The sequence below is a fragment of the Anopheles nili genome, chromosome 3 (assembly GCF_943737925.1).
Source record: "Anopheles nili chromosome 3, idAnoNiliSN_F5_01, whole genome shotgun sequence".
Classification (NCBI taxonomy): Eukaryota; Metazoa; Arthropoda; class Insecta; order Diptera; family Culicidae; genus Anopheles; species Anopheles nili.
In genome coordinates this window covers 56,338,185-56,460,449 of record NC_071292.1, presented here as the reverse complement: position 1 = coordinate 56,460,449, position 122,265 = coordinate 56,338,185, and the positions used below count along the sequence as shown (strand labels likewise).

Below are 122,265 nucleotides of genomic sequence, written 5' to 3'. Positions count from 1 at the left end.
TTGCTATTTACGATCAGATTTAGTAGCCCGAAAATGGCCGTTGCTTAGTGACGGTTCATTGGTTTTATGACACCAAATCAAACCATCTCTGTTGGCCTTGCCCAGGCTTAGTGATTCCTCCCATTTTCATAGCGACATCGATCGATTCGACAGCACACTCTGACCAGACTACCCGGCTGATGTTGCGTGTTAAGGTCGTCGAATATTATAATACCGATCATTATGGTAGCTGATTTACCCGGTTTCATTCGGGGGTGACATTCAGTGATCATTGGTTTCTTTTTCTTAGACCGCACTTTGCATCCCTTGTTTGGGCCAATCGATGGAGGGAAACCTCGTCACTTTATGTATACAATAAACGTGCCAGATTTCTGCTAAATCGGTTGTCATTCATTTCTAGTATTCTGTATTCTTATCCATATTATTTTATGCCCCATCAGTAGAATCTTAATCTTTTTCACTATTTGTATTGCGTGGGAAAAAAATGGTATGTAGAATTTCAGCATAAAGAGGAGGAAGTGTGAAAGAAATAGATGAAAGAAAAGAAAATATTGCATGGTTGTAATAACACATGCTTGAACGAGGCTATTTGAGTGAGCAAGACAACATCCGCACGCAAGATAAGACGGAACGCACGCAGCCTCTTCGCTGCATGATCTCCTGGTAGTATCATTGCCTGTTACCGTCTCAATATCGCATCGCCGAAAACCTTCCACGGCACGCAAAATTGATATTTTAAATATTGCGGCTACCACGTGGTCGTGAGAGACAATGCGGTAGAACAGAGGAGCAAAGAGTGCCTTCTCTCTTTATGGACAAGCGACGTGATTGGACTAATCGATCATGTGCTGCACTATGAGCCAAGCTCGCGATAAACCCTAACAATGGACACTGTTTGTATTCATCGTTTTCAATACGTTTATTTTCTGCCATAATGCTACAATGCTGCAATGGAGAATATTGATTTATATCACAGAAAGGTTGGCGTTCAAAATACAAGAGGTTTCGCGTTCTAAATACACCATATATTTTCAGCGATATGATTTAAACCCGATAAGAATCTCATCAATTTTGACCACCGAGATCTCTTAGTGCAGTCAAAACATCGATGCCGGTTAAACACGCCCCCGTAAGAATGACGGGGTGGATTGTTACAGCTAGAGCGAGCTAGCAATCAAATTCGGCAAAGGCGTGAATGCGAGGGAATTCCTACCAGTGAATCCGGCTAGAGGTAGCCTCTGCGAAGCATGTTCTCCTGTTACTATAGCTGGTATTTGGTACGAAACATTTGATCTCGAAATTCTTCCTCCGAGAGGAAATTTTTCGCTCGCTGCGCGAGGTCTGTCTGATTCTGACCGAAGATCGGTTTTTGTGGGCCGCGAGTGAAAAGTACCGCACGGATGTTAACGCATGCGATTGAAACTAGTTTTTTAGAAGTCTTAAGAGCTGCTGCTAGGTTTTTGTGGGTCATTGTAAAAATTTGGCCCTTAAAAGAGGCAATTAATTAAAGGATTTATCGTGAGTTTTGGAGATATGAGCTATGTAATTTGGCTCATATTTTAGGCCAAGTAAACATGCGCTCGTGAGTATTTCAGTTACAATAGCAGCTCACTTTTTTGGAAGAATGAATGATAAAATAAAATTGAAACTCCAATCCAATATATATACAAACATTCATTTATTATTTAATTCGTTTGCCTCGTTGGCCCATTGGCATAAGGGGGAAAACTCGTTTTTTCGGAAGCCCACTCTGTCAGCGATCGCGTGCCTTCGATGGGCAACCTGCGGGCGCAGCCTTGACGAATGACAAAACCCTAACATGCCAAGGCGATAGCGGAGAGGAAAAAATGAGCAAAAAAACCCATTTCCATCCGAAAAAAGGCCTTTTGATGGCCGATTGAGTGGTCCCGACTGTGGCCCCCTGACAGCTCACGATTTGTAAAACGATATAGCTCGATTAATCGAGGGAGCGTGGTGTGGTGGAAAGCTGCACGCACGAGAGAGGTGTCCTGCAGCATCGGTTACAATGCAACCTACGGTCACCGATGGGTTGGGGTGCGCTAATGCACCGTAACATTATGACGGTTCGGGAAAAGGTGTTGATTGAACATCATAATTAACACTGAACCCGTGCCCTTGATCTTTGGAAAAGGCACGAAAAATTATCGCATCCCTGTGTGTGGTGTTTGCTGAAGAAAGTACGAAAGACTTCAATGCTGGTGTAAGCGACGAACCTCGTTTGCAAGCAGGAGACGTATGGAGTTTTCTTTCTAGTTTTAGTTTACAGTGCTTGATTTGATTTTAAATTAGGCGAAACATGCTTTTCGATAATAAAAATGTCATATTTTATACTAACCCATAGGCCGCAAAAAGTGGAACACTGAGGCTATAGAACGGAGCAGTGATACGAGAGGTGATGAAAGATATGATTGCGATAGAAACAACATATTTGTGCGTATAATCCACCTGAGCAGCTGATTTGAATAGCCTTTAACATATTATGCCGATATAATACCCATGCGAGGCCACAGGCATAATGCCATGATTCGTTAATAGGCGAAAAAACCACACGAGCAGCGACAGGTTCATTGCCATTTATATTTTATTTGTTTTTTTTTTTCGAAGTTGTTGCTGCTTTTAGTTTTGTTATTGGATGAGAAATTTTATTTCAGTTCGACTTTATCCTCACGTTGGAGCTTGCAAAAACCGGGGGAAAGAGGGAAGAGGATGTACGCAACAATCGATCGAGGCCTTATAAATTGCCACAAACGGAAGCTTTCTGTCTGGCAAAAGAAAATCCTCTTCACTGATGGCACTACAAGGTACTGTACGATTTACCCTGTCCTTAAATGCCCTTACCTGAGCTAAACCATGTACAATGATCCTAAACCAGGCATTATATTCTTATAACCTAAAAACCGTTCGTGAACGGGGACAATCGTCGTCATCGATTGATCGTGTCCATCCGTGTCCGTGCACTTGCATCCTTGCTTCATCACGCATCATCCACCTGAGCCATTTTCTTCAGATCGGGCGAAACGGAAAAGTCACACCCCGTACTCGTGATGATCTCCTCTACCGTGCAGTCTTCGGCCAGCTCCATCAGCGTCAATCCCTGGTCTTTGTCCACGTTGAAAACGGCCTTCTCGGTGATGATCATGTCCACGCAGTTCCGCCCCGTCACCGGCAGGTTGCAATTCGTGAGGATCTTGTGCGAACCGTCTTTTGCGTTGTGTTCCATCGTTACGATCACCTTCGTGCCCGGGGCGGCCACCAGGTCCATCGCACCTCCCATGCCCTTAACCAGTTTGCCCTTGATGTGCAAAAAGCATACATAAGTAATCATGGTGTCCGTCGAACCTGATCGATTCTAGCCCGAAATACTCACAGGAATCATCCAGTTAGCCAGATCGCCGTACTGCGACACCTCCATCGCTCCCAGTACCGTAATGTCGATGTGTCCACCGCGAATCATCGCGAAGCTGTCATCAGAAGAGAAGTAGGACGCACCCGGCAGCACCGTCACCGTTTCCTTGCCCGCATTGATCAGATCCGGATCAACATGGTCCTTCTCGGGGAAAGGACCCAACCCGAGGATTCCGTTCTCCGACTGCAGCAGCACATTCATGCCTTCCGGGATGAAATTGGACGAAAGCACCGGAATACCGATACCAAGGTTGATGTGCATCCCATCTCGGTACTCCATTGCGACACGCTTCACAATCCTCTCACGCATCTTGGCCGCTGGCGTGGACGACACAACCGAACCGGCCTTCTTCGTGTCCCGGACGCGCAATCGCTCGATCCGCTTTTCGTACGATGGTCCCTTCACGATGCGGTGGACGAACACGCTCGGCATATGGACCTGATCCGGGTTAAGCGAACCCACCGGTACGATCTCCTCCACCTCGACGATCGTCACCTTGGCCGCCTTGCACATCGGTGGGTTGAAGTTGCGCGCGGACTTGTTGAAGATCAGATTACCCGCTTCGTCGGCGACGTGTGCTTTCACAAGCGCGAAGTCTCCGGTGATCGCCTCCTCCATGATGTACGGTTTACCGTTGAACATTTGCATCAGACGAGGTTCGCTAGCGATCGCGATCGTACCACCGGGACCATACTTGATCGGGGAACCGCCCTCATGGACGAGCGTTCCGTATGCGGTTGGTGTGAAAAACGCAGGAATACCGGCACCCCCAGCTCGGACACGTTCGGCAAGTGTTCCTTGCGGTGTCAGCTCCAGTTCCAGCTCTCCCGACAGGTACTGACGTTCGAATTCCGCATTCTCACCGACGTACGATGCGATCATGCGCTTGATCAGCTTCTCTTTCAGCAACAGCCCGAGCCCAAAGTTGTCCACACCTGCAGAGTAGAAAAAAAAGATGATATGGAAATCAGCTGTGAGCATAACATCGAGCCCGAAAAGAACATCAGTGCAATGGAACAAGGAGAAAAATAGCAGAATTCCTTTTTTATCATAGTTTTGCGCTATCAATCGTCTGAGTCTCGCCTAAAATCACCTGATATGTAGGAAGCTATCGTCCACTTGTTTGCCGGTGTGTTACGTATGCATGATAACGATAAGCTTTTGGCTGTTTTGTGCTGAATCACCGAAGAAGGAACCAGTTTCTTCGCGGATCTATTTCGTTGGGGGTTCACGTATCGTAACCGGCCGCCCGTGATGGGATGGTCTTCATTCGTCGTAACGATGCTGTTCTGTGACTTTCTGATAATCCTTAGAACGGGAAGGTGCGTCTTCTAGCCACGATCCATTTCGTTTTTGCACAAAGCACCTTTCAAACAAAAGCTAACGTGCATTTCCAAAAAGAGCGACTCCAATTATGGATCGCTTTTTAATCATTTATCCGCCCACAGTTACGTCAGACGATCCTGATGCTGCGGGTGTTAGCATCGGCGATACGCTCCCTCCCGACAGTTGATTCCGGGCGGCGAATTTCTCGGTCCCAGGAGGGAGGAATGTGACATTTGCATTTACATTTTTGGGACTCATTTGGGGGGAGCGCGCTTTCGATCGGTCAAACAGCCAATCGAATGGAGGTGATACTTTCGCGGACGGCCCGAAATGCCGCTAAGGTCGGTTACACTTTAAACTGATCCTTCCACTTCGCGTGCAACACAGGCGGGGCACATTGGGAATGGGCGCAACAACAAAAAAATCATCATCGATCAGGACCCGTAACCGATGACGAACAGCCGAGTGTGACCCTTTTTTTTTTAGTTTTCGTAGAAACTTGATGCATCGTAGGCGAAATATAAATATTAAAATGCGAAACAAAAAAAATCGATCGCAGGAGAAGCGCAGAGAAGACCGCACGCATTGATTTCGGTCGCGAAAGGGTAGAAAAAATGAATTTGAATCTTATTCACTAGGAAGTACAACCACGAGGCGGCTCAATGAAACAAACATCTTTCTGTTTCACACCAGGAAAGTGGACGACTCAACAAAATAGATTAGTTCGACATATATCAGGAATTTAAAAAAACAAGTTCCCTAACATGATTTACCTTTATAATCAGTGACTGATTACATTTAAACAAACAAAACTTATCCGTACAGTGTACTAGCAGATAAACCGCAACGCGACCTTGTAAAGAGGATATTGGAACTCTCTTCCTGTATGCGACAAAACCACCTTCTTCCCCGTGAGATTGTGGGTGTAATTGAAGCTGCGCTTATTTGCTATTCCCATCGTATCTTATCTCGAAGGATGGTACATATTTGATATCATTCCTTCACTGCGCATCCGTACGAGTATGATCTACTAAAGAAGGAACCACGACACTGGATCGAAACGAAGGTGCATCAAGAATTTTCATAAATTGTATCATTAAAGAAAAAATAAAAAGCATCTTTTCACGACCATTGCACAGAAAATGAGGTGTTCCTTTCGTCGAGCGGTCTATTTTTGTCACGCTGCTCTGCACCGTGACAATCAAAGCAGGCATGCAGCGGCATAGCAAGCATGTGCGGTGTTGCCAAGGAGCGGCGTTGAATCGACGCCGTCAAAACACTCAAAACATCCAGAATTAGCAACAACACGCGGCATCGGAGGAACCAATACTTTTGCGCCCATGGTACCATGGGCGCGATTATATGCGCGAGGAGCATGTTGGAGGGTGTGTTCTCTAATCAAACAAACGTATGTTCTCTAATCTGCGCGCGAACTCAAACTCGCGCAGCACATGAACGCACATTCGCGGTTCGCGATAACCTTGGAAATGAAATCGAAAGGCAGACGCCATCCGGTGAGCGTTACGATGCGTTACGTGCTCACGGTTACTAAGATGTTCGCTACATTTGTTAGGGGTGGTCTAGGCTAGTGTGCTTACCGGCATTGTTTGACACGACCGTGAGGTCCTTCTTTCGCTGTTGGACGAGTGCCGCGATCAGGTTCTCTGGAATGCCGCACAACCCGAATCCACCGACGAGCAGTTTTGCACCATCGGGTATGTCTGCGATCGCTTCGTCGGCGCTGGCGTAGATCTTGGAACGCTGCTTTTGCGTCGAGTATCGGCTGGCAAGCACCTTTTGCGTGGAAGGAAGCCGGGAAGAGAACCAAAACAACGAAATTGTATTAACATATGCAAATAGAGCATGATGTCCACCGGCAAAGGTACACCCGGTTGTATGAACCGGTTCAGGGGCTCGATCGAGCTGGTGCTCCGTTTCAGGTTACTTCCATTAGATGCTACCTCTCTCAACACCCATTCCACTGGCCCTTACCCTTTGCGGTTGCTATTTTGTTTCTAATTCTATGAGCAGCAGAACAGTGTGAGAAACTGCTATTTATTCACTGTGACGTAATGCTCCACGATGCGTTCTATTGCGTACTACTAAATTATCCATTCCATTCCCACATGCTGGTTCCGCGTTCCATTTTGAATGAATGTTCAAGGTCGAATCTATTTAAATCCATACGAAGCACTGCGGTGAGGGTAGCAACAAATTGTTTCTTACCTTTGAAATTTCGAACCGCAGTACCCTAGTGTTGAGCCGACCCGTGGCCCCGAGTACTTGTTTTCTGCACAGGGAAAGCGCCATTTTTGTACGGATATTCGAGCGCGTGCTTAACTTTTCGACCGAACTCCGCTGATTAAGGTAAGCAGTCACGCAAAACGGAACACGGTGGCGGCGAAACCTTCTGGTAACGCGACTCGAGGCGCGATTAGAAACAGCACGAAATACACAGGAAGAATTACGAAGGACCACGGGGAAGTAGAACGTTTTTGTTTTGGTTTTGTGGCGGCTGTCAAAACATCGAACGTACACATTGCACTATGGTTCCTGTTTAAACCAACGCGTTGAGTGGCTCATATCGCTACCATTCGAATAACTTCCATTCAAATATTCCACCGCGGTGGAGATTGCAGATGTACAAGGAAACCTACAATATAAGGAGAAAAAAGATATTATATAAAAACAACCTTCTCCACGTATATACACTTTCAAGAGCATGGAGAAGGCATATGAAAACGCTATCATCTAGTTCGAAGATGCTTGCATACTTTATTAGACATTATTATATTTCGTTTGTAGTTCCCCGAAAGTGACGAAAAGAAGAAAAAAAAAACAGTTTTACTGCCCTGCTCCGCTCTGCTTAAAACAAAGTGATCGTGTAAAGAAGTTTCCCGCTAACACTAGATTTTTCTATTTCACAAGGAGGTGGGAGTACTGAAAAAAGTATCTCATGCAGTAGCTCGTCCCTACAGTACGCTTGATCGCGTTGCTCTTGCTTCTCTCTTGAATCGATATAATATTAGTTTAGGTATTCATGTTTCTTTACAATCCTCATTTCACACTCGGCCATTGGTGGGTAGTTGATGATGGCGATGATCGGGAGATACAAACTACACCCTCAATCAGCTTACGCTCGACACAAAAGACGCTTCCTTAGCTGCACTTTAACGGTTTTAATCATAGCTCGAAAATTCGTCCTTGTATTAATATATATTTTTTTATAAAACATACAACACAAAATGGTAACAACGACAACACCGAATGTTTGTGAATGTTTAGAAAAAAGAAGAAAAAGCGATCCATCTAAGCAGCCGGCCGGCCTTCCCGCTAGCCAGAGCCTTAATTTAACTTCTGTAATGCACAATCTTTACAACCATCTCCTTCCTAATAATACGCATTCCTTCCCGTGCCCTCTCCTTGTTTCTTTCCCATACTAAACGGTGTAGGATTTGTCTTACTTCAATAAATACAACTAGTTCACAATTAAATATATTTTGTTTCATCCCTCGCTTTCTGTCCCCCCATCACGACGTCAAACTTTGCCGTCATCATCTCTTCAGCCGTTGTCGTTCCCCTGCGTCCGGTTGTTTTAATATGTATATGTATTTATAATATGGCTCACTTGTACACAACATGCCCGTGGAACGAAAGAAAAAACTACTAAAGGATAGTTAAAAGAAAGGATGGTGTTACGTGTAGAAGAACAAAAACAAAAGGATAAAATTGGCTTAATCACACTTGTCGATCAACGATCGCCATCATTCACTCGTTTGTCGACATGCACGGTCTCATCGTCGGTTTTGGTTTTTTGGCTTTTCGCAAAATGTCTCTACAGTCAAACCCCTGCCTGAGCTGGTCTTAAGAAACGTTCACACCACCGTCCACACGGAAACAGGAGCTCGCTCAAGGGTCAAACCAGCTGGCCAAACTAAACGATCGTTGTACCACGAAAAAGAATTACTACAATAATAATATAGAAAACAACTATCGGACATGGCTCCTTGATACGCGTTCGTTAGCCATCCCGTATCGGGAGGATGTGTCCCAGCTCACAGCGCCAGCAACCCTTCGCTTTCGTCGGACTTTTTCTTTTTGTCCTTGCCCGGTGCCGAACCACTGGTGGTGTTTATCGTCGGTAGGGTCTCTGCCACGGCCGCCCGTTCGGCGAGGAACTTCTCGAACTCTTTGCTCGTCAAGCTTTCCTCCGCCCCGCCGGTACCACCGACTGCCCCATGCCCATCGCCACCACCCATCGCACCCACGGATGCCATCTGTGCCTCGAGGTTGTCGATGTCGTCCTGTCAGGATGAAGCCAAAACGAACAAACCAACGCAAAGAAACCACATTAGAGTTACCGAATAGCAGAAGCCGCTTTAGCAGCCGTTTTTTTCATCGAAAGTGCAGAAATTAAAGTGAGTAAAGAAAGGTACCCAAGAATCGCTAGCGCAACACTACCACAAGCAACAAACCACAATCGCATTACATTTACGCATGCCAGCTAGCACTCGCAGGACCACGCAGGAGGTTCCTCGCGCAAGGCTAGGTAGCAAACGCGAACAGGCAACGACAGGAGATCCCCCATTTTTTCGGTACTCACCGGATTTCCCAGCCACTGTTCGATCTCGTCGAATTCCGATTCCCTCGTACCCTGTGTGCGGTCGAGGACACGTTGGGCATGTTGAACGGGTGTAAAGGATACGTGCGTGTGTTTCGTTTTGTGTACATGTGTGTGCGCGTGTTCGTTCGATCGTGTATGTGGGTGGGAATATTCGACGGTTTAGGCCAAGTCCACGCGATTGATGACAGTACAAAAAAAGAAACGAGCAGGCGCCGATCAGCATTACCCGTAGTAGGCATTTCGAGGATCATTCGCGATCACGGCGGATGCATACATTTTACATACACATACACCCACACACACCCACACACACACCCACAGTTACGCCCATTCGGTCAAAGGTTGGGAGGTTACAAATTTACATTACGCAGGAAGGTGGCAGATAAATGGAAACAAATGAGGAAAAAGAAAAAAGAGAGAGAAAAAACACACATACATATGAAGCAAAATGAAATACAACGAGTACTGTAAAAAATTAAAAATTTAGAATAAAAATTTAGAAATTTAAAAATATTGTTACGAATTACTGTTCTACATACATCGTCGCCATATCAAACGGCACCACCTCGTAATCTGCGAGGATGTCGTATGATATGTGACCGTAAACATCATCCAATTTGTCAATCTAATTTTGACGGTGATTGTAAAACCCAGGCTTGCTAACACTAATTGTAAATAAAATCACACAATCGATACGCATCAAAACGCGCGAAAACTTGGGCAACAAACAATAATCGAGTAAGGCTAGTTGAGATGAAATTATTTTACATTAAATGAAAAAAGTGAAAAGGTTGTTCGGGTACTATAACGGACTTGGTGGCAAAAAAGAAACATTGATAGAAAATACAACCAAAGGACTGATGGAAGTAGAACTATTAAAAACAATACAGCAAACGGTGGTGGATGTAGGGAGTTGTCCCGTTTTTTTTCAAGGTGCCTCGAATGGGCGGTCTCTTACCAGTGCCGTACTGCCTACTGTCGCTCCCAGGACGTCTAACCTGGCCGTTTCTTTTTCACTACAATTGAAATAAAACCAAGTAGAGGAAAAACACATGAAAAAGACAATCCAGAAACCCTGCAGAATATGGATTACTCGTGATCCTTACCCAGTGGTATTTCGCGATTGGGCGAACATATCGAACTCGTCCGATACAACGTCCGGTGGAATGTTACTGCTCTTGCCCGTGGTGGAGGAGGTATTCCGCATCGGTGACTTTGATGCCATAGCCGAACCGGACTGAGCCGAAACGCTCGTCAGTTGTGCCAACTGTGACGAAGCGGTCGCATTCGAACCGGCCGCAGCCAAGCTTAGCGCAGCCAGCTGCGAGCTTACCGTGGCGTGGCTCTTCGCACCTCCACTTGCACCCGTCTCCTCGCTCAGGTCAATGAGCGACGAGTCGCGTTTTTCCCCGGTCGCCGACGGAACTGCTCCAAGGGCCGCCCCGAGAATGGCCGATGGAGTCGCACTGGAGGCATTCTTCGGGTCGCGGTTCTTTTCGTACCGGGCATGCCGCAGGAACAGATTGTTCAGCTCGTCGTTCAACCGCAGCAGCTCGGCCGTTAGCTCATCATGCTGCACTTTTCCGATCAACTCGACGATGCGGCTTTGCATTTCCCTAGGAGCGGCCAAAGGAATAGAAAGATTAATACCTTGCTGAGCTGCCATCTTATTGCACAACACATACCGACACGTGGATGTCAGATCCGACAGCAGTTTGTAGTCAGCAGCATCCTCCTTGCCCGGTTTAAGCTCCGTCAGCATCTCGCCAAGGATGGACATGTTCATCGCCACGATGTCCAGCTCGGACTGCAGTTTTGCGATTTGATCCTGCGACATCGATGACGGTGGTGGCATCTAGCGGGAAGTGAAACGAAGCTCTGTTACTTCACCGACTTTCCGTTAGACTAACTCCCATACTTACAGCTGGCGATCCTGGCGTTTGCGATGCGTGATGGTGTGGTGAAACCGGTAGTGTGCTAACGTTTTCCACAGCCGGTGCTCCATCAGGGACACTCTAGAGGATAATATATAACCCATCAACGAATTGAACCCTAAATCAAAACCGACTCCGCTTACCCGCTGTGGAGTGTAGATCGGAGCGATGGCATCGAGATCGGTCGCCGGAAACTCAATGCCCTTGTTCTTGAGCTCCTGATAAACCTGCACCACACCGTTCAGATCCGGTTGAGTGCGAAACGCGTCCGCCCAGATCTGTATCAGGCTCAGCACCTTCTCTTGTACGATCGGCGGTGGTTCATTCTTGGGACCGATCAGCTTCACCAGCTCCTGGATGAACTCTTTGTTCGCGACCAGCACGTGGAACGCCTTGCCACAATTCTTGACGCATGTCTCCAACACCGTCAGCGTGTACATGATCACGGTGTAGTTCTTGGCGTTTTGCGTCATTCGCTTACGGATCGCCTTCATTGCATCTCGGGCCCCGTCAGACGATTCGTTGATCATATCACAGATTTCCATGTTTAGTGCCCAGTTCTCTGACGCCAGATTGGCATCTGTCGCTTGTTCTAGAGTAGATGAAAAAAAAAAAACATAATGCAAAACGTGTTTTGTAACATGATGCATCAAAAGTATATTTTTTCATCGTCATCGTTAAGAGCGTCTGAAAGTTTGTGGATCGATATTTTTAGACCAATTATCATTTCAAATGTGCCTCGGTTTCGGTCAACATTTTGCCAAATTATCTAATTTTGTCTTAGAAAAGGGGGTGTGTAGTCATATGCAAATCTACTGTTTTTTATTCCACTCCCAGCCGCGCATATGTTGTGTAAGTGTCCTTCCCAAAAGACAAAATGTCATGATAGGACATGGTTTGCTTTTTGCTACTGAGTGTGCCACCAACGCGTTCAATCACATAAACCATCAAATACCACCCTATCAAGGTCCATCGAAGTCGTGCTTATCAGGGATGGTTACTACTTGGCCATTACCACGCGGACATGTTGATTGTGTGCCTGACCCGAGTCGCTATTCCGCCAAAACAAAAAAAAATACCTAAACACAGGCCGATGTATGAGGAGTGCGTTACGTAGTGAATCATCATTGTTTACGATGAAAGTCGCCCGATGGGGTTGAAGTCAAACCGTTTGTCGAGTTACGGCGCCAAACTTGCTTTCGAGGCAAAAGTTATCTCGCCTATTTAGAGCCATTTTTTAACGCGATTTAGTTTATATCATCGACCACAGCTCATTAAGCCGCTGGTGAGTTGTTTGTTTTTAGTTCACGGTATCAGCGCATTAAGAGGTTGTCATTCAATGAGTGCAATCTGAACGATTTTTTTTTCGTTACATAAACAACGCATTATCAGCACCATTGCCACAATATTTGCGACTAGCTTCAAGCACAATCCAACTCATTGGGTAATAGGGCACAGGATCTCCGCTTTCAAGGTGCACCAAGTGCGGGAGCGATCTTTTCCCAAATCGAAAATTGCCTTTTTTCGATGCGGTGGCCTGAGAGCATGTTGAATTACAGCGCAAAATAGAAAAAAAGCGCCTCCCCGCATAACGCCGCTTACGAAATGCAATTCGATTCGCGATGCGCTTGAAAGGCCGCGCGGAACTTGACGGGTGTAAAAAAAACCGTGTGGAACCATTTCCTTCCGCTCGCACTCGTGGGCGGCCCTACCATTTCGTGGCGAAGGAAATTAGCGACCGTAGCTGCGGACCAACGCAATGAGTGAACGCCAACGAACCGCAAGCGGTGGTTGATGGCGTGCGTACACGAGCATAACATCTTAACGTTGCTGCTGCTAACCACTGTTTTGATGTTTTCTTTTGCTCAAAAGTCCTACGTAACGCTGCGCAGGGGGCATGTGCGTGAAGTTTTTCATCTCAGATAATGCAGTTTATCTTACGATGTATTTCAATACCCTTTTCCGTGTGTCGGTTACTTCACACCACGTGCTCTGATGTCCTCATGAGCGTCATAGAAAAATGCTACATTTATAAATGTTTTGTGCGCTCAATTAGCAAATGGTTAGTGAAAAGAAAAGGCAAAAGGACCCTCTAGCCGACGGTCGGTCAGTACAAAGCATTTCTCCGTAATCTTATCGCCGTTACGGCCGACCGCTGGCTTTGTTTACTAGCCAAAACGGTTGCGCTTTTCGCAACGCCTGCTACGATCAATTTTCTACCACAAATCGTTCATAGGGTGCTTTGTTTGCTTTGCGGGCTGTTCGTTGAGAAACGCCCAAACCATGGGACACGCTGTGAAACCATAAAACCATAAACATTAGCACCGACATCATTATCCTGGTGTGTCGCGCACACCATATTCCTGGGTCCAGGGTGTACCTGTTCTATGCGGCTCAACAAATACAAACAGAAACCATTACATACAACATAAAAAAATCGCTTTTCCAGTGACCCAACGCACCCTCGTTCTCCAACAGAGCTTTGACTAGCTTGACGGGATGGCAGTAATTGAAGCAGTCACGTCGCCGATGTCGTTGTCGTCGGTGAATAATTATGTAAATCATTTCCCTTCTCCCACCTGGGGGTGGGGGTCGAAGGTGACCAAGCTCGCATAGGTGCTGCTGGCTCAGTTCAACTGGTGTCCTGCTCCGCCCCCAGACGAAGCCGTGATCCCGACACACTGGTGGATGTTGATGTATGGCAATTGTCATGCATTCCATGATTATCCAGGTTGAAATTGTAGAAATGAATATTTATTTCCGTTGAGGAATATTGAACGATTTTTTTCTCTACTAGTTGTCAATTTTATTTCATTTGCTTCGGTGTCATAATTGTCGCGTACAATGGGGAAACCGGAAAACAGTGCTATTCCTTCACCGAAAATATGGGGCTTGCGCCATCGTTTTCTGATCCAGGAAAGCGTCCTTAACACGTGCCATACGCGTGAGAATGGATCGTTGCCACATTTTACGTGCCAGTTAAATTTCCAAATTTATTCTACACGCACTGCCAGCACTGTAAAAGTCGGTGCCGCGACATCGGCCTCAAATGCGTTTAACGCATCATTGAAGGCCCTTCTTCCAATGGGTGAAGTGGTGGAATTATGGAGCGAAAATAGGGGGAAATAGGTGAGGGAGCGATTTTCCGGGTGCCAGCCGGCCGGTGCGGTGAGTGTTTTTCATTTGTTATGGCTTCCCTCGTGCGGTGAATAAACATTACAACGTTCCCGAACTCGCTACCTCCACGTTCCATGTCGTTAGTGGAACTAAAACCACTCTCCCCCCCCCCCCCTCCTTCCTGGGATCGGTAGCGGGACGCGTGAGGTATGGGTTTCCGGCCATTCGGGAATGCGCCAGCACCGCACCTCTCCCATCATTCTTATGCGAGCTTCACGACAATTGATATTGAATGCAGCAGGTCGGGCAGACACCGTATCGCCCACTCTTCTGCCAACGTATGCAGGGGTGGGTACATTATTTTCCCTTTTTTTTCTCTAACATGAGCTGCTCCCACTTGGTTCCGTCGTTTGGCTTTCCGCCCACTGCCCGCTCGTTTCTGACAGGGAAAAAGACCTTCCGAGCCGGATCGGTTGATTCATGCGCTATTGAGTCATCAGATGGGTAGAACTTCGGACCGAACCTTCCTGTTTTGTGTTCTTTATTTTACATCGTTAACTTTTTGAAGCAAACAAGAGAAACGTGGGGTGGAAATAGAATACCTATGCTAGTGAACCAAACACATGGAGGAGTTCGTTCCTGTAAAAAGTAATTTGCAATTGATAAAGAGATCCCCTTCTTTAAAGACTACCCCAGCTTCATTAATCCTCATGCTTGTAATATTGACCATTAACTCCATTAACTCCCCATAATCGATCAAATAACCACCATCCACCGGCGTTTCGTTGAGATACTATCTGATCCAAAACAACCCTTCTTGCTTGATTTGCGATCCAAGACCAAGACCAAGACCAGGCATTATTTTTAAAGTAATCTACCAATCTTACGTAGCGTTTCTGGGGCAATCCACATCATTACGTCAACCTCCCCGTTGGAGTTACGGGATTGATGGTGAATCTCCGTTAACACACCACAAAACCGCGGTTTTCCGACAACGTTCGCAATCAAAGCATGCTCTGTTTCGGTGACAACGGCTGTGTAGCTTCTCTCCGTTGCCCACAAACGGTATAGAGTGTGTGCTACACATTGCGGGTTCAAATTGCAACGGCAAAATATTCCAGGAAACCCCCCACGGCAAGAAAGTCGCGGTTCCTCGACAAACTTGTGTGGCTTCCAAAGAATCTCACCGTGGCCACGTAAAAAAAAGTACCCCGTAAGCGTGAGGGTGCCGGAAAATCGGTAAGATAATTTACTTCTCGCCCTTTTTGCGAGTTTCGAACCAACGGACCAACCAGTCTGTTTGATGTTTTCGTAGCTCCTTATCAAATGTCAACGTACGTGTTCTTATTACTTTGCTTGATACGAGCCCATGGGCCTATCACCACACATGATACGTGTGTTTTGCACAGCTGAAGATAGCACATCGCTTATCCGCCTGCCTCTAGACAACGTTAGCGGACCACAATTCCACCTTGCATTGAAGTAAAGTTGAGGAAAAATACATTTAAGTGCTCGTCATGTGATTCAGCGAATTTTCAAAAAAAATTCTGCCACTCGAGTTCTTTCTCGTGCTTTCAGTGCGCTTTGAGATAGCTCACACACAAGAAACTAGACATGAATCGATCCAGAAAAGGGGTCTAACATAAGAAGGGGTTAATGCTTTTGACAGCCGGGTATTAGCTCCAAAGGGATAATTTTTTTCTCTTACGCAAAGGGTGATATTAGTGATGAAGAGAACATGCATGCACGGATGTTACCTACCGATTTTCTGACCAACGGGCGACGAAAACGGATTGCCGCCGAGGGCACTGACGTTGAAAAATGATGTCATTTTCGTTCGGCTCTACTGCTGCTGTTCTGCGGCCTGCTGGGGATTGACCGGTCTTTCGCACACGCGAATAATCAATTTCAACCGCTGAGCCTACCACAAAATTAGGCCTTTTTGTATGAACTGCACTAGTAAGGACACCTGCACGCACAAACACACCGAGTGCACGACTGGGGGCGCCCTAGCTGCACGTTTTTGTCGGGTTTCTTCCGGTTCAGTCCGGACAAATCGATAACTGCGAACTTTTCCAAGCGTTCGTGGCCGCTGGCGGGCAAGCTGTTTCTCTCGTTCCGGTCACCTGCAACGGAACCGACTACGATCAATACGATGCACTAACACACACGGTTTCACACTGGGTGCATTAAAAACGGCTCGGCTTCAGCGCATTCGGACAGTAGAGAGCGACGACCGGTGTCCTTTTAGCAAAAGTATGTTGAATTAATGATAACACTCTTAGCAAAATATTGAACTGTGACTTTTTTAATAACGGATTTAAAGAAACCTCATATATCAGAACCCATACCGGGAGTAATTTCAGGTCAGATATCCTAACGCGTTTTATCTATCTCTACGCATCCTGACGCAAGAAACCGGAATCACACAAAATCCAACACCCACAATCCCATTCACTCAAACAAATAACAGCATTCTGATGTCCAGCATTTCACGGATGATAATGAAAAAGACATCACATACGGTGCAATTACCAAATTGCAACAGGAAGAAAAAAAGGCACCGTTGCTAACCAGAAAGCTGATGCGTCGAGATTGACTAGAATGCAGATATTTCACAGCATTTGTCTCAATATTTGCCTTCTACTTTCCCTGATCCTGCCGAAGGTGTGGATGTGAGGGTTAGCGGAAAAAAATCATCCCTTTTTTTGTCACGTAAAAAAAGGGATGAACTGTCAATTGTATGCGTACAAAAGTGACATAGAAGGTGATGGTGACGTTTTTCGCAATGATGCTGTGCAATTGCCCATGGTGTTATGATTCATCGCACTAAGTAAAACGCAACAAAGCACTTAGATAACAAAATCCGTAACAATGCACGCTTATCCTCACTCACTAGATATGCACCTACGCAGTAAAAAATCACACTGGTCAGAGACAAAAAAATACAAATAAACACATGCACGCGTGCACCTACTTTTCTGCTTGTAGGCAACAAAAGCATCACAACATCGTAGAAAATTAGCTAATCATGTGTTTTAAGCTTGTTTTATAACATCACTTTTCCTACCAAAAACACAATCCAAAGTTTCACTCTTTCTGAATCCAGTAACAGCAGTACAACACTTTTCTGTACAAAATGCAGTGAGCTGTCTAAACTTCCAGGTTTGTGTTCATCACCCGTTTAAATAATGTAATGCACCATGTCCTTCAAGATCGCACACAATCCTGTTGGCTCGAAAGAACAACGAGAAAACGGAAGTGTAATCTCTTGCGTGACTTTCTATTGTTTGCTATCACTACTAATGTTTACCACAGTCTAGGCATTTGCCGAATTGTGTTGTGAAAGCAGCTCAGACCATTCCAACCAAATGCGAATGAGTATATACCATATGATTGAAGTTGCTACTATAATCGTTGATGAATCGCGATGCTGAATTACCATCGTGCAGTTTACTATACACATATAATAAGTATTTATTTCTACTGTAGCACATGTTATAGAAATTCAAATATAAACTCAATTACTCCTAAAATTTAGTTGATCATATTTATACAAGTATGGTTAAGATCTGGCAGCGATATGTACTATGCGAGCGTGCTCTTGAAATCCTAAAATTAATATTTTAAATAATAACATCCATTCTAATGCTATCGAAAAAAAAATTTATAAATTGCACAGTAGGGGTATGCACTTTAGCAGGAGTTTTTGAAAATGAATTTAAATTGATAACCGAAATATATCGCATACATTCGCATGATACTAAGTTTGCGGAAGTCAATTTTTTGCGATCTGTTGAGTGAACCAGTATGTTTGAAGTTTCCGCGATAGAGAAATGGCGCCATTTCAAAGACCATGTGATGAATTAGCGATAGTAGATTTAACGTTGTCCTTGTTTTTTATCTAAGATTCTTGTAAAATCATTGTGAAGTTATTGAATCAGTTTGGAAGTTTCGTATGGGGCTGACCTCTGAACAAATCCACAATATTAAATGAACTGAAGTTCCATTTATCAGCATGAATATGGCACAACAGAACTTCGTCAGCTGGCTGGATAATATACCCATGAAATGCGTGGCGACGGTCCTAGAGGATGATGCAAAATTAGAGTTTCTTATTCAGTATCCATTGTTTCAACCTTTTACGGATGGTACTGCCGCATTTCAGTTAGATCTTCAGACGTTGATGAGCGATGCTAAGAAGTATAATTGGACTAGTGTATCTATGGTGGAAATTGATCAACATTTTGAAGCCAACGGCACGGTTGATTCGTTTATCTACGAGGAGTGTGCTGTGATTCCTGCGGTGAAACTTTCAGAGAGCCCGCTACAGGACATATCGAACACAGTCAATCGAAGAGGAAGAGAAAGAGTACGTCCACACCGCTCCAGTACGAAAAAGGTAAGAGCTAACGAATCAAATTCAGTTGATCAGCTTCGTTACATTCAAGTCGAAACTGAACGTTCTCTGCAATACTTTATTTGGCGGATGGAGTCATTACATTCTCATTGAAACCGCCAGATTGCAATAGGTGATTATGACCTGAAACTCCTAACCATTAGTTACTGCTACTTATCACAGCATTGTGTGTTCTGCCTTAATAACGGTGCCGATGCAAGCATCTATCTGAACCACCGGTGCAGAAATGGCCGGGGCGAAGTGACTTGCCCTACGCTTCAAACGTTCATATGCCCTTACTGCGCGGCGACAGGATCTAATGCTCATACTCCGAAATACTGTCCAGTTAAACCCCTCATAACTCCGGAGGACTGTCAAAAGATGGAGGAAACTTGTCGGAAAAACTATGTGCTTTCACAATACAAGAAGGAAAGAAGAATTTCGGAAAGAAGCGCATTGAACACTGCATCGAAAAAAACAAGATTACGCGTGTAATCAAACTAAATGCAGGACTATTGCTAGAAAAAGAGAACTACTTCAACATAATGTACCGGTGATTTATTTCCGTATGTAACGGAAAGATCGCGCGGTCAGTACAGAAATGCAGGCGAACCTACCAAACCTTTCCAGGTTGTACGTTTGAAGTTCTTAGAAAGTTGATTAAGTGTGTATAGTTTTTTTTAAATGTTAAGGTATATTTTTGTAACAACACAAGGTTAGCAACTGGCTTTTGCTAATTGTAGTTTTGGCCATCGAAATTATATTTTTTTTTTACATACTGACAAAGCTACAGAATATTTATCAAGACCGTGCTCTATCAATCTATTTTTTTTGTTAGAGTATAAATGCAAAATGAAATATTTTGCCATCGAACTCAGAAGAGACTATAATATGTAGAGACCTTTTTGCATTTACGAACCGTTAATGAGAGTCATCTATAGATCTCGAATCAAATCGAATCGAATTTTTATATAGGCTAAGATATATTTTAATTATGATTCAAATTTCTGCTTAGGGCTAGAAGAAGCCAGTTATTTCATTTAAAACATCAACAAAAAACAATCTTCAATGAAAATGATACGATACACTATATAAATGTAGTACATAAAAACATGTACAACGAAAATGATTTACTAAAATTAATTAAATAATAAATTACTACTATTGGAAATTCGGCAAGCTGTTTTTTTTCGGAACATGCAATGATTGGTTGATGCTCTGAACCAAAGCCATTCACGTCTATCCATGAAACAGATCGAATAAGAAGTTCCGGATTGCATCGACTGCCAAATCATTATCGTCCAAAAAGACAAGATCGTTTGGGGTGTTTATTTCATGGATATGCGTACAAACTTTCCTTTAAATTTTAAAATCAAAACCGCGTAAAATTTAGTTTAGTATCTTTCTGTTTGTTGCTCCTTCTCGCAAATATGCTTTTGCGGGTTGAAGCGTGTTCCCAGGATTAATGGTATTTTTAACATTTGTCTCAAATGCCTATGCGAGAAGAAAATAAGACTGATCATCGTAATGTACATCATGTGCCTTCATGCATTCACTTCTGCTTCCTGCGGCTCTTCAACTTCTCATACTAAAGGATATTAAGTTACAAAATATCATGTTATTTAGGCTCAATGCTTTTACTCTGTTAAACTATTGGACTTTTCTTCAATTTATAAAGTGACATTCTACAAGTTATAAAAGTGAAGTTCCCTTTTGAATGCACTAACTGTCATTTTAAAACACCCGGCGGTGACCTGTAGTCCTGCGCGCTTCCATGTAAATGCATCGAAATATATGGTTTGACATTGTTGACGTATACTCGACTTGAGCAAGTGAGGTTTTCTTCAGTTTTTTCATCGGAAAAAGGGAACCTATCCCGAGCACCGCGACACTGTTGTTGCCTTTCAGCATAGTTCCGGATTTTCCGAGGCCGCAGTCCAGCAGTCAATCGTAACAAACGGAAGAGAGGCTAAACGGCAAGAAAAATGGCATCCGTTACATCGAAAACCCCGATGCTCCGTGCGGCAGCGGTAAGCATTTAACGAATTCGCACTATCCCACCGATTGTGTCCCCGTGTTCTTGGTTACTGCGGACGAAGTGTCAAAATCGTTACGTAAAGTGTTCACCGTGATGAAATAATCTGCTATCCTTCCCAGCCGGAAGAATCCTTTTTGCATAATGTACCAATCCAATTGCTACGAGTACTGTTCTCATACATGATGTTTGTACTTTGCAGGCCCGAGGCTATGCCGCTCATGCACAGGCTGCCGCTGCTAGCCGTGGCTCGGCTGAAGTCCAAACGACCACTCTACCCAATAAGCTGGTGGTTGCATCGGCGGAAGCTAACGCTCCGGTCTCACGGATTTCTATCGTCTTCCGGTAACTAAATGATGTTTCTACAGAGTCTCAAAAATTCATGCTCACTATGGGGATTTTCTAACTGTATTTCAGTGCCGGATCTCGCAACGAAACTGCCGATTGTCTCGGTGCTGCGCATGTTCTGCGTGCGGCTGGTGGTCTTTCCACGAAGACGGCTACGAGCTTCGGCATTACGCGTAACATTCAGCAAGCAGGCGGTAGCCTAACGACCACGGCTGACCGAGAGGTGGTATCGTACAGTGTCGCCGTGACGAAGGATCAGCTCGAGGTGGGCCTGAAGTATCTTGAGGCCACCGCTACTGGACAGGTGTTCAAGCCCTGGGAGCTGGCCGAACTGGTGCCGGTTATTCGCAACGAGCTAGCGCGTCTGCCTTCGGAAGTGCAAGCCGTCGAACTGCTGCACAAAGCCGCTTTCCGTGATGGACTCGGCAATTCCGTCTTCTGCCCGGACTACCTGGTCGGTAAGCACTCTTCCGAGACGATGCAGCACTACTTCGCGGCCAACTGCACCACGAACCGCGCTGCCGTTGCTGGTGTCGGTGTTGACCACCAGCTGTTGGTCGGTTTCGCCCAGAGTCTCGCCCTGGAGTCGGGAGCGGGAAATGAAAACAAGTCTACTTTCAATACGGGCGAAGTGCGCCGTGATGGCGCCGGTTCGCGAGCTGCTGTTGCCGTGGGAACTCAAGCCGTTGGCTGGAATTCGCTGAAGGAAGCGATGGCATTCTGGGTTCTGCAGCATGCCGCTGGCGTTGGTGCTGCGACCAAGCGTGGTGCCAACAACGGAGTCCTGACCAAGGCTCTTGCCAATGTCAACAGCAGCGCCCTGTTCAACGGCTACACCGACAATGGATTGTTCGGATTCATCGTTTCGGGAGATGGAAAGGACGCGGGCAAGGCCGTTGAAGCCGGCGTTAAGGCTCTTAAATCACTCTCGGTAAGCGACGCTGATGTTGCCCGCGGCAAAGCGTTGGCTGTTACGACTGTGTGCGAGACCACTGAGAACCAAAGCGCGCTGCACCACCAGTTGAGCGAAGAATCGGCCCTGCTTGGACAGGTGTACAAGAAGAGCGACCTCATTGCTGCCGTCAATGCCGTCACCACTGGCGACGTTCAGGCTGTAAGTAGAAGCTCGTCATTGGCTTTAAATGTTTTAATTTGAAGTTAATCAAACGATTTAATTTCTTCATTGTTGCACAGGCCGCCCGAAAGGTTGCATCGAGCAAGCTGGCCGTCGGAGCCGTGGGAAATCTGACCCACGTGCCGCATCTTTGCGATCTGCACTAAATTTCTAACCACTGCACGCGACGACATTTGAGGGATGGCTCGCCGTAAATTCTAGACAAACACTTCTTCTTGAGCGATATTGTTGTTTTCTTTCTTCCGCTGTCGAGCCCTTATTCACCACCACCTCCCCTTGAAGGAGCGCAACATGCATAGCCGAAGCTGTAGTATAATTGAAGTATGATTTTCGATCGATGGAACATTGACCGGACAAACAACCAACTGAGCAACATGAAATTATGAGTCCATTTGTGAAGCTGAACCTATGGGACTCAGATTGAATGGTAAGAGAATGCGCGTTAGCCGCGAAATAGATTGATTCTGTATCGTATTTGATGTGTGTTTCTGTTCCTCGGAAGGAAAGCGATTATTAATGGTGCGAACACGTTATGCAATAAATAGGATAAATCCCACCCAAGCAGCATGTTACTTCCTTCTTGTATGTTGAGTCCGTATAAAATCATGAAACATAAATTTATGTAAATATACATCTTTATTTAAATGCTATTGAAATATTAGTAGAATCAGTTATCGTACAACGCACAGTTATAAGAGCTAGATTGCATTTTTGAATGTGTTTCGGTAAAATAGACTGCATACGGTACTTGAAAGAATTGATTATATAAATGTGTAAACAAAGAGCAACGGCTCTAGAGAATACCTACAACAATAATTGCAACAAATAACAGACCTATAACGGTCCAATAGCCCCAGGTTCTATCCTGGGTTGAGATTGTACCGATCTGACGGGTTTCACTGTTGATTCTCACGTCGGTTGTTTCCATCGTTTGGGCCAAATCATCCAGTATATCTGAAAGTGTAAGCAAAGGTTTCAATAATTAATCTACGTTCATCAATCATACTGCTCCAGGTGACTTTATACCATTATGACGATCAACCTCTCCGCCGATCCTGGTTGCTAGAACCTTCTGGCGTGCAATCACCTGCGACAGCGCTTCAAGACCTTGATTTTGGTCTTCCAAAATTCGCGACTGTTGGGATCGCAAGTCATCAACTGTGTAGCTGCTGTTGGATGGAATCAATGCTGGATCATCATCATCATCGGCAAAAGTGCCTCTAGCTCGGTTGTTAGAATTCGTTTCGAATAGCGCTGTACGGGCAGCGGCTGGTTCGACGTAGGCGAATTGGCGTTGCAACTGTATCAATTTAGATTGAAGGGCTTCTATCCTTCGCTGTCTCCGTTCCGCCTCTCCAGAAGTGAGAGAATTGGATATGAGTCCTAGCTTTCGGTTCAGCTGTTCCAATTCCCCACCCAGCTGTTTGAGGCGTACCCGAACTGTTCCCGATAGGATGCCATATTCCCGGGACAATTGATTTTCTTGATTCCGTGCCGCTAATTGAGACTGTATATCATTGCTTAAGTTTTCACATGCATCTAATTCAGTCAACCTGCAGTGTTTGTATAAACACACGAAAAATCGTAACATAAACATGGAATGATCAACAATGAACACTACGCAGTATCGCTACTTACCAAGGATCACCGTCGATGTTAATTAAAGCCATTTTTACGGGTTTTATAACGTGTCGTGTTTTAACGTGTTCTTCTTCAAGTATTCAGAACATGAAAACGATGAGTAATTTAATTATTTTGATAAGACGATCACAGGAAAAAATAACAACAAAATCCTCTGTAGTTCGAGCAGATTGCTCGAACTGCAATATGCATGTCGGAATTGCATCGGTCAGCTTGGTTGACAGCATTTATTATGTTTTATAAAAAGTTAGTTTAAAATACGTTTATGTAAATATATCAGAAACATAAATAAGAAGCAATAAATAAAATTTATTAGAGAAATGAAAAACAAACAGACATTATACGTTATTTATAGGTTAAATAATTTTAAAATAATGTGACAGCTATGACATTTCAAGTATGCTGCGTCAAAGAGTGTGTTACTTTACGCGAGGTGCTTCGAAAGGTATTGTTGTTAGCAAGAATTTTGCAAATTTTCCAATTCTAAATCAATTAAAACTCCGTCCCTGTTGTGAAGTAGAAGGTTGATAGCATAAACTATTCGGAAATCGTGAAGTAAAATGTATGTGAGCATTTTATACGTCGTAATGTGCGATTGAAAGTGACGCAGTTGGGGTACTGTTTTTTATGACTCTTGCTACACCATAGAGATTGATTCTTCGTTGTCTTTCGTGGTCTGGTGCAGTAGTTAGGTCGTTCAGCTTCCACGGTGTAGTCAGGTACGGTGAGTCTCCGAGCACGAACACGAAAATATATGTTTTATATGTCCGTATACGTGGTGAGAATATTTCCACACTGCTAGGAAAAGGTTAATAGTGAATTCGATGTGAGCTTTGCGTGCATCGTTCTGAAAACAACGATCAAGAAAAAATGTATTTGATTGGCTGCTGAACATAGCGATGCAAAACTTACCTTTTATCGGAAGGTTGTGTTAAAGTGCGTTCCCGTGTCTTATTTTCTTCGGTCCCCATTTATGAGTTTCTACGTACTGTGTGGTGTGTTTTTACGAATCATTTCGCTGCTCGTCTCAGAGCCTTGGCTGTCGGGATATGCTTGTGCTGATGTTAAGCACTGCGGGGGTAGTTTGTTGATTTTTCTTCTCGTGCGGCTGGCTCGTAGGTGCAATCGAACCCCAGCAAGAGCCTCCCCGGGAAACCTTCTCGCCCTTTTGAACCTTCCATCTAATGTATGAAGGGCTTCTACAGAAAGATAGTATGCGTGTGGTTTGTTGCAAAAGCGCAAGTAGTAGTGAGTGTTGCTGCTGTTTGGTAAAGTTCGACAACAAAAGCAGCATAGCACAGTTCATACCATACGGAAGTGAAAAATTTATGGGAATAAACATTAGCAGCAAACTACTATCGAAGAGGCATGTGAGTTTGGAATAGTTTGAAAGAGGGAACAAAAAAATCAACGCAGCATATGTATCGGAATAATGCTCTGCCTCTACTACGCACCAGTGAGTGCGTGGGATGAAGAGAGAAAAGTGTCAGTGAAAAAGCAGGCTAAAGCTCCTCGTTCGATGTTGTGCCATCATACTGTACAAAGAAAATTCCAACATTATCTAGCTCCAGGCAATACAAGTGGTGTTACCGAGGATTCCAACCCAAGCAGTGGCTCAAGAATCGGGGGGTCAGATACATGTAAGTATACTAAAAATATCGAACTTAAAATATAGTTAAACCCTCACAATCATTAGGGATGCAACAAGAGATTATTCTCTAGAGCTAGCTGGCAAATTTCAAATCACCTATTTACATTATTTTCTTATACGTAAACTGAGTTTTGCAAGGAGAATTGAAAGGAATTATAAAGGCAATTTGTGAATCGAACGATGTGTAGAAACAAACACTTACGTCATCTAGCGTTCAAGACGAAATTTGATTTTGGTTCGTATACTGAATTTCTGTGCTCTGAGAATTTGATAATACTTGTTGGTAGCGCGATTTCCGGTTCAAGATTATAGTAGTTCACGCACAGACGCATAGGAGGTCAAGCAGACGTCATTAGGACACCATATGCTAGGATTTTTTTCCAAAGTCATGTTGTGCGTGTTATGTGGGTGTTTTTATGCGACCCTAATTGCAATAGTTTGATGAAAAGTTACTGGTCAATTTTTGTTTGCCAGTGAATAATTGTAGCCCGTGAAACCATTACCACGAAAAATCAAACATAAAACCTGTAAATTTCGCGCGTATGTAACCCGACTACCGTCGTTTGCGTACTTAGTGCAACATAGTGTGAGAAAACTGTGCGTCGACCGGCCTACTTCTGCTAGTAGGGTACCCTTCCCAGCCTACTGAATGTGTCTCACGTTAGCGCCATTTCCGTTCGCTAGTATCACGCAAGATGTGGGACAGTCTGAATGACAAGCGTGTGGAGGTCGTCTGCTCGCCGCTGTTGAGCGAAAATTGAACCAAAGTCGTGACGTTGACTGGAGTGAAGGTTCGTACCGGACGCGACAAGTGCGTAGCTTCTACGTGGCATATGGTTACTAAAAAGAAGCAAATACGGCGGCCCGAATCGCCGTTGCAGGAGCTCAGGGTGTGTGGTTTGGATGGAACAAATGTATTTTGTCCGGTTTTACACGTCTGTTGTAATTTGTGTTACACGATTTTCAAAACCAACGCAGCATATTCGTTGCACGAATGACTCGTCGATCATAGCGCTATTGCTTATCAGGTGTGGTTTTGTTGAGGGTGAGATAAGCGGTATCGATAGTGTAGATGTCATTGGTTTATCTTATCAGGGAATTTTTGTCAGTGGAGAAAGGATTGTTAGCCTACAATATGGCTTGTAAAGTGTCTCATTATTTTACAATATATATATTTAGTTTAATTCATTCCATGAAATAGTTCGTAAATTATTTGAAATACTAACTATAATTCTTGAGTAGCTAAAACATATAGTAAAATGTCCAGCGTCTCAGATTCATGGTACATGAAACGATTATGTCTGTTATAACACTATGTTCTTTGGATAGAGCAGGAAAAAACCTGTTCCCCGAAGGGCCATATTACAACGTACCGATATCGATGACCAGAGGTTGTTAACAAATTACACCGCTCTCCCGTTAACCGCCGATCTGGCCTTTGGAGAAAACGTAGGAAAAAAGCCTTTCAATAGCTCCCGCCAAATGACCTCTGTGATGGAGGGAGAACTGTGCACCATATTATCATCGTTGGCCGGCGAAGATAGCGTTTGTACTGGTAGTTTATTTTCGCTACAATTTGCCCAGGAATGGCAGGCGAAAAAAAACACTCCTACAGACCTCCTTATTCGTCCTTATGGACCCGACACTAAGTTTATCTGTGCGAGTGCGGGGTGCAACGATGTAGAATCTGCGGAAAATAACAATCAACTTTAATTGTTGTCAGCCAGCGCTCATTCCGCGCTTCGATGCAGGCTTCTCTGAAAGCTCCTTTAGCTTGAAGCGAAAGGAGATTACAAAGGTCTGTAAGCATAACTGGCCAGCAAGTCCGGTCCCTTCTTCGTCTCATTCTGCGTGGAGTAACAGCATTATGCAGCTGAAGGCCATGCAACTTCTAGATCAGGTAGAGGTAGCTATGATGTTGGTTTGTTTCTTTTTGCTCTCTTAAATCGCTTCCAACCAGCCAATTTGTTGGAATGAGTGATTTTGAACAATACTTACTGGATTAGGATTTTACACAAGAACGTGACTAATCATCATCTTTTGTCTAATTGTCGACATCGTTTCGGTCCATGTCAACAATCTCCTATTTTAAGCCAAAAATAGTTAAGGTTTTGTTTGTAAGCTATCGGATATATTTAGACTAGATTCATTTAAACAAATGCGAATATTGAGGCATTGCACGTGGAGCAGGACATTATATAACATTACGTTAAACGATACAGTTCCAATAGCATCGTGTTTTCACCTTTCCTCCATGACGAGGACATTAATTGTTTGCAGCTTTTGAGCCTCTAGTGTTTCGAACTTCTGCCCACATGAATGGAAAGAGCTTTCGACTCCGATCGTCGAGTAGCGGTGTCCAGTGAAGGGCGTCTTGTGAGTCCATGTTTTTCTATCCAAGATTGTTCACTTCGGTTGACTGGGCTTGCGGAATGTCCATTCCGATTTCGGTGCTTACGATAGACCCCCGACTGACATTAACCGTTACAAAATGTTGGGTGGTAGCGTCCGAACGAATTAAGTTTTTCGTCGCACACTCTGGCGCGTTGACGATGATGGTATTTCAGGGCAGTTATTAATCTACCATGGCTTTTGTGGGAAAATTACCTCATCCAAGGGAAATCGGGTGAACGACGTATGTGTCCTAGAATAAAGGGCAATTTTAAAATTTGTTACAGTAATTTGATAAGCAGCTCGAAACACTTTTGGCATGCGTTTGAGCTTACGGAACTGTTTTTAGGGTTCATTGATCATCAAAATCATCAAAATTACTGTATTAAATCATCATTCGCTAATATACATATATTTTTTCTTCTACTTCCAGAATTATCACGTGAATTGATATCATTTGACCTATCAGCATACATTTAAAGTCTTATGATAGAATCACTTGTTGCAGTGTAGATATATATTCAATTTCGTACCTACATATGTGAAGAAGGACAATGACGAGCTCTATGAGCTGTCGTCGACGAGAGCTTCACTGTTTTGCAGCGAGTTAGACTCGTGAGTTTGTGGGACTTTGATGGGCTGATAATGTCAGGAAAACGACACCTAACAACCCCACCGCACAGGTTCAGTCTTTTTGGGTAAATTGAAATGGATATGACCGTCGCAAGGACTGAGATTAACGATTGGCAGACGATGGCGCCCGACCGCGAGCGCTTCAAGTTTCTTCAGCAGCAGACAAATCACGCTTAATGGTTGAAGGGTCGGATAATGTAATAATGAATCCTGGACTAACAGAATCTCGCGATAGGAAAAACAGGTTGACATTTTCTTAAAGATAAATGCGTTTAACAAACGGGAAATTCTGATGTGCCGTTTCAAAGCGAACGGTGTTCATGCTATTCGTTTTTTTCGCTTTATTCTGCGCTATGCTATTGTTTACGGCAGCGCATTGTAGCGGAATTGTGCTAAAGAGAAACTGCTTGGAATTTCAGTTATTTTTGGTATGCACTTTGAAACTTCGAAGCTATTGTCTTGGATTATCTATTGACCGCTGATGATTATCTATTGCCTACTTTTATGCAACCGAAATGTACTGATGTAGCTTTAATTAGTTTAATTCTTAAGACGTTATTTAGACCATATAGCAAATGTTGTGATTTACCGCATCTACACGTGTGGATGGTTATTTTGTTCGCATTAGAAAGTGAAATTGATTGTTCAAATGTGTACGGTTCGTTGAGGAGATCGAAAATTTCCATTTTTATTTCATTTCTTTCTTAATCCCCTCCCAATATTCATCCTCGCCACGGTGTGATTTCAGTGGAAGTGTTTGAAAGGTGCATATGCAATTCGCGAATGAGTGAGAGTGCGTGCGAGTGAGCAGTAATTGGTGCAGACCCGTAGCGAGATAAAGTGTGTTACAGTGTGCGGGAAAGGCAGACGAAAATTTCTTCGAATTCACGAAACCACCCTCGGGCCACGGTGGAATCGCACAAGTGATTGAGCAACTGCAGAAGAAGGAGGGAGCGACCGTTGTCGTCGGATCGGTTGTGTCTAGTTGGAAAGCCAAAGCCCACAAAGGAGAAGAACCCCGCGGGTGTTCGAGGAAGGAGGAGCCTCGGACACAGCCTCCGACGAAGGTCGCACGCCTTGGGAGTCTGTCGAGCCGCGAGCAACGAACCGCGAACCGTGGTGGAGAGATCTCGTGATTGGTTTCGATCGGTGCTGTGTAAGAACGGACACGGACCCGGACAGTTGCAGCGGTTAGCGTGTTAACGGCGGTGCCTGCACGGAGGGCCTCAGCTCGGACATCACGATGAGCACGGAACATCCGGCAGCGAGCGAGCTGCTGGCCAATACTACCGCCGCCACGGCCGCCGCGGCCAGCAGCACGGCCAAGGCGAACATTGCCGTGCGCGTGACGGAGGCCTCAGCGCTGGCGATCGATCCCATCATTAACCACGTGGGTGATGGCATCTTCCTGCAGGCTAAAACGGCTCAGATCTTTGCCGGTATTTGCGTTTGGATAGCGTTGTTCATCACGTGTCAGCAGGTGAGTTCATCACAATTCCTTTTAAGTAGCATGGCTTTCGTAAAATACCTAAAATTACTTAAACTTTTCTTGTATCCTTATTAAAAAGGGTACTTATGGTTTTGCGTAGACTTGCATATATGTCGGGTATTGGGATACGAGCGCGCCGTTGCATGATGTCTCGTTGATTTCATCTCTCAAACGCTATGTCGATAAACTTTACTATAAGCGAACGTTGCCTAAGGGAGGTTGTTTTTTTTTTGCCTCGTATGCAGTACTGTAGCGGTGGAAATTTGTTTTTTGTTGCTGCTCCTGTTTACATCGCTGCACGCTCCAAACAAAGGCAAACAATCCTACAGAACCGTTGGAAAACGAGCCGTGCGTGACATGCGGAAATGGCGAAAATTCACTCCCCCCTTCGCGGGTGCCGCCTTCTTCGGTGCGTTCTGGTCCTCTTCGGTCACGGATACGTGAGCACCGCCCGTGCGTGTGTTGCGCATTGTTTTCAGGTGCCATTATTGCGGCATTAGCATCGGGGGAATGAGCAAAGCTACATTGTGGCTGTACGGTTTTTTTTTGTATGAAAGCCCGCCAGGCAGCAGCATTCTCGCGTCGTTGTGATCGATTTGTTGTGTTTTGTCGTATTTTATTCGCTTCAAAATTTACAACAATGCATTCGTTCATCAGGGGTGCATGCATTTGTTGCACATTACAAGCAGCCAAGATGCGACAATTCGTAGTAGTAAGATCCAGTTCATGTATATCTTCATTTTGAATGGATGCAGCGATTCAGATGCTAGCTTCTGTCAGAAAACCTGTCTCTCTCATCAGCCCAATCTCATAATTAATTGTCGCCATTCATATTCGTCGTCTACAGCGCTTGGTCCTTGAGTGGGGTGTCTTGTCTGGAGCAGGTTTTCACTTGTTTTCCTCATTCTTCTGGTCTTTTTATTCCGCGGACTAGTTGAGGACCTGTTCTCCTGAAGGCTTTTTATGTTCGTTTAAGCTCGCTAGACTTTACGTGCAAGCCGTTTCTCTGCATTGTTGAAAAGTCTTGCAATGTATAACGCCTATATCTAGAGTAGGAATCCCAAACGAACCTTATAATTAATATCTAATACTAATGGCATTTATGTCACGTGCATTCCATTATGCTCGGAGATTGTATGAATAAATAAGTTTTTAATTTGAAAGATTCGATTTATGAACTAGAAATCATGCAATAAGTTATAATCGAATACGGAAAATCGTTGGTTATGTCATTTGATCATGTATAATTAGTTTTTTGGTACTTGGCTTATTTTGCATAGCAGGTTTCTATATCACAGCGCACGTGTCGGGGCTATTACCTTTATTAATGCCGTATAGCTTTATGTCTACGTGCGATGGAGCAGCGTTTAGTTGATGCCCAAAACTTTACTCGTTATATAGGGTACTTCATTTAAAGTCTTGTCTGTTTTCAATCTACTTCGCTACTCACAGGAAAGGGTACACACCTTAGCAGCCTATGTCATCGGTCGTATCTTTTTTGATGCGCTTCTAAGGCGTCTGGTTTCATCGTATTGGAAATAGGAAAAGTTTTAATTTATTTTCTGCCCTACATCATTGAAAGTAGTTTTCCCAATGGGCTGATGGAGGACAGTCCAAGAAAAGAGAATTATACACATTTCAGGCTTTCTTGTCTTTCTCGCACACCGTGACATTTTCCGGAGTTTATTTGCAAAGTATATGCGTTTTTGTGTTTTGGAATGGACAAACTGTTGAACTAATTAGATTATAGAACAGATTTTAGCTTGAACGAGGGGTGGACGAAGCCATTACCATGAAAGTGACGCAGAACGAAATGGCCAATCGATGGTGGTGTGACGTCATCATCGAACGTTGAAATTGAACATAACTTGCCTAAAGTTAACCGATCCATATGTTTCAAATAAACATATGTCGCTAGCCATGGCAGGTCGATTATGGTTTTTCGATTATCTTTTGAGTTCTACTTTGGTGGCTACTTATGTGACCAAAACTAAGGTTGTCTTTAAAAAGGGTTTGAAAAGGGTCCACCATGTTGATCGATGAGATGTACGTTCGTTCATCGCTTTCCAATGAATTGAACAATATTTTCAATTTGCCCTTTGTTTTCTTTTTTCTGCCATGTGGTCGCTCACCGTAGCGTACATTGTAGCAACATATTTTTATGACATTTCCACCATTAGCCTTTTGAGTGTTACCGCAATAACGGATTGGTTCGTCCTACACGCGTTTTAACTTCACTTTCAATCGCCTCATATCTATTGGACCATTAATAAAATCAGCACTCAAAGTCACCTCGCACAGTCCTCGGCCACATTCGCCACAGTTCGATGGGCATTTTGTTCAAAGACATAACCTTGAAGTCTTGTTTTCGTTGGAAATCGGAAAGGGAAGATTGATTTGATCTGGTTTACCGTAGACCGTGCTCCGATTGTCGGATAGTTGCGCTGCCTCGCTTAAGATGCTTCATCAAATAGCGCCTGAAAAGGAGTTTTTGTGACGAAGAAACAATCGGCTTCATTCGCTCTATGATCATCATGTTGCGCATTGCGCGAATGGGTGTGGGAGGAGGTTTACATCGTGTGTGTTCCGTGCATGATGAACGATTTCTTTTCGCGCACCAGACATCTGTGGAAACCGATGAAAGCTGCCGCTGCCTATCAAATCGGAACCATCCCCCGTATGTTTCCGTGTTGAGCGTCATCGTACATCGCGATCGCACTGTGATCTGGAATTAAAACCTCGTTTGTCGGCATATCCGACGTTCGTTCTTTTCTCCTTTCACGTTGCTAACGAGGTGTGTGTATAATTGAACTACTTCGGCGGCTAGCCGTTGCGGCCATGTGCACTAAAACACACATTTCTAGCCCGACTTTCAACACACTTGCTAATCGCCATGTAACCGCTAACGAGAGCGACTTTCTTGTGGTGCATTATGTAGAAGATGCATCTCTCGACGACCCATTTGATAAATCGATCAAGCAACTGGCACATTTTTTTGCTCGTTTTCTAGGGAAATATGTGTTTCTCTTGTTTCAACTCACAATAATTACAATATTCGATATGATTTACAACATCATCCAAAACTGATTTCCGAGTGCTGGGTCAAATTGAATGATATTTGCTGCAAAACATTATTTAACGCCATTTTAAATCGAGCAATCAACGAGAGCTTTCGAGATAATTTTCTAAGAAAAAAAGAAAATTTGACGCACGGTGGAAGGTATTGGTTTATCTACATTTTGGAGCGCAATTACGAGGGAAATAAATTAAACGCCTCACACCTAATGAGATGCAGCCGCACAGAGCCCGGGTATGCATGAATGGATACAATATGGTAATTTGTGGGTAAATTTTCATTTGGCGGAAAATTCAGCCTTCATTTGGATGGAAACACAGATCTGTGCGATGCGCACTCTACACAGATAATAAGCCGAACTAATTGTGCGCCATTAGAATGCGTGTTTGGGGGTATATTAACTTGGGTGAAGCAAAACAAAAAGTACATATGTTTGGGTTCGGTGTATGGTTTTCCATCCGTTCAAAGATCTTTCCTCAAGACATGGTCGTGTATTGGTCCAATACGTTCTGCTCCAGTAGTTATTGGTAGAAAATTGTATATTCAATATTCGCTACCATCGATAGAATACGGGAAAATCGATTAGAAGGAGCAGTTGAGCGACTTGTGTTTACAACCCCTAACCCATAACGTTTCCTATGTATGTGAAGTACCAGCCGGTTGAGGTAAAATACTTGCCTTGGGTGAAATTGCATCAACTACTGAGCTGTCTGGCAATGTTATTGTTTTATTGCTACGAATTGGGAGGGGGTGTTTTTTTTGTCTTCACTTTCGACAGCAATTACTAACGCAGACCTTGCTTTTGATCGGCGAAGAAGCGATGCTTCGGTTCGCTGTGTTTCTTTTGGTTTGTTTGGGTTTTTTTTATATGTTGCGCTAGTTTTGGCTTTCATTTTCAGTGTGAGAAACCTGCGCAGAGCGTCGCTTTTAGGATCAACGAAATTTCCGCAAGACAAAATGTCAAGGCCAAATGAACCAAATCAATCACGGCGAAGAATATGGCTTTTTAATTCATTTCCACACCGGCTCGGAATAATATGCAGCTGGCAAATATGTCATAGCGCCGATGGTTGCCAAACAAGCCAATCAAGCCCGTGTGAATAGGGTTCCGGCACATATGGAGCAACGATTGAGTGTTGACTGTTAAAAGCTACCAATTAAAAAAATCGCTCAAGCTGATCATGATAATATCCTGTGTCGTGGAGTTTTATTTTGACAAAACTAGCGATTGCATCACGTAAAACCAGAAACAAAGACTTTTTTCTCCGTGTGTTTAAATGACCTCTAGTTTTTTTTACCTTTCGCGCATTTGTAAAGGTCTCAATTTATGTGGTGCACATAAAGATGAAGCTTCCGGTTTTTGGTACGCTAATCCGACCGACGGTACTACCGCAAAATGGATGGCGTAGCACCAAACCATTCCATGAAAGCATTCATTCTGGAGGATAACATGTCCAGCAGGCTGCACTATAGCGTTTGTGACCACCAGCCACCAGCAACCAGCAACTTCCTTCCTGGGTATGGTTGTTTATGCATTTTATGCTGCCAATATGTAAATCGGTTGCCGCTGTGTTATTTTTTCGATTCTCCGCATCACACAAGTTGCGGCTAACGATGGTGCATTGGTTTGTCAGCTCACGAAAAGGTGCAGAATGCAGCTGGCTGGGCGCATACAAATAATGCCACATTTTTTATGATGTTTCTCTTCTGCTTTCTGCTGTTAAACTTTTCGAAATGGCTAGGAAAGTTTGGTGTGCGTCAAATTATAATGCTAAAGTTGTACGTGTTGATTTTCAAACAGCTTCCTAACTGTACCCTCAACTTCTAATACTTCTCGTACATGTCTGCTTTAAAGAACTTCGTTTTTACCATGTTCAAGAGCAGCTTAGACGGCCGACAATATATATCATATCTTCGCTAGACGAGCTACGAACGAAACCAAAATGCAAGACGGCATCCAAAGGTGCATGTAAACACAGGGTTTCGTCCTTATGCCATCGTCCTGGCTCGGAGCTTTTGCGCTCCAAGCACCAGACGCTCGATGATCACTCTTTCGCGTCACGAACAGACGATTCTGCATTACCGCCCAGTGAATGGAAGTGCATCGTTTTGCAATCATAAATCATCTGAATAACGGTGATTAAGCGACAGGGTTTGGCTCCTTTTTTACATTCCGAGCGTCATTGTTCGTGGTTATCGTTTTGGCATTAGACTAAGCTATCGGTGTGTGTGTCGAAATGGGATGCAAATGTTCCTGGGTCGAAGGAATGGCGAGTGATCTGTTTTTTACGGCGTAATATCTAAGAAGAAGTGCACAATGCCAATCAGCGTCGCTTGTGCAGCTCGGACGCGGACGAAAGCGGATTATTTGATTACATTTAACGTTAAATCTACCATGTTTCAAGCAAGTCAAGCTCCGTTTGCGTGGTGCTGCATCATCGGGAATTTATATTTTAAATCCGTATTTATTTTCAATTTTCAAACTCCTTTACATCACATCCTTGAAGGATGCGCTTTACATTCAAGTAAATTTCGAACAATTGTGTGAATTTTCTTGCTTCTAACGCAACCGATCACATAATTCTAGCTACAAATCCAACAGCAATATGAAACACTACCGATGTGTTGTGCTGTTTTCTCACGATTCCGACGAATTACTCACCCACAGTTGAACGTTTGAAGGCGTGAGAATTACATCGCCTTTTGAAGATGGAATCAAAGGGCATCACTGTAACCTCTGTATCGTCAGTAACCTATCTAAGTCATTTTACAGTTCAAAAGTGCGCAACTAATCAGTCGTTTTCTGTTCCGCTCGATGAACTTGACAAAAAAAAGCGTTACCTTCAACGATGGGAGAACAAAATTTGTAGGCTCTGGTTTACCTGATGTGTAGAATTTCCGTTAACTTTTCTTTTAAAAATTCCATCATTTCAAAGCGAACCCCGTAAAACTCACCGTTTCAGGCCAAATGTTCCACGAGCGCTTTCTTGAGATTAACTGGTTGAACGCTCCCACGAGAAACGGGCAAAGCGCGTCTTAATGAAATAAGTTATTTGGCAACGTGATATGGCAAGACTTTCTTCTTGCCTTCCCTTGTACAAATCCTCGCAAGTGCAGTTAATCTAGGAATGGATTTTCAAAAGCTCTCCCACTTCTCATGTCGTGGTTTATTTTTTATAGCTTCCTCTATTTTTAGCCCCGATGGCGGAAACCACCACGGTTGGGGGGAGAGCTAAGAAAATGAGAAACTGGCGCAAAAGGGGGGCAGTGTTGGGAATGCACGATTTCGCGATTCCAACCACTCAAGACCCTAGACATCGCTGCTAAACTCGATCACACGAGAATCAACTCTTTGGTAAACTCATCGTTGAGTTGCTCGCAGCGTTATTATGAACCGGTTCTTGCTGTGGAGAAGCAACAGCGAGAATAAAAAAAAGGCATAAATCGAACGGAAAGCAGGAGTGCTTCCTGTACCAAGTTTAGCGCTTTTGGTCGAGTTCGTGCATCATATTTTTTGCCAACGTCCAACGTTTGGGGCTAGGAAAATCGTCCCCGTCTGCGATCGCTTCTTTCGAACTCGTCGCAGGTAGAGTAGGTGGTTATGCGAACGTGGAAAAGGGCACCATCAGTTGTGTAAGCAGATTTGTTGCTCACGATCACCGTAAGTTGAGCTAAAGGTCTTCTTCAACGACCAAACCCTAGAGAGTGGTCGATTATTTCCAAGCCTTGTGTACCATTCCTTTGGTGATGCTTCGGGGATCGATATAGACAGTACACATAACACATTTTTACATAGTTTTACATAGTACAAAGAAAACTGTTACAATGTTAGCTGTACTGTGAGATGCGTGTTCAGTTTTTGTAGTTCAGTGCTCTCAAAGTTGAATTCCCTCGTGATTCCTCGTCCTTGGACGTTGGGAAAGAAACAATAAAGCTTACGTAGCCTTCAAACGAGCGTCATCTCCTTAAGTCCATCAGCACGTGCCGTTTGCTGTGGTGAATATACAGCACACCTCATGCGCCAGCGTATGTTCGGGGTACGTTTGAATGCGTGACATGAGGTGCGAAGGAAAATCAGCTCTGTGTTTTGATCGTGGTGCGTGCGTTTCAATCCGCTTGCCTGTGGCGATCTCCACGTTGGCTAAGCAACCACGACATTTGAAATGTGCGCGCGAATGCTACGACGTGTGACTGTTTGCAACTTTGAAAATGCCACCATGATCGATCAGGGTCATGGTCGACTGGTGGTGCCGCAGAATCGGTTGTTGTGCTGTGGTTGGGGAAGGGGACAAATGACGAATGGTGTGTTGCTTTTTTTTTGCAACATTTCAAACATAGTTAGTCGAACATCCTAGAACAGGATATATGTATTATAGAGGATTGTTGATTGCTAACCAGATTTGGTCAAACAAATGTACTGTTTGTTGCTTGCAAAATGATCACAAAAAGGAAAGAAACGCAACACGTTTCAAATTGGTAAGGGAAAGTGGGTGGTGGAGAAAATCTAGGCCGTCTAAACAAACGACTGCCGAAGTGCGGAGCCGAAAACGATCATGTTCGTCACGGTGCGCATGTACGAGGATCAACGTCAACGCTGTTGCGACATTTCACCTTAGCGAAAATCGGCACACGAAACATGAAACAAATCGAATCTGCAAATCGTTACTAATCAGTTGCGATGGTGGACGGATCAGGGCGGAAAAAAACAACCCTATCTGATGATTCATCATACGCAACGTCCTTCGCTGTCAACGTTAAGCTGCACAAGATCGTTAGTGTATAGGTGCGTGTTGTACACGCTATGCTCCAAGCGCTGCTCTCGTGTGCCGTGTTACAACCGTATCAGAAGCGAACGCGATTTGATCTAATGATTACATTGCTGTTTTTCTCCTGATTCTTTTTGTGTGCTATGCTATAGCTGACTTGTGCCAAGTCAACCCTAGAACGTACCGTGTACTCGGTACGGTTTCTGTTGTGTAGGCGAAAGGTGAACATCATTATGTTCATCATTACACGGTTTAGTGGCCACGAACTTAGAAACCGGCTGGAATCGATTAGTTTCCGCGGGTTCATCGTTAACGCCCGGATCCGGAACGCGGGCACAGAGCGGAAGTGTAATTGTTCCATTCGTTCGGGTGCGGATTTTGGAGCATGGTATCGCTGGGAACTCGCTGCCGTTCGTGCCAACGGCCTCATTTCCATTTTTCGAGCTAGTTACTACTAACCAACTCCAATCAAAATCTTTCTCTTGCTCTCTTTCTCTGTCTTCTTGCAAGCATTAGCTAGTAAAGTTATACATGCGTGTGTATTGCTCGGAACGACTCAGCGTTTCTGAGTAGGCAACTATCCTTGGCGATAAATGGTGGTATAATTTGAAGTGAGAAGACAGTTGCGCATCGTAACTATTGGATCCCGTGAGTGTGGAGAATGTGGTTGGATAGTGGAAATGCATTTCCTCCCCCCGGAGACGCACCTCCTCCGATTGCCTTTATTGCTGCGGCATTTTCCGGTTGCGCAGCAGCGCACCCCATGAAGGATCGCTTGTTGACTACCAAAATTACGATGATGTGCGTTTTTATGTGGAGAAAAAATGACAGCTGTCGCTAAAGTTCCCAGTGCTTTTTGCCGTGATGGACGGTACGGAAGTTTTGACCCATCCAGTTGGAATTGGTTTTGTTTCGGTTCTCTACGCTCTCTGTCCTGTGAGGTATTCGTTCTCGGTGTACAAATTCGGCATTGGCACGAAACGGCGATGAAGCACACGATAGGGACATGCGTACCTTGATGCAGTTTTATTTGTTACTCTACCAAACATAACTTGATATTTGTTATTTAGCATAGTCAAATCTCGGTAGAACAAACAGAGCTCCCTATAGATATGTAACAGTTACTGTTCGAGTCTTACAATTAAAGATTTTAACAGCTCGTTTTTGATTAAACAATTATTTGTATTAAATATCTCTACGCCTGGTACATCGAGTTCCTATAATTCCCTCGGGTAGTGCCCCCTCAAATCAGTCACTGTCACGTGAAACCGAGGAGTGTTGGCATCGCATCATCACCTGCGAGACGGTACGCCATGGCTACGGCAGGAGTGCCGCTGTTCGATCAATATTATCGATTCGTTAGGCCTAAGCTCTTCCTCCCATCTTTAGATGAGTGATGACTGCTACCAACGATGACTAATGAAAGTGAAATTTAGATTAAACCTATCGCGCTTTCACTGCAGTTCCATTTGTTAATTTAAACTCAACACGCCATTTTACGTTTCATTTTCTGCGCGTGATATAAGTGTATACAAAAAAACACATAACAAAACGTTACCATCCGGTAAAGCGTTGGTGTGTAGATTGTGTGCGTTGTTTGGGCGTTAGTTTGGGTACGCTACCGAGTGTGAGCTCGTTAATTATTGGAGCTGATGAAATATCACGGCTATGATTAGATCCCCAGGCACCGAACTCCCGCAGTTCTCAAGCACCTCGTAATCGAGAGCAGTCTCATGATATTAATTAGTATAGCTGCTCCTTCGAGAACTCCCGTCACCGTGTGGTGGAAAATAAGCTCCTTGCGCACTGGCAAGCTCCGCCCTGGGCCGGTGGTATTGAATTATGAATGAATGATGGTCTATCACTGCGTGACGTTGATGGGACGATCTAGAGGTAGGGCAGGTCGAAACAAGGCATTAATACGCCTTGTGCGGTCACTGAAATATGAGTCTCTTTACCTCCCTAGCTCTCACGTGGCGTAGTGTGTTTGGCGACGCAATAGGCACCCACAAGTCCGGCAAGTACTACAGCACGCGATAAATCAATCATATTTAGGAGCTTGTATTGCCCAATGTGATTCCATACCGCCTAGTGTTCTCAACTTTCGGGCGAGCCTCCGAGCGCGTATGTATTGGTTACAGTTGATAGCTTCCTCCTTGATGAAGCCTTGCTCGTTGAAACCATCAATTAAAGGGCAACCAATGGAGCGTTACGTTGTAACCGAGTAGCTAGCGGCATGTAAAGTACTCGTCCCCGGAATAGTGGTTGCCGCACAGACCGTGTACTCCACACATTTTGCATAAAAAAAGCTGCTTCTCGTTGCTTAACCACCATTCGAACTGTGCGCTCTTTCGGTCGTGCGTCCTTACATTGCTCACTTTTGTCCGGTTAGGTTTCCTACTTTTCTTTTCTGGCACTGGACAGTTGGTCATTTTTCTCACGTAATCGTCGTCACTGTGAAGTAATCGCCGACCACGAGTCCTTTCACTTTACGACGACGACGAACGAGAGATTTGCACGCAGCGGTGCTTTGTGGAGGTTATGCCCACAACTAGCGGACGCGATCGCCAACCCGGGGGTGGTATGTTTTCCGCTTTGGAGGGTAGTAATCAATCGGTGAGCATCATTCATTTTCACGCCCGTACTACTCTCCGGTGGTTGCAGTCTTGTTTCGTATGCAACTTTCGCTGTCGTTATCCTTTTCGAACGCAAAATGTTATCGTTGACTGAGTATTGTATAATATCTGGTTGTTTTTATGGCCATTGCATGTGCTTTATTAACTCACATGGTCACCAGTGGATGATTCCCTTCTTTTACGTTACTTTTTAAGGGTGTGTGAAATGGTCGTCCTGAACCGAGGATAGCTCGTAAAATTAATTTTGCTCAAAATATTCTGTTCACAAGGTGTGAACGCAAGGAGAGATGCAAAGCCGCAACGCAAATTGCATTCTTTTCTATTGCCAGCCTTGAATCGAACGCTGCCCTGGTAGCTTTCAGCCCACCGAAACGGCTTTCCTCGTCGATATGGCTTCATTAGCTGACGTGTCATAACTAGTTGGAAAAATAGCACAACATGTACGTTATTGTGGTGACAAACCACAGGGGAGACTGTCGGTACTGGACGTTGCGTTGCGTCTAGAAGGGAATTGACGGATTCAACGGGGAGTTTGGGTGTTAAATGTGAGGCATCAAACCGTGTAGCATGGTTGTTGGTTGAAGGCTCTTGCGTGGTCCCCAGACTGGGTTGCATTTAAAGTGTCCTGCTATTTATGGCCTCTATTCCTGTTATTGCCCTTTGAGGTTTTGAGGTACGCAAAAATCCCATTTGGAGGGACTGCTTTGTCCTAGTCCTTCTTTGTGTGCAGTAATCGTGTTTTCGTTTTCGATTACGTTTCGTTTTCTTTGAGAAAACGTGCTTATTGCTCCGAAGACCGTTTCCATGATCAATAATTGTTGTAAACGCAGAATGTGTTTTTCCCATACCCATTGGAGGTGTTGAGAAGTGTTCACGCTGTCATGTGTTTGACTTTCTTTATCGAAAAATTGTAAAAGTGGCTTGAAATTGAATGAAGTGACATTTTTCCTTATCACAATGTTTTTTACATTTTTAAACACGTGAAATGGTGCGGTGGCGCGTTATCTGATGATATCTTCGTTGCGCTTTATCTCAGAATTGTGGACCAAGCAGCAAACTTTCTGTCGTTTTATTTTTTCATTTCGTAATAAAAAATTTCCTATTTTCGAATACAGTAATTGAATTTCTTGACAATATATTTTGGTAGTTAAAGTACTTCAATCACTTGATAGGTGAATTAAACTATTGACATTGAATTATAAATTAAATAATTGATAAAGAATAAATCCTTGTCATGTTCAAAAAGGACTATGTCTACAAGTTTCGTCACCAAAAAACGTTGTAAAAGACAGCGTGTAGTGTTTCTGCTTTCTTCTCTAAATTGAAGTTACATTTTTGCTCACCTTGGTGATTTACCGGAAAATAAGGATATGAACCGCTCCCCGAAGATTTATTTTAGTGTGTCTTTTAGCATCGAAGGTTTAGAGGCATTTATATGAACGACCGGTATAGTAGCCGTTGTTTATCCTGTTCTCCTTTACCCGAGCGGTTTCACCCTTTCTGTCAAGCACGTTTCCGGAGAAATGCTTACCTTTTAACCCTTGAGTGAAAGTTAAGAGAAATAGTATTACGATAGTTGCAGGTTTACGCATTTTTCTTGTAAATTTTATACTTAACTTGTCGGTGTTGAGGTTAATCGCGCAAACTTCATAATATCATTTTGGATTTTATTTCCTGCTTTGAATAACCCTCACAAGGGTTAAATAAAGAGCTCCATTACATTCCATTACTCAGGGCAACAAAATGCTCCGAAAAAATAACACACATGGCACGTTAAGTACCGTACGTGCCGTTAATACATCCCGAATCTAACGCTCTTTAGGAAAGTAAAAAAGCAGATATGGGGAATTGTGTGAGCCAGCGAAAAACATGGTTGGGTGGAAAATTGTTGTGAGTTAGGAACGTTCTCTCGTGGGATGTAGCGTGTTCAGCGGCCCAGAAACGAGAAAGTGACGATCGCGTGCAGTTTTGTAAACCCTACATGCAGCCGATAGATGAAAGGGTAATTTGTCTCTGCAGTGCCTAGCAAGGATCAGCTGTAAAAAAAACTGCGCAACCTAACATGTAGGATAAAAATTGCTGCCATTAACGAAAAATGTAATGCGGCAATATATTCCTCGATAAAATATGCATCTCAATTTTCCTGCTTCTGGCGTAGGCACTCTCCGGCAATCTTAACAGCGATTGATGGTTTACCCATGCTATTTAACTTTTTTACATTTAGCTTGGACTTCATATTACTTAACCCTGGCGTTTCATCATTCCAGCATTAGTTGTCCATGAGTCAAAAGGTTGAATGTTTACTCTCGTTCATAACATCTGCAGGCCACAAGTGCACTTTCCGAACGTGTTTCCAAACACTGCCGGCTCTATAAACCGACCATCGTTTCGAATCGACAGCTACAGTTGATCGATTTTTGTGGTTTTGCTGTTGTTTTTGCTATTTTTACCAGTTTCAAGTCAGCACAGACCCGGCAGTCGGAAACGCGTTCGTTTCCTTTGCCGTTTTCCGGTCGGAAACTGTACTCAAAATATTTTTATTTTCGTACGCTAGTTACGCTTGAATTCGGGAATTCCGACATCGGTGGTTTGTTTGCGGTGTATGGTTTTTCAACGTGCACCCATGAAGTTTGAAGTAGACGAGTTCTCGCACATAGCAAAGATTAATCTGGTTTTTGGATATGTTTTGCATTGTTACTTCTTTGCTTTACAAAGCATCCATTACACTTGGTTCCAAAAATCTAAACCACGCAACCAACTGTCGATCAAGATAGGCATATTATTTTCTTTTAATGACGATTGAATAGCCAGACAAATCATTAGTCGTTCCACAGACCACGTTATCTGTGAAGTTGATCGTCTAGGACTTCTGTTAAGCTTGTCATAAAATCAATGTTACAACAGAACAGCCGCGATCGACAGTAAACATCTTCGTCCGCTTCTCGTCACAACCGGGATGGAGAAGGTGAACCAAATTTTGGCCCCGCAATCTCGCAATCTCGACCGGGATGGGTTTTCCTCATTCAGCCATTGCATTCATCCAACAGCGGGGCGGGGTTGGTCGTGCCCCGTGAGCTTCCAAATAAACCTTCATTTTATCATAATCCATCTGGCGCGCAGTAACGACGCCTTTGGAAGGCGAAATCGAGAGAGTAAACATCGCTGCCCACCATCGAAAACGACGGTGCCATTGGATAACGTCCGTCCGATGATGTCGCTGAGGCGATTTCGCTTTCCCAGAATACCGATGAACGACGGGGGATGGATGATGAGAAGCAGGGCAGGGTGCATTATCTGTCTTTCCTTCCCATAATGCGCTCGATGACAACATCATCGCGGTGTAACGATTTCCACCCACACGCGCGGCTTTGGTTCGCTGGGTAGGATTTGCCCAAACGCACAGGTTTTTTTTTGTTAGTTTTTCCTTCACCAGTGGAGCGGAAGAAAGCGAGCCTCTGGTGCGCCATTTTAAAGCAATAAAATTTCCCTCTCAAAACAGGCCACCGCGAAAATTATTCCATTAGCTTTTGGCTGCCTTCTTCTACCTTCTGTTTGGGTGGGTGTGTTACTATTTGTGTCATCATTGGTGGAAGATTTTAGACATAAACCCCAAGACGAATAGGTTTGAGCCGTGGAAGGCGGTAATGGATAGGCTCTAGTTTTCATGGATCTGCGGCAGCAAGAGGAGTACGTGCCTTCTGCAAAAAGGTCCACAATTTCTTTTGTCGTCCAATTTTACCACCATGCTATTGTGACTCGAGCATAAGCCGCGTAGGTCGTATCCCTTCATGCTGTAGATGAATGTTTACTCTTCTCCATTTTGTGATGTTCCTTGGGAACCACCTTCCGGTGTATTCTTCTCTCGATGGTTCATGTTTCACTTTCTGTGCGATGAATATTTAATAAAGCCACTACTGGCGAAGATATCAAACGTCAGCAACATGCCGCATTCCTATAGATAAGGGTAAGTCTCTGTTTTCCTGCGCTATTCGGTTAAATTGGGCTGCAAAGGAATTGCTAGGCAGAAGATACCGGAAAATGCAGGTCACTCGTAAACGAACAGCGAATATTCTCGTTATTTGCACGAAAAGGGCATGTGATTCACTTATAATTATTCATGGAAATAAGAGAAGAACGTGTTCTTAGTATGATCCCCTTAAGCTTGTTTTTTTGTTAGACATAGAGAAAGAATAAAAGTGGGGTGGAAGATGTAAGCTGGAAGAAATTGGTGTTAATATACACGACAGAAGTTGATTACATGAAAGTGAAGTTTAACTAACTCTGATGACATTTTTGTACTCCTTTCGTTGCAGATTTACCAACACCTTCGATGGTACACAAACCCGCAGGAACAACGATGGATCGTTCGAATTTTGTTCATCGTCCCGATCTACGCCACGTACTCTTGGGTTAGCTTACTGTTTTTCAACTCGGAGAGTGTTTATGTGTACTTCTTCACCGTGCGTGATTGCTACGAAGGTGAGTAAATGTATCATCATATTTCTGTGATAAATCGCGGTGGTTTTTTTTTCTTATCAGTATCATCCGACTCCGGAGCTGCTTTGCTAACGCACTTTCTGTTTCATTATTCGCAGCGTTCGTAATCTACAATTTCCTCTCCCTGTGCTATGAGTACCTGGGTGGCGAAGGGAACATCATGTCCGAGATTCGCGGCAAACCGATCAAATCGTCCTGTCTGTACGGAACGTGCTGCCTTGCGGGCAAAACGTACACCATCGGATTCCTGCGGTTCTGCAAGCAAGCAACGCTGCAGTTCTGCCTCGTTAAACCACTGATGGCGTTCATTATCATCTTTCTGCAGGCGTTCAACCACTACCACGATGGTGACTGGAGGTATGAATCTTTCCATTTTTCCCCACTGTCGTCGTGGCATCTATCTTTGTTAGATGGAAAAGGCTTAAATTCAATTGGCGTTTGTGTGATTGGTTAGTGAGACAATCCGTTGCATATTGCATAGAGCTAATGTAATTTGGATGCATTTTCAAAGAGTAACAAAAGCCAATTAAAAAATCTTTAATACATCACTGTGACAGTGGTGATAAGCTTCTGGTTGGAATGATGTAAGGTGCTGTGCAAATAGAAAGATTAGATCATCTAGCAAGTGCTACAGGCATTACGAAAGTGTCAGCGGTTATTATAAAATGCACCTATTATTTTTGTAGCTACTCGTTGCATTCACAGTGTAGCATAGGTATTGATTAGAAGTCTTTCCAAGGTCTTGCACTAGAATTGGGTCAGCAAAAATTTGATGTTCTAAGCAGGATTTTATTTACATACTCACCAATTGGCTAAATATGCGGCTTAGTTTCACTCATCAAAAATTTTATATTTTACAAATTTAATTGTGAATTTAAAATGTAAATTTGAATGTGATTGCATAGATTCTAGTTTGAGCGTACAGATTGACCTGCATGGAAAATGCTATTATTGTGCTCATGCTCACGTAAAGGCATCAGTTCTGAACAAAAGCGGAAGTTTGTTGGTTTCCGTTTCCATAAATAACATCGTCGTGCACGTGCATTCTCCGTTCGCATGGGATTCGGTAGGATTTTCATGATTTTCTGTCCGTTCTCGTTCCTAAACCACCACCAGTGCTGATGGAGGTTACATTTACATCACCGTCATCTACAACATCTCGGTTTCGTTGGCACTGTATGGGCTGTACCTGTTCTATTTTGCCACTCGCGACCTGCTGACGCCTTTCGATCCCGTGCTGAAGTTTTGCACCGTCAAGTCCGTCATCTTCCTGTCCTTCTGGCAAGGTAAAGTGTAGTTTCTCGGCGAATGTGATACAATCATGGCCTACGGAGTGAGATCCGTTGCTAACTCCTCCATAAATTTCAGGAGTGGGACTGGCCATTCTGGAAAAGGCGGAGGTCATTTCACCGATCGTCGATGCCGGAGGCTCCACCACGTCTGCCGGTACGGTGTCGGCCGGTTATCAGAACTTTTTCATCTGCATCGAAATGTTGTTTGCTGCCATCGCGTTGCGGTATGCTTTCCCGTACCAGGTAAGCAATCGGTAACCGGTTATTTGTTGTGTTTTAAAGGAGTTAATGGGTTCGTTCTTGTGTTCATTTTGGATCATTATTTTACTTACAATTTTTTCTTATTCCAGGTGTACGCCCAAAGTTGCATGACTGATGCGCACGGTCGATCCGTCACGATGCAATCAATCTCAAGCAGTTTAAAGGTAAGGGCATGAATTAACTAGTGCTTGGTTGAATGTTCAAGACCGTTTCCTTTTCTTACTCTTAATTCGCATCCTTCCCGCAGGAAACGATGAACCCGAAGGATATTATGACTGACGCGATACATAACTTCCATCCGCAGTATCAGCAGTACACGCAGTACAGCTCTGGTAAATATTCATAATCGTGTTGATTTGCTTTACTTGCAAATTGTTACTTTTCGTTACGTTACATGCTCGCTGATTCTGAGTGCACAAACGTCGTATGCTTGTTTCTATTATTTTTTTATCATTTAAACATATCATCTGATTCTTTTACGTTTTGCACAACTTTTCTATTATTTCAATTGTTACTAGTGCATTGTGTTTCCACTTCAGCTACTTGATGTTATCTACTTCTTATAAATGTGCATTACATGTTACGAATAATGTGCATGAAGTGAAAATTATATTTTCTTTATATTGTGAATGTTTTATTACATTTTCTTGTTAAAGCTTGTTAAACACGTACTGATATTTGAATTTCAAACTGTATAGATAATGTAGTATAGAGTATTGTTGTGAAGGCTTGTCGAATCCTTGCTGATTTTTGGTAAAACGTATATTATCGCTCGACGGTACAAAGCAAGCTCATTTGCTTCAGATGAGAACAAGACACTTGGAAATAAAATTCCATGAATCACTTGCAGACTGTCCATCTCCAATCGACCGGAAGCGTAGCGACCAGAAGCAATTTCATGCACCACAATACCTAAAAAGCTATTACCAGCTGCGCGAGGAAGAACTGCACATCCCAACGAATGGCCACCAGCACTACCATCCCGGTGTACCATACGGGGGAAACATTTTTTAATCTTAGCCGTATCTTCTCGCAACCTTCTTCTGCTGTAGTTTTGGCATTTTGGCACCTCCATGGCTTTTGGAAAATAAATTCGATTAACCAAACTCGATCACTGAGCATTGAAAGTGTAACAGTCACACTTATTGCTTAGGGCAACATCCTTTGTTTGGTGCACTAACGTACACTGGCACCGTGTCTTCATGCTCACACGATCGCATTTCGTTGCACTTCTGAGTTTCGCTCATTCTATTTTAAAACACGCGTGTGCAAATGCAACCAATAGCAAACCACGTGTTTTATGAGTTTTTGAAGCAGCGAGAATTTCATGTGACCAGAAACAAAACTTTCGCAATTCTTACTCTCATAGCGCTTTTGATGTGCATGTCGTTAAATTTCCTTCTTTTCACTTTTCAGAAGTTGTATCGCAGATGCCTTACGAGAGACTCTAAAACGTTGGTCTATGATCGTTGATGGAACGCGTAATCCACTCTTTTTTATCTTTAGATTTAAATTCAAAACTAGCAGTATGAGACAGAGCCAGAAAAATGTGAAAGCAGATTACAAAATAATTTTGAAAAAACAAATGCAGCAACAGAACTGGCCGCCTTAATCAAAAGCTGATTTCGCATCAGCCATATGATATGCGTGTGAAGTTTCCCACAGTAATATAGCGTTTTATGATATAACTTTAATTTTTAAACATTGGAAATCAAGAAGTAAAACATGCACATCGTAAGTGATGTTTTTAAATTCCAACAATAAGATCGTGCAGAGAAAATATCCGTTTCAACGACTCCATATTTTTGCCACTGAGAAAATTTCTTTTTTGCTTACGAATTCTAAATAAGAAATTGCAACAGATTTTTCTAAATTTATTGTTCTACAGTGATATTTTATTTAGTGCAAGTGAATTCGACACTCTGAAGAGTGTTGGTAGTTTTTAATTTCTGCAGCAAAAATTGGCTGTAGTACAAACAATATTGGTGCCTCTCGTCAAATCGGCCTATGAAGAAATTTTACCGTACAATTGGGCAGTACATTTAGAATACAAAAAAAAATTTGAAACATTCATAAATATGCAATGCAAAAAAAAATTCAACAACGTTACTACGAAGCATAGCGATTAAAATACTCTACAGATAACTGACGATACATGCGATTCTACTTGAGTACAGCTTTTGTTGCAACACTTGTTTTTGCATGCGATTTCCAAGTGCCTTCTTCGTTTTTTTATTTTGCATTTTTCAAATTGTATTAGAACTGTTTCGTTTGCTAAAATGTGATTGTACATACTACATGTAATAACAACGAACAAACTAGATAAGTAACACTGTTGAATGTCCGTTTGTACGAATTTTGTTTCCATTTACCTTTACCTGCATGTATCGTTGGCTTGATGTAGACGAGTTAATCTTTTTCCCGCAGTTGAGAAGCCTAGCGAAGCAAACGATTGTACTATGTATCGAACTATGCAAGGTAAAAAGCGAGATTTTAGGAAACGAATGCGAATGCTGTGAGAAAGTATATGTTCCTTCGCGTCGGATCACTTGAACAGAAAAAGAATGGTATGTGATTTTCAGTAGGGAAGCAATCTATTTTAGCGGACCTTATTCTAGTGGGTTGAAATGGTTTTACTATCGTTGGGAACTGTTTCCCACTGATCCCGAATAGGTTCCGTACGACATGCTTATAAAAGCCACTACAACCTGCCACGAAGCAATTAAAGAATGCGTAGTATTTAAAGGAGAGTTAGGACGTAACAGAGCATAGTACAGTAAACAACTCCATAATAAAATATATTTTTTCTTGTAATTCTCTAACATTATTATTGAATGGTTAAAAATGGAACCACGTTAAGATTTTTCTAATGCGACAATCGAAAGAAAGCACGTTTAGTGTAAATTTCATTAGCTTAGGTTATCTGTGATAGGGAAAAGTTTCCAAACAGGCGTGAAGATGGCAGCAGTTCGAGGGTAAGTACATCAAATCCACTACATCATTCATCTAATTTGCCCGATGGTATGTATATAGGAACGGCTGGTATTCGAAGTGCTGATCTCTTCAGCGCCTCTGTTACTTGCTAGATGTTACTTTTGTCTTGTTTTTTTTTGGTCAGTGTACTTCTGCATGCTTAAAACGCGCCACATGTGTCCCAACATTACTCAGAATCACATCTACTGGAATTTATTGATGCCATTTTAACAGCTGTTGCTTTTTAGTATCGAATGTAAAACATGAAATTCAAAAGTGGTACTGATTGAGGAGTTTTGTTTGTTATTTGTTTTTATTTTTAGGTGGCAAGAACCCACGTGGCATTCGTGTATCCTCGTATGACCCCGATGATCCAAGCCATCAGCTGACGGGGCACGGCCAGGGCCACGGTGTTGGCAGCGGTGCAACGACGGGTTCCTACAATGGTAATGGAGCCAACGCTGGAACGGTACACGGTGGCAGTTACATTGCACCACCAACGCTTGGTAGCCAACGGAAATTTATGCCCGGTGCTAGTGTTGTCTCGCAGAAGGTGTCAACTATCAGCCAGAACTATAATGAGAAAACGATGCTCTTGTCCAGTGATGATGAGTACCAATAAGGCAGAAACACGACACAGGGAGGAGGGTCACGTTAGTTTAGGTTGGCTTCAAATAATTTAAAAAATCCCGTATAGAATGTCCATTCTTGTTACGCATTTTTTGTAGTGTTCATTAGAAAGCTAGTACGCATTTTTTGCATTTCCTGTTTGTGATGACAATTCCTTCATTTTTAAATTGTAAGAGTATGTTATATCTTAACTCCTGGCTCATATTTTTCCACATGTTTTATTACATATTTTGATCCCATCGCTGATGTAGCAGCTTTGTGCAGCGATATGTTTTGCAAAATGTATATGAGAACAAATCAGTAAAGCAAATATGCAAGCTAAGATAGAGCAAGAACTGTGCCGATTAATTCACGCTTAACCAACAAGCGGATTCAAATCAAAATCGTAAAAACCTTACCTAACATTCGCGCGCATGTACTGTGGCGAGAAAATAATGACAAAATTGCACAACAGTACTGACGATGGCTTTGGAATTGCCATCACGGTGCAGAAACAAGCACGCATCCCGTTTCTAAATGATGACTATATGGCTATACTACTACCGAAATAGTACAATTATCCTGCCATTTTTATGACTCAGCTGAACAACGGACAGGGGAAACGGATTCTGATACTGATTCCGTCACTGTGACACTAATATTGCTAGTTAATGTTGTTTTAATAGCGACACAGAGACAAGATGGGCAATAGAGGAGTCAATGTTTCTTGAAACCGCGGTTCATTGCAATGATATCCATAACCATCTTTTGGAAAGGAAAGGTGAAGAACTCTAGCAACGTTGAAAATAAAATCGACAGCTTTAAGTACGGATAGGCAACTATGGCTTTCGGTTAGAAATCCATCCTTTCTCAAGCCACATCGTGTATTGTGTACTGCAGCAACAGCACCAGCTGTAGCGTATATTGCCAAAATTGCGATCAAATCGATGTTTATGTGTTTCTTTGACACACACAGGCCTTGCTCGTTGGCCGCCCTTAAACACGTCTCTCCACACCACGTATATATTCGCCGCAATAAGCACGGGCAATATTGTTGTTACAGGAAAAAATTGGAGAAAATATTCGCATTTAGCGTGATGAACGGAATCTAATGCTTTTACGTCGATAATGCGCGATCGAAAAAGTCTCAACATGGATAGCTTGAGCGAATCATTTGCATGAGTAAAGCAAACAACAACAATTACACCACAAGCGTATTGAAAGTCGATTGAAATAGGAAGTGGGACTAGTTAGTATGCTTTACGATATATAGAATTAACTATGTATATTATGCTATGCCAAAAACTAAATAACGGTACTGGTAAGGACAGCAAAAAGCCACTACTGTACACGTGTCATCGTCAATACGCAAAACAAAGCAGCATAGTTGAACGAGTTTCAACAATATTGCGCGATGTGAAGAAAAATTGAAGATTAATGAGCTGGGATATGTGAAAACTCGATATGCAAATATATATATAAAAAAGTAACAGCGACGACAGTGAATTTATATAGAGCAAAGTAAAAATGAAGGGATAGAGCAAAGTATGGAGCATTCGATGGTGCATTTCGAAAAAAACAGAACTATGTACGTATGATCGTACAAAGATCCACAATATATATACATGTATTCTTGATTAATATATATATATCCATATATGGTGAAAAAGGTAAAGGAGGAAAAGACAAATTTGTAGATCAGAGAATACAGAAGGCCCAACAGAGATTTATGAACTGTCGACTAAATAAGGATGCTTCTCAAGGATGAAGCACGGAAAAAAGATGAAACAAACCCCTTACCACGAAGGGATGAAAAATAGGAAAGAGGTAATAAATAAGATGAAAATTTATGGAAAGTGAAATTGGTGTCGTTCTTACAATATAACAATTATATAATTATTTGAATCCATCGACTATAAAAAAAGGAATTTATCGAACACCGGGTCATTTACACAACTAGGCAATTTCTCGTTTGATAAACTCGGTCACTTTAGTAAGTCCTATTTACTAGTGTGTCGCGAGCTAAGCCTTTTTTTCCTGTATGACGAATTACACTCAGCGTGGTGCAGAGTAAGTTAATGTTATCACCCAGGAAAAAGTACTTGTATCAGTACCAGCAATGGATTGAAATTCTCTACTTCAGACACCGGTAGCTGATAACCACGGAGTCCAAAACGTACACACCCTTAGTAAAGTTGGTAAGTTGCTTTATATTTTTTTCGAGACACTTTTCCATCGTTACACAAACACGCCGCTTGTAACTGCAGCATGGAGAGGGCGTCTATGTTGGTATCATGAGAATGTCGCTCGGTAGAGATAAAAAACGTCTAAATAAACATTACTTTACCACTTGCCCGGTAAGTCCACATTATCGAACACACTCACTTTTACGACATCGAGACTTTGTGCCGCGTGCCATCGCAAAGCGCGAAGTATTCGTTTTCAGTTGAAAATCTAGAAACCATGGGTAAGGATCGTCTGGGGATGTTGGTCCGAGCATGTCGGGATACTGACGACTGTTTTTCTTCATCTACAGCGACAACTTGGGTATCGGTTAGCACCAGTGGACCTTTCCCGCCTCACATGGTCCCCGGGGGCCAGGATAGTGATGGTTCACAGATCTTCGTCGGCCGTGCGCATCACGCCGGTGATCTCCTCCCGGCCAAGGTCCTACCAGATAAATGTGCTGCGTACGTCGCGTACGGTGGCGAGGAAACGCTTGTCCAGCAAGTCGAGGTGCTAGTACAGAAGCAGCTGGTTTGGGACATGGCCGGACACGGCCAGGTACCGATGGGTGCCATCGTTGGCGGGAACACGGTCGACGGAGAACCGCTGTACATTGGGCGCGCTTTCCACGAGGGCTCGCAAACGGTCGGTAAGGTGCAGGCCTCGCACAATTGCGTCTACATTCCGTATGGAGGTGCGGAAGTGCCCGTTTCAAACTACGAAGTTCTGTGTGAACGGTAAAATGGAACATTGTTAACGTCGTTGCTAAAGGATCTAACGCTTCCAGAGCTCTCCGTGACGGATATTACTCGGAACGATAATTTTCTGACACATCAACATCTAAATACTATCAAGCGTAACGGCAGCCACGTGTTCGTGTTAATTTCGAAGAAAGAACATTCCTTTGCACTTTACAAGGTGCAATACTTATCAATTGAATTGTGCTCGTTTTCGCACGGCACTGATTGATTCATTGGAGCAGCAAGCTTGAATTGAATGCCGTCATCTCTTTATCTTATCCGGTTATCAGTTCGTTGTATTATTTATTCCCTTTCTCTTGGTGATATTCTGTGTAGCAACGGGCGAATGGCCACGCAAACACCTTGGCGTGCGACGCTTCTAGATGCAGTTCGTGTTCTTTTTTTTGTGGGCTTTCTAGTTGTAAAGAAGAAAACAAAACTGTTTGCGCCATTATGGTTGTGAGATGTATACGTTCCTTTTACGTTGGGAACATGTTGTTCATCTGTGCAAACATGACTCATACGCTAAATAATGCTGGGACACGATACAGGCGGGAACATTGACTTCACAAATTTGTCAGAGAAACAAACATGCGCTGTTCCAGCCAAATCGCTTTGGTTGTTTTAGCGGCTGCATGAGCGTTTTGTTAGCCCTGGAATTGTCTTTTTAAAATTTCTATATGCGTAGTATGACCAGTCCGGAAGGGTGGCTGCAACAGTTCGTTTATTCGGTAGTATTTGTCAATGAGAAAACGCATTCTGCATTCGGTTGGTGGTAGTAGTAGGAAAGTAAGGTAAGCGAAAACGATATCTAGATTGCTCCTTCCTGTCCGTGGGAAGATACTGTAATCTACTTTTCAGTTATCATTAAATACCCTAACCGGTATACGACAACCACCATACGACTGTTCGCAAATAAATGTTTGGAAGACGTGTAGCTCTGGGTTACAGTTCCGTTAGTCACTGACCGATTTGGTGAGCGGCCCAGATATCTTCTCAGCAACTTAGTGAATTCGTAAAACCATTAGCGTCATCATGAGCGGAGGTAAGTATGAATCGTTTAGTGTGTTTAGTGTGATACAACCCGCGAAACTCAACCACCTGGTATAACATCGCACATCAGAGTATGTTTGTTCTCCAACGGCAGACCAAGTGCCAACTAGCGATCTACTAGCGATTAACGCAAAATGTTGAACGTGTTTAAAGTTTTGCTGAAGCATACTATAATATATATTTGAACTAATAATAGGTACACATAGAGATAAAACTTAAAAAAAAGATAAAAAATCAAATAATTATATTTGTTAACCGGCTGATCATTCAACTTTAAGCTCTAGGAGTAATCAGCTGCTAATCATATAAAAACAGGCAGTCTAGCCTAGTTGACTCATATACGACTACCAAATCGGATTAGTTAGTGTATCATGATAAAACACTACATGAAATAAAGTGCTGTTTGTGTGTTAGAAGACAGATAAAGTTATAAATCACGGTAGGAAACAGTTCAAATTGTTGTTTAATCATTCTCTTTTCGGGAATTGATTAACTTTGTCAGGTTTCTGGTTTGATTAACTTTATCAGCCTTGATTAACTGTTAAGGTTTATTTCGACAAATTTCAAAATTCCCGACAATATTTGTGTCCTTTTCAGTCTGATGAAGTAATTTAGGCTAGTTTGTTTGATGCATATAAAAATAGCTTATGAATAATTTCTTATGATAAGCACAAAAGATATATAATACAAAACCGGGCACCGTTGATGTTATTGTAATACTTACGTAAGCGGATTCCCGCTATCGCTGCCTGTATTTTTTCGTAGGTTATCCTCACTACGGGTTTCATCCCGATTACATGAGTAATCCGTCGGACTTATCGTACGATCCAACCGAACCAGCACCGGTAGCTGATTTCTTTCGTAGAAAATCCAGCTCGTCAAGCAACTCTTCCCATAGCACACCCTTTCCAGCGATAGTTAAATCGCACGTTGATGTGACGAAGCCTAACGACATCGGTACGGCTAATGATAAAGGGATCTGAATGATAAGTGAATCCCGTTTTTTTTTTGTAAAAATTGTACAATGCTCAGCCTCAACCGACCCTTGCGTACTTTACTAATCCTAACCAATACTAACCGATCCAAGTTGTATAGATTTTACTACTTATACCATAGTGGAATTTTTATGTAGGTAAATTTAAATTTTAAGTGTGTTCTAATCCTCGTAGAGATAAGCTTAATTCTTTTTGTAAATAATTCTGAAAAATTAAATATGGAATGCTTGGATAATTTATTAAACGATTTGTTACGCATCCTATTCTAGCCGGATGCTGGCAATACTGCAATACTAATGGACCATTCCCGACGAATATGGTCCGGGCCGGTATTGATACCGACGGCGAGGTGATCTACGTTGGTCGCGCATTCCACGAGGGTGATATGATTCCGGCCAAAGTCATCCCTACCAAAAATCTGGCCTTCGTATGCCACGGTGGGGAGGAAGTGCCGAAAGAAGACTTCGAAGTCCTTCGGTATGGCGCATTCGTGTGGGAGTTCAGTTCGAAGGGAGCGGTACCGGAGACGGCAATTAAAATCGGTCAAACGGCCGAAGGAGAACCGCTCTACATGGGACGCGCCATCTATCAAGGTTCGCAGACCCCCGGAAAGGTGCATTCCTCGCACGGTTGCTGCTACATTCCGTTCGACGGAGCAGAGGTTAGCGTAGAGGATTATGAGGTCCTGTGCGTCAGATAAGTTACGCAGAACTGGCAAGATGGAAAGAAGCGATGCAAATCAATAAAGTTATTGTAGCGAAACCGTAGTCCCGAACTAGTAAACCGTATAAACTATGATTTATAGTAATGTTTTCATGCGATAGTAACATTTTTGTGCATATACGAAGCAGAACATAATTTAAATATCGTTGCATTCAAAACGATTAAAGTGAATTGAAATGAAATTTAATTCTAATCTGCTTATTTAGCTTGACTTATTAAATATAAGATACAAATGTGTATGCAACGTTTTTAAACAGGTATGATTTTAAACCGCTGAGAACATGTGACAAATTTAAAAACTCCACATGTAGCCGTCATTCCGCGGTCCCACTGTGCGAACGGACATGTGACGTCACGGTGTAAATGTCAAAATATTTTGGTTATCTTGTGTGTACTTTGGACCGCCTGGTTCCCCCTCTTAATCCCGTATTCTCATCGCGGTGATATTTCGTTTAACATTTCGATATAGATGTACGCTCATTCCTGTTAAGTTGCTGGCTCATTATCCACCGAGTTTGGGTGCGTTTTTTCAGTTTCGAGTTACGTTTGTTCCACCCAAAACATTCACCCCGTCGCGCGAATCGGTTTCGCTCGTTTACATCACAGGCGGATAGCTAGAGCAAAAGGAGAGTGCCACGATGTCCGAAAACAAGAGTCCGATCAAGTATTTCCTGTCGGGTGGGTTCGGTGGAATTTGCACGGTACTGGCCGGGCACCCATTGGACACGATAAAGGTACGTCTCCAAACGATGCCGCTACCGGCGGCAGGCCAATCGCCCTTGTACGCCGGAACGCTCGATTGCGCCAAGAAGACGATCGCGCGCGAAGGCTTCCGTGGACTCTACAAAGGCATGTCGGCTCCGATCACGGGAGTAGCGCCGATTTTTGCCGTCAGCTTCTTCGGTTTTGGACTGGGCAAGCGTTTGCAGCAGAAAACACCCGATGAAGAGCTGAACTACACGCAGCTCTTCGCAGCAGGCGCGTTCTCGGGTATCTTCACGACCACCGTGATGGCACCGGGAGAGCGGATCAAGTGCTTGCTGCAGATTCAGCAGGGTGGCAATTCACCCCAGAAGTACAGCGGCATGGTGGACTGTGCCAAGCAGCTGTACGCCGAGGGCGGTATGCGCAGCATCTACAAGGGCGCCTTTGCCACGCTGTTACGTGATGTGCCTGCATCCGGTATGTACTTCCTCACGTACGAGTACATCCAGCGAGCGCTGGCACCCAAGGCTGGTGAAAAGAAGGACGCCTCGATCGGGCTGCTAGGGACGATCTTCGCCGGTGGTATGGCCGGCATTGCTAACTGGGCGATTGGAATGCCGGCGGATGTACTGAAATCGCGGCTTCAGACCGCACCGGAGGGATCCTACCCGAACGGTATTCGTGATGTGTTCCGGGAGTTGATGCGGCAAGAGGGACCGTTGGCGTTATACAAAGGTGTCACACCGGTTATGTTGCGAGCGTTCCCAGCCAACGCGGCCTGTTTCATTGGCGTGGAAGTGTTTATGAAATTCCTCAACCTCGTCGCCCCGGGACTTTAGACAACCAGGTGCAAGAAGTGCAATGAGAGCAGGGATTTGTTTCTATTGTTTGTTTTTTATTTTCTCCTTGTTACCGACTGCGTATTTCACTCTGTTTTAGATAATCGTACATCGTGACCTCTCGAAGTTCTAGGAATGAAAAGTGTAGCGAAAGCGTATAGACTAACACACTGCCGGGCAGGTTCTCTAGGGAAGCAATCATCATTTTTTCTGTTATTTTTGTAATAAAAATTCATCAAGCTTAACGCTCTCTCGGTTGCCAGTAGACGTGATGATGCCAGCGAGCTCTAACCGTTTCACCATTTCAGATACATCTTCCGGGTCGATCTCTTCTTCCTGAAAATCCTTCAATAGACCGATCACTTCCTCCTCTCGGTCGTAGCAGGGTTCGAGCGCCTGATGCAGTTCCGCTTCGGCGTCGAGGGAGGCCAGGAACACGGCCCCTTGCATAACAGCCTCTTTGGCGCTTTGGACCTCCTGCGTAAGCGTGCCGACTAGTTCCTCAGTGTAGCCTCGCGTTTGCAGAAGATCCGTCGGAAGCAACACGTTATCCGGTATGGAAAATGTCTCGCGGTACAGTGCGTTCAGTTCGTTGATGGCAGGCAGACATTCGTTGTACATTGCGATGGCCGTTTTGTTACAACTAGCACGCAGCCGCTCCGCTGGATCGGTTGGTATTTTTTGTTTCTGTATCAGCTGCTCAGTGAACGCAGACAACGATTTTTGCAGCAACGACTGTACCATATGAGTATCTACGGGATAACAAAAGAATGAGTGTTGAGAAGATTCGTCGACGAATTTAAATTTTAATGCCGCGTCTTACTCTGGGCCACAATTTCCTCCGATGAGAAATTAAAATGTTGTAGCTCGTATTCCTCCTTCTCGGGGTCGATATTCATTTTGTAGGGAGAAAAAATATTCTACTAGAAAACACTTTTACTGAGACGCCTCGAACGTAAATTCAAATAAATCTGTTGTTTTTATAGTTGACAGTTGGCTTATATTGCTGAGTTTGACATTTTCATGCTGTTTTATGCCGCTGTGCAACAGAAGGTAAGCTCATTGCATTATTCAGCAAACGATTCAAAATATTTTACAAGTTTATAATGATGAGAATGGCAATAAACGATCTGGTATGAGATAGAAGTTGATACAGAATTAGTACAAACCTATTAACAACGAAAAATCCTTTCCCTCAGGTAATGTTTTCCATTTCTTAGTGTATCTGATAAGCTGAGCTGAATTGTTTTATTTTCATTTAGCTAATGCGTAGACTTAATAGAAATATAAATGAAAAGCTAAAACCTAATTAATTTCAATTAAAGAACTATGTGTTATAAAAATGAAACTATTTATTGCGAATTTTCTTTCTATACCTGTACTTAGAATTCGATAGCTGAAGCGTTTTCCGATTGTTGACAGTTCGATGTTTTTTCTGCTGAATTCCGAAATTTGAAAATAAGTGTGCGTCCGTCGTCGGAAGAGTTGAAAATTTTACCCTCCATAGCCTGTGGGGGTTTTCGTCGCGGCGAAATGTAAGTTTATCGTTTCGACTGCTCCACGTGTGTGCAACCCGCGTCGGTGGTTTATCGCGCAAAAGGCTGCAAAATTCGAACAACCGCACCGGATTGACGAACTTGGCGTCCGAATGCGTGCCTCCGTGTTTTGCGTGTTGAAAGATGTGAAAGCGTGCAACCGAGTACCGCGCGAGAGCGAGAGAGCGCATTCCGCGTAAGTTTTCTCCGATCGATCGTAATGACCATTTCGGGACCATCTCAGGGCATCATCGCAGTGAGGACAACAAACAGTCAGCGCGCACGGTCGCATAGTTAAAATCTCCCATTCCGTGTGAAAAAATGGGCAGCATTCGAAGCAGCTTGCGGTAGTGCACAAAGGTGAAGCACATTTCATGCCAGGCGATGTCGGGAATTGTGTGTTGCGAATGCGCGTGCATTTTTTTTCCCGTGTCCGTCTATCCGTCAGCAGTGCGTGCGCGAGGTGTTGTGTATCTGCGAAGGGTGTGAGCAAGTTGTGGGGTAAAGAAAAACGCAGCAACCGGGTTTTTTTGTGGAAACGTTGGCTGGATGTTGGGGTGATGGCGGCAGTAAAGCACATTCCTGACGAACCACAGCAAATGAGTAATAGTTAGAACAAATCATAGCAGCTACCCGCAGGATAACGGGGATTGCTGTGTGAAGGTGGATTTCAGGCTGCCGCCATCTCTGCGCTACTCCTTTCATTCATAGAGTCCCGATTTTTCGCCATTCGTCGGAAGTGTGTTTTTATGAGCATAATGTTTCGACATCAAAGTGTACGAGCTGCGTGAAAAGAGACGGTCCGGGGTGCCAGGATCGGGGTAGGTTCTCGTTTCTCGGTCGATTATTTTGACTGAAACTGCCGCAGGTCGGACGTCTCGCGTCCACCATTCCTCTTTTTCGGGTGGCCAACAATTTTTTCTCCGTGCTCTCCCCCTCTCTTCGTCGTCCTGCCCTGAAGCTCCCTGCCGTTCCTTTGTCGGCGGCGGCGGTGGCGGTAGTCTCTGGGCTGGCGCGGAAAGAGAAAAATATCAACCATGCCCCGAAAAGAGAGCAAAAACGCACGGACGCGCACTCGAAGTCTGGTGAAAGAGAGCAAGCACCAGAGAGTGTGATTAAGAGAGAGAGAGAAAGAATAAGAAAACGAGTGTGCTGTGTGTGTGTGTCAGAGAGAGAGAGAGAGTGAGAACATATCGTGAGCTGCAGCAGGTAACGTGAGGGCGATAGAACCAGCGGCAAAGAAGATCGCGCAGCAGGCAGAAGATAAGTTGTTTAGTGTGTTGCTGTTATTTTTCTTTATTTTCTTCGATGATTCTCGGCGGCTGTGTGTTGTATGCATTACCGCCCCAGAGATCGATGCTTGAAGGTTAGCCACAGTGCATGGAACAGCGTAATGCGGGATGCTTTGTTGTGTTGTAGCCCAGTGTACACCCGATGATTGGATGCTTGCGCCACCGGAATCCGTCGCGTATGCGCTCCACTAACTGCCACCATTTGAGTGCAGACCAATCTCGGCGGGTCCGTTAATGCATGCATCGTTGCATCGCAGGAAGAAGTTAGCTCCCAGACGGCGTGAAGGTGGTGCAGACATTCCGGAAATTGGCACCATCGACGGGGTAGCAGGAAGCGAAAACCGAACGGAACGGAAACACCGCTCGATCGTCTCACGCAGAGCAAAAGCGTGCTCGCGCGAGAGAAAGAAAGAGAGAGAGAGCATGAAAAGCGAAATCGACAGCTAAGTGACAGCTCTCTCTCTCTCTCTTCTGGTGCGTCTTGATACAATCGCTCTCTCTCGCTCGCACGCTCACGACGCTGCTGTCAGACGGCGCTGGGAGAGTTGGCTTTGTTTTGGTTGGCTCTCCACGCAACACACACACGCACGTACGCACACAGCCCCGTCGCATAAACCGCAAGCGGTGGCTCCATGGTTTCGAAACGGATCGCGTACAGGCCACCGTCAAAACGGAGGAACAACATTGAACCAGTAGCTGACACCCGGAGCGTTAGGGGCCAATGTTTGGTTCACTCGTTAGCGAAGCAAAACGTCGCACGGGATTGTGGGGGAGGCCTGTGCCCTGTTACCAAAGTGTAGTGGGGGTGTGAAAAGTCAGCATAGAAAGGTATGCTATCCAGGTTGGGAAGAAGCAGTGAAATAGTGGTGATGGTGGGGAAGATTAAAAAACGTAGCAAAAATTGCAATTCTTGTTCGGCAGAAAAGAAAAAAAAACTGGTGCAATATTTGCCGCTCGGTCGGTGGTGGAGGCTATGGCCGTGTTTGTAACGAAGGAGCCACCGGTCGTGCGGTTACAGCCTACTGCTTCCGGCATGATGAGCCCGACTTCGCTGCCGTTGCAGTAATAATGCACACAGCCTGCTCTGTCAGTGTGCGCTAATCAGCGAAGCGTGCGTAGAGTTATGTTGCCCTGTCTGTGCCCGTCCGTCCCGTCGTTCGTGCGAACGGAACCATCAATCCCCAGTCATCGGAACCGATGGAAAGAAAAAAAACGCTCGCCGGTGAAAAGCCAGCTCCTTTTCCGCGCGTACTTCGGCAGAGCGGAAAACCTCTCTCCCCTTGTGGCCACGAGGTTTCCTGCGTGTGTGTTTGCAAATTTGCGTGCGTGCTGCGTGTGTGTTTGCAAGTTGGAGGGGTGATTTTGCTAGCGTTTCTTCTTCTTTGTCTTTTACCCTCTCTCCCCTCCCCCAACCCTGGAGGTGGAGCGAATCCGGATCCTCCGGATGCCGGTCAATGAAGCCGAACGGTCGGAGGAACACGCGGAAGCTGCGCAAATGTGTCTTTTGCCGACGCAACGCTCTGCGAAGTGAATGGGAAATTTTGTTGAAAAATTGAGTGTGGAAAGTAGCGTTGCAATTATTTCGTGCAAACGTCTCATTTGCGGATGTGTTCGTTCGTGATGAAATTTTACCGTGGCTTTCTTGTAACGAATATTACGTTCTTCGGGCGCAGACAGTCTGGGTTTGTTTATTTTTTTTCCTCCTGAAACAGAAAACTGAGTGTGCTTTGCTTTGGTTGTAGAGAACGAAAAATTGGCATCGATTTAACATCTGTTCGTGAAGGGGAGCACATTTCCGGCGATGGAAAAACGAAACAAAAAACACACACAGGAAGAAATGTCGAACCACCCTGTCGGCGGGAGCTGATATTATCTATTCGTGCAAAAATAAAACACGCCATGGTGCACGACGAAAAAGATAAAGCACGACGAAAAAGATAAAGCACGTGTATTTTCGATATTTACGATTTCCAATTTGTCAACATTATTTTTTTTGTTCTCCACCGGAACCTCGCGCGGGTTGCAGCGCGATCAAATGTGCAGTGTGTGCAATCGCGTGAGTGTGAAAGGCGTGCCTGGGAAGCATCAATCCGCGTAAACGATTACAGTGGATTAGATCTGCGTTGGTGCGTCTCGTAACCTGCGAAATCTGCGCGAAACGGCGTGTAATTTAATACATGACATACACATCATTATATCGGTTTCTTCTCGCTTCGTTCTCCCCCTTTTTTTTCGCTGATAGCAGTTTGAGCAGTTTAGAACCACCACGATAAATTGTTCCATTCCTTCGGTGTTCGTTTTACTCCCACATAATCCCCAACGTGCGTGTATGTGCAGGAAATAAATATATAACAAAAGTGTAGTGTTTAAAGTGTTTCGCGTTTGTGGAATAGCCCATCAGTGTTGCTGAGTTCTTGTAGTTTTTGCCCCAAATTCAGTGTTTCCTAGTAGTGTAGTTCTTTGCGTGTGAGTGTTTGTGATCGCTTTAAGCTGCCTGGTGTGTAAATAGAGGTGGGAAAAATGCCCCACGCCACAGGAGCAGCATCCATATTGGCTAGCGTTTAGTGAAGTAAATGCGCGATCGCGCGATCGTGCGCAACGGCGAAAAAAGTGCTTCAGATAGAGTTAGCGAGCAAGTGTGAGTGTTTGTGTTTGTGTGTGCCTGTGTGTGGAAGGAACCTGCAACACTCCCTGCGGAGGTGGGTTGCGCAACCGGGATCAAGCGTTCCCGCGTAACCGGAAACCGATCAACCCACCCACCGGAACCCGCCCTCACACGTGTCAGTATGCGGCCATGGTTCGCGTGTCTGTGGTTTTCGACACCCCCCGGTGGTTCCCCCTGCAAGGGGTGGCTGATCGTGGCGGTTTGGGCGTCATCGATCGCCGGCAATGGTGCTGCTCGTGATCACTCCGGTCGCTAGAAGCGATCCTGAGGAACGCCTCAAGAAGTCGGTTTCAGCGACGACAGGGGTGAAATAAATATACACACCACACACGCACACGGACGCACGAACGCGAACACAAAGCGGCAAGCAGGACTAGTGGGCCGCGGTGTGGTGCGTCATTGACGAACGCGTTCGACTTGAAAGACGGGCAATTTTTCGCTCTCCCTTATCAAACCCCATTGCTCCCGGGCCACCCCGGGGAAGGTGATAAAAGTGCGCAAAGAAAATAGTATAACAAACATTACTCGTACGAACGTAAAACAAACAAAAAACGCGCCGCCGATAGGAGGAGAGTAGTGCGTTGTTACGAAACTGCTCCCGCGTTCGTGTACAGTATACACACACACAAAAACGCATACACATTTTCCCATCAACATCCCCAACAAGTTTTCCTTCGTTCGCTAAAAAAAAAGAGGAGAAAAACAAGTGATAAGCCATCGATAAACCGACAACACCAAAAACCGCAATAACAACAACCAACACCTTCCGGATTCGCGATTCGGATGGTGACTCATCGGCCGCCCGTGGCGGAAATCGTTAATTAAATCCTTATCACCCGCCTTCGCGATCGCTGGCCTTGGACCTCGTTCCCCGATCGTTGTGGTGCGATCAGCACGCGAAAAAGGACACACAACCATGGACGGGGTCCGAGCGCTCGACATTTTGCCGTTGCTGAACGAACGGTTCGCGTTGCTTTCGGGAGGCCGCGATAATCGTGGCGGACCGATCATCTGTTTTCCGGCCACGACGAAACGCGAGCGGATTAAACCGGAAGACATCAAGCGCGTCGTGAGCTACTTCATCAACATACCGAGGTAAGGAGCGCGAGTTGAATGAAAAAATAAAACAAAATTCTGGCAGTCCACAAAATGACACAACTTCACCGCCATCGCCGTTGGGGACATAAATATTTGGGTGACGTCCATTTTCAGCGACACTTAAATTTCGGACCAGTACAGTTACACGTAAATGTGGCCGCCAAAAAAGTCGTTCCTTTGCGGTACGTAGCTGCTGTCCGACCGACCGACCGGGTAAAATGGAAATGGAAGTTCTACGAACCTTTCTTTACGCCCTTTGTGGTAGGCCGCCGTCCTTCCGTGTGTTCGGTGGTTTTTTGTTTCGCCACACAAAAACCACGTTATCTTTTTTGTTGGCACCCAGGGTTTTCACCTTTTTTTTGGCACGCCTGCAGTCGTACGTTTGGAATGCAGATTAATAAAGATCGCTAACCACGTGCTGCAATGTTAGCGCGAGAGGGAAGTAGAACTTTTGCTACCCCTTAGGAAAGGGACTGCAGGTGTTTGATGAATTCGCGACACGCGACCAGACGCGAAGCACTTTGCAGTTGAGGCGTCTACTTTCCAGTGGAGGATTTTTTGTGTAAACAATGAATATCCTTACCGGAATACATCCTAGAATAATGCACGAAATTTATGCAATTGCTCATAATTCGCTATAAAATAAACCTTTCTACCCCTTTACAATTATACAAGCTCTAGAAAACCTTCAACTCTGGTTGCCTTCAATCAATAACGGCTTCATGCAGGTCCTTGCAGCATTTTCAACCTGTCGGTGGAGGCGCACGTTGTTGAAACCACCGTTGATTCCCGCACGAGCTCTCCTTCGAGTGGCGGTTCCGTTGTTCCAAGAGCCCCACATGTCTCCGCGCACTCTAGTGCACTCGAAACTCCACTTTCCACGAACAAAACACATGCACGCAAAAGTGCAAGGAAGGAAGCAAAAATAACCCACCCCCGAGAGAGCCACCACGAACAACTCCTTCCGGGGGGTGGCGGATGCACGTTTTGTGTGTGTTTGCTTGGCTTCGCAGGGACGAGGGACGGGGGTGTTCGTTTTGGTTTGTCTAATTGGATTGAAGTGGAAAAAGCGTACTTCTTATTGCACCTCGGGCGCGTGCAGGAGCTGACATTGCAACAGGGCCCAAGGCAACATAGGGTAGTGGCAGGACAAAACAAAAAAAAAAGAAACAAAAAGCAAAAGATAGCTCGTCAACCCCGTCGACTCTCATCGGAAGCAGTTTTTGCTTCTACCTTGCAGGCAAGAAGCAGCATCTAATGGCGACACGGCAGAGGGTCTATGCCTCATCTCTCCCATCAAGTGGAGAGCGGTGGGCCTTTTGTCACGGGGTTTCGACTTAACGATGGGTTTCGCGACAATTACGCCATTCTCGAGATGATGATGGGAAGGGGACCGAGAGAAACAGACCGACGGAGGAACGGACGGGGTTTGATGGAAAACCCCCGGCGAACAATGGCACAATATCGTTCATTAGGGGTAGCGCGAAATAGCAGACGAGCGAGAGTTTGATGGTTTGCGCGAGTTGGCACAAAAACGGCACTTGAAGAAAAGTTGATCTCGCATTCGAGTTCTGTATCTTTTTGGACTATTTTCTCATGCTTCTCTCATCCCCATTTTGTTGTGTAGTGGTCCTGGATTTTGCGTTTGACAACGTGGAAGAATTGTTTTCCAATCCCGTACCGATTTGCATCCCTGATGTGGATTATCTACGTTCGCGAGGGTGTACTAGCTTTGCAGTGCGAAATGGCGATGTTTTTGCATGTTTTACGCGCTCCCTGTCGCCCCGGGTACATGATCGATAATTTGCAATAAAACGTGCGGGATAAATTATGCAGTTAGCACACCTCCCATCGATCCACTGCCTTTTTTCTCTCTTTCTTTCTCTCTCAGTGCGTAGAATTAAAAGTGTATTACGTCCCCCCGACCGGCACGACGGTGGGAAACGTCGCGGTGATGGTGAAATTTATAAATTGATTACTGCATTATTTATTGCCCGCCTGCTCTCATTATACTGATTCACTAATGCATTATTTGCTCAAACAAGAAGATTAATTCACTCGCTAAAAGCTCCCCAGTGGTGGGCAGGTACGACGGCAAACAAAGTATCGCTTTCCGAAGGATAATTAATAACACACCGAATGCAAATAAATATTGCAACACACGCACAGGCACACGGGCATGCGTGTGTAGAACAGTGAAATTCGTGAAACAAACTGACCAGATGCACGTAAGTGTGGTGGGAAATACCGCCTCATGTTGCCGAATATGCTGAACTAGCCAGCTGAATGTAGTTCTGCGTTTTCTCTGGGTTTTTTTCCATCGTTCTGCTGCCGCTGGTTTTGCTGATCCCTTGAGAGTTCGACCCTGGCCTTCACGTTGACCTGGCCGACACACCCGACTCCGGGCTCCCAGTCGTCAGTCGGCGGGAAATTAGAGAGGACTCAATTCTTCTGGTCTGGCCTTACCGAAGTGGTTCCGTTTTATTGGCCCATCCATTTTTGCTTTTTGGCCTTCTCCGGGGCTCCCGGGTGGCTTTCGATTTTTTTTGCTCCACGTCCGGTAACTTCTGCTCAAGTGTGTGGCACTCTGATCCCTTACGAGGAGACAGGCGGTTCGTTTTCCGGTTTTTGGACCCATATCTTGCAGAAGACGACGGGGGCATACATACGTACTCGGAGATGTTGGGTTTCCTTTCTAGCGCTTCCCAGACCATGCTATGCCGTGGTCGGGGTCGAACGAATTTGAATTATTTATTGCACCGCGCGAGCAAACGATACATCAGGGCCACCATACATACACACAAGAGGCCGTGTGCCAGGAATTCCGAACGCCAACGTCGGTCGGAATCGCGCAACAAGAACCAGCCCAATTTCCTAGACCAACGTCCATGTGCTGCTGATGTCCGGCAATTGAGACGTTTCCCTACGGCCACCGAAAGGAAGTTCGGTGCTTTTATTATGCCACTGTGTCGCCTAATAATCCCGTGAGAGTTTTCCGAGGCCCGTGATGAACCGCTAGGGTGGGGTGATTTGGGGATTCCGAAAGTAACGAGCAATCGACAGTAGCAGCGGGGCGAACCCGTTGCTTCCAAAAATAGCGCGAAACAAAGGGACCGTCATCATCTCTCACAGGTCCGGCCGTCCGGTTCTGGTCGGGTGTTTCGTAGAAGCGTATGCAAACCATGGGCATCCACGTCGGCCACGTCGATCGTGGAGGAATTTCAAACCCATTCCGGTGGGTGCGAGTTGCCACTTCACTTTTCATGTCCACCAAAACGGAAGATCATTTATAGTGGGCCGTCGATTTCTAGGGGTCTTGAGAGGGTGCTCTCTAATGAGCGGCATGTCCACTTTAAATGTTTCTCGGAAGGGCGATGGGTGGTGTATATGATCGTGGATCGTGGTGTGCCACGATCGCAATTGGGGTCAGAATAGATGGGGCTGTGTCTTTCCTTAATAACCAATCTCCGATGGCCAGTTCGAGTGGCGCAAATGGTACGGGCTTTTAACTCCCTTCTCTGGGAGATGTTTCCGACTACACTCAACATCCTGATTGAAGTTTTATAGTCCACTGTTGGAATGTACAGAAGAAAGAAATTTTACATGATTCGTCGTCCTCTAAGAAGTGCGTGCTGCCTTTCCTTAACGCTCTCGTGCGTTCGAAATAAAGTTTAATGAAAAATCATTGCGAAATATTTTGCAATGTCCGTATTTTTCCTGGAAGGAACAAACCAGGCATAGTTGGGTTGTATTATAATTATAATCGCACTCCCTCCCCTCGGTTCGAGCAATTTAATATTTTATGCCAGCAACCGCTCTCAAACCAGCAGCAGCTTCCATTGCGCGCCCTTGATGCTGGTCTCCGGCATTCCGGCTTTCGGAATTTCTCTCCCGAAACAAATCCCCCACCCTGGCGATCTGGCGGTCCAAAGCAAGCCAATCAATTGAATTTTCACCCGGGCTTTCTTCCCGGGGGGGAGATGCGAATATTTTTTTTCTTCTTCGCTTCTTTCCTTCTTGCTTTCGCTTCCCATTCAAACACACTCTCGTCGACGGCTGGGGCAGACTTGTAAATTAGCCAACCGGCTAAACCTCCGGTTCTCCCACTCCGGCGGAGAAGTCCGTCCCCACGTTTGGCCTGTTTTGGGCAGGCCTGGGGCGTGCTACTTAACGTTTCGATCTGCGAAATCGGTCGCACTGGAGGAGGACGCCTTCGAATGGGGTGAGATTGAAGCAAAATCAGATCGTATCCACCGGTTCTGGGGTGGATTTAAACAGCTCGCTCGCACAGATTGTTCAACTGGGCGGTAGAGACCGGCCGACCGAGACTGCGAGCAGAAGTACCGGGTTTTTGCAGCTCTCCGTGGCCACCGTCCACTTGAGGCGTGTAACGATATAAAATGGATTTCCTCCTTTCCGCCTGAGAGAGGTGTTGATGTTTTTTGCTACGATGGGGCGTAAAATATTCTTCGCCAACAAGACAAGACATTGCGAGAAGCAAATAACAAAAAAAAAAGTGGTAGTCTTCACGCACGAGCGCATGCAACGGGACGAGTCTGGCCTTCATTGAGGGCGTCTGGTGGAATTTATTCCCTTTTGGTAGCGCGAACTCACACACACACACACGCTTCTCACCCGCATACCAATTATTAGAACTCGCTTAATTCGTGCTTATTTGAACCATCGTTCATTTATCTCTTTTTCTCTTTTTCAAACCTCGTAGCGATGAAAGCAAAAGTCTCGGCTTCACCATCATCATAGACATGCGGGGCAACGGCAACACGGCAGCCAGCGCCAAGATGATCCTGAAGGTGCTGCAGGAAAACTTCGGCACGGACGTGATCCACCAAGCGGTCATCATCAAACCGGACAACTTCTGGCACAAACAGCGCTCCTCGATCGCGAGCAACAAGTACAAGTTCGAGACGACGACAATCTCGATCCAATCGCTCGGAAAGCTCGTGGAACCGTCACAGCTAACGTCCGATTTCGAGGGATTCCTGCACTACGATCACACGGTGTGGATCGACCTGCGAGCCGCATTCGAGGACTTCCTGTGGCAGGCGAGCGACATCCTCGATCGGATCGATGATCTGCAGGAGGATCTAACGCACTCCGAGTGTCCGGAGGACGTGAACGGTGCGAAACATAGCATCGACGCACACAACGAGATGAAGCGCAAGATCCTGAAGCTCCCGATCGAGGATCTCGACCTGCAGGGCCAGAAGCTGCTCGGCAAGCTGACGACGTACTCGAACCGGAACGACGACGGCTGCCATTCGGCACCATTGCCCTCGAACTCTCTCAACCCGGATGTGACGTCCGCGATGAATCAGGTGCGCGAACGTGGGTTTTTTTACTGCTGCTTTTCGGGACCGTTGAGATTTGGGGGGCATGAATGAGTTGTTGGCAGCTAATACTAGGCTTAATCCACACCGAATGGAGCAAAACTCGGGCGGACGTGGCGATTGAAAGTGTGTGTGGTCGTCGGTTGAGTTAATTGGGTCAATGAATGATTTTTTTTGCTCCCTCTCTCTTCAACCAAAACCAACCGTTGAGTGTACGTTAGATGCACGCTTGAAGAAGCCGCCGGTGGAGCTAATTTTGTGTCGACCAAAAACCAAACCAACCATCCGCAGAACGCGCTCGGCTGAGAATGTGGCAACGGTGGCGGCATTTCATTGCTCTCGACCCAGACGGCCCGTGAACAAAAAAAAATGCGATGAAGAAAAGCGTTTTTCTGGCCGACAACAGCAGCACCGCACACCTTTGCGAAGAGGGTGGTTTATGTTTGCGCTCGACATTTATGGGTGAATTATTTTATTGCCATTGCGGCGACGAGCACGCAGCCGGGACATCAGGGGTGCCGATACTCGGAATTACACGTACATGTAGGTTTCATTCACAAAGTTCCATTGCGTTCTGCGTTTACACCCGGCAAACACTTCGCCCACGCAGGAAAAGCGAACCGGCGTGGTGTTGAATGAAACGCAACGCGTGTAAGGCCTCCCCGCCGGAGCGTAATATAAATTTTCACTTTCCGAGGGTGGTGGCGGAAACTTTTCACTTCAACCCTCTCACCCAATCCTCTCACTTTGGCCGGATCCACCATCCGGGCTCAACGAACCCTGTTGTTGTTCGTCGAATTGCTCAACAAAGCGCATCGAATTTGCGTAATGAAGTTCTCTACTCGCTCCATATCCGCCCGTGCCAGAAGAGACGGCACCACCGACCGACGGACCGTTCGACCGTTTGTGTGGACGGATTATTCCGTGATTGGCCACTGCAGTTGGCGCAAACGTCCGGGCCGTTTTCTTTCGTGCGTTTGAGATACCGGTAAAGATCGGCCTCCCAGACGCGGTTCTTCTCGCTACGGTCATAAAGCGTTATTACCATCCGGCGTTGTGACGTCGGTTTTGTGATGGCACGGCTGCGTTAGGACGATCGTCTCGATCGTCCATTGTGTCCATTTTTCCTCACGCGTGCGCTCGTACGATCGAGGCGGGTTGGGGAAAAATTGAGCATGCTGCGACTCGCCACTCGGACTGGCTGGCTGGCGCAGGGCAAAAGCAAAAGGTCCCTGGGGTGGCGCAGAACAACACACCACCCTCCGTGTAACGAAGTGTAAACAATGAGGCACCAAAATCATACCATCATCATAAACACACGCACTTTGCTCGCATGGGGTGATATGGGTTTTTTTCTCTCTCTCTCTCTTTCGATGCCATCCCCAAACGATTCCGACATTCGGCAGATGAGAGTGGGTTTCTTCACGCGGCAGGATCCTGGGTCTCGATTGTGTGTAATGTTTCTATTTTTCCGCGATTCGATACCGCCCGTGTGCGTGCCCGGCACTAAAATCATTACGGGTCCCCTTTTTTTGCTGTCGGAATGATGAAGCGCCTCCGGCAAAAGGTAGCTTCATCGCATGGGGCAGATGAAAACAGATGCAACCGTGAAATTCAAGATCCCCGTAGATCACGCTCGATATATCGGTGGTTTCGCCTCGTAACGACGTGCGGTTGCAGTGATATGCAATATCCGCGATTGCGGATGGAGCCGCTCGTCGGAGGAAGCAGTTAAATCACTCAAACTGAATGGATTTGGAAAACAATAGCTACATTATGTTGAATGTTGGCGTTGGTCGGGGGAGGAATTTCAACCGACTTTAGATCAATCCAATTGTGTTCGATCGTCCGAAGAGTGAGAGTTAAAAAAAAACAGACCACACAAAATGGTTCTCAGTCACGTTTAGAAAGGAGAAAATTGTTTGCTCTTCGACTCAAATGTTAGACAAATGTGGTGTGTAAATTTTAGGTTGAGAAAACCAGCTCCAACCCGCCGTAATGTCCATTTTCCATTAGCGGCTGAAGCACAAGCGTCTGAAGTGGTGTGATTTTCGCTCACTTCACTTCCGCGTTGCGCGATCCAACGAGGAAAAGCTACAATTATCCTGCCCCAAAGCCTTGGCAGCTGACGCTCGCTCGCGCTGGCCTTCGTCGACAAAAATGTTTCCTTTCAACGCAAATCGCTGACCACTCGTGGAACAACGTTTGGGTTTGAGGCAGTAAAAATGGGCGATCGATTTTTCCGCAACCCGAAAAGGGCTGCTATCTCGTTAGCTTGTGTGTGCCCCCCGTCGACGGGGTTTCTTACCAATGCGCTTATCCGCCGCCGAGTGAAATAAAATACGCAATACCTAATAACACCACCCCACGTGGACCTTTTCCCCATTTCACCCCGGTTGGGGTGGCTGACTCCGGTTGCCGAACGGCGTGACGCTAAAAGCAAAAAAGCCGCTCGGTTTATTTGTGAGTGCCGTTGTGCATCTCGCACGAGTTTCACTTTTTCGTTGTTTATTCATCAAAAAATGATGGCAATTAATTCGCCGATTTAATCACAGCCATCGGTTAGGTGGGGGAAGGGATAGCAGCATCAGACCCCCCTTGGTAGGGGGGGGGACCATATCGACATCTCGTGCCCGGGAAAAGGCCACATTAAGATGCACAGGGTGGTTATGCACACTTACCACTCAAACCCAGCGGGCCACCCCGCGAAACGATGCCGTGAAAAGAGGGAAATGGAAAAACGGACCCCACGGTAATGTGTTGCGTTACGCCGTCGGTTAACCCGCGTGTGCGGTTTCGCGGTGAAGGTGAGGAAATTTCGTCCCGCGCTTGCCGTGGGCCGTCCGGAAAAGTGGTGGAAATTATCTAATCAATTTCGGGTGCTTTCACGAGCGTTTTCCATTTTTACACCCCCATTTTTCCACGGGCGAATGTCCGAAGAAAAGCCTAACGCGCGCGCGTGGCAAAAGTGTATCGGTGGATGCTAAAATTTGCTGGCTCTATAATTAAAAGGTTTTGGACCCCCTCACGAGGTAGAGCTGGGGTAGAGGTTTGTAATGAACGGTATTTTCCGGTGTTTCGTTTCCTTTCTCAACCGGGTGTTTCATTTGCGATTCCGGGGCCGACGATCTTTTTTTTTACGCCGGGTTACGAAGGGGTCCGCATCGTAATCGTCGCTTAATTTTTATCTCGCCGTTGTTTTCATTTTCATGTACGATGTTTATGTGAAATTCTATCACCAGCCTGATGAAGAAGAATGCGTCTTCGGTGGAAAACGGTGATACCGGCTGATTGTAAGCTTGCGCCCGTGTCGAATTGTGGCCCCGAAAAGAATCGTGCTGTGGTGGTGCCGTCGCTGAAAACGGGATGCCCAAGGGGGTAGTTTTCAACAAACATTCACAAATATGTTGTGCTTTTTTCTTCTTTCTTCTCCTGCTCGTTGTTGTACAGAAAAGAAAGCCTCAGTTTAAACGCGAGCGCATCCAAACACGAGGAGTTTCGAGGCATGCTAGGGCTAGTGATTTGAGGTGGGCCGGCGTTTGGGTTTGCCCTAGATATTTGTCGACTTTTTTTTTTCGAAAATACTACACGCCCAGGCCCGCTGTGTTTCCGTTCGAGAGCAATGGATGGTAAACCGGCAACAACAGGCGGCACAAGTGCACGAAACAACAGGGCGTTGTGCGAACAAAGACGAGTGATATTGTTTTGCACTTTGTCAAAAGTTTGTCCTCCGAGGTGTGGGTTAAGAATCGAAGGATTTGCGTCCCATTTGCTCTTCGACCGCGGCGTGGTTGTTTGCCTTTTTTTTTATTTTTGTTCCGCTCCCTTTCACAAAACATCGTCTAATTGGTCCCAGGCGGGTAACGATGCTTTCAGTTCGTTGTTACGTCGAGCGATTTTTCCTGGGGTTGATTGGCTGATGGGTTGCGAGATCAATATGACAACAAGCGCAATAGGCACTTGGGCTTGCTTGATGTAATATAAAGTTTGAATGGGAGCTTATTCATGCTGTCGGCTGTAATCAGCCAAAGCAGGCGAACGAAGAATACCGATCGATTGGGGGATAGCGCACGTCTTGGCGGCAGCGATTAGTAAAGGCACGCGTGGGTAGCATAAGTAGGCCATGTTTAGTGAAGCACGCTAACCTTTTTCGCTTCTGGCCTAATCGCGCACAGCGAAGACGAAGAAATAGCTACGACGACGGTTGGTTCCCTGGGTCAATCGAATTGTGGTAAAGTTTTTCCGGCGACCCATCGTCGTCATCGTCGCCGGCAGGAATATTTTCCCTTCCCTGGCAGGTAGTTTCTTTCCCTTCGTTGCTATTTAGAGGCGATCATAAAGCTATTATTTGTGTCTCTGCTTTGTGGTATCGTCTCCGTTGTGTCAGGTATGGCTGCCCACCAATGCGATCCCAGGGGTCGAGATTTGTCATGATGTCGGTGTTAATTGTATTTAAATTGGTTTTCTATCTAGGGCGCAGACAAGCGTGACATTTTAACATTAATTACTCCTAATTTTTACCCATCAACTGCTGCCGCTTGCGTGCAGAATGTTGCGGTTTCTGTGAGTGTAGGGAAGAAACACGACCGAAGAGATTTCATTTGCGTGTGTTCCGTTGGATAGCGTGGATAGTGTGGAATCTAATTGCTGTTTCCGATCCGATACTCTTGCAGGTCCTGCAACAGCTCGAAACGGTGCGGAACACCCAACAGCAGCTGCTGAACTTGTGGCAACATCGCAAAACCAAGCTCGACCAGTGCTTCCAGCTGCGGCTGTTCGAGCAGGACTGCGAAAAAATGTTCGACTGGATCCTGCACAACCGGGACGTGTTCCAGGAGACGTATGTCGAGATCGGGCACAACTACGCTATAGCCAAAAACCTGCAGGAAGAGCACCAGCGCTTTGCCATAACATCTCGCAACGTGTGCGTCAACATCAACCGGATCCTGGCTGTGGCCGCCCGGCTGTACGAGGGCAATCATTATGCGGCGGCCCACATACGGACGCTGGCGGCTCGGTTGGATAAAACGTGGAAGGATTTTGTCACTACGCTGGACGAGCGGACGGCTGTACTGACGCTTTCGGTTGTGTTCCATCACAAGGCGGAACAGTACACGGAGAGCGTCAGCAGCTGGGCGGCGGCCTGCGAGGCCACGATCCCGACGCCGACGAACGTGGAGATACTGGAGACGGCCATTGGCACGCACCAGTCGCTGTATGAAGCCATGTGCCAGGCGTACACGGAGGTGCATTCGACGAGCAAAAAGCTCCTGTACCAGTTGGATCACCTGGTGCAGGTTTGCAATCAACCACCGATCGTGAACACCAGGAAAAATGTAAGAATATCCTTAGCCCCTGCTTTCGTGAAATTTGCTCATTCTCTCGATTTGTGATTTTAGGACAATTCACACTTTAACGGTGGCAATCCCGCTGCAGACTACAGCGAAGGCGCCTCGCACGTGCTCGCAGTAATACACCAAATACTCGGCCATCACCGGGCACTCGAGAGCAAGTGGCACGCGGGCAAGCTGCGGTTACATCAGAAGCTCGCTCTGCGGTTGTTCCAGGAGGACGTGAAACAGGTGCTGGACTGGCTGCAGAACCACGGTGATGTGTTCCTGCGAAAGAACAAGGGTATCGGCAAAAGCTTACAAAAAGCTCGTGTGTATCAAACGAGCCACGAGCACTTTGAAAACGTTGCGCAAAACACCTACCGAAACGCGGAAAAGCTGCTGGCTGCGGCCGAAGAGCTGGCTCGGTCTGGTGAGGTGTCTCCGCAGGAAATATTTTCCGTAGCGCAGGAGCTCGAAGCGAACGTGGCCTCGTTTGCGGAACGCGTCGAAAAGCGTCGGCGGCGGCTGGATCTGGCGGTTGTGTTCTACTCGAACGAGAAGGAAATATCCGCCTGGCAGGAGCAGCTGCACGCCGAGGTGACGAATGAGGAGTCGCTGGAGCTGGCTAACGAGCATCTGGAGGGTACGGAGCGCATGCTGGAACAGTGCAAGGAGCAGGAGGAGAATACGCTCAAGACGTGCATGCAAGCAATCGCCCAGGGAGAGGCACTGCTGCAGGAGCTGCGCGCAATAGAGGAAGAAGACAGCTCCGGTTCGCTGACGGCGGTGCAGAATGCGCTCGATCGCATCCAAAAGAATCGGCTGGACCTCGAGGGTCTTTGGCAGACGCGCCGCATGAAGATCGATCTGTACTTGCGGTTGCGCATCTTCGAACGGGACGCACTGGAAGTGTCCTCGCAGCTTGAGATGTGGTCGGAAGAGCTGCAACACACGGAGGTGTCCCGTGACTTCCAGAAGACGGAACAGTTCCTTCGGTTGCACAACGAATCGGTCAACCAGATGCAGACGACCACGTACCAGGTGATAAATCAGGGCCACGAGCTGATGCAGCTGTTCGAATCGTCCGGCCTGTTGATCATGGCGGACGCGAACCACACGGCCCAAACGCGGGTGCAATGTTTGTTAGAATTTTTACACGATCGAGAGCTCGACCTGGAGGATATGGCCGAGGCGAAGCGCATCAAGCTGGAGCAGTCGATGCAGCTGTGCCACTTCCAGAACGATGCGAACCAAGTGATCTCCTGGATCCGGAACGGTGAGGCGATGCTCAACGCCAACTTCTCGATCCCGAACAACTTCCAGGAGGCGGAGCAGATGCGCAAGGAGCACGAACAGTTCCAGGTGGCGATCGAGCGCACACACACGTCCGCCGTGCAGGTGAAGTACCGGGCGGACGCGCTCATGAACGCAAACCACTACGATCCCCAAAGCATCAAGGACATTGCGGAGGAAGTGACAAAGAAGTGGCAAAAGCTGGTCACTTGTGCCGAAGAACGCCACAAGCTGGTGACAGCGTCGCAAAATTTCTTCAAAACCGCCGAGCAAGTGTGCAGCGTGCTGGACAGCCTGGAGAAGGAGTACCGCCGGGAAGAGGACTGGTGCGGTGGCGGCGGCTCAACTGACAAGGGCCAGCAGATAGTGCAGCTGATCTCAAAGCACCAGGAGCAGAAGGAAGCGTTCTTGAAGGCGTGTACGTTGGCCCGCCGCACGGCGGAAACCTTCCTCAAGTACGCCAACCGTTCGTTGCAGTTCTACCACGTGAAACCGACCGCTGTGAACAGTGAGTCCCGGGTGAAGTCCATCCTTGAGAAGCTGCTCGCACAGGAAACGCAGGTGTTGGAGTACTGGACGCAGCGCAAGAAGCGGCTCGATCAGTGCCAGCAGTTTGTACTGTTCGAGCGATCGGCCAAGCAGGCGATCGAGTGGATACACGATACGGGCGAGGCGTATCTATCCTCGCGGAAGAACAAACTTTGCTCGAGCCGGGAAGAGTCAGAGCTGCTGCTGCGCGAGCATAACGAGTTCAAGAGCACGGCAAAGGAAACGCGCGAACGGGTGAAGCTGCTGATCCAGCTGGCCGACACGCTTGTGGAGAAGGGCCACGCGCACGCCAGCTCGATCAAGCAGTGGGTTGCGACGGTCGACTATCGCTACAAGGACTTCAGCCAACGGATGGAGCTTTACCGTTCGAATCTGGAGAAATCTCTAGGCCTACCTGGTATCATACCGCAACAGGATGACAATAACCTTAGCAGTAGCAATAGCAGTAATAATAGTAGTAACAATAGTCTTAACGCGGGCCGATCCATTTCCTCGCTTAACTCCAGCTCAGGCATCTCGTCTGGCGGGTCTTACACGAGCGTGATAACTGTGGGTGCGACAGCGGTGCCGAGTGGTGGCATGGGCAGTGACAGTGGCAGTGGCCACTGTTCGGCAAGCTCGACGGGAACGTCCGGATCCAGCTCGGGAGCGTCGGTGTTGGAGTATCGGCACTCGGATCCATCGTTGGAAACCAAACTGAACGCTGCCGCAGCCGTCTCGGGCGCCGTGGGTGTGGTGCAAAAGGAGATCAACGAGGAGAAGCGCAAGTCGGCGCGCAAAAAGGAATTCATCATGGCGGAGCTGCTGCAAACGGAGCGCACGTACGTGAAGGACCTCGAGACCTGCATTAATGCGTTTTTGCGCGAGCTCAAGAGCGGCCAGCAAGTGCCTCAGAGCCTGCTCGGCAAGGAGACCATCCTGTTCGCGAACATCGAGGACATATTTCAGTTCCACGAGAAGATATTCCTGCGCGAGCTGGAAAAGTATGAGACGATGCCGGAAGACGTCGGGCACTGTTTCGTGACGTGGGCCAGCAAGTTCGATATGTACGTGCACTATTGCCAGAACAAACCGCAGTCGATGGACTACATGGTGCAGCATGGTGGTACCTACTTCGATGAGGTGCAGCGAAAGCACAAGCTCGAACATTCGCTACCGGCGTTTCTGATCAAGCCGGTACAGCGCATCACGAAGTATCAGCTGCTGCTGAAGGATCTGCAGTCGTGCTGTGACGAGGGGCAGGGTGAAATCAAAGATGGCCTAGAGGTGATGCTGAACGTGCCCAAGAAGGCGAACGACGTGATGCACCTGTCGCTGCTGGAACAGTGCGACATACCGATCGAGAACCTGGGCGATGTGGTGCTGCAGGATTCGTTCCTAGTGTGGGATAACAAACAAATACTGATCAAGAAGGGACGAGAACGGCACGTGTTCTTGTTCGAGCTGTACATACTCTTCTCGAAGGAGGTCAAAGACACCAATGGTACTGTGAAGTACATTTACAAACACAAACTCCTCACTTCCGGTGAGTCAATCATGGCCTACTTGGTCACAGGTCTTTTTCTTTTGTTTACTGAAAACTAATCACGTGAAACTCTTGTTCGTTTCCAGATTTGGGCGTTACGGAGCACATCGAAGGGGATGAGTGCAAGTTCGCCGTCTGGACCGGTCGCGCTCCGATCTCGTCCGACTATCGAATCGTCCTGAAAGCCAACAGTCTCGAGACGAAGCAACTGTGGGTGAAGCGATTGCGCGAAGTCATGCAGGAAACGTGCTTCTCAGGCGCATCGTTCTCGCTGTTGAAGTCACCGGCCAAGATCAGTGGCAAGAACCTTGGCCAGCGGCTCTCCAAGGACATAGACGACACGCTCAACGATAACGATCAGGATGGCAGCTCTTTGGCCAGCTTTGGTTCCGGGAACACCACCGACAGCGAGAAGGTAAGTGGAAGCTTATTACCAACGAATCAAGCCACCAGCTGGCTCATTATTCCCTACCAAGGTCCCGTAAGATCCACAAAGCATTATGGATTATGTCACAACTGTTGTCCCTTGCTGTCAGTTGCTTTAACTCATCAAAAAGCCCGCCCTCCTCAAAAACGACAGTGTGAAACAAGCAGCAGTGCGTTGTTTTTTCTCTCGCTATTAAATTCAACCTTGGCTGCTGTACCGGCATGACAGCAGGGAAAACTCTGTCAGCTCATAACACTGACTGCATCGTCAGGCTACGAAAGTTCTTAATTTTATTTTATTTTCTCGGCCTCATTACGCTTCCGGTATAAGTGAGACACGTGTGGGACGGTAGTGTGCATCTCTCCGTATGGGCATTAGTGTGTTCAACATGATGTTCTTTCGTCATGTACGACGATGTACGGTTCCAACGAAGCCACCATGCGTTTGCTTTCCATTGCGGAAGGTGTATCGTTGACACATGGAGGATAGAAGCAAAAAAAAAGCAGTTCCCATTCTTCCCATTCCGCTTTGTACAAGAATGCACAGCAGCAGCTGTCTGCCATCATGAAGGGCTAGAGTTGGGAATGCAACATAAGCATATCATCAGAATGAAGGGAAAAATGTAGAGGAGAACGTTAAAGAAAACAAAACCAACCTCTCGTCGTCTTCCGTACGGAGCGGACGACTGTCGACGGCACGATTCCTTAATGACTTTCAAGGGTGTCATAATGAATGCCGTCCTTGCTCAAGTGTTTTCGTTGGTCACAGAGCAGCAAACGCAAACGTGTGCTGTGCCGTCGAACGGACGGGTGGATGGAGAGAATCGAATTCAAATCCAGGGATGCGGGATCCGTGCGTCTCCAACACGACTGTTGCATGATGAATCGGGAAAACAAACGCCACCGCATGAGGGACGCTTCTCAAGTGGTGGTGTGGGAGTGTGAAAAAATGAAGCATATGGATGGGACAGACGGCACGTACGGCGCATCGGGTGGATACAAAGAAGGATGCGTCTCCGGAAAGGTGTAGCGGTGGCGATGATGCTGCCACTGCTGACTCGATATGATGAGCATGCGTCGAAAGAAACGTACCAGAGAAGATAGCTAGCGATGCTACAGGCGCGTTTGTTGGGTGGATGGATGGATGGCCATGGAAGCGAGCGAGGTGTAAAGCCGGTTACGACAGAGAAGCGATGCAGTGCGGATGAATTTAGCTGCCTTCCCGCCACGTTTGTTTGGCGGATTTGTGATTTTTCCTTAATTGCTCCGTGTGGTGAGAGATGCGCTGGGAATTAATGTTGTGCTGTTGTGAAGCTCCAGCCGACGGTGCTGTCGGTGGTATGCAAGAGCAGAGGCACCCCATTGAAGCGGAGTTGGGATGGATGGAGTTTTTGTTTTTCAGTTGGAAGGTTTCTTTCGACATTGTGCGAAGTTTAACACAGCGCTCTGGTACGAAAATATCCGATTACATTTTTGCAGCATTGGGAGGAGGAGATTCGGGGACGGTGGGTTGATTTTAATTTTACAAAACACCAGGCGCCTCCATGTATGAAGCATACCAGGCGCCTCCATCTACCAAAGCCAGTATGAGACTGTACCAGCAAATGAACACATTTGATCCTTTCCACGTTCTCTAAAATGTTTTAGCAAAAAAAAAGGATCAACGAATGGGGATGTTTCCAAGCTATGTGCCACTCGGCGAGACATATCTCACTCTCGTTACACGTTACATAATAATTTTATCATCTCAGATTGATCCAAGGACACTCCACTTCCGACATTCGTCCGTCTCTGTTCGGTGCCGCAGGACTTTCGCAACCTTTTTGCTCGCTCTTTCTCCCTTTCGCCATTCTTTCTCTTTCCGGTGGCACTGGGTCTTTCTTGCCGGCTCTCTAATTATCGTACGAACTCTCCTGTTTCGCGCCACTAGCCGAAGGGGTACGCTTTCACTACTTTCTCTTTCGCTTTGCCCGCGTGTCTCTCTTTCTCTTTGTTTTTGTTGATTTTTCGTTACATCTCAACACGATTCGGCTCCGGCAGGGAAGCTTGGCTCTCTGAGCAGAATCCCACCGACGGCACCGAAAACCGTTTGCTCGGCGGAAGTGTGTCCGCGAGATTACGGTGGCTTCTTCACCTTCTGCGCTTCTTTGTAAAGCGTTATACCACCGCATTGCTTCCTAGACTTTGCTTTTGTTCGTGGAATGATTTCCATCGTCGGTAGCCTTTGTGCGATTTCAATATGCGTGTGTGGATTATTCGAAACTCGCATTCCACATTACACGCAAGCTCTATGTCTCTCGTCGGCAGACAGCCAGTCATTCCAATTTCTAATGTAATGATGTAATAGTATCGGGCATGTACGATACCAGGCACGAATCCTGCACGAGAAGCTCAAATAATAGCCTAAAGAAGGAGGACCCTTCAGGATGATGATGTATAGATTGTGGCTAAAGTTTTTAATGTCCTCTTAAGCCAGCAAACATTATAAGCAGGCAGCATACATGGACGCTGATAAGATCCTGTTCCGCCTGTCGTGCGGAAGCCAGAGCATCGTCAGCGTGTTCACCGTTTTGTCGTTGCGCCAACGCCATACCCGTGATATCGTTCGATGAAATCAGTCTTGTCAAGCCGCACAGGACCTGTTCGTGGAAAAGATGGACCTTCACGACCGGCATGCATTGTTGGTTTGCCCACCGCCGGTAAGTAACCGGCGCGCGAACGTATGGCTATGGCTTTTCGGTCGTTTTGTAAAATAAAAGTGCTCCACGGTCTAAAGCCTGGCTCCCATCGAGGGAAGATGGAGCCTCTCAGCCATCCTTAGCCGGTCGTTTGCAGACTGAGACGGGAGCTTTTACATTGCACGATTATACTAAGATGAAAAGTAAACACCCATCCGTCCAGTGACTTGTGATGCAACCGTGGCTCGAGCAGGCACCAGATGCTGCAGTTGAGAGTAAGCTGCATCTTCCGGTGGATCAAAATTGCACCGAAGAAGACGTGAAATCCTACCGCGTCCTGAAATGGAACGCATATGCACCGAGCTGGCAACGAATCAATGCAAGGCATGGATTGGGTGGTTCAATGCACGGAATTCAAAGAATCGCCTCAGCAAATGCGGTGAATCCGGTGAAGCACCAGGTGTGCCCATCTCATCTCGATGGAGCTCGAAGCTGGCGTTGGGTTGGAATGTAATCTCCCCACCGTGTGCGGGTGACCGAGTGGCGTTCATGAACCCACCTCTGCACGAGTGAACACTTGGGCTACTATCTTATCGCCAAAAGGATCTCGAAGAGCATCGAAGCGTTCTCTCTCTCTCTGCTCACGGGAGTCCTGAAACGTTCCATCGTTCCAGCCAGAGCAACGCGCTTCGAGTAGGCGGTGACGAACGGCGGCAGGCGATGGTAACGCACGCGTTGCTGAGTTGTCATTTTGCGTCAATGTAAAAACCGCGCGACAGGGAATGATGAGCGGATGTTTCTCACCACAGGCTTCTTCCGTAGCGTCAGGTTTAAAAGCTAGGCTGCTGCAGTCGTTCGTCCTGGTGAATGGTGGGATGATCTCTTGCGAGAGTTGGTTCACGCTCGCATCCGTGTGGAGCTCTGCATCCTGGAGGAGAATGAAGCAAAAAAGGATCTCCACCTGTCATGGCCACCTCGGTCGTGAGAAAATGAGATCTAAAGTGGTGGCGTCAGAGCGCGAGCGAACGCCATGAGTCTGCTCCCGCGTGAGAGCTCAGAGTGCCCGTGAGCAACGCGCAACACGGCCCGTGTCCGTGTGCGAATGTCGTCGCCCGAATTGGCCGCGTGCGAGTGCGAGTGAGTGACACACGCGCTCCGGACACACGCCGCAGCCACCATAAATCAGTGCGCCCGCAGAGCTATGTTCGAACGGTTGCCTTCGCCCGCGGTTCCGACGTCGCAGCAGCCAGAACGCAGCAAGGATCGCCGCGACGGACGGCGCAGCAGCGCAGAAAGGGATCGGGGAGGCGAACCGCGCGCGTGTGTGTGTGTGTGTGCGGTGGCGCTCGGTTCCGTCGTGAGCGGATTTTCCTGGCATAGGATTTAGGCGCGGATGCTGCCCATCGTCATCCCCGTGTGCGGTGTGTGCGCTTGTTCGCGCGCGCGTGTGTGTGTATGTGTATGTGTACGCGTTGATTTTCCTTTTCATTCCCGGCCCGCCGGACGCACCTTTTGCTTGCGCCTAACGGCGTGCTTCTGTGTGTGCTCGCGTTAATGTGTCTTTCTCGGAGGTCATTTGGGATGAAAGTGCGCTGTATCAACAACGACGACGGGACGAGGGCCACGAATGAAAGCTAGAGGATTCCGTTGCCCTGCAGCAGTCCCAGTCCGGGTTTGTGGCAAGAGTCGTGTCCGTCGGGCGGAACTGCCGGAGCGCTTTGGGAAGCATTTTCCTCAATCCAAACTGGGGGGGGGGGGGGCGAAAGTGGACAGTCGTGTGGTGCAGGGTGAATAAACACAATTTTCTTGATCTGCGACCCGCGATGGGGACACTTGAGCATGGCGTGAGTGTGTGCGGACGCGCATGGTGGGAAAATTCGCAAATGAACCGCGGAAAGGACGGAGCCAGCGTGCGAAGGTGGCCGGGTTGTGAGATTGTATCAAAGTCTGAGCGGGCCATTCCGCTACCACGACGCTCGCTATAATAAGATGCGTCTCGGTGGGTTTTGTATCGGTGGAGCAACCCCGAATCGGTCAACCCTTACGCAGCGGTCTCGTGGGGGTGTATTCTCGAGAGTAAGTAATGTTGGGGTGCAACCACCACCGCGCAACCCACATTACACTGCCTCTCGAGCGCGAGTGAAGCGAAAACAGAGCATCATGACGTTTAATTGTGCTACTTCTCGTGTCAGGTGGATGCTCCGAGGGAGTGAGGGAGGATTTTCCCGCACCTAAACTGTCACCGTTCCCAACGTCCCTCCGCATCGTTGCGTTTGTGTCGCAACCCTCTTATGGTGGACCCCCTCCCCCCCCCCCATTTTCCTTTCCAATCCTGCTCACTACGGCATCTTTTCCTTCTCCAACCCAGGGTGCTCCTTTTTTCCGGCTTTCCCACGCACACCACCCACCGCCCACTGCCGGTCCCACATGGAAATCATAATTTAACTCTCAATTTCACGTGCGAGATTTCCACGCCCGCGTCTCTTTTTTCCGTCCCGCTTGTAAAGGCGAGGACGGCTTCCTTTTCATCCCTCCCCCCCCCCCCCCCAAACGAGGGTGCTTTATCTCATCCACTTCCGCGCCCGATGGGAGGGTTCATTTCTCCTGCGTTTTTGCATAATCTATCTATCTTGATCCATCTTGGCCGCTTGACAAGCTTGTGGAAATTAATCGTCCTCGGTATGAACTCCCCCGCCCTGCCGTCCGTCCGTCCGTGTGTGTGTGTGTGTGGTTGTGTTTTAAGGTCAAAAGTGACCAAACGAGATGTGCTGAAAGGTGATTCGGAGCACCGGAGCTCAGCCTTTTTTCTCGTATTCGTTTCTTTGCTGCCACATCGCCCACAGCCAAAAGGGAAGTCCAAGGGGATGATCAACCGTTAGGAGGGTGAAGAGGAGATGAAAAAAAGAAAAAGAAATCGACCACACACTCACTCGCACTTACGCAAATCGGTCCTTCGGCCGGTTCCCGGGGTTTGGTTCTCCGGGGGGGTTTATCTTGCCCGGTTCCACCGCCAATCGTCCGCCCTTTTTTGCCAATGGTAACGCACTCCCACGCCAGGGTTTCGACGCAACCGAACCACCAACAAAACCCGGACCAGGCGGGCGTGTGTTGTAACGCCTTCTCTCATCCAGTGTGGCTGTGCGAAGGAGTGCTTTTTTTGTTGGATTATTTTCTCTTGCCGTTGTGCTCGCGAGCCAGCTTGTTGTTTGCACAGATGGTACTGATATCGCATGGTGGGCAGGAGGTTAGGCGGGGAAATAGGAGGAATGCGGGAGGGAGGGGTGGTTTACAGGCACCGCAAAGCACCTCGCTTTGATATGGAGCGCGAGGTTAACGCGCAACGGCGGCCGAAAAGGTTCGAATTTCAAACTCCAAATAGGGAAAATATACGCCACGCCGCGGGCGGTTCGAGCACTCGGTGTTAAGTATTGACGAGCCTGTTACTTTTTGCCAGGAAAAGGTGTTGTGCCTAATCCTAATGCACACCACCCTGTTGGCCTTTCACTACGGGCAGAGAAAAAAGGAAAAAAACACCCATTCCCCCACACACACACACACAAGGCTATCAAAATGGAGTGTAAACATGCAACAGTCTATAAAGGGCAAAATACTGTCGCCTATTGCGTGGTCATTGATCTCTCGCCGCGGCGTGTGAGAATAATTATGATCCATCGTCCTCCAGGCTGGACGTCGGTTTCCCCCGAAGGTGGACATGTGTGGTGGTGGGTTTTGCTGAACAACACTCCCACCACCGCCATCGCCCTCGGTCACGCAACAAACTACACCAATCCACCCTCAATGGCAGGCGGCACTGTTTTTTTTTCGCTGTTCATTTTCATGTATTTTTTTGTGTAACCCAAATCAATTTGCTCGCAAACTGGTCGGGGCTCAGGCAGCCACCTACTGATATGGTGACCACCTTTTGACTGGCTCCTCCTGCCGACAGATCCCCGTCACGAGAGCAGAGCGAGTGTGGGCGGCAAGCGCCAGCCTTGAATATGGTTTGCATAAATATGTTTAATGAATGGCAAACAAGGATCGATGAGAACGTTGTACCTGTGTGTGTTTGTATGTGTGGGGTGAGTTGATTCGAGTTTTTTTTTGTCCTCGTGGAGTGTAAATTTAAATAACGCTCCTTCGGATGCTGACGGAATGAATGAATATCACCTGATGTATAGCGTGATGCTGCTGCAGGTGGGCTTCGAAGTGCGTGGGTGCTTCGTACAACGCGTGCCATCTACTTCTAATAAGCGGTATCAAGTTCCATTGGTGGAATTGATCAAAGACAAGACATACATACACGAGACAAAAAATACTCGGTCATGTAAAACGTATTTTCCCACGGTAATGAGAGAGAACAGGTAACCCACGTTAGAACGCGCTCTGTTGTACACGATTTGATTGTGCTTAATATAGTTTGTGTCAACGTTCGATGGGTGGTCGAGATTCCAAGCTACCTCGATGCCGCCGGACGCCTTGAAATCGATTATTAATCGAAGCTGGCGTTGGGTTTCCTCGCATACGTTTATAAAGGTTCAAGTGAGTGAGATCGATTTTCACACCGGCTCACACCGGTGAGATAATCTTCTCACCAAAGGGTAGCTCCACGAATGCCTGCTAGATATTTCTCCGTTTTCCTGATCCCGTTGGGTGGAAATTACAAAACCCGCCGACACTGGCGCTTACGTGTGTGGCCGATGTGGGGTTTTGTTTAAAACGGTAATAAAAATATGTTCCACTGATGGATAAAAATTGAAAATCCCATAAAATGTGGAATTTTTTTCGTCTTCTGTGTGTGCAGTCAGGAGGAAGCAGTAAACGCAATCAACCGTCTGCCATGAGTTGGGTTTTCTCGCGCACAGTAGCAGTGACCGATTCCATGGAATCGGAGCATTTGCACACACAGGCATACACCCAGCTGGCATTCGTACACTCCTTGCTACCTTGCGGTCGCTGAGCCAATGGAAAGTGAAAACATTACCCTTGAGTTGAGTTGGTCATAAATTAGATTGTTGTGATTATATACCATCCCAGGGTGCGGCCAGTGGGAAATGGACACCACCACCCTCTCGTTTCAGGCGGCAGGTTGATGACGCCTAAGGGAGACGTTTATCCAAGCCGATCTTTTAATGGCGAATTCGTGTGGGTATTCAGATGCAAGCAGAGAGAAAGAGCGAAAAAATAAAAGCCGAAGAAACATAAACACCGTAAAAAGACCTAACAGGGGGGGAATGGGTAGACCCCCGAGGGAGGGAGAAAGGTGAATCGGGAGGAGTGCCCGAAAAGAAAATGCCTGAAAATGCGTGCCAGGTTTCGCGCCGGGACGTGCTCTAAATGGGGGGTAAAACCGTCTGGCCGATCATTTCCGTCCGAGGCTGTTCGACTGTTCCTCATCGTCGGATCTGAAATGGTTTCACATTTTATTGCGGTAGCTTTTAGTGCCGTTGTTCTCGGCATCACCCGATAGCAACTGGTCCTTCGGGACCATCACGGGGTTATGCGTAACCCTTTTTTTGCGTCATCTGATCGTTTAATGGCGACTGTAGAAGTGGGAAAACGACGCGTTATCAGAGGAGTAGGTCAGTAAACCGTGCGTTTGGCCACAGCTGACGAGAGTGCGGCCTGAAGATGTGCTAAATAGGGTTCTAAATAGAACTGAAAACAGCGCTAGGATCGGGGCGCAGAAGAATACTTGTCAAAGATCCGTCGCACGTGAATGTCGTTGACAGGGAGCTGTCGAATTAAATCTCGCCACCTTCCGTTGGGATGAGCTGAAAGCGATCGTGTAACCAAAAGGGAACTAAAAAAGGTGTGTAAGAGAGAGAGACAGAACACCCATCCTTGATTGGCACACGACTGTTGCGCGTCCCTCTGGCCTTCAATTTTTGTGTGACCCGTCAAGGGATGGCTGGGGCGCTGCTGTTGATGCTGAATTTTCGAGCGAACGAACCCCCAAGCCGCAGTTACATAATGCACCGATCCATCCAATCCGCCGTGTGGGAACCTTTTACGCGGATACGCGCTTTGTTGTTAAAACATGCGCCATCCTGTGCGGGTGGTGGTGTAAAGTGAAAAAAAAAAACAATAATAAATCATCTGCCGATAGCCGGAGACACCTGTTTAGGGCAGCAAAATGGCTACACATGTTCGCGTTCGCGCGATAATCGCCCACAGGGGCGAGCACGTGTAAAACATGGAAGCATCAGTGGGCTGGGTGTTTTGTTTTGTTTTGTTTTTGCTTGTTTTCTTTCTTCTAAACTGTTGTCCTACACGCGCCATGCTGCTCGCTGAACGGAGCGTGGAATGAAAAATCAATATTCCAAATCACTCTCCACACATCCTGAAGCGCTCGGGAGCAATCGGCTCATTTAAAACAGGACTTTGGCGATAAAACTCGCCCACCGATTGATCCGTCGGATTGGCGTCGGAATGCCGAGACTTGATCAACGGGGCACATCCTTCTCGGTGTGTGTCCTTGCCACCCTCTCCCCCCTTCCCCTTCCCCTCCACACATTTCCAAGGGCCCCATTCTGAGGGACGGTGGACAAAAACCGGTCGCCGTGAGCGAATCGGGTTTATTTTTGTCACAAAGAAAAATCCATTCCCCCACAATCGTCCGCGGGGGTGCGCACGGCAGCGGGAAAAAGCAGCTCCCCAATCATCGCGATTCCATTCGCGCCACTCCCTTTTGCCCTTTTACCGGTGACTGTCCACTCTCCCCCGTCCACACCCATTCCCGGTCGCGGGACGATGGGATGCAGGACGAGTGGACGAGACGTGTTTTTTCCAGTGCTCGGTGGAATTAATGTGGCATATCGTACGCGTGAACCTGACCCACACTTGCGATGGTGCGCTCCTTGTCTTGCAGCTAGCTTTCACTCGCTCACTCGCACGCTTTCCCGCTCTGTCTCGTTCGTATTTTTTTTTTCTCGTCCTCTGCGCCCGAGGCTGGAAAACTGGTCACTCGGCAGAGCTGGCAGAGTATCCGGGAAAAAGCAGAGCACCATCGTCGTCGTCGTCCTCTGGGGCCTTGCCCCGTGGACCATGTTGCTGGAAAAACAAACACTCTCGTACACGCACATAATGTATTCCGGCATGACCGACCGAATGTCGGGGTGCGAACGAACGTGGTGCTATTCAAGGTCGTTTTTCCTACCCAAGATCCCATCCCCCACCCCCACCCCCAATCCTCGAAAAGGGGTGGTCATGTGCGTAAATTTCTTTGCGTAATTTGCCTTTTTTGGCCGGGAAGGCGAGGAAACGTGGGATAATAATCATTATCAGGCCTCTGCGTCTCGTTTGGTTTTTGGGGGAGAATTGTTTCGACGGTGGGGATTTTTATCGGTCGTGATTTCTCGTCCTTTCGTTCGTTCGTTTCGATTTGCTCGCGTCTGGTGAACTAATGCTCACGATGATGGGGTGCGTTGGGTTCTCTTTTCTGGGCAGCTGGAAGTCGAAACGTTTCAAATCCGTCACCCAGCGGGGCCTGTTGGTTCGGCGTTCGTTGCGTTAAGTGATAAGTGTTAAAGTTGACTAGAAGTGCGTTATTTTTAGTTTACATCCGAGAGTGTTTGCGCGTGTGATATATGTTTCCGAAAAGCTTCACCCGGAGCCTCGATCATCGTCCAAAGCATACCAAGCGGTAGCGACCAGGAATTGTTCGTTTGACGTTACTCACGCAACTAGCTAGAAACGAATGAATGTGTTTGTTGTGCGTGGAGAAGCTTGTTACGTATTCGCGCAAAAGAAGAGGCTTTTCAGTTCGCTCACGCAGTGCTGCATTTGATCAATGTCATCGTCGTCCTCGATATCGGCAGCTCCGTGGCGAACAATAGTAGCGGTGCAACGCTAAGATCAGGATCGATCTCCAGAATCGCCGTAAAACGGCTCGTCACACATCATGTCGAAAGCATCAGACAAAGGTGGAGATGGTGACGGAACCAGCCGGCTATCGTCGACCGGATCGACGAAGAAAAGTGGCCGCAAAATTTCACTTCCCTGGTTCCGGCAAAGCAGCGTCCCGTCACATGCTACGCTCGCTCGGCAGCACACGATCGATTCGCCGGGATCGTTTCAATTTTTTCGCAAAGTAAGAACATCTACAGCTCCATCTCCTCCTTGGTATTCGGTACCGAGTTTCGTTTTCGTTTGTTAAGTTTCAATAGACCCTGCTGGAAGTGAGCTCCAATGCAACCGGACAGGCTTGGGCTAGCCGGTGGTGGGGATTTTCCCATGAATGAACAAAAGTCCCCGTCGTCGTTGATAAACATTTCGTGACAAACCTGCTCCGTCATTTGCGATATCTCTACCCCAAACGGCGTTGGGTTGTTTGCATAATGACGCTCAACTTGGGAATAAGTCCACCACACACAGAGGTGCAGCATTATTTGAACTGTTTGAACCCTTCGTGCATGTAGTTCGCACAATTTCTCGCACCTTTACACTCGAAATGACATAAGCGTCGATTAGAACACCTTTTTTCTTCCCACCTCGAAGATCAAACATGGGAAATTCTGTCCTCTCGCGAAGCCGTCGTGTGTGTGCCAGTGGTTTCCCGGAAGACACAATCAGCCTTGCGTTTGTTCGAGGACTGCTCGCGCAAGGGTATTATGTGGCTGATAATTACGACAATCAAATTATGTCCTTACCGTCACGCATCCCGCTCGATCCTGCCTCAATCATTCACCGCACCAGTCCGAGTGACGAGGAGGCCGTTTTTCCGAGCCACCCACACACGATCTGGTTGGAGGTGGCTCCGTCTCTCGGTCTCTATTAGCGTGCAACTAATAATTGCATTATGCGGGATGCGAGCGGAAAACCGCCATCCCACCACACCATCAAACGGCAACCGGGGCTGGGGGTGGGGTACGTGTTGACAATTGATTAAACTTTGCACTCGCTTGCACAACACTGCACATGCAAATTGAATCCCATTTTGTGCGACAATAACACGTAACGAGGGTGGTGAGAATTATTGGCTGAGCTCTCGCAATATCAGCCCGGTGCGGGAATGAGATAGCAAGCCGCAACATCTCTTCCCAGGGGACTTCAGACCGGCAGCTGAATATGGCGCCGATATGGAACGTGGATAAGCAGCCCTGCAGTCAGTTTGGTGCCGCGAGATCCACGGGATTATACCGCCAGTGTTATCTATTGTAGTGGGAAGGATTAGCGCGCTTTGGTAGGGGTGCACGTTATCACCACCTCTCAAAGGGCAGTGAGCTGGTTGGGGTTGCACAACCCCGATTTGTTCTGGCTTTTCCCGCGCCGGGTGCGCTTCCTTTCTCTTTTTGCATCGTCTTTTTGCGCGTCGTTTGGCTCGTGGGGTGCGAGATTTATGATTTTATTGCTTATCACTGCCCGCCCGACTGGCAGTGCTTTAGATAAGAGATGCCTTCACGTGTCTCGTCGCGGAGATGCCATCGTTGTGTGCGCTGACAAGGTTGCATAATAGCACAGTAATTTGCTTTATTCGCCAATTCACTTCTCCCCCCAAAAAAAAAAAGAACCCCTTTGGGATGTCTGCTTTCCCGGATGTTTGCTGCAGGGCCGGAAAAACGTACCCTTGCTCCTGCACTGTGCTTGAGCAGCGGGTGTGTGCATCCTTCATTCGAGAGTTTAGTGAGATTGAAAATTGGATCCGAATCTGCAATTTTCTCTACCACACCCTCGCCGGCAAAAAAGACGCCCACCCATCGCTGGCGGCTGGAAACTTTTCCCCGTAACCGGTCCGGTAATTGCAGTAAACTTGCATCAGTTCGTTCCTTTGCGCGCCGACTTTCGGCCTGAAAATGCGGGCCATCTCATCCTTTTTGACAAAAATCGTGCTATCTCCGTCAGTCGGTTTTGACGATGACGATTTTTCGATACCGAACGGCGGTGCAGATTGCGTAACAACGCGGACGTTGGCGGTACTCCGACTTCCGGGTGATGATCCGGTGGTCCGGGACGTCGTGTAATGCCTCTGCTCGTTCGACTAATATGTGTGCAAACATGTGCAACCGGGCGAGGAAAGCACGTTACCCAACGTGGCCGCCTGTTAAACCTCCGTGTTATTCACCGTCGGCGCTTCTTTCTGGCCGTATCCAGATCCTTCGCCATGGAGAAGAAGCGCCACATACAAACCAAGGTCGCATGGTAGAGCTTTTCCTAAACTTCGTGTCTTTGCTGGGGTTTTTTTTGTGCTCCCACTTCCAACGAAGAGATTCGTTCGTTGATCAAACGAGAAACCGAGAGAGAGATGGGCCGAGGGATGCCTTGATGTGGAGTGGCATCACTTCAATTTGTTCGTTTCCGCTACGTCGTTAGGAGTTGGGCCAATGTACACTTTTCGCGCGGCATTCATGCCTTCTTTCGCTGCAGCATGAGCGACAGCAAGAGCACATCTGTATCAACCTGGTCCTTGCTGGTCCTGGCTGGCTGGTGCTGGCTTCCTTCTACCAAGAGGACGAACGGGAAAAGACTGGGGGTGGGCCCAACCGTGCATGTATGTGAAACATTTGCGCGACATTATTGTGCCTTGGCTTGCGAGCAGCGTTTCGCTGTTTCGTTCGCTCCTCGTCCTGGCCAGGATGGTGGCGCCTTCATGGCTCCCCGGGGCGAGCTACAACATTCTTCTCAGCTTACCACCTAAGCTTCTTAAACATTCCGCACTAGCGCTGGTGGAGATGGTGGTCGCCTCGGGGCTCCTTCCGGCGGTTGGGCGGTTGTGAGCGAAATGCTTCACGAAATGCCACAGCATGCACCGGAGGAATATTCAAACTACTTCGCTTGATTCCCCGCCATAATGTTGCCCTCTTCTGATGCCGCGTTGTTAAGCTTTAACATTTCGTTACCGAATATGCTCGCTTTCGACGGCACAGCATCTGGCATCACTCATTCGCTTAATTAACGGGCCCGCTATTTCAGCTCGCCAATCTATATTTCATGGCACTTCAGCGTTGTACTTCGCCGGCGAGGAAGCGTCCCAATTGCCCCCTAAAAGCCACGAGAGCCGCAGCGTAATAATTGGAAATTGAAGTACCTTTCCGTAGCTTTTGAGGTCTCTTGCACGAACGATGCTGATTGAAAGGCTAAAATGTTAGGTCGCTTGTAAGCGAATTAATTGAACGTTTTTTCTTTCAAATTTATTACATCCTCATTGAAAGCTCCGACGTACGCTGATAGCTGCCGTTATCACGGTTCGTCCTGCGGCGTGCTGGCTTTGCTCATTTGTTTACGGGACATTGGCTGCCCAATCGGGTTGCCCAATCTACCAGCGCTTGCTAATTCTTTCATGTTCCAGAACCGGAAGTGAAGACGCCCAATTCAAGGTTTCCCCGTCGTTGAGATTAAACGCGGGTGCTTCTCCTGCAAACACCTGCCAGTCGGTGGTTTTAATTCCGCCGAAACGACGAACAATCGCCGTTTAATCGCATTAATAAAGGACCAAAAATAAATACCAACTTTCGAAGTGATAGGCAAAGATGGGCCCTGGGAGACAACGCGGAACGCGTCTGTAAACAGCGGAGTGTGTGTGTGTGTGTGTGTGTGTGTCCTAGCGATGATCGACTTCCGGTGGTTGAATGGAAAGGTGGGTTGGGTGCGCGCGTGTGGTGGTGCTTTTGAGATATTGATAGAATTATAACTTTCACTGGAAGCCACCGAAAATACGCCACAGCCCCGCGCAATGATGGCGTCATTTGTCATCGTGGTCGTGTGTTGCTAACTGATCGATGTTACCGACCGCCTATTGACCTATTTCGGTATATTAGTCTCCGCAACACCGTCGCCCCCACCTTGTCGCCCTTTTATTGGCCGCTCGGGTGTTGTACGGTTTCATTGACAAAATAAAATATCTATAAATATGATAAATTACTCGTTTTGCACACGTAATAACGGAACGCAATTTTCTCTCCCACCGGTTTCGCTGGAAACATGGCAATGGTTGTGGTCGTCCAATGGTTGTGGTCTGAACGGAAGGTGTACTATCCGCAGAGTACCACAGGACACGCCTCGGTGGGATGGTGATTCGAGATCGTGCAAATAGCGGCACGAAACTGTTGCGCAACTTTTCGCCTATTGCCGTTAAAATAAATTGTCCCTTCGGAGACGGACGCCAAACTTGTCTGATTTGGCTCGAAATTACTGTTTTACAACAAGAAATTGCAACCCCCACCATGCCATGAGGGGTGTGGCTTTAATCGAATAACATTAATCAAAGTTTTCCAGCAGAAACAAACTCGTCGTCTCGTTTAAGTGATGTTCATGTCGCTAAATGGGTGTAATTTTACTTTTAACCGTGCTGTCAATTTTGTGGGATTATTTTCCCGATTCGAACTACAGTCGAAGGAGAGTTGTGTTAGAACGATGCCATTTTTTCCAGGACGTTTCCGTTCTACTATAGAGAGCTAGTTGATACAGTTTTCTGTCACTTCCCGACGAGGACGAAGAATCACTCTCTCACGTTCGTTCATTCAATTGCTCCAATAATTTCCCCATATTCTACCGACAATCGATACCGGCATGGCAACCGCTATCGATTATTCCAATGTAATTTTCCTGCGTCCTTATGCTTACGAGGGGGGAAGAAAAACCACCTTACTTACAGAACCGAACAATCCAATCGGGGTCGATGTGACCCATTCCAATCCCACTTTCTCACCCTCCAACAAAGCTGGCCTGTGGCGAATAAATACTAATACAATTTCTTTGCACTTTTTCTCATCCATACTTTTTTCTTTCTCTCTCTCTCTCTCTCTCTCTCTCTCTCTCTCTCACACACACAGGGTGGTTTATCGGAGATGACATGGGTCATAGCGGACCATACGGCGGCCCCGGGTTCGTCCGAGCTGAGCGTCAGCAAAGGTCAGCAGGTTGAAATCGTCGACATGAACTGTTCGGGTGCGCCCGACTTCTGCCTGGTGCGCTTGTCGATCAACGCGTCCGACAGCCAGGAAGGGCTGGTACCGGTGGTCGTCCTGAAGCCGCTGCCGTCCTCCCACAGCAAATTGAACAATAAACAGCGCGACACGGACGCCCTGGGAGGTAAGCCATGCCATAGCCAGCTAGCCGTGTGTTATCCTTGCGGTCGGTGAAAGTATATCCTCTTCGGCACGACGATACACGCTCCTTTCGATATTCCTGTTCTCATACCGGCAGGACCTCGTCCTGCTGCCCCACCAGTGTCTACGCATTTCTTCTCGTGATCCGGCCTGCTCCAATCGGCCGGAAAGAGCGCTTACGATTAATTGATCACGATACCCCGAACAGGACGTTCGCGCACCGCATTGGTTAACCGTTTTAGGGCCACGTGTGCTTCACGCACCAGCTCATTACGCTCGATTCCGGGCCAGCCATCCCGACGTCATCGGTTTTGTTTCGAACGAGTTCGATTTCCACCATTTCCGGCGGTGAATTCCAGGACCGTTGCGATCCCGCCATTGATGACGCTCGTGTGCGCCCTTGTGATGACGTTAAAAGGGTGTCGGTGAAGCAACACCAGGCTCCACGGCCTCCAAAGATTGATGACCGATGGAGGACGACGGTTTCGGTTTCATTTTCTGATACCCACGCGCTCGCCGGGAAGCAAACTGCCTCCCACGTTGGCCACGAGGGGCCATATAGAGTGGCATTCTTTTTTTTTTGTGTGCATGTGCTCATGTGGCAGGCAATTTTCATTTGACTCCTGCGCCTTGCCTTACATCCACTCGGGACAAGGAATGGGGGCGAATGTTTATTTATCTCCCACCTGCGCGAGAACTGCAGGAATCGGTGTGCGAAGGAGCCGCCGGGTTAAAGGTTAGCCATCGAGCGGTTGGCCACCGGCTTTACCTTAATTGAATTGGCTTTTTTTGTCGTGCTCCTGGCGTTGCTGTTGCGTGGTGTATGGAACCAAGCTGAACATACGCACAGGAGATTGCAGACCATTTGCAAGATACCGGCCATCGGCGGGTGCCACTTGACCGTGGCCAATGGAGCAGCACCAATAAGGGTGGCGATTTCGATTTCCGATTACGGCGCCGGCTATCAAAATAAACCATTTCTTCTCGATAGGAAATAGATACAAATGACGCCGCGTCGTGTCGTCGAAAAAAAACGGCTAAAAAGGAGTATCGTTGGCTCCACCGTGACCACCGTGAGCAGAGAGCTTTAGTTGGAGCCGCATTTGACGTCGTTAGCAGTCAATTCCGGCGGCGGATAGAACTATTTGTTTTGTGTAATTATTTTATTGCATATCCCCGCTCGATTGACGGCGTTGTGATGCCGCCTGCAAAAGGGTCTTAATTGACGTTAGTCTGCCTTAAGGCTAGCCTTAACCGCCTGCCGTTTCAATCAATGCCGCCATTTGGCGCCGCACTTGATGGATTTCGTCCCCCAGCATCACAGATTGTTCGTTTCGTCGTCGCTGTGTGTGTGTGTGTCGTCGTGTTTAAAGCAGGTCAAAAGTGCCATCAAATTGCGCTCGTATGAATGCGCTGAATACCGTGGGGACGTTTAACGAGATTACATGCCAATTTGCGGCATTTGCCCTGCGGGTTTCTGCCCCTTTTTAGCGAGCTCTGTGTGCCGCCAACGCAACTAAGAAGCGACCCCCAAACGGACGGTTCCAGGAATGGCAATGGCGCCCGTGGGGTCGCCTGGTGCTTAATTGTTTGGAGGTTATGTTGTGCGGGGATTTTTTTTTCTTGTTTTTTTTTGCGTTAGTTTCCCCCCGACGATTATCTAGCGAAGGAAGGTTGGTTGGTTAGTTTAGTAAACCCTCGGCAGACTCGAACATGCTCGCTAAGATTGCAACCCTCGCCACGGCGCCATTATCTCGCCGCTAAGCCTAATTCTCCTTCGAACAAGCTATAATAGGTGTTTGATCTCTCCGAATGGTGCGCTCGCGTCTGGCGCCATTTTAGCAATGAGCCGTGCCATAAACCCGCGTGTGACCTCTCCGGCCGATCTACAGAAGATCGTGGGACAAAGATATGCGCGCGCGTTGCACGTTTGCGATTATTTGCGATCGACGGCGATATGTGTTTTTGATCGCGCGCTAAAATAAGGTTACACCGGTCTGGTCGGTCCGTTTTTTTTATGCACCCCCCTTTCAAAGCGTTTCATTCATTGCCTTACAGACGCAACAATGTTTGCACCATCCCGTCTTGATCACTGGCGATTGTGCGAGGACACGATACGGGTTTGATGAATAGAGTTGATTCAGCTCCAACGTTGCCGTGGCCAGTTGCTGTTCCAAAAGAGCCGTACCATCTGCTGCCTCGACGGTGGATGTCATGGTGTCAGTTTTTCTTACAAATCGTGCGAAATCATGTTGGAACATTTTCTCGAGAATTTTTCTATTAAAAATCAACCCCACCTTCGGTCGTTGTTCGTCGGAGTTTCGGGTGGCCGTTTCACGGAACAAAGTGAGATAAATCATCAAATAGTTTGACTTTTGGCACGGAGCTGCTTTCCATGCGTGTCGCAAGACACGGTCATCACCTTTTGCGTGCGCAAACATCTGCCACCTTGTCTCACTCGTGTTTCACGGAAAATGCGCAAACGAAAAAAAAAGCACACCGCACCCGAAACGCACCCGCGTAATGGAGCTACACCATTCCGGGCTGGTTAAATAAAAACACAACACCCAATCGGGCGCTTGGGGCGCGTGCAAAACGCGTGGAATTCGAAGCGATCCTTGCCTGAACCACTGTCCGAAAATAGATCGCCCCGTGTATGCTTTATGCTCGTATTATGCGTCATGCTTCGGTTTCTCGGGTCAGAGGAGAGACGTCGATGTGACGTCGATGTGACCCGCTTGAGCGAGTGTGAGAGAGAAAAAAGAAAAGAAAACGACACGGATAACTGATCCGCTTTCTTGTCGGGGGCTTTTCGCGCTCAAAGTTGTCTTCTTTCAGAGTGACACTGAGGAGCCCCAACCGCTTTGATGTATCCCTGCCCGACAGCGGACAGCGGAGTGATCCTAATCGGAAGGAAATAAACCCTTCAGAGCCCCGATCCTATCGCTATCGTTCGATGAAACGACCGGTATCGATCTTCACCCGGCCGGTTCGGTTCGGGCATCGATGTTGGTTCTTTTTAAACCAACCGCTCCGTGTTAAGTAGGTCAATTGTGCTAATGCTAATTATCTCGGTTGGGTGGTTCCGCCACACAGAACGGCACGATGAGGCCTACTTCACTGGCGTATTTTTTGTTGTTGTGAAATTGAGGCCATATTTTCCCATTTCCATCTAGCACACCTTCTCTGGTAATCGGTATCGGAGTCCTTGCTTTTCAACAGCTTGCTTTCTTAGAGCAGCAAAAATTCTTTACACCCTCCAGCGATGGCTGATAGTTGTGCGAGAATATTTGAGTCATCAGTTCCGCGAGTGCATATTTCATTTTAGCTAAATTTAGCATCCCCCCAGGCAAGGCGTGATAAAGCCACATAAGGAACGGGCGCTATCACAGCGAATGGGTTCTACATTTTCCCCAGCAAGCTGACATACTTGAGTTTTAATTACCGAACAGTTGAGTCGCATTCTGTTGGCAATCTTTTAGTCACAGCCACGATGAAAAAGCCATACTCATAACCTCAGGCAGGAGCAGTTGTCGTCGGGGTGGGAGCGACCGATATATGGATTCAAAAATAGTCATTCTAAATTAAATCATCCCCATACATGGCGCTGACCGCAGTCTCGATGTCTCAATGGCAAACGCCGTGCACAGTTGCTGAATCGTGCTGCGCTGGTCTTCTCCGGTACTGCATAGGTGTCGGCAGCTATTAGATGCAGCCATTGAGCCAAGGTGGTCCAGTGGCCGCTACCGGTAGGAGAAGCTCTAGAGCTCGCTGGATTGTCGGGTTCATTTGGCGTAGCTGCTGCACTGTCATTGGACCAGCGGCGGTACCGTTGAAGCTACGCAAATGAAGCGCGAATGTAACCCGACCGAACCGCAATCTGCCGACGGTCCACCCGTCCGTGCCAACTTGAAGGCCACATTGGCCGTTTGTCGCCCCAGCACTGGAACGACGCTTGCCGAGGGTGAGAGTGAGATAGAGCGGTTGCATTTTCTAATCCCTCCAGAGTAAACATACGGCCCACGGTCGTTTTCCCTCCCGAGTGGGATGGATTGTCGTCCGGTTGGCGCAAAGGGGGTTATAGAAAACATCCGTTGGTCTCCTCCTTTTGCCCATTTTCCCATGGCCTTTGGACTGGGACCGGCTGGGATGATAAATTGCATTTGATTTCAAACGAGAGACCGACCCGAGAAAAGCGATCCTGGGTTCGCGCGAATCGTTCGTGCTTCGCTGGGCTTTAGCGTTTATCCTTGTAATAATTTCGACCAGCTAGCCTTGCGCGTTGGCTTGCGATGCAAAATGCAGCAGCAGCAGCAGCTGTGGGTGCGTTTGTATTGGCAGGCGAACGGTGTACGATTTTCTATAGTTTCCATGGCTCTCTCGCTCCGTCCCGCAATAATATCTGTTTTTCTTCGTTTTCCGGGGTGTCTTGTGCGTGCAGCAATGCACGGCCTTTGGCTGTCGATGCAATAATTTTTAATGACTTTTTAAAAATAGAGCCCTCCACCCCCATCAAACGACGCTCGTCAACCATTGCTTGATGGGGCTTTTATGTGCTCGCTCTTTCTTGCATTTTAAAATGGCGATTTTTGTGCGCCGATGATACACTGTCCTCGTTAAAGCGAAAGCGAACGATGGATGGCGATTTGATGATGCGATCGTTAAGCAAATTAGACGGATTGTGTTTCGAATCTGATTTATCGTTTGGTGTTTGAACAACGAGTGAATTTTTTGTTTGTTTGTTTTCAGTTCTGTAATACTTCAACCGCCAGTTAATAGTTGAATGTCCTGCATATGTGTCTGACCCTTGACCTTTGCACTTTGAATATTTATCGTACTCGTACTCGCACTGGCTGGCTCGTTCGCTCCCGCAGATGTGGAAAGTTTAATCAAACAGCCTGCAACTCGAGCCCTGAAAAACTCCCACTCGTGTGCGAGAATTGGGAACAAAGTTTTCCACTATGCGAAGTTCGGAGAGAGTGATTTTTATGCGATTTGTGCACTTGCCCTTCTCACTTGCGCGCCGATAGGCGGCGGGCACACACATGCTTTAATTACTTTCTCCCCAGCTGCACCAGGCAGATAAGCTCCCCGGCCCATCGTGCCCCTAATGCCCGATTCATTCCGACTAACGTTTCGACCATTTCACCCTTTCTCTCTTTCCAGAAGTTCCACAGGAAAATGATTGCATACTGCCGAACCAGCACACGTCGCCCGTCAACAAGCGGAAAGGCTTCAGCGGGTAAGTGAAAACGAGCGACATTAGTTTGTTTTTCATCAATGCGCCTTTTGTGAGCGGTCGTTCTCATCCTCCCGGCAGTGAGAGGGGGGGGGGGGGCAAAAGACTTTTCCAGGAGCAAATTGACCGCCTCGCTCTCCCTTCATGTGCAAAGCGAAGTGTATGCATCCCTGTTTGCACAGAAGCCTGGATGGTGAGGAATTCGCCCTGTTGACCGGTCGGGAGGAACGTAGAATCAAATCGATTGTCCTACGGCAAGGTGGAGGAGGCGAAAGGGAGCTCTGATACCCGGGCATGTTTACCGGACGATGTGCCAGGTTATGGGGTCTGCAGCACTATTCACTTCCATATGTCCACGATCAGCCCGACAGCTGGTTCCCGGAAGCGAGAGGACTCGCGTGTACAACGCTGAATGTTTACCATTTCGTCCTTCACAATCCTCCCCCAACACCCAGCAGGAACTGCCTCGTCGCTTGTGCGGTTTGCTGGAAGTTTGACATCCCTCCATGTTCGTTACAGTTGACCACGACGCGTGTTGTTCCGGCGCCGTGATTGGAGATAACCATTCCCTCTGTTCGTCCGGTGGAGTGTCTCGTCGGAACGCACGCGTATGTGCGCGTTGCAAATGGCCAGACCCACGAAGTCCTCACTGTCTGTTGAGGACGAGCGCGGTTGAGTTTGCAATACGGTGGAATTGCAACGTTGAAAAACAACCGAAAACAGGAAGTGGGCTTGGTGCGCCGTTTGAAGGTGAACTTATCTGTCGCGAAAGAACTTTCCGGTTCACGATTGGTGGTACGGTTTCCCGCAGGAGAATGATAACGAACGCGAAGGGGGAGGCAAAATATTGATCGTCGGAACACACCCTTCACCGATTTGCACCGAACCACGCCGCAATTGAGGGATGGGTTGGTTGCTTCCCGTTGCCGAATGAATAATGTGTTTTTTCTTCTTCTTCTTTTTCACCGGCCATCATCTTCACCTGGTGGTACGTTGACTGATAAATTGATGCGCTCTTCCCACCGATAAATGCCATTTGTTTGCGTTCCGCTAATCCCGGCCAGCAAATTCATATCGTAACGATGGCAATCGGTTTATTTCGAGCGGTCCACCAATTCGAGGTGACAGCTCGAAGCACCAACATTCGGCGGCACCAAAACGTGGCAAAAAGCCACCAAAAACGCTCTCCATATGCGGAACGTTTGGAGTTGGGCCCCCTCGTGAGCCCGTGATGAAAATTAATGGTCCCATGCGCGGCCGCGGCGACGGCTACACGCTCTTGGATGCGGCAGGACACCCGGATTCCTTATGAATAGTTTATTCGTTCGTGTTGGTTCCGTCGCACGGTCGCGCCAGCACACGCTTGAGTCGATGAAACGCCGCCGGAATATTGATGTGTGCCGGCGGTTGGGTTTTTCGGTGCGAGACTCGTCCTTCGAACTGTGGCTGTTGTCCGCCGTCCGTATAGGTCGTCCTGTTCGCCTCTCGGTGACGGCAGCACTATTGCTCGATGTCGTTATTTATGACAAACGGTCAAGAACGCGAGCCCTTCCTATCACTTCATCGGTAGGTGTCGGTGTGTGTGTATGTGGTCAGTGTGTCTCGTCCTGGCCCGGATCCTAGCCCGGTCCGTTTTATGGACCATCCTGTCGTGTCGTTCATCACGTCGCAAACACCCGAACGTAAGGTGTGTGTGCAAACAGCAGCCACCGCTGCGCTATATCGGCGCCATATTCTCGACGTTGTTCCTTCGTTGATCCTTGCTAAACGTTGAGTGTGTCGTAAAAATGTGACGAAAGCTCAGCTCGCTCGTAGCACCTTCCGATGGTGCTGCTGTTTTCCACGTTCAAGTGCCAGTTCATTCCCCCTTTGGGTACCCAACTATCCTTGTTTCATGCTGCTCATCATCCTTCCACAGGAGCAACGTGTACGTGTTGTGCGACGTCAAAACACTGCGAAGCAAACGAGAGATACCCCAACAAGACGGTTTGTGGTGATGCCTAGTGGCTGACTTCTAACTTTTGCTCGGCTCACTAAACACCGCAACGAGCGAGTTGGGTGGTACACAAACACACCGCAGGGTACGATTGGCTCGAGCTAATAACATGCCGAGCCCGACGAACCCGTTGAGGCGACGGGAATCCTGTCGTGCGTACGTCCACATTTTCCCCCCTTTCCAGGACCCGATTGGCTGGAGAGGCAACCGGATACACAAATCGGAAATAATATGTAGCAACAGTGTGGTGTATCACTGGGACTATTTATTGTCCTGCCGCGCCCGGTCGCTACGGGTGAAGCGCAAGTGAGCACACATCCCTGCTGAACGCTACTTGAGCGAACGCACATGGGAAGTATTATTTTTACCGCTCCACAGACGAGCACCATAATGCCAATGAGAATGGTGATGATGATGATGATGATGATGATGCTGCTGCCGATGATGATGATGGTGATGGTGATGATGATGTAGAGCATTATGTTTCCACCGTTGGTACATCATCTCGGGGATTGGGGGTCTCTCGGTGTGGCAATGGTAGCCCAGCACCGAACGAACCGAAGGAAGCCCTCTCCATGTCGAAGGGATGAAATTTAATAAAACTGTGCCGCGGGTCAAATTAAAGGAAACACAAGCAAGCGAGAGCGCAAGATAGGCAGCACTTTGGAGCGCGATTTGCGAAAGTACAATGGCTAAACTTTCGCGAAAAACGAAGCTTATCCTAGCGAAGGGATACCGTAGATACCGCTTCGGGCAGCAGCATCTGTGGGAAAAAGGGGGATTTTAAAAGGATTCAGGCGCCGTTTGCTTTTGCTCGTTCCGGGGTTTCCTGCGGCTATCGAACCGCTTTCCGTGCGCGCCTTCGCAAATGGTAATTAGAATTCATAAATTCCGTTGACCCACAGCTCCTTCGGTGCTCAATTTTTGGTAGCCATTCTTCCGGTGTTGGTGAGCTTAGATGCAAGCAGGATTCCACTTCTAGTGCCTTCGTTCATTAGCGAAAGTGCGCGCCGTTTTTCCGGTACGCAAATACCATGACCTTTTCAAGGGTTCTGCGTGTGGGAATGCTTGTTCTAGAAGCAGCAGAAATTCTTCTCCTGATCCCCGAGGGTGGGCTGGGTCTAACTAAGAACGCGGCTATACACCCGCTCATCGAAATATAAATAACTGGCTCCATTTGACCGGCGTGTTAATCCTGGCACGACGGCCCCAGCCACGCGACAATGGGTGCTGGGTAATAAATCAGCAATTTTGCGCTTCATCCGCTTCTGGCCATGGTCGCGTGCGATTACCCGTGCCCTGTGTGGGATCGGATGACTACTTTGCGATGGGAGTGCCAGGTCTCTTTATCCTGCGGTTACAAGTGATAAATTCTTGTCCCTCTATAACGCAGAGTGATCTCCACAAAGTGCTAGTGTAATGATGGTCAGAAGCGAGTCACCTCGCGTTCAATGCCTGGCCAAATGAGTATGCTCCGATCGTAGCGCATTTCATCATAAAATGCTCTTTTTCGACGGAAGGTTACCTTACCTGGAAAATCCACGCCTAAAGACGACCTCGGGCTCATGAGTAATTTTATTATGGCGAGGAAAAGCGAAGACGCGAAATTCTCGTTAAATCGTTTCCCATCTCCTGTAGTGTGATGCTGGCGGCGTGTCAAGGTGGTCCTAATTATAGCTCCATTCAACCCGCCCATCCTCACGCCGTATGAAGAGCAACCGGCCGTTGTTGGGGTGTTCTGTCCGATGGAAAAAGGGCGGAATTTCGCAACCTACCAATCGTGGCAGGGGGTTGCAAATGCTTTGCGTCGTCGTTTCCTCAAAAAACCATGACGCACGGTCCACCGTGGCGCGCCGTTGCCGACAATGCAAATTGTGTTCTGGCTGTCAGAAATGCCGCATCCATTACATCGCTGCGCTTGTTAGAGCGCTTGTTTGAAACGGCTGCGTTCGTATCGTTGTGTTCTCTGTGGCTGGTTGCGTGGAAGGATGCACCGTAGTTCCCAGAGAAATAATTACCATTCAATTATCATCTCCGAACGTGCGGATCCTCTTCGTGTGTGGGCCGTGATGGTTTTGAGAACATCAACACGATCGAGTGTTGCTATTAGCGCAAGAGCATCTTGAGTGTTTTGCTTTCCGGGAAAAAAAGGAAGACGGCTCTTGTTTGGAGTATCGTTTTCCACGGAACAATTTATATGAATATCGACCGATGGGTGGCTCATAGATCGTCCTTACCCTTACCGTTCGTCCTTCTTTCGCGTCCGGGTGCATCTCTGCCCTTAGAAACAAACGTCACCACGTAACGTACGAACGACCCCTCGCCTGACCATCGCCAAGATTCACCCCTGTGGCACCTTTACGGATAAGCCGTCGTTGCAGGGAACGGTTAAAGGCCACAAAGAGGGGCCCCGAAATGGGTGGATGGGGTGTGAAAAATCTCACATTAATTTTCACTCACATTTCGCTTTCTCCCGCGTGGAACCGGAGCGCGACGCGCCGTTGTCGCTCTTGCTATTTACCGAGCGATTCTAATTTGAATTGCAAATGTACCGTGCAAAGGGTAACACACCAAAGATTAACTACGCTCGATGACGCCGCCAAAGATTAGCGCTATTTTCTGACCCATTGTACGCACACCGTGCCGGTGTGGGGATTTTCCTTACGCGAGCATTATTCTATCGCAAATAAGCGTGTTTTTCCTTCGAAATCGCTACGCTACGTCGTGTTTTCCTTTCGTAGATGATTTATGCGTTGCGTTTTTCTTTCCCAGTTCTCCCGAATATTATACTCCCACATACGTCACTCCCTGCCGGTGACGCATTGTGAATGATCGTTTCGGGATCAAAGATGCACCATCCCTGGTTTGCTTATTTCCATTGCGGCTGAATTAAAATGCCCAAAGCAACAAACCATCCTTGCAAGCCACGGGTGTACGGTTCACCCTGTGTCTGTCAGTTAGTTTGAGACGTTGGACGACGCGTTACAGCATGTTCTCACCCCCGTTAGAGGGTGCGCGTTCATCCCCGCGATCGCCGTGTTGCTACACGCCCCCGGGCGATGTTGATCGCACCGTGTCAAGATTGTGTCGGACCGGATCTCTCTGTCCGGGAACAGTCGCGGTTTGGCTACGGATGCGAACGGATGCAAATACGAAGGAAGTAGCAGCATCTTCCGGGGACAGTGTCGCAGAACGAATACCGGTCGGGGTAAATTGTGCACACGCCTCTGGTGGAGAAGTGGATCGTTTCCACGAATATTGTGCTTTTATGGTGCAAGATAAGTGAAGAAAAGGTGTACGCGAGTGGCTCATCTGCTCCCTTGGCAGAACCAGTGATCGTGTTGTTTTTCGTTGAAGATCGCGCTTTAACAAGCTGCAATTAGTGCTTGTGTTGTCCTTTTCGGTTTGTTTATACGCCTCCCCCTGATAATCTTGAACGGCGGTGCAGGTTTCCCTTGTGATTGATAAGCCACGGCAACTGATATTGTGGGTTGTAGAGGACAAATGTGGAACAGTTCGCTACAAACAAACTACCAGAGAGGTGTCCAAAAAAGGGTGACATTAACCTGACGGCCATACGGCGGGTGTTTGCGCCGTCGCTGGCATTTGCCTTTCAACGTTTGACACCTTCGAATCCAACCCAGCACTGGTGGTCCCTGTGGTGGCGCTTTGGCCTTGGCAAAACTACGACGAACTTGTGACACGGCGGAACCCCCCACACCGTGTGCTCGCACCGACGGCGATAGAGGAACGTGCCGTTTTGAAGAAGCAAAAAAAACCCACTTGAAAGACCAAAAAACAAACATCACCCAGCAGAGCAAGTCGTGATCATTCCCACCTGGCTTCCAGTGGATAGTGAGACGAAATAATAACCGGTTTAAGTTACACTATTCCTTGGTGATTCCTTGTTTTTTTTTCTAATTGCTTGTGTGCCACGCACGATTAGTGATCGTTTATTGTGACTCTAGGGTGTTGACGATTCGCGCACCGGCGAGAATAGATAAAAGCACCGATCATGTGGTGTGGTGCAGCGGTGAAAATGACGTTCCTTTATCAGTACAAAAATAAAATATGTGCGGGAAACGTGTGCGTCAGGTAGGTTGGATGCGCGGATTCGCATACGTCGAGAGATGCGCGATGTTGAATTAATTGCTAAACAGAGCAAATCTGTTGCCAGAGGGTGATAATGAAAGGGTTGAAGTTAAGTATCGGTTCAAAAATGTACTTCTCCTCCGCGTGCGCACGAACACGTGCTGATCGGCAAATTGATCCGCTATCAGAACAAGTTCCCTGTTCTCTGACGTGTGTACCGCACGCTTATTTAATGACTTTGGGGAAAAACACGCACACTCTACTCTACTAAAACTGGATTCAGTGCATTACGGAACGCTTATAGCGGAAAGAGCTTGGGTAATCCCGTCATCTCAATACACAGATGGAACGATGAGGATAAAAATAATTGACACCTTAGTGTGGTTTTTTTTCTGCAGTTAGCAATGCTTGCATACAAAAAAAAATGTGCATCGGCAAATATGCACCTTGTGCAGCAAGTCCATTAGGCGTTCATTCCTGTCGGCGTGTACTGTTCGTTCACAGTTTCCACCCCATGGGCAAAACTGCACCAGAAAATGCACCCCCCCCCCTAAAGGTGGTGACTTCCGCTCGACAACCTTGTCGATGTAAGTTAATTAAGAGATGGATGTCCGCCATCACCGGGGCTCGACAAATAATAATACGGTCGAATGATCACCACAACACGCTGGTCACTGACCAAATTGCATGCTCTCCCATCCGGCTAGAGGCGAATCTCTTCACCATCGTTTCTTGGCCGCACGCCAAATGCAGTAGTTAATGGTGTTCGAATTATTCACGGGTGTTTCGGCCAGAACGAGGAGAACGGAGTATGTTTTATCTCATGTGCTCATCCCCCTCGCACGGTTCGGGAAATGTCCTGCTTGAAATGCTAACCCAATTAAATCCAATGTTGACAAAATTGATTACACTTGTTGAGTGATTTTGTTCGTCGAAATGCCAATCATATATTTTTGCCCCGAGGCCATTCTCGAGAGTCAGGAGTCGGGAGGTTCTGACGTCTGCTGTGACTGTTCCGGAAGGCCATTTCGGCACATTTGCAGCCGACCGTGTGTGTCGTCAGTGCCGATGAAAAATGTCATCCTAATATTTTCGAAATAGTTCCGGCCGAGACACCGCGATATCATCTACTACGTATCCCCGTCGGAGACATTGCGTTCTTTGATCCTTGGCCTCAAATGGGATGACGCGTGCGTAAGGTGCTGCTAGTGGACAACTTAATTAGGCGACGCACCAAACCACAAGATAGCGTTTAGAGTGTAGCGTTTGTTTACCGCTTCATAAGTGATTTTTGGTATGATTAATGAATCCAGGGGTTTGTGACCTGTGGGTGATGGTGTTTTGCCTCTCTCTCTCTCTCACACACACACGTTTAGATGGGGGAAAACGAACCGTTCACATATTCTCGGGCCAGCATTACGACGCAATCATTCATCCTTTCGCCGGTGGTGGAGGTTTCCCAGCGTGGCGCGTAAAAGTCTAGAGTGTTTAGCCCCCCAGTGTACCCTTGGGAACACTTCAAGGATATCTGGCTGCACATGGTGATCTATCTATGCGAGATTGAATTATGACCCGTTTGCAGTTATTTACGACACAGAGGTTATTAAATATTTTTAGTGGCCCCGGCTTTGAGGGTTTCTATGCGTCACACACACACACACACGCACGCGTCGAGTTAGGGGGCGTCCTTGGCGACAGTGGAATTAATTTTCCTCCCAAGGAGTGAGAAGAGTTTGCGGATGATTTGACACGCTGTGTGGATACACCGAATAGCCTTATCAGTACCGTTTGCGAAGAAGAAAAAAATATCGTTAGTTGAATTGAAAGTAGAACCGCTTTCTCGTTGTCCAGATGGCGCGCTACACCTGGAGGACCGAGCCATGTGCGGCTCGTTCGCGGCAGGAGAAAAGCAACAAGCGCATTGTGCCGTGCTCCATCAATTGTTGATGGATGTTGGACGTACACATGTCAACACTTTGTGATAAAGTGCCGGGTGGTAAACAAACCACGCGCAGCAGCCTCCCGCCTGTTGTCTGGTGGGAGTTGATGCCCATCAACATCGAATCAAATCAACGAACCGCACCCTCGCAAACGCCCTGGGCCGCAACAGTAACTAACTCTGGTACGGTGGCGTGTTTGACCACGCGGACGGGTCGCGATCGATGCGTCGGTTCACTCTCTCTCTCTCTCTCTCTCTCTCTCTTCTAAAAGCACCGGAACGTGGTGGGTTCCCTCTACTTTGCGGTTTCGGGACCGTTTTATGTCGGAACACCTAGAAGTGAAGCACCGCGCCGGGATCTGCACGCGCGTGATGCTAGAAGAAGAAGCGTACACCGGTGAGAGTGGGATGTAAATATTTAGATTTTCTAAATATTTACCCATACTGTTGCCGGTGATGGTGAACCCCCTCGAATATGTTGCTCGCGCGTCGGTCGTCTGGTGGCGCGCACGCTTTTACCCGGTATGGTCTAGAGCACTCGGTAAACATTGGCCAAATCAATGAAACGCGTTCGCGTTCCGGGTGTGCCAACTCCTTCTCCTGAGAGTAGTTCTCTCACCCCCCAAGCACGTTTAGCAGGGGGTGTGTTTTTAGGGTGGGTTCCTTAGGGTCAACTACCGTAACACACACAGGTCTTACTTTCGCTTTGCTTTCCCCTAAAACCTGTCCACGACTGATGACCTGGGATTTCCGCAACCTCTGATAAGCTGTGGCCGGCGTGTCACTTGAAAAACCACTACAGAATTTTCTGGCACTCGCACTGGCTCTCGTGAAAACACTTAAGGTTCCGTCAAGGGTTCGGCCACAGGTTCACCGTGGGCTATGTGACGGTGGTGTGACGAATCGTGCATCGAAGCAAACAGTGCGCGCGATAGGACAGCAGTGGGTTTTGGGTGACGTATCGCCTTCACCACGCGGTAGGGGTGGGTTCTTCGCGGACCATGTCGCGGCCATAGATAACAACCCCCTGCAACCTTCTTCGTGAGGTGGGAATATATGTGCATGTATGTGCTGCTATTTCGCTGTTTTCGTGGCCGATGTCAAAAGGCACAATATTGATGGTGATCCTCCGGCCGTTGTCGTTGTCGAGCTGTGTTGCGATAGGAATGGCACGCACACTCCAAGCAACGCCCGACCTAGGTGGAGTTTTTATCAGTCCCGTGTGAAATAGGTGGACTTTTTTTTTGCTCTAGTAATTAAACCCCCTTCCCCGAAGGTAGACCGAAAGAGGCACACACGGCGGACAGTTGCATGCTCACGTCGAAAGTTTGGCAGAGCGCGAGCATAAAAGTGAAGCTTTTCATACGCGCGCGGGTTTCTTCGCGATCGTTTGCCCAGTTTTGAAAATTTTCCGGCGGTCGACACATCGGGACGCCTATCGGGGGTTGAATGAGTAACAGGTTCAAGAGCGACCGGAATTGGGCTTCCCGCACCGTACAACCACGCCGTGGTTTGAAGTGACGGCAAGCTGGTCGGTCGAGTTAGTTAGATAGCAATCGTTCAACACCTCTGGTATGCGCGGATCCGAACCGCGGCGCAGTTGTAATGTCGTGCGCGCTGTGTTTGCAATGTTGGTTCCAGTTTGCGTGCTGCCGGGAGGGTTGTTGCGCTAGCGATGCCCGTGGCCACCAGCACCGGCACCATCGCATCTGTTACAGGGCGAGCGAGGACGAGGACCTTCCGGATGCGCTCGTCGTACTCCGGCCACCGTCCGTCGTGGCGTTGGACAGGTAGGAGCGGAGTGCGTGTGATCAGCAGCGTGAGACACGTTGTGACGCACATTTTTTTTTTCTATCCGTTTTTGGGGAAACTCCAAACCAAAGTAAACAGAGAAACTCGGTTGTGTGAGCGAGTCGCGTCGTCTCAGGGGGATGACTAAGTGCGTGCCCTTCTCACAGCGCGTATGTGAGCGGGCTGGATAAGCCGATAACCAATTTCGGTCAATGTATGGAGAAAAAAAAACGCAGCTCGGAATCGCGATAAGGAATGATTCTGTTTTGCCAACCTGTCGTTTACACACGTCGATTGGTGAAAAGTACATTTGCGTTACTGTTCGTGGCCGCGACCTAACACGGTAGTACTGACAGGACTTTCAAAGTGGACAGTCACCATCGCGTATTGGGACCGTTTTCCTGATGGGTAGGAGCAAGCAGCACCGATCCGTGGCGGAGCCGAATGGGGCGCTAGTGCGGAGGAGTAGGATCGCGATCGGTTGGAGCACCTTGCACAGTTTCTTGACCAGGTTGTACGGAAAGGGCCGATGAGTTTCATCACTGGGAGAGGAGGAACGCAATGGACAATGTTTGGGCATCTTATCGCGATGCTGTTATCGGGATTGTGTGAACCATAGCAAATACACCGTTTGGCGTGTGTGTGTGTGTTTGTGTGGGTGCAATAAAGAAAAGGGGGGAAATCAATTGATGGAAGAGTGGGAAAGCGGGAGCATTCGATTGATTTGTGTGTGATGTAAAAAGTTGTAACCGTTGCGTATTTGTTGTGAATTTGCAGGAAAAAATGGCTACCAACACAATTCCGGAAGCTCTCACACGGCAAATCGGATAAGCTACCCCCGGTGGAGAAGTCTCTCATCAGCAAGAAAGGCTCGGATAAGAAGGTTAAGGTAGGACGATAACGCCTCGCCGCGTAGCATAACTTGAGTCGTGTTTTCATGCAACTGGGTGTTCTGTTTTTTTCCGTTTGCGATTGCAGCCCAACCAGCAGGAAAAGCCACCAGAAGAGCAGGAACCATCGGCAGCCGCATCAGTGCAGCTGGAAGCAGAGGACGAAGAAGCGACAGCGATCGAGCTTCCACCGCCTATGAAACCGATTCAGGATACCGCATCCACCTTAAGCGGTGCCACCGTCGTGCCATCGTCGTCCGAGGATGCCACCAGTACCGCGAACAAGATCACAAAGGCGCTTTCGTTGAAATCGCTGGAAGAACCATCCAGCGCCCAACCGCCGGCGGATCTGGCCGAGATCGAGCAGTTCGTGAAGCAGAAGGTAGAGAGCTTGAAGTATCTGGACAATGACGGTGGGAACAGTGGCAGTTTGGCGATGGCTACGGGTATCGTCAGTGGAGACGGAAGTAGCGGATCCTCCACGACGATGGCGTTAAACGGGGGTCACACGATCGTGAAACCGGCCATTTCCCCGCAGTTCTCGGAAAGCGAGGCGACGGATGATAACCTGACCGAGGAGCAGGGCATTGAGGATATCCTGCGGAAGCGGAACTACGCCCTTCGCGAACTGATTACCACCGAGGAGGCGTACGTGAACGATCTATCGCAGATAGTGAATGGGTAGGTGGTTTTGCTGATACTTTTCAGCTGACAACAGTGAGAAAAGTGAAACGTGTCTTACGCGTGTTTCTATTTGTTGTACAGGTACATCTCTGAAATTCGAAATCCCTCAAGCACGGTTGCGATCCCGGAGGATCTCAAAGGCGGCAAAGAACGGATGGTGTTTGGTAATATCGAAGCAATATACGAGTGGCACCGAGAGTAAGTGTTCTTTTGTGACCAGCACAATCGATGGATAGGTTTCCTAACGCCAGCATATGGACCTGTCTTTGATTTCAGTCATTTCCTCAAATCGCTGCAAAAGTGTCTGCAAAACCCGTATGAACTCGGCCCGCTGATCAAACGTAGCGAACGAAAGTTACACATGTACGTCGTGTACTGTCAGAACAAACCGGTCTCCGAGCACATTGTGCAGGAACATATGACTTACTTCGATGAATTACGCTTAAAATTAAAATATAAACTATGTGTAAGTGTAAAATGCTCGGCTCTTACACGAGTTGTTTTCGTTATTTGTTAATAATTTATCTTATCGGCTCGTCATTTCAGTTAGGAGATATGCTCATCAAACCAGTCCAAAGAATAATGAAGTACGAGTTACTGTTGAAAGATATCCTGAAGCATACTCTGCGGGCCGGCCTCACCGAGGAAGTACCAGGATTAAAGGAAGCGATGCATATAATGCAAGTAGTTCCTAAGGCAGCCAACGATATGATGGATGTTGGTCGGTTACAAAAGTTTGAGGTAAAAGCGCGGAAAACTCAAAGCGGCAAAGAATGGGTGTTTCATTATTTTTTGATCCACTTGTAGGGTAAATTAACGTCGCAAGGCAAATTGTTGCTGCACGGTCCACTGTATTGTGTCGAGGGTGCCTCAAGTAGTGATAAGAACTCGTACAACTCTCAGAAACCGAAGGAACTGCACGTGTTTCTCTTCGAGCAGAACATCATCTTTGCTGAAATCGTCGGAAAGAAAACCCAGTTCACCAGTCCCAACTATATCTACAAGGCGCATATTCAGGTAAGATGCCCCATTTCAATTGCTAACTGGCGGGCACGCACCCACTATTTGAGATATTCTCATGCTCTTAGGTGAACAAAATGACGCTACAGGACCTGTCGGATGGGACAAACGGCAATCGGTTTTCGCTTTGTTCAATCGACCCGCAACGTTCCAGTCTCAGCTACGTTTGCATGGCCCCGACCACCGAACTGCACAACGAGTGGCTCAATACGATACACGAGATACTGAAAACGCAGAACGACTTCCTTAAGGCGCTCGTAAGCCCGATCGCTTATCAGAAGGAGTTGACAAAGGATTCTTAAGACACACAGCACCGTAACCCTACAGTCATTACCGGAGTATTGTGTTGAACTCACTATCCCATATCGTTCCATACCGTGCAGCGATATGGCGATTCTTTAATTGTATTGTTGTGCCAGGTACAACTGCAGATTCTTAAGTTCCGATTCGAGTTCCGTGTGTATGTTGGGCACGCTCCTGAATTATTACGAGTATTATTTATTTTATCGGTATCGTACCCTTTAATGCATGTATACAGACTCCCCCAAGGCAGCAGTTGTTTGCTGTGGCCGGAAATTTTACAACAATTTATTTAAAGACAAAGTCGAACATCACGCTACAAAAACTATTGCTGCTCGTAACAGCAAATCGGTCACCGCGGACACGGCAAATTCAATTTGCATTGGACATGGTGCATCACACGTTTAGATAAGACAAGATCACATAACTATTGTTCCGCGAGGTAGTATTCGACCTATCCTCGATAGAGTTTACGATGTCAACGGTTGTGCTGCGGTCAACAAATGAGTGGTGAAATTGTTGAAACAAACAAGATGGCACAAACCTTTCGGAATCTGCTAAGAAGACGATCCGACATGAAAGAGAACAGCTGCTCGTCAGCAGCCACAGAAACGAGAAACAAAAGGACATCAAGCTAAAATAAAAAAAAATATTCTGAAACGTGCACGTTTATCTTTCGCGCTTACCACACAGAAAAAAACACGCAATCACAGTTATATAGAGAACGGCTCATTTTCTATGTTAACAAAATGATAAACCATAAAGAATATCATACCAAACTTACTCGTTAAAATCAGAAATGATGCGATAATGATAGACAGTGATGTAGCGAGTGATCTTATGTGTGAGCATACACAAGTAATAGACACGCAGCATCGGCAGCGTCGGTCACCAATGGCTTAATATATCTTAGCACTGGTTACAGCAAAAGGAAGGAACAGCGGATGAGGACGGGTACATCCATTTAGCAAATCACTTAACCGTGCGATCAAACAAACGTAACAGAGGAATAAATAAGTGCGGATAGTTCAAGAAACATAAAAGCAACAATAGTAATATTAGAATAGTGAATATCGATAACATACAAGAGAGACAAAGAAACAAACAAAACAAACAAAGCAAAGTATATATTTTATTAATATAATTATTAAAGGAAAATCCAACAACAAGGATAACCCATGAACATTTGACGAAATATTAGAGAAGAACAAAAAAACGAGAATCATTGATAGCATAAAGAGAATTAATCCTTCCTGTTAATTTTACATCAGTGACGGGACAAGGATGAGCTATAACAGAATAATGAAGGCATTAACAGACAAACATAGAAGGACGAGAAAGGACGAGAAAGAAAAAGCACAGAGGGAGAGACAGAATAGCAAAAGATGTGCAACATATTTTTGATATTTTGACATTTTTTCTCCCTTTTAGTAACTGATGAAACCTGGTAGCAACGTTGTAATGAGCTATTTGCTCGAAAATATCGGAAATTGATAATCCAACAAAGATAGCAGCGAGCTCGAGGGGTTGTACCCGATTATACATTTTGCTTGTACAGCACACCTCATAGGTTTCGTAGGGGCATTACGGCGCAACAACATTGGAGTGAAGCGAACATGGCTTACGAGTTACGTCGTGGCTGGAAAAGGAATTTGATTTATTTCGATATCCGTAACATGAAATCTTCTGTATGAGCAATATCAGCCTATAGAATATGCGAGTGCTCCTTAACCGCAGATTTGGAAGCTTCCACTATACTTTGTTTTAGAATGGTAACCGTATTTCTGCAATATATTGCAGTTTATCGCTTTTCGAACAACATCTCCAAATATTAAGCGGCAGAAGAGCCAATATTCAGCCTGATATACTGTTCTGTAAACGTACCTGCGTTAACAGTAGAAGTTTTCAGTTTTCTTGTGTGCTTTATTTCAAAACGAATTGCGCTATCTCAAAAATAAGTAGGTTTGGGCAAACTACGGATTGTCCAGATTGTGCTTGGCATTGCAAATGCTTCTCTACAACACACCTATTAACGTGGTGTAAATGTGTAATTTATGTAAACTATTATACCTTCACATTCAATGCTTTTATCTTTAATTTTAGGCGAGAACAGCTTTAGCTTTATTTCGTTTTGCCTTTTTTTGCATTCTTTCAGATGTATAGTTTTTTGTCCGTTCGAAGTGAACTATTTAACCTAGGCTGCAATTATTACAGTTATTATTTACGCCATGGGAAAAATACTAAAATGAGGTATTCCTAGAGCAACTTTAATTTTAATGAAAATTAACATTTTGTTCTTCAACTTTCGTCAGAGGTCCCGCGTATGCGTAAGACAGGCAAACCATCCCACCATTTTATGATGTGAGAAAAAAAAGAAAAAAAAAACAGGTCTACTAATGTAAATTCCTTTTCGTGAAATTGTGACGTATAGTATCGGCCTTTTTAAATCTGATCGCGTTAAGATAGTCCCCGAACCCGATAATTTTAGCTATGAGAAATATCTTAAGCTCCGGCAGGTGACCTTTATCTTTTCTTTCGTCAAAATAGTCAGAACGCTTATCTATTATTTGGCATCAAGGATCTCCCTTTATAATACAACAAATGAAGTGCAGCAAATCGAAAAGCGGAATATCTATGCCGCATCGTTTAGAAAAGATCGCACTTAAACATTGCGCCGCTGTATCAGGAATCATGAAGGCTCTATTACGCTCGGAGTAAGGTATACATAATGTGCAAAAAAACATGCTGTGGATCCGAGAACCCGTACAACACAACACATATTACAGATGAGCAAAAATGGATGGATAAAAAAACATTTGTGTGATAATATATAATAGAAATATGTTATAATGTTTAATTTATAACTTTATGCTAAATTTAAGACCGAAATGCAAAGGATAAGCTCCTACTTACTCTCTACTACTTTCCGTTCTGTTTACTAATCAAAGTGCAGAGCCAGAGACGGATAAAATTCGGATTCGGATTCGGATAAAATCATGTGTAAAATAACGCGTGTAGGTAAGTGTATGCATGCGGCCGAACGTGGCGGGAGCAGCATGATGATAGGAACATAAAGCAGATCACAGTGGCGTTGTAGCAGGCAAAAGCAAATGAGAAGGTATGCATAACAATAAAAGAATACACAGAGGAAACAGATGAAGAAAAAACGGATCAAAAGTGAGAATAATTGCACTTGTAATTGTTGTATACTGCGTTTAAATCAAAATAACAGCTACAAAGTCAGAAATCATAGACGCAACATAAAACATACCAGAGGATGGAACATTTAAATCCTCGGCGATAATAGACAAAAATGAGAAGGCAAATCAAATAGGACGAACAAAAAAGGATGCAATATGAAGGAAGGAAAATGGCTTGGCGAGCGGCATTACACGCAACCCAGAGAAAATCAATAAACCGTACGAAAATAATGCAACATTTGGAGGATCGGCTCAAAACTTGTCCGAAATATAAGAGTTATAATGTAAATATGTAACCGACATTTTAACGAACAACATTGCTTGGTATCGTGTGCAGCATATAGTTCAGGTGCTGATATAAATTCAAAATTTTAGTTTAAAATGTAATTATTTTTTGTATATTTTCATTCTATTGTAAGTGTTTAAATTTTTATTTCAGATTTTCGGTAAAACCAGAGTGTACGTACTGAAATCCAAATTTTCCCTTCAGTCGTGAAACCGGAAGTAGCATTTGGGTGCATTGGAAAATGTCAGTCAACATAAAATTTTCCCTGCAGTGGGTGAAAAGGTAGGGTAGTGCAACTTGACATATACTGAATTTGAATACAGGAGAAAATCTCCGGTAATGTTTCAAGTTTCATGTAAGTAATAATTGTATTGTTTAAGCTAATACCATGAAATAATCTGTTTTTATTATCATACAGTATGCAACTATTATGTAAGTTTTTGAAAAAGTCAATGAATTTTTCACGTGACGCGTGAACTAACATGCGGGTGAGCTGTCAGATACTGCCGGCAGAATTGAAATTCTGTTGCATTTATTGCACTGCAGGCTTTACTAAATACAGTAGGGAGTCCTTTTTGCAGGATTTTTAACACCCTTTCATGAATTTTTGAGTTTGGGGGTGGGAATTCAATTCTCTTTGTGTTGGTTGAAATTTGTCGGAGTGCACCCTTTTGAGAGAAAACGTCAAACAACGATCAGAAAGTCCGAATGTGATGACTGCTCGATGATGAGCAACTGCTCGAATTTGCCCTTCAGTAACAATAATAGAAAAAAGACCATATAAAAGTAATAGAATGTGATGTGTGCTTCTTAAATGGCGAACTAAAAACGTTGGAAATTTCACCATCCAATAGGCTCCCAAATGGTATGACTACCGCGTTCTATCCAACATCGTAGCAGCAGCAGCAGCAGCAGTCATAACAACAGGCCCCAGTGAAACGCGCATAACATCCGGGTTGCGTAGTCTCGGCGGAAACGCGTGCAAGAACATCACCATCATCTATACCACCATCATCGCAGCAACCATCGCCGACTAGCAGGCGAAAATTTTGTGCAACCACAGGCTCGCAGTGCGTACTGATCCTTTCTTGAGCTGACTCGAAAACCCCGTGTCCATCTTCGGCGCTGCGGTACTTGAACAAGCGAACAGAGCGAACGTGAATTAGGGGTTGAAATAGGAAGTTCTACGCAAAATGGCTGACCAGCAAACAGCAAGTGCCGTCGAACAGCAGCAGGCGCCGGCTCCGCAACAGCAGCAACCGGCACAACAGCAACCGCCGCAACAAAGCACCACCGGAGATCAGCCCGTACAGCAACAGCCAGCCTCGCCTCAGGATGCCGGCCAGAAGCCGGCTTCCGCTGGTGCCTCCCCCACTGCCGCACCCGTCCAGCCCCAGAAGGAGGTGATTGCGACGAAGGTGACGGGAGTAGTGAAATGGTTCAACGTCAAAAGCGGCTACGGTTTCATCAACCGAGGGGACACACAGGAGGACGTTTTCGTACACCAGTCGGCGATCGCACGGAACAACCCGAAGAAGGCGGTACGCTCCGTGGGCGATGGTGAGCAGGTCGAGTTCGACGTGGTAATCGGCGAAAAGGGCAACGAAGCGGCCAACGTGACCGGACCGCAGGGCGAAGCGGTGAAGGGCAGTCAGTACGCGGCGGAAAAGCGCCGCGGCTTCCGGCACTGGTGGCAGAAGCGCGGTCAGCGCCGACCCGGCCAAACCCGCTCGAAGGATGACCAGCAGCTCGACGGTGGTCAGGGTGACGGTCAGCAGCAGCAGGGCGATGGACAGATGCAGCAGCAGCAGCATCATCCCCAGCAGCAGTCGGTCAAGCAGCAGCAACAGCAACAACAGCAGCCCCGCCGCTACCGTCCCCGAGGTCGCGGAGGCTACGCGTCCTACTATTCACGCCCGGCTCCGCGCGGTCGCCGCGACATGGTGATGGGAGACAACGGCCCCATGGACCAGGGCCAGATGATGGACGATAATGGTGGCATGCGTGGCCAGGGTGGTCGTGGTGGTGGTGGACCGCGTCGCTTCTTCCGGCGCAACTATCGCAGCGGAGGTCGCGGAGGTGGCATGGGTGGCCCACCCGGACCGCGCCGTGGTGGTTATCGGCCAGACTACCAGACCGACTACCAGCAGAATGGCGGCGGTCAGGAACAGATGCCACCACGCCGTGGCGGAGGCATGCAGGGACGCGGCACCGGTGGCCGTGGACGATTCCCTCGCCGAGGCCGCAACCCACAGCGCCCGCGAAACGATGGTGGTGCTGGAGGCAACAACAACGCCGTCCAGAACACCACCACGGAGAGCTCGGCATAAGCGCGCTCACTCGAAGATCGGCCACTAACTGCATCATCACCAGCAACACCACCAGCAGCAGCTCTCGACGAACATCAGAGACGAATGCCCGCGACTGGAACCATCTTTAATCAGCGCGGGTGACACGCACCGAGCTTCGACGCTTCCCTTTTCTCCCTCTCGAATCGCCGGAAGCCCTTAAAACCGTCGCGATCGACCCGGAGGACGAACATCATCTTGGGAAGGAGGAAGTACGCACCACAGGCACAACCTCCGATCCGTGAGTACAATCTGTCATCTTTCTTCCACCATCATGTACGAATTCGGTTCCCAATATATTGTTCCACTGCCAAGTGTTTAGCAAAACCGCGAAGAAGATTAATCAAGACACCATCATACAGAAGGCACGATGCAAAAGAGCAAAAGGAAAAAGTTGTCTCGCCAGATAGATTAGAGGCACCACAATCGCCGTCGTTGACATCACGAACACAGAACCGCTCTATCTTATCGTTGTCCCTAGGCTGCTCGGTGCGTGTATTCAGGATAAACGAAAAAACTGATTTGAAATATCGAATAGAAAACTAGAAAGAGAAAGAGAGAAGAAGAAAGCGAGAGCAAGCGTATCGGAGATAGATCACACGAGTTTCACTGAAGAAGCTATTAATGATTAATAATAATACACATTGCATTGATAATTACAACACTATGAAATGATATCCTTACATGAACAAAAGAGGCAAACAACCAATAAAAAGAAGCATAAGAATTGGGCAAATGTAGCGTGGGCGACTGCTTATTAACAAACACATTTTCAAAGCAAGAGATGAAGATTTAGTCCAGTCAATCCTGAGATAGCAAGCGCAAACGAGGAAAAATAACGCGCGCTTTGTCCTTTGTCGCTTTGACCAGGTTTGATTGCAGTCAAATTGGTAGTTCATAACTGAAGCGCCAGAGGTTGAGGGCGAGGGCACAGCATCGCTATCTTTAGGAAGTATGAAAGGATCACTTGGATGATGGAAAAGTTGAAATTTTGAGCGTACCTAAAAAGGTGATGCGCCTACTTTGATTACATGAATTCGTGTACGTTTTTTGCCGCTGCTGCTGCCGCCTATGGGGCGTCCTCAGCGAACATCCTTCCACCTGACGGGGACGGTCACCGAATCGAAAGGGGCAGTGATCAAGGATCAATAGTAAAATCAACCAGTAGCGCACAGGTATATTGGGTAACATCGCCGTGAACGAAAACGAGATACGGGACCCATTTGTTTCGAGGAAAATGGTACACATTAACGAGAACCATTAACATTCGGAGAAAGCTAGCTAGAAGATAGTAGACAGGCTCGTTCGTGTTTGGTGTGTTTGTGTGTATGTATTACGAGGCCAGGTTTCCTACCCGGGCGCAGAAGGAACATTGAAAACTCTTGGTTCCGAACCGTGTCATCGCGGGTAACGCGAACGGGGTGTACTTTTTCAAAGCGAGAAAAACAAATTGCTTCTACTACGCTACAACAAACAGCAGCTACCGGACAACAAAAATACTAACTACTGCTACTTTACCATTTGCTGCAAAATTCTGTCCTTTTTATTTCATCGTGTATGTTCGATAGTAGAATTATCTTTTCCATTATCAAACAGAAAGTTGGGGAGAGCGATATTGAGTCCGTTTTGAGTAGGTTTTAAACGGTGAAGAAAAAATTTCTTTGTAATAGTCCAGATGACGATCGCAGCATATGTTTTTTTTGCCTTCAAGACAGACAACTACAGAACACGTTTCTGGGAACATTTCTAAGGCATCTTGCGTATTTGGATACTGTGTCGAACATGTTGGACAGTACACACATAAAAGACAGATGCAAATGCTAACCATTTGGTTTGGTTTGGAGACGGGAAGACAAAAGCATACTTCAATACTAGATCACACTAAATATACTAAGCATCATCCTTGGAGGCGAATTCATCAAAGCAGAGGAGATATGTGTATGGGCTAAGGCAGAACTTATAACCAGAAAACATTTGAGTAAATAAGTGCGTTTGAGTTTTTGAGTAATAACCGTAAATTTTTTGAATTTAAATAACCTACTAGTAGACGATGGGATAGAATGTGCTGAAACAAAAACAAAAGTGGGGGAAAAAAAATCTAACCAAGCGTAGCGAGGTTGGAACGCGAGAAGCGCCATCAGAAGGAAAATGGCAATGGCAAAGCAGTTAAGAGGCGCGCGCTTGTTCCAGCCTCGTGAAGGTTAACACTAGAAATTACACTAAATGATAAAGAAAAGCATAGAACAAGCGAGTGCGGTCGGGCACGAGAGCACCAAAATGGCTCCGAGTTTTTGTGTCCGCAATTACGGTAGTTGATTTAGAATGCAGCCAAGCGCTAGTAAGGTCTAGTAGAGTACGGAAGAAAACACTCCAAGAATCAGTGCTGCGAAAGGAATGGCAACAGTGAAGCGAACAGATAGATAGGCCAATAGAAGTGTACCAAAATGTCCCACCATCAAGTGCTGGCTGGTGAAAAAAGGTGCTAGAAAATCTACTATTCCACCACGTGAACCGCGTTTGAAAAGAGACGATCGTATCGGATCGGCGAGAAGGTGTACGTCGCTGTCTCTCTGCACACGACCTCACGTGTCTTCTCGGTGGCCATTTTTCTATCTTGACGCCTACGATTGGAGCATTCGATTGAGCCTATCGCTGGGGCGTACTAGGAAGGCACGCTCCTGTTGTCTTTTCCTTTCGCTTGGGCTGGCTGGCGTAGGTGTTGCGAGTGTCGGGTTTTTTTTTTCAGATTTTCCGGACGTTTATCCGACCTAGCCGCCTTACGTTTTCTTTCCATACCGTTTTTAATTCTTTTTTTATGCTGCTCATCCACACCACGACCGTTTGTGCGCGCGTCAGTTTATGTTTTGTGTTTTTTTCTATCTTTTAAACTTCCCCAGCTTGAATCATTTTACCAGCGCTACCACCACCTACCTTAGCTTAAGATCGTACAAATGGTCGATTGGTTTTGTTGCTTTTTAATGCTTTTATTTTGCGCCCTAGAATCGTCAGCATGGAATTCGAATGGTGTGAGCCGCGTCCACGAACGGATAGGTAGTGGGGCTGTGGGGGGTGGGGGTTAAGAATGAAATCCTGCCGGCATATAGAAATTAACATCGCAGCTAATCAGGCATTCCTCCAAGAAGAGCGAGTTTGAAAATAGACAGCATCCGCCACGGGCGAAAGACAACCGAGCACGGCCGTGCCGGGTCCCGTACACATCGCGGGAGGATATTTTTAGCGTTTGGTGAGAAAAATCTCTCGAATTCGAAAGACGATGCTGCGTGTCAGCACCACTACCACGACCGCGCGGTGCGTTTAGCCGTGTGGTCCGGTTTGGTTTTCGGGTTTCGGGGGTTTATGCGCAACGTCGCTGCGTATCACCGCATGGTGCTCGGAACAAAAACAGGCATAGCTCTGATTGTGCGCGGAATCATGCCACTTTCGAACACGTGAGCGAGCTGCCATGCAACGGGAGCAGAGTATCTGAGAAGCACGCCGTTAAGTGTGGAACTGGCCTGCCTAGCAGGACACTCTTCGTTTTCGTGCTGTTTGGCCGGCAGAGAATGAGACCGAGACCGATCCGTTCGCGGGGCGATTTTTTAGAAACTAGTTAAGGGGTTTGTGTTCTCTTTTACAATTTACATTTTCCATAGTTCGCCGGTAGAGGAGACGAGGCTGATAACGATGGGCCGGCCGGCGGCTCTATATTAACAAGATAACAAGAAATTTAGCAATCGAATCGCAAATTATTCATACATAACATACATTTACTGCCCGTAAGCTATGCAGGAGAGAATGAGAATTAAAAAAGAAGAATAAAGTGTCGTACCCAACGCAGATAGGGGGACTTTGGCGCGAGCGCGTATGCTAAAATCGGAATAACAGATTCGGATTCCGGAGTTGGTACGTTGAAGCAGATATTTACGAAGCTGATAAAGCTACTACCACCATCTTCTACTCTCTCCTGCGCAACACGCGTGCATCGACACACTGTGGGTAGGGCAGTAAGATTTGCTAACTATATCAACAAATACACGTGCTCATGTTTGGCTGCATGGGTCCGATGCGGTAATAATCAATTCCCCCCTTTATCTCTTCGCAAAAAAGGTAGAAATTGTATCAGTGTAACACGTTTAAATTGCAAAACACATAAT

The 122,265-nt window shown here is 46.7% G+C and overlaps 12 protein-coding genes across 14 annotated transcripts; 8 read left to right on the top strand and 4 right to left on the bottom strand.

The window, feature by feature from the left end:
- Positions 1-2,525: 2,525 nt before the first annotated feature.
- Positions 2,526-7,099, bottom strand: LOC128727602 (succinyl-CoA:3-ketoacid-coenzyme A transferase, mitochondrial). The gene is made up of 4 exons (XM_053821532.1): positions 6,980-7,099; positions 6,352-6,547; positions 3,389-4,362; positions 2,526-3,313 (listed from the first exon to the last, which is right to left on the bottom strand). The coding sequence occupies exons 1-4, from the start codon at positions 7,061-7,063 to the stop codon at positions 2,996-2,998; spliced, it is 1,572 nt and encodes a 523-aa protein (XP_053677507.1). The 5' UTR covers positions 7,064-7,099; the 3' UTR covers positions 2,526-2,995.
- A 414-nt stretch (positions 7,100-7,513) lies between these two features.
- On the bottom strand, positions 7,514-16,259 carry LOC128722492 (TOM1-like protein 2). The gene is made up of 8 exons (XM_053816158.1): positions 16,190-16,259; positions 11,455-11,903; positions 11,300-11,392; positions 11,063-11,232; positions 10,484-10,993; positions 10,336-10,393; positions 9,357-9,407; positions 7,514-9,057 (listed from the first exon to the last, which is right to left on the bottom strand). Exons 1-8 carry the CDS (start codon positions 16,257-16,259, stop codon positions 8,809-8,811), a joined length of 1,650 nt encoding a protein of 549 aa, XP_053672133.1. The 3' UTR covers positions 7,514-8,808.
- Positions 16,260-18,446: 2,187 nt separating this feature from the next.
- LOC128724659 (uncharacterized) lies at positions 18,447-19,322 on the top strand. Its single transcript, XM_053818382.1, has 2 exons — positions 18,447-18,830; positions 19,011-19,322. Exons 1-2 carry the CDS (start codon positions 18,447-18,449, stop codon positions 19,320-19,322), a joined length of 696 nt encoding a protein of 231 aa, XP_053674357.1.
- Positions 19,323-20,704: 1,382 nt separating this feature from the next.
- On the top strand, positions 20,705-22,901 carry LOC128727110 (cytochrome b-c1 complex subunit 2, mitochondrial). The gene is made up of 4 exons (XM_053820979.1): positions 20,705-20,857; positions 21,065-21,207; positions 21,280-22,324; positions 22,405-22,901. The coding sequence occupies exons 1-4, from the start codon at positions 20,813-20,815 to the stop codon at positions 22,489-22,491; spliced, it is 1,320 nt and encodes a 439-aa protein (XP_053676954.1). The 5' UTR covers positions 20,705-20,812; the 3' UTR covers positions 22,492-22,901.
- Positions 22,902-23,037: 136 nt separating this feature from the next.
- LOC128727112 (syntaxin-8) lies at positions 23,038-24,040 on the bottom strand. The gene is made up of 3 exons (XM_053820980.1): positions 23,984-24,040; positions 23,372-23,898; positions 23,038-23,299 (listed from the first exon to the last, which is right to left on the bottom strand). Exons 1-3 carry the CDS (start codon positions 24,013-24,015, stop codon positions 23,139-23,141), a joined length of 720 nt encoding a protein of 239 aa, XP_053676955.1. The 5' UTR covers positions 24,016-24,040; the 3' UTR covers positions 23,038-23,138.
- Positions 24,041-29,754: 5,714 nt separating this feature from the next.
- LOC128722871 (transmembrane protein 184B) lies at positions 29,755-50,273 on the top strand. Its single transcript, XM_053816554.1, has 8 exons — positions 29,755-30,141; positions 44,942-45,107; positions 45,224-45,482; positions 46,242-46,411; positions 46,494-46,660; positions 46,768-46,842; positions 46,926-47,010; positions 49,975-50,273. The coding sequence occupies exons 1-8, from the start codon at positions 29,905-29,907 to the stop codon at positions 50,271-50,273; spliced, it is 1,458 nt and encodes a 485-aa protein (XP_053672529.1). The 5' UTR covers positions 29,755-29,904.
- Positions 50,274-52,516: 2,243 nt separating this feature from the next.
- On the top strand, positions 52,517-53,351 carry LOC128727797 (uncharacterized). The gene is made up of 2 exons (XM_053821741.1): positions 52,517-52,727; positions 52,797-53,351. The coding sequence occupies exons 1-2, from the start codon at positions 52,724-52,726 to the stop codon at positions 53,225-53,227; spliced, it is 435 nt and encodes a 144-aa protein (XP_053677716.1). The 5' UTR covers positions 52,517-52,723; the 3' UTR covers positions 53,228-53,351.
- Positions 53,352-53,818: 467 nt separating this feature from the next.
- LOC128727795 (natterin-4-like) lies at positions 53,819-56,117 on the top strand. Of its 3 annotated transcripts, XM_053821739.1 has the most exons (4): positions 53,819-54,020; positions 54,088-54,271; positions 55,045-55,236; positions 55,544-56,117. In XM_053821739.1, the coding sequence occupies exons 2-4, from the start codon at positions 54,262-54,264 to the stop codon at positions 55,972-55,974; spliced, it is 633 nt and encodes a 210-aa protein (XP_053677714.1). In that variant the 5' UTR covers positions 53,819-54,020; positions 54,088-54,261; the 3' UTR covers positions 55,975-56,117. The 3 variants fall into 3 exon arrangements, with proteins under 3 accessions (XP_053677714.1, XP_053677713.1, XP_053677715.1); XM_053821738.1 differs by having other exon boundaries at positions 53,819-54,271; XM_053821740.1 differs by lacking the exons at positions 53,819-54,020; positions 54,088-54,271 and adding an exon at positions 54,383-54,475.
- A 448-nt stretch (positions 56,118-56,565) lies between these two features.
- Positions 56,566-57,776, top strand: LOC128725310 (congested-like trachea protein). Its single transcript, XM_053819043.1, has one exon. It carries the CDS (start codon positions 56,636-56,638, stop codon positions 57,539-57,541), a length of 906 nt encoding a protein of 301 aa, XP_053675018.1. The 5' UTR covers positions 56,566-56,635; the 3' UTR covers positions 57,542-57,776.
- Positions 57,653-58,440, bottom strand: LOC128725311 (uncharacterized). The gene is made up of 2 exons (XM_053819045.1): positions 58,365-58,440; positions 57,653-58,293 (listed from the first exon to the last, which is right to left on the bottom strand). Exons 1-2 carry the CDS (start codon positions 58,438-58,440, stop codon positions 57,755-57,757), a joined length of 615 nt encoding a protein of 204 aa, XP_053675020.1. The 3' UTR covers positions 57,653-57,754.
- A 5,509-nt stretch (positions 58,441-63,949) lies between these two features.
- LOC128725878 (kalirin) lies at positions 63,950-114,727 on the top strand. Its single transcript, XM_053819648.1, has 14 exons — positions 63,950-64,128; positions 68,855-69,467; positions 74,153-74,815; positions 74,879-78,179; positions 78,266-78,594; positions 94,051-94,309; positions 99,493-99,568; positions 110,161-110,272; positions 110,362-110,954; positions 111,039-111,155; positions 111,234-111,423; positions 111,504-111,698; positions 111,765-111,974; positions 112,046-114,727. The coding sequence occupies exons 1-14, from the start codon at positions 63,950-63,952 to the stop codon at positions 112,277-112,279; spliced, it is 7,071 nt and encodes a 2,356-aa protein (XP_053675623.1). The 3' UTR covers positions 112,280-114,727.
- A 1,962-nt stretch (positions 114,728-116,689) lies between these two features.
- LOC128726987 (Y-box-binding protein 1) lies at positions 116,690-121,164 on the top strand. Its single transcript, XM_053820843.1, has one exon. The coding sequence runs from the start codon at positions 116,957-116,959 to the stop codon at positions 118,091-118,093; it is 1,137 nt and encodes a 378-aa protein (XP_053676818.1). The 5' UTR covers positions 116,690-116,956; the 3' UTR covers positions 118,094-121,164.
- Positions 121,165-122,265: the final 1,101 nt, after the last annotated feature.

Coding starts and splice junctions, on each gene's coding strand:
- LOC128727602 (XM_053821532.1), bottom strand. CDS start 7,063: ATGGCGCTTTCCCTGTGCAGAAAACAAGTACTCGGGGCCACGGGTCGG. Junction 4,363..6,351: donor GGTCGTGTCAAACAATGCCG/GTAAGCACACTA, acceptor TCTACTCTGCAG/GTGTGGACAACTTTGGGCTC. Junction 3,314..3,388: donor TGGCTAACTGGATGATTCCT/GTGAGTATTTCG, acceptor TTGCACATCAAG/GGCAAACTGGTTAAGGGCAT.
- LOC128722492 (XM_053816158.1), bottom strand. CDS start 16,259: ATGACATCATTTTTCAACGTCAGTGCCCTCGGCGGCAATCCGTTTTCG. Junction 11,904..16,189: donor GCCCGTTGGTCAGAAAATCG/GTAGGTAACATC, acceptor CATCTACTCTAG/AACAAGCGACAGATGCCAAT. Junction 10,394..10,483: donor CAATCGCGAAATACCACTGG/GTAAGGATCACG, acceptor TTTCAATTGTAG/TGAAAAAGAAACGGCCAGGT.
- LOC128724659 (XM_053818382.1), top strand. CDS start 18,447: ATGAATATGGCACAACAGAACTTCGTCAGCTGGCTGGATAATATACCC. Junction 18,831..19,010: donor ACCGCTCCAGTACGAAAAAG/GTAAGAGCTAAC, acceptor TACTTATCACAG/CATTGTGTGTTCTGCCTTAA.
- LOC128727110 (XM_053820979.1), top strand. CDS start 20,813: ATGGCATCCGTTACATCGAAAACCCCGATGCTCCGTGCGGCAGCG. Junction 20,858..21,064: donor CGATGCTCCGTGCGGCAGCG/GTAAGCATTTAA, acceptor TGTACTTTGCAG/GCCCGAGGCTATGCCGCTCA. Junction 21,208..21,279: donor CGGATTTCTATCGTCTTCCG/GTAACTAAATGA, acceptor ACTGTATTTCAG/TGCCGGATCTCGCAACGAAA.
- LOC128727112 (XM_053820980.1), bottom strand. CDS start 24,015: ATGGCTTTAATTAACATCGACGGTGATCCTTG. Junction 23,899..23,983: donor AACATCGACGGTGATCCTTG/GTAAGTAGCGAT, acceptor CAAACACTGCAG/GTTGACTGAATTAGATGCAT. Junction 23,300..23,371: donor AGAGGTTGATCGTCATAATG/GTATAAAGTCAC, acceptor TTACACTTTCAG/ATATACTGGATGATTTGGCC.
- LOC128722871 (XM_053816554.1), top strand. CDS start 29,905: ATGAGCACGGAACATCCGGCAGCGAGCGAGCTGCTGGCCAATACTACC. Junction 30,142..44,941: donor TGTTCATCACGTGTCAGCAG/GTGAGTTCATCA, acceptor CTTTCGTTGCAG/ATTTACCAACACCTTCGATG. Junction 46,661..46,767: donor GGTATGCTTTCCCGTACCAG/GTAAGCAATCGG, acceptor TTCTTATTCCAG/GTGTACGCCCAAAGTTGCAT.
- LOC128727795 (XM_053821739.1), top strand. Junction 55,237..55,543: donor GACGAAGCCTAACGACATCG/GTACGGCTAATG, acceptor ATCCTATTCTAG/CCGGATGCTGGCAATACTGC.
- LOC128725310 (XM_053819043.1), top strand. CDS start 56,636: ATGTCCGAAAACAAGAGTCCGATCAAGTATTTCCTGTCGGGTGGGTTC.
- LOC128725311 (XM_053819045.1), bottom strand. CDS start 58,440: ATGAATATCGACCCCGAGAAGGAGGAATACGAGCTACAACATTTTAAT. Junction 58,294..58,364: donor GGAGGAAATTGTGGCCCAGA/GTAAGACGCGGC, acceptor GTTATCCCGTAG/ATACTCATATGGTACAGTCG.
- LOC128725878 (XM_053819648.1), top strand. CDS start 63,950: ATGGACGGGGTCCGAGCGCTCGACATTTTGCCGTTGCTGAACGAACGG. Junction 78,180..78,265: donor ACACAAACTCCTCACTTCCG/GTGAGTCAATCA, acceptor GTTCGTTTCCAG/ATTTGGGCGTTACGGAGCAC. Junction 94,310..99,492: donor CGACACGGACGCCCTGGGAG/GTAAGCCATGCC, acceptor CTCTCTTTCCAG/AAGTTCCACAGGAAAATGAT.
- LOC128726987 (XM_053820843.1), top strand. CDS start 116,957: ATGGCTGACCAGCAAACAGCAAGTGCCGTCGAACAGCAGCAGGCGCCG.